Source organism: Argiope bruennichi, chromosome 4, assembly GCF_947563725.1.
Source record: "Argiope bruennichi chromosome 4, qqArgBrue1.1, whole genome shotgun sequence".
Taxonomy (NCBI): Eukaryota; Metazoa; Arthropoda; class Arachnida; order Araneae; family Araneidae; genus Argiope; species Argiope bruennichi.
The window spans coordinates 97187259-97331437 of NC_079154.1; the positions used below are offsets into that span (position 1 = coordinate 97187259).

General features: G+C 27.4%; 6 protein-coding genes across 13 annotated transcripts; 3 read left to right on the forward strand and 3 right to left on the reverse strand.

The window, feature by feature from the left end:
• Nucleotides 1-595: 595 nt before the first annotated feature.
• Nucleotides 596-5539, reverse strand: LOC129965786 (biogenesis of lysosome-related organelles complex 1 subunit 2-like). The gene is made up of 4 exons (XM_056079966.1): nucleotides 5298-5539; nucleotides 3951-4070; nucleotides 1765-1869; nucleotides 596-798 (listed from the first exon to the last, which is right to left on the reverse strand). Exons 1-4 carry the CDS (start codon nucleotides 5398-5400, stop codon nucleotides 767-769), a joined length of 360 nt encoding a protein of 119 aa, XP_055935941.1. The 5' UTR covers nucleotides 5401-5539; the 3' UTR covers nucleotides 596-766.
• Nucleotides 5540-5794: 255 nt separating this feature from the next.
• Nucleotides 5795-41669, forward strand: LOC129965784 (fatty acid hydroxylase domain-containing protein 2-like). Of its 2 annotated transcripts, XM_056079965.1 has the most exons (8): nucleotides 5795-5956; nucleotides 7875-7992; nucleotides 9208-9278; nucleotides 27589-27691; nucleotides 33202-33329; nucleotides 38643-38851; nucleotides 39225-39497; nucleotides 41120-41669. In XM_056079965.1, exons 4-8 carry the CDS (start codon nucleotides 27595-27597, stop codon nucleotides 41262-41264), a joined length of 852 nt encoding a protein of 283 aa, XP_055935940.1. In that variant the 5' UTR covers nucleotides 5795-5956; nucleotides 7875-7992; nucleotides 9208-9278; nucleotides 27589-27594; the 3' UTR covers nucleotides 41265-41669. The 2 variants fall into 2 exon arrangements, with proteins under 2 accessions (XP_055935940.1, XP_055935939.1); XM_056079964.1 differs by lacking the exons at nucleotides 27589-27691; nucleotides 33202-33329; nucleotides 38643-38851; nucleotides 39225-39497; nucleotides 41120-41669 and having other exon boundaries at nucleotides 9208-12823.
• A 3282-nt stretch (nucleotides 41670-44951) lies between these two features.
• Nucleotides 44952-77112, reverse strand: LOC129965711 (annexin A4-like). 2 transcript variants are annotated; one of them, XM_056079825.1, is made up of 12 exons: nucleotides 76957-77112; nucleotides 71799-72432; nucleotides 56929-56979; nucleotides 55751-55841; nucleotides 54711-54805; nucleotides 53859-54063; nucleotides 51951-52030; nucleotides 50549-50602; nucleotides 49220-49409; nucleotides 47208-47266; nucleotides 47001-47123; nucleotides 44952-46091 (listed from the first exon to the last, which is right to left on the reverse strand). In XM_056079825.1, the coding sequence occupies exons 2-12, from the start codon at nucleotides 72423-72425 to the stop codon at nucleotides 46035-46037; spliced, it is 1632 nt and encodes a 543-aa protein (XP_055935800.1). In that variant the 5' UTR covers nucleotides 72426-72432; nucleotides 76957-77112; the 3' UTR covers nucleotides 44952-46034. The 2 variants fall into 2 exon arrangements, with proteins under 2 accessions (XP_055935800.1, XP_055935799.1); XM_056079824.1 differs by having other exon boundaries at nucleotides 47205-47266.
• A 327-nt stretch (nucleotides 77113-77439) lies between these two features.
• LOC129966380 (uncharacterized) lies at nucleotides 77440-79552 on the forward strand. The gene is made up of 2 exons (XM_056080803.1): nucleotides 77440-77715; nucleotides 78405-79552. The coding sequence occupies exons 1-2, from the start codon at nucleotides 77490-77492 to the stop codon at nucleotides 79550-79552; spliced, it is 1374 nt and encodes a 457-aa protein (XP_055936778.1). The 5' UTR covers nucleotides 77440-77489.
• A 5157-nt stretch (nucleotides 79553-84709) lies between these two features.
• LOC129966566 (uncharacterized) lies at nucleotides 84710-110237 on the forward strand. 5 transcript variants are annotated; one of them, XM_056081017.1, is made up of 6 exons: nucleotides 84714-84844; nucleotides 89370-89577; nucleotides 90764-91013; nucleotides 99755-99836; nucleotides 100395-100509; nucleotides 109871-110237. In XM_056081017.1, the coding sequence occupies exons 3-6, from the start codon at nucleotides 90961-90963 to the stop codon at nucleotides 110014-110016; spliced, it is 396 nt and encodes a 131-aa protein (XP_055936992.1). In that variant the 5' UTR covers nucleotides 84714-84844; nucleotides 89370-89577; nucleotides 90764-90960; the 3' UTR covers nucleotides 110017-110237. The 5 variants fall into 5 exon arrangements, with proteins under 5 accessions (XP_055936996.1, XP_055936992.1, XP_055936993.1 ...); XM_056081018.1 differs by having other exon boundaries at nucleotides 89370-89558; XM_056081016.1 differs by lacking the exon at nucleotides 90764-91013 and having other exon boundaries at nucleotides 89370-89558.
• Nucleotides 110238-111433: 1196 nt separating this feature from the next.
• On the reverse strand, nucleotides 111434-139631 carry LOC129966603 (fatty acid hydroxylase domain-containing protein 2-like). Of its 2 annotated transcripts, none has more exons than XM_056081100.1 (6): nucleotides 139344-139631; nucleotides 123904-124006; nucleotides 120070-120197; nucleotides 115568-115776; nucleotides 113328-113600; nucleotides 111434-111712 (listed from the first exon to the last, which is right to left on the reverse strand). In XM_056081100.1, exons 2-6 carry the CDS (start codon nucleotides 123998-124000, stop codon nucleotides 111484-111486), a joined length of 936 nt encoding a protein of 311 aa, XP_055937075.1. In that variant the 5' UTR covers nucleotides 124001-124006; nucleotides 139344-139631; the 3' UTR covers nucleotides 111434-111483. The 2 variants fall into 2 exon arrangements, with proteins under 2 accessions (XP_055937075.1, XP_055937073.1); XM_056081098.1 differs by lacking the exon at nucleotides 139344-139631 and adding an exon at nucleotides 126281-126467.
• Between the last annotated feature and the right edge of the window lie 4548 nt (nucleotides 139632-144179).

A 144179-nucleotide genomic window follows, 5' to 3' on the forward strand; every position in this document is an offset into this window, starting at 1 on the left:
CAAATTACAAATTCATACAAAGAATAAAATAAATTAAAAAAAAAACATTGAAATAAAATCATATAAATATCTATCACAAATGAATGTAAAATAATATTTTATTGAAAAACTATGAATACCAAGTAATGGACAAGAGATTTAAATGAAACTAAACACAATCAATATTACTACAGAAAAGGGGGCACCGAAATTAAAAAAATAATTTCAGTCTAATATTTCAATTCCATAGATAATATCACATAGTGTTTAATAAGAAATGCTTCACAATTTTGATAATTCAGAATAATTTGTATTTATTTTCACTTCAATGATACCAGGTCTATTCAGTAACTATTTGTATAATTTTTCAAAGCTATTCATCTCTTAAACAAAACATTAGATATTTCTTGCATGCAAATTTTATACAACATACACGAATGTATAACATAATAGAAGACACTGTAAATAAGGAAGATAAGAATCTCCGTATTTATATATCATTTCATCCTAAAAAATATCTGAATATATCAAAAGGAAAAAGAAATATTCAATTTGAAATAAGAGGACTAAAACCTAATCGCTTGAATGTTTCCTTAAAATAAATTTAAAAAAATCATAATGCTTTTTTCTTTTTAATTAAAGAATTCATACAAATCATTCTAACTGTATTGTACTGAACTACATAACAAATTCATTTACATAAACTTTAAAACAACTTAAACATGTCATCAATTGGAATGTTAAATAATTAGAAGAGATTGATGGACATCAGATATTTCTCAGCATATCATCGCTTCTCCAGAGTTTTAAATTTTTGTTCTGTGAAAATAAATAAATAAATTAGATGCCAGGAATAAAAGTATTTAAGATTTTAATAATATAAAGGTAAAACTGAATTCCTTATTATTAAAAAACGAATAATTTAAAAAATACTTATTTTTTAAATTTTCTAAAATGAAAACTTGAAATTATTTTAATGATTTATCAAAATATAATCCAATATTTTACACAAAAAATTAATGTAATTAAAAATATAATGATCTACTTGATAATATTACTATACTAATTAATGTTTATGCTAATTTTTCTCATCCCACTCTCTGTATATAATATCAATACAAAATCCAATTCTAGAAATGTGTTATATAACATTTTTATTTAATTCACAAACAAATTTTTTAAAGAATGTTTTTCCATTCATGAAACAAAACTTCTTAAAGATAATTTAACTTTTATGTTAAATATTTAAATAAATCCAAATAGTTTTAATTTGACATAAAAATAAAATGAAATCATGATCCTGGAGAATCCATATAGATTTTTAAATTCTTTGAGTATTTCTTTCTTTGCAATATTCTTCAGAAACAACTTCAATAATATGGACATGTACAATTTTTTTAAAAATCTTAATTTAAAATCAATAAATAAGTACTTCTTGATGAAAAAGGATTAAAAGACAACAAAGAATAAAAATTCTACAAACTTTGAATGTGTACGTGAATGAAATTCATTTCACAAAGGTATATTTATCCTTAACATTAAAATAAAAATATGGCTCAGTTATTGGTTAGCCAAAAAGCAATATTATCATAACATGGGAAATGAAATATTTAAAATTCAATTGAAAATTTTAATGAAGATGGTAAATAAGCTTTACTCAAATTGTTAGTACACAATAATCTGAAATTCAAATTTTTAAATTAATTATTTAAAGATATATATTGAACTATATTAAATATAAATATGAAGATAAAGAAGTGCTCAATAATTGCATATAAGATTTACCTAAACGTTTGGAATAAGCATCCATCATATACGCAACAGCTTCAAGTTTACTAGTACTTTCATTGATAGAATCAATCATTTCTAAATATGGTTTCAAAGCTGCATCTGAAAAATAATACAGTCAGTTTTGGATGATATATTTTCATAGCTGTATTCAATATAACATACATATACTCTGTAAATTTTGTTGGGTCAGAATAAACATAGTATAGTCATAAAGTTCTCAATACTTTTGCCACTCACTAAGACCATCAGCCATTAAGTGTTAATTGTAATAGATCTAATATCAGATTTGGCAAGTCAGAGTTTGAAAATATTGAATTTAATGACAATATTATGCATCTTAAGCCAACATTTATTTGAAAATATTTGTTTATAATTTATTAATTAGAATACAAAAATTTCAATTATAAAACATAATTTTAAATTATCATAGAGCCTGTAAGGACCAAACCTCTTTTCAGTTATAGTCATAACATATTCAACATCTAAAAAAATTAAAGTTCTCTTTAAATACTAAGCAGCTCAACTTTTTCCTTGGAATATGGACTATTCATGTTTTATAATAGAAACTATTGATCAGCTTAAATCTATATTCCCTAGTCTATTGTCAAAATAACACAAATCATTTGGAAATTGGAAATTTCACTTGTTTTATATTTAAAGTTTGCAAAGTTGGATGTTATAGTCATACTCATACATACATACTATTCGTTGAACATAAGAGCCATTCGAATGTAGTCAAGTCTTATAGCATCATCATGACATGTAGCTATCTTCTTATATTTTAGGTATTGCAACTTTGTTTTCTAATTCTTCGTGTACATTACACAGGTATTAAATGTAATTTTTTTTCTTAAGTTTTAGCAATGGAAGAAAAACACATGATTAAATATTTCATGAAGCAATGGAAATAGTTTAAATTTCAATTCAACAATGAAATCTCTAAAAATTGAACACACAGACACAAAATATTTTTCAAAAATTGCCCAAATAAAGAAAAAAAAAATTTTTAAACTAAATTATTACCAATAAAAAGACAATTTTTTAAATTTCAACATAGTGTAAATATTAGTTTTGCGCAAGAATATTTTCAGTAACTTTCATACAAAAATTCCAAAATGTTAATTAAATCTTAAAAGTTAAAAAAAAATCATTTCAAAGAGCACATTTTTACCCTCCAAAATATGTGTAGCTTTAGGTGTTGCAGTTTGTTATTTAAAATACCAAAACACACAAATAAAACAGACACACACATTCATCTTTATTATTAAGATGAATGCTCTTACCCTCAGAATTATGCTCATGTTCCTGTATTATGAAGAACACATTATTAATTTTGATACTTTCTCATCTTAACTCCAAACATAATCATGGTTTTCTTCTCAACCAAAATCTTAACAAAAAAAAAAAAAAAGGTTAGACAAAATTTCATTTTAACATTGTACCAGCATATTTTATTTTAAAATTTCTGAATTAGAAGACACCATCTATCCCCAAAAATATTTAATTTCTAAATTTATGAAACTATTTAGCTAAATTTCATAAATATAAATATATATTTAATATGTGTGTAATAATATCTTTTAATTTAAATCCTAATTAATTTCCTAATTTTTTTTATATTAAATTAGTCCAAGTATCTTCATTCTAAAATGTTCTCTAATTTCCTGATCTAAATCCTATTTTTTTATTTTAATTATTTCTAACATGCACTCTACAAAAAACTGCTTACCATTGCAATCTTTCATATTCAGAATGAAGGAATAAATATCCCTAACACCTACACATCCCTTTCAGAAATACTTAAGGTTCCCTTTCCTACATCAACATATGTCAAAGAAATTTCTATCAGAATCTCTTAGTAAAATCACTAAAGAGAAAAATTTCTGTAATTTTACTTGTGTCTTCTGGTGTAAAAGAATGCATTCTGCCTTTGTCCTTGAGTACAAATTATGCCACTCATGGTAACATAAATCAAAGTTAAATACCGAAATAATGATTTTTTTTGGCCATATTTCTACAAAAATTATGCAACATATATATATATATATATATATATATATATATATATATATATATTCAGACATTTTCAAAAAATGCTAACAGCATTTTCAAAATAAGTATGTTAAAATCTGCATTAAAATTTTATCCACTTAATCTCAAAATCTGGTATGAATATTTACGTTTCTCAGTCATTTCTTTCAACTGCTTGTTCAAATTTCCTCCAATTTTTCTCAGACCAGCATATGTCATATCACATTCTCTATTTAAATCAGCCAATAACTTATAGTCATCTTGTGCAACTGAAAAAGAATGTAATCAGTATTACTGAAAAATAAATGAATTGAAAATGATACAATGAATTCCGATTTTATAAATAGAATTGTAGTGACAGACTAGTCAGGTTGCCAGATGGCAAGTAGGTCCTTTTACACATAATATGAGCACCCAGGATGATATATGAAAGATAGAGGGTAAGAAAGGTAAAAACATGCTTCAATAGCAAATTTTTAGAATTTTCTTTGTTTTTAGAAATAAGCTAACCAAATAGTTAGAAATTACTTTTGGGTACAAACACACAACCCTTTTTGAGGTCTGGTCCTAATATCCTCTTAAGACTTTTCTGAATGTAGTGTCCTGCAGGAAAACAGAATAAATGCTACATCTCTTTACTGGATGTAAGTGTCCTTACAATAGGTATTAAAAAAAAAAAAAGTCACAAAAGTGTTGAATAAGCAAACTGGCCTTTCTAAAGTAGAACAAAGTCTTTGAACAGCTAAAATACTTACAAGGGCACAGAAGAATGATGTATTTGATGACCACAGCCACATTTGAGAAAAGAACATGCATGCTTTTTCTTAGATTACTGTGTCTGGAAGCATTTATTTGATCATGCTTACAGTGCTACTAAGAGGGCAAAAGTACCAAATTGTACTAATTATATTTCTGGGCACTCTTTCAGGGCAAATGATTGAGAGAAAATAAGACATTCTCGTTTTTAATGAGCAGAGATTAAGACATGCATATCTTGCAGGAGAAAGAAAGAAAGGAAAAAAAAAAAAAAAAACTGTAGAAAATTGAGCTGAAATTTTTGTTTCTTCCCTTTTACTTTGCTTCTTTTGTGTTAAACACTGGTTACTTTCAACAATCACATGAATCTCACATTTTATTATTTGTATTAATTCAATCATAAAAACCTAATTTAAATTTCCACACATAATGTAACCTACGTTCAAAGAATTAGTTATTATTAAAGCCAGTCACTGAATGTAAGTGAACTAGTTATAGGTAATTGAATTAGTTACACCTATATTCAACGAAAAAACATTTATATTTGAATGAAATTTTTTATGAAGAATAAAACACATTTAAAAATCAAGATATTCAATTATGATTATTTTACTTTTAATTATGTAATAAATGAATTTAAATTCATTATATATAAAATGAATTTAAATTTGGTCAAAATAAACTAAAAGGATGTTTAACTTTCCTGTTTTTAAATTATATAAGATGTAAATAAATCATACCAGCTAATTCTGCTTCGATATATTCTGCACTTTTCTTAAACATATCCACAGCTAATTCATTTAAATTTTGTTGACTATCGTTAGGTGATTCAGCTGCCTCCATTTTTATAAGATATTATGATTATAAATATTTTGTTAAATTAAATTTATAACCTCATTAGATGTTATGTTTAGACAGAGAAAAAAATGCTTTACAATTTCACAATTCGAAACCAAAATGTAAATACAATCACAATCAAGTAAACTGAGATGCCAGATACCATTAGATTTTATAGCATTTAAAGAAAACTATTAAAAATATGATTATTCCTTTAAAAGACTTTGTTATATATTTTTAATGAATAAAAAATTACTGAATTTCCACCACTACTTTTGTAATTCTGTAAGTATATCACATAGCATTGATAAATCTGATTCAGCTGTTTTATCTAATTCGAATTGCAAGGTTTGTTTTTAACTGTAGCCGTATCCACAATAAAAAAAAAATGCGCGTAAATTTGTTCCAAAATATTTTGTTGTGTGTATTTAAATGAATATTTTAAAATTAAACTGCACTATTTGAATATTTTTCGGTGCTCTGAAGATTAATATATTTTTGTATGCAATTTAATCTCTTATGTGATTACTTCTTCTTAATTATGATGGTAAAATTGTGGAAGGTATATTTTCCAATTATGTAAATCAAGCGTTATACTTAATTTATCACTTTCTTTATATCTAACTCCTTTCTAAGTATACATTATTCGAGAAAATATGTCATTTTACAAGATAAAATTTGCTTTTATTTGTAAATACAGGAATTTTTAGAAACAGATAGGTCAAATAATGAACAAGGAACTATAAAGCAGAATTAAAGTTTTACACATTCTTGTATTTTTTATTAAATTTTTGCTGTTGCCCCTTTAGCAGGGATCTTATCTTTTCTAAGCATGATTGTTATTACTAACTAGATTAATCTTGACTAAGATGTGATAATAATTATCATCAATATTTGGTTTGTTTAAAGTCATGTTAATTGTAAAGTATCAAATTTTTTTTTCATTTTTCTTAAAAATTTTTAGTATTTTTTTTAATTCAGAGAAATTTATGTTACTTTAAATAAATAATTAAGAATTTTTATTGTTTAACAATGTAAACACTTTTTAAAATTCAGAAAAAGAATCCAAACTAGGATTTATACAGAATTATCCAAGTTTGCTGATCACTTCAAGCGAAGCACATGAAAAATATAGTTAAAAGGTTTATCATACTTTAAGAAATAAAATTTATGATATTGTCATATCAACATTGCTTAATATAGAATTTACAATATAGTTTTTGTAAGATTTCAACATTTTTTAATGCAAAATTTGCAGTATTATTTCAACATTGTTCTACTATATTATACATTGTTCAATTTAGTAAAAAAGAAAATCTCAAATGAAATTAGTTATTAGGCTAAAATTAATATTTTAATGGCATAATTTTATATTTAAAATGCTTTTTTTCCTGTTTTAAAATTAGTTTTTCACTCTTGAGTTTTGTTACATACTGTATTTTATTGTTGTTGTGGTATTATTAAATACTATTCAAAATGGTCCACAATATTTGAAGTTATAAGACAAATGTATATTGTCAATTATTAAATTTTATGAAAAATGATGAGATTTCCATCATGTTTGATAATTGATAATGATACTCTATTCCACAAGAAAACTTGATATACTGTTAATCAAAAGTTGAAGTATACACAACATAGCATTTCCAGAAATTAACTACACACATTCAAACAACAAATTATTAACTAATTACGATATGGTATAATACTGCTCAAATTGCAACTAGAGAACTTTCTTCTCAATTTCACTTCAACAAGAAAATTTATTTAACTTGACTGACTCAACCTAAATACAGCTTTAAATATAATCGATAGCATTTTCCTGTCTTTGTGTATGTTTCAACTTATACAAAGACAGCTGTTACAGAAATCAACAACCAACATGCAATTTGTTAATTAAATAATTATGCTCAGCATTCAACACTTGAAAGAGAGAATTAACTTGATTCATTTTTGTGTATTTACTTCTGCTTATATAGCTTATATTACAGGGTATGCAATCTTGTAGAAAGATTCTGTATCTAGGCCTCTAATAGAATTTATTAGAGAGAATTTATTTTGTAGAGATGTCACCTAACTCAACCTTGCATATGTGAAAACTTTAATTTTTTTCAGCTAGTGTAAGTGGTCAATGACTTGGCATCCATTAATCTCTTTCTCTGTAATGACATGCTTTGCAGGTCTCTATAAATGCTTCTGCCAATTAATTTATAGCACAAGTTTAAAATATTTGTAACACTCTTTCTTAATATGACATTAATTCTGTAAGATGTAATATAGATTCTTAATATTATATTTTTAAAATGAATTTGAAAGAGATAAACTTTCTTTTTGCTTAATGTGCTTGCACTAATGCTTAAGTCAGTATTTCTCACAAAATATTTTTTTATCATAAATTATGCACAGATTTAGCATTTAAATGAAATGTTGTGATCAAAAATAAATATAAACACCTAATAGCATTCCCTTTTTATTTTTAGAGCACAATTCCATGCAATAATTTTGATGTCTATGAATTATAAAAGTTATTTCTAGCTCTTGACAAAGAGTTGTATGAGGCTTAACCAAATGATGCATAGAAAGACAAGCTTAGATCATGTAAGTAGCTTGAAGTTTTCTGTGTGCTTTTAAGTAAACTTAGTATTGAATATTAGTATTTTTTTAGAAAAATAATCCAGATTATGACACATAATTGATAATCACATTTGATAAATTCTACAATTTCAAATAAGACTATCTAATATAAAACAAAACATTTTCATTGTAAGAGATATTTTTCATTATTTAAACACAATTCAATTGCATGTTTTCATGCTAAATGGTTTCTCCCTCTCTCTACTCTACTCCCAAGATGTAATATAAAAATTTAATTTTAATTACTAAAGTTTTCTGTTTGTAGAAAGTAGACAATATTGTGCATCAACATTGTAATATTAAATTATTTACCAGCTCAGCATTGATTCTTCCAAATATTCTTATAGCTGAAATTTCAAAAAATTTCCCCTTTATTTGCTTACATGTAAGTTAACAACAATAAAAGAGAATAAACTCAAAATAATAATAATAAAGAACAAGCTTCTCTCATTTTGAAAATATATATCTGACAATAATTCATGGATTTTGAAATTCTTATCTAATCTTTTTTAAATTAAAGGTTAAAGATTTCTGAATATTTTGAACAAGAACTGTTTTTCATACTGTAGCTAAAAAGTGTGAAATAGCACTTTAGCTAAAGAGAGCATGTCTTATTTTACCTGAATGCAGTTTCTTCAAGAATCATATCCATAGTGCCTCTTAAATGCTGAAGCATTTTATATGAAAAACTTCTATTTATCTGTATGTTTAATATTTTTATAACTGATAAATATTCCTCATCAAAATACACTTATTCAATCTTTTATTTTCTTATCTAATTAAAACAAATACTTATAATTCATTCTGCCAGAAGATACTTTTTAACTGATCTTGATAGATAAATTTAACTCCCATTCCTTAATTTAGTCTGAACTAGATGGTCTATGTTAGTTTTTATTTATTTATTTTAAATTTTAATTTGGGAAAATTGGAAAATGCTACTGTACTTGAGAAATTTGAATACTGTTAAGTTAATAAAATGCTCTAATATTCTAATATAATACTTATATATTTATTCTTTATACAATAGTTTGTTTATTGGTTTCTACTGTACTGCATTTATGTTATAATTTACTTTTTTCTATATTGTGGTACTTCTATTATCACATCGTTTCATTAGTGTGTCATTAGTAATCATTCAATCATGTGTCTTTATCTTTTTTTTTTTTTCCGTAATAGAACATTTCTATGAATTGGTGAAATATAATTGATGCAAGTTATCAAGATGGATTCTGCAGCTCTACTAAATTGTAAATATGAATATCAGAATTTTTCTGAGTGTTCTAATTCTCCTCTTCTACTACTTAATGAGAAAAATGTTATACTTTTCAAAGGATCATATTCAGTATCTTCTGTATTGTGGAATAGTATTCATTTTTTGTTTGGAGAAATTAAAAAACACTTCTTTATTATAAAAACTCTTGCTTTAGATAAAACAAACTTAATGCAAAATGAAGACCCTTTGACTTGTATACAAAATTCTCGTATTGATATATCAAGAGTTTTTCAATGCATCCTGAAAAACCTGCAATGTATGAATTCATGCTCTTCTTCTGATTTAAAGCCCCATTATAAAATTATTGCCACTTTGGTTAAGGAAATTAAGCATTTATTAATTTTTGTTGGTCGAATTAATGACATACCAAATATAGTTACCACCGCAGATTCTGTTTATAGCTCTGATTATCACTACTGTTACGTTCATCTTTTTTTAGAATTATGGTATAATTCGATAAAAATTCTTGTAGCAGTGAATAATATATGTGTGAGAGAAGGAAACTTAGAATCATTTTGTAATGATTTGGATCAACTGGATACATATTTGCAAGTTATCACTTTATTTATCATTGATTATATCTGTATTACTGTAAGAAAGTACAGAAATTCAGACTCTCTTAACAATACTCCCTTCGTATGTAAATGTTTTGAAGATTTTTGGGGAATGCTAATGAAAGTTTTTAATTCTAAATTAGTGGATGAAAAATATTCCTTTTGGACAGTATATCATAATTCTGTTCAAAGTGTACAAAATCATGTAAAAAGTGGAAAATCAAACATGGACCTGCCTATAGATTCATTTTCATTAATAAATGAATCTATAGAATGTTCTCAGTTATCAGAATCTTGCCTTTGGTTGACATCACATATTGCACATTTATACATTTTGAATAATTGCAACAAAGAGCAAACTGTATATGGTTATCCAGTAGTAAAGTTCTTGATTCATTCTCTGTTAATCAGTAGCTCAGAGAGGACTGAAAGAAATCTGCGTTTTTCCTTATTTTATACATGGGAGATTTTGTCTTTCTGGGAACCATCGTCAGAGGTGTTACTAACTTTGACCGACTTTTATATTAAAAAAATTGATGAGACATTTTCATTGAATGAAAATGGACTGGAGAATCTTCCATACCTCTTCAGTGATTGTATATCATGGTTTAATTACATTGATAACCTGTCAAACACATGCATAACTGTTAGAAATGAAACAAGTTTTTATATATATTTACGTATTTTGTATAAACAACTCACAATGGATTGTAGTGAAGGAAATCTGTGGCGATCCTTGAAAGGCCGTGTGTACAGTAAATTCATGCCGAAAAAACTTATAGAACTTCCTGAAGTTGGATTACAGAATAGTTTTTCATTGATTTTGACTATAGCAGCATCTGGACAAGTTGAAGCAGTTGACAAAATATCCAGTTTGATTTCAATATTTAAAACATGCAATATCAAAAAGCAACTTATTTCTTGGAAAGCTTTATTTGTATTAATACTCATTTATCAGAAAAAGAGCTTGAATCTAAATAAAATTATAACTAAAGCTGTTGAATTTTTTAATTCAAAATGTTTTGAATATTATGCTACAAAAGACAATTTAAACAAACTGAATCTAATGAATTTATTATTTGTATATATTAATGGTATGAAAGAAGTGTTTAAACAATGTGATTTCTTAAAGTTATCAGAATATGAACTTGTTGCATCAGGTTTCTCCCTAATGTTATCTTCTAGCGGTGTTTCTGAATTGAATAGTATTTTGTATATTTTATTAGAGATTTTCCAAAAGGTACAGGATATGACAAGTGATATGGATAATGCTGATAATAGTATCATATTAGATGAATATCTTAAATTTTTAAAACATTCTTTTAAATACATATACCCATTTCTTGAGAAAATTTCAAACTCTGATACTCCTCCAATAGTTATATCTGATTTAGCAGCTATATTTACCATTTTATCTTATAAATTTTCTTCTTCTCTTGCTGAACAAGTAACTCACAACTTTTTAAACATATTTTTATGGTTTGGTTGTAAAAGGTCTCTTAACAGCTCTGTGATGTGTCACTATTTATGGTTAGTTTTGAAAGATGAAAGCTTACAAACTAATCTTAAGAAGGCTATTCCTAATTTTACTTCGCTAGTATTTCGGTCATGGTTAAAAGTGGTGATTGATCCACCAATTTTACCTCCAGCCTGTGAAGAAGTTCATGAACTTTCATTTAAAGTGCTTCTCTTGAGAGATTTTATGGAAACATTTCCCCAAGTACAGGATTTAGAATTCAGATCAGATCCTATTGATATTGCTATAAAAGTTTTTGAAATTATGGGCCAAAAATTTGAAGAAATTTCTGATTTGAAGCTTAAACATCAACTGAAACTGAAGGCAAGTAATTATTTTCAAAACTTTGCTTCATGTGCTTCAGTCCAAATAAAAAAACTCTCTAATAGTTCATTAAGTTTAGTATACAAAGTTATTTCACATCTTGTAGATAATTGTTCTCTGTTACTTCATATGCATTACAGTAGTGACAGTGTTTTGCAGCATCTTTTTGATCAAGTAATTCTTGTTCATAAAATATTTTCTGTTGACAAATCTGCCCAGTCAGTCACATCTCATGCTATCAATGAATTTTTACCTCGATTTTTGAAGGGTATTTTTAAACTGGATTATAGAAAAGATAAATTTGCTGAAAGAGTTCTCAAGCAACTAATAATTAATCATATTTTCCTCCACCCATCTGCAAACAGTTCAATAAAAAGATTATTGATTGCAACTGTATGTAGTAAAGAAGACAGTCTAAAATGGGATGAATTTGAGTTTCTTCTAGATATTATTAAAGATTATATTTTGGGAAATCCTGAAAATCCTATAAATGGATTTGAGTTATTATTTGAAATATTTAAAGCTGCGCCTCTCTTAAAGAAGGCATTTATAACCAATAGTCTTTTAAAAAGTGCTCTTGAAATTTACATGAAACAAAATAATGCTTTATCTCGGTATTTGTGGAATTTAATGGGCAAGATTTTTACTTATTTTAAAACATTTATGGACTTAAAGTGCTCTAAAAACATCTTGATTCCTATTCTTCAATGGTTCATTCAAGAAAAAATTAAATGGTCTTCTATGAGAGGATTCGGTGTGTTGGACTGCATTTCAAACTACCTGCCTGAAATTGTTTTGGATGTTGTTCCCATTCTTACCAAGACTGTAGAAGAGATGGAACACAATCGAGGCATGGGTGAGGACGTAGCTTTAAGAAATCTGCTGAAAAACACTATTTTAAAGCTGCAAGGAAAATTGTCTGCATGCAAAAAATAACTTTAAAAAAAATATTTTGTAAGATGATTTTTAAAACTTTTGATAAATGATTGACATAATATTGAATATTAAGTAGTTAACTTATAATCATCAAGATGAATATCAAGTTAAAAATTTTTATTTTATATATATATATATTTTCAAATTAACCACAAAAATTTTTAACTTTTTTTTTTAACTCCTTATTTGTTACAGCAAAATGTGCTTATTTGAAAATTAGCATTCTTGTAATCACACATACAAAAATACATTAATATAACTGAATTTTTCTAGAAATTAATTAAAGTTTATATACTATAGAACAACAACATTAAATAAAAAATATAAAATATTTCAATTTAAAATCATTAAAATAATCAAGTTTTTAACTTTTATTATTTGATTTTGAATAAAGTTTTTATATTGTAGCAATTTAATGTATTTTAAAATTGTGAATCTTTTATAATATGTTTTATATGGTTAATGTAATTTCAAAGGGATTTAATTCATTTCTTTTGCTAAGCATTTTTCTTTGAAACAAAATTAAATATTTATTTCTGAATTGCATACAATACTATAAACTTAACTATTCAATCTGAAGGTAGCCAGACATTATTTATTCTTCCATTTTCCTAAAATTTGTATTAATTTTTATTATGTAACATTTTAAATCTTAGTTTTTTTTAATAATTTACAAAATAGCATAGATATTTTATACTTTATATAGAATCAAAACTATATCTTGTATTAATATATATGGTTTTTAAAATTCAATTAAGATTGCTGTATTCATTTATATTATCAATAGTAAGAACAGATATACATTTTATAATTAAAATTTGTTTTAAATATTTATCTGTTAAACTATTTTTCCTGTTCCTTAAACTTTAGAAATGTCAATGTATATTTAAGAAAATTTCTATTATAAAATAATATTAATTTTCTGGCATTTTTTTGCATTTGTAATTGTTTTATTAAATGATGAAATAAAATGCTTATAAAAAATTATTGGTTTGTAAAAACACTGCATTTCTAAAGCTGCTCATTCAGCATATAGTTTATTAGTTTTGTTATGACACAGTGTATATTTTTTGTATTCAAGATTTCATTTGTACAAAAATTTGTTATATTATGAAGTATGCTTTATTATAAGTATTTTTAATGAATAATTTTTTGCAAAGAGAATTCCTTTGTAAATGCCATCACATTTGTTTCCGAAATTTGCTGTAAAATATTAAAATTGCTATTTTTTAAATTTTCAAATTGCTTTTTTAGTTATTATTTGAATTACAAATGAAATTAAATTTATTATCAAAATTCCCAATAGAAATTTAGTATAGATAGACTGATAGTACCAGTACTGATAGACCCAGAACTTTCTGAAATGCAATTGCTAAAAATTTGAAAAATTTGTAGTATTAATGAATATTTTTGAGATGTACGAAATACACAGGCATTAATTGAAATGTCTGTAAAAACATGTTTAAATTGTAATGATTTTAAATCTAACTATACAGATTTAATACATATGATATGTAATAATTATTTATTTTATTTCATGCAAATTATAATTTTAATGTATTTATTATTTTTATTATTGAAAAGGATGTAGAGAGAAATTATATTCTATTGTATATATTTGACATGGGGTATTTATTAAATGATTGTAGGTTTAAAATGTGATGTTTCTGTTTAATTATGTGATAATTTTCATTATATCATTTAGAAAATAGGGCGTAGAAAAATTTCTCATTTATAAAAAAAAAGAATGAAATACATTTTATGGTCCCCCCCCCCTTCTTCTCCCCTCTGTAAAATTTTTCTTTGCCTCCAAAATTGGAAAATAAATAAGAAACCAAAACATTAATTTTTGATATAAAAAAAAGAAATACAATTTAAAATAGTTTATCAAGAATTTTTATTGAAATGTTTTAGTATAAAAGGATTTCTCTAATAATCCTTGCTTATAATTGTTAGAGAATTGATAAATGAAAATAATATTTTTGTAATCCCAAAATTTTTCTGTACAACCCTTAAGTTCCAACCTAGAATTTAAAAAGACCTAATTTAGATTATTAATTTAAAGTGATATCTTCATCTTTTTGTCTTATGCTACTGTAAATGAATAATAATCAAGCAATGTATAATATTTATTGCTTTATCACCCTTAATTTGTATAACAAGTATTAATGATCTAAATTACTTTCTTCTATTCGCTGAACAATTGATCATCAAGAAATTGACCAATTAAATAAGGTTGAATCTTTCTAGCTGATTCTGTTTCTCCCAATTTCAACCATATGGATTAATTTTTCAAGCATGTATCATTACTAATTATTGACAGTACTCCACTTCTATTTGCTTCCGCAATATTATTAAAGACTCAATTTGATTAAGATTTTTAGTTCTAGGGCATCAAAAATGCAAATATATAACTTCTGATTTGAAATCAAGTTTTTATTTTTGTTATAAATGTTTTACATGAAATGACTATTGTATCTATGTGGAAAAGAATTTTTGTGGTTTAACTTTGTATTTAGGGAGGGAAAAAAACCCCCAGCAAATTGCATTTGTTTTTTACAGCAACCTGACTGACAACGCTTGGAACATTTTGTATTGCTTTTTTTTTAATGCAGTGAAATTTACTAATCCAAGTTATCTAAATATACCAATTCCTCTATTTGTATTATGAATGTGCTAATTTATTTAGATTAAAATTTGCATTTTTTTTCAAACATTGTAAATGTATTATTGATTTCATTGTGTTGCTTTCCATTTAAAGGTTTTCCTATTTCTAAGTTAGGCTTTGAGTTGCATACAATGCTGCAATCATATCTGTTGCACTGTAGTTTTTAATTGATGTTATTAATATTTTTTAATTTAAATCCAAAAAAAAAAATTATAAGTGAATTTGATATTCTGCTGTTATTTTGAATTGTCATAATTATATATATATAGTACATATTAGCTTAATAACTTGTAAAATTTAACTAATTAATGTTATTCATTTTTGTTTCAAATGCTGTTCAAGAATGCCTAGATTTTTATATCAAAAAGCATATAATGAAATCCATTATTTTGAAATATACGTTAAAAATTTTACATACATTCCTTATCTATGTAATATTTGTTAAATTTCTGATTTTTTAATTTAAGTACATTTCAAAATCGCGTTTTCAATATATTTGGTATTGAAAAAATATACATTGTGAAATCTTTACTTTATGCATTTATTTTCCTTTAAAAATTTGCATATTAGTTTTAATTTTACTATTTTCTGAAGGTTTTTTTAAAGCAGTTTATTGTATAAAGTGCATGAATTGGGATATCTTTTTTTGAATTTACTATGATAATAATTATATATATGTGTAAATAATTTGTATCTTTTTGCTTGATGTAAATATGTCTTTAAAAAAAAAATGATCTTTCTATAATTTCAAATTGTTAAATTGAGGAATAAGTTTGTGTTATTTTTATCTGCATAAAAAATCAAAGGCTGTTGCACCTATCAATTTTGTATTCGTCTTTCTTTTTGATCGATTATTTTTCACAGTTCAGGAATTTCTAAATCTTACAACTTAGTTTTGAAAAAGTTGGTTCTCAGTTTCGAAAAGTTAAAATCAAGCAAATTATTTAATTCATTGTATGAATCCCGTTAACTTTTGAATGGAACTTCATAAAATATATTTGAAAGCGAATGAAATAAAGGATAATTAGTTCTGCTAGACTATTCCTTATTAGATAGATCCACCATATTATTGCTGGAGACTGGAATCATAAAAGAGCCTCTCACATTTTTATTTCATTTATTCTGTCGATTCTGCATGGCAATTGCCTTGAAGAAAAGCTACCAACCATTCTTTTGCGAACTCTAACCGAAATCTTGAGAGACAGGTATTGCTGCAAAAAAAGCAGTCATTCCATTTTCGAACTTACGTTTTAATCATGAAGTTCTTTCATTGGCACTGTAGAAATACAGCATGAGTTACTACTGAATTGATAAAATAGACCTCATGAGTGCACATTTTTACCAATTTGATTTTATTATTGGTTTGGATTTTATATATATATATATATATATAATCTTTGAGCACTGAAAAAAAAATCACAATACAATTCTGAAAAATGGAAAATAATAGCTGCAAAAACAACATGAACTTATTCCTTAATGTGTAAGAAAACAAATTATGGATTTGTAAGATAAAAATTGAAACGATTTATAAATAACATGTAAATATGTAGAAGACAACCATGTACTGATTGATATATAATAAAATACTGGTAATATATAATAAAATGTATATATAATACATTTGGTGCTGCAAGAGTAATTTACTTAATATATAGTTTTTGCTTTGTGTATGCTATTAAAAATTTGGCAGTTGATATAAGACTGGGAGTTAGTAGAACAGAACTGTGAGTAAATTATGATTGTTAGCATAAATAATACCATTTCAAATTCAGAGGGTGCTTAGTAGGCATCACTAGGAACAAAAATTGCAAAAGAACATGGCATCGCAAACCGAGCTTGAAAATTGAATTTATCTTAACTATTTAACTAACTTCATTGCAATAAATCTTTTATTAATATATTTCGAATCATATCTTTTTGAGTTATTCAGTTAATGGCAAAAAAAAAAAAAAAAATCTGATTTCAAAATTTGCTCACATTTAATTTTGGTTATATCATTCTGTCCATGTGCTCGCACGCGCGCGCGCACACACACACATACATACACAATTTGCCACCATTCAACAACATTATTAATGAAGAAAAACTTAATCTTATTCGGATTTGTTTCAGTTGCATTAATATATTTTTTAATAATAAGCATTAAGGATAGAAAATTATATTCTCTTATCATCGAATTTTTTCATGCAATTTTAATGGATATTAATTGTATCTATTCTTTTGTCTTCAAAGTCATACTGGTTTGACTTAGAAGGCCCATATCAGCGGGTTGAAAATTACAGCGGGCCGTTCAAAAAGTGTGTATTGCTCGTAATGACAGCTGCCGGCCATTGAAGACGAAAGTAAAATTTTGGCAAATTGCTGAACTGCTGGTAATGAGTGGCGATTATTAAGTCTCGAGCCGAATCGAATTTCGAACCAAACATTTTTTTTTTTTTTTTTCAAACCATCCTTAAAATACAATTGAGAATATTTTGCTGATTTTTCGGCGGTCAAAAATGGTAAGTCAGTCTTCTTTTAAAAAGAAATATTGCGATTAAAAAAAAAAAAAAAACTGCTTTTGCTAAAATTTTAAAAATTAAAATGACCGAAGTTAGAATTAACTTTAAAAGCAATCATGTTTTTAGCAACGAAATATCAATCAATAGAAGATTCATGCGACTGAGAGTAACAAAAGCATTTTCTTACAAGAATAGCAATTGCAGATTTTTTTTTTTTTTTTTTTTTTTTTATGAAGCCTTAAAAAAACGATTTTTATTATAGTTTAACTCAAAATCTACCCAAGAAAGGGGTTAAAATCGAAACTACTTTATAAGAAATCCATTGCTTCGTTTCCCCAGTTAAGATCATATAGATAAAGAAGAGGTACTTTTTCTTTACAACAGAAACTGTAAGATTTAAAAAGCGAAAAGATAGTCTCTTTTTGGGAAGTGTAATTGGAAATATGATGTAGGGTTGAAAGTTTGAAATTCATGAGTATATCTGCAAATCTACATGAATATATTCCATATCTCATATTAGTGTTTGAGCGAAACTTTTGTTGTCTTTTTTTCAGGGAAAATATACATAGCACAAAAATTATTAAAAAGTGGAATCATAATGCAATGAATTTAATAACTCATTAAGTTTTGAAAAAATAGTCAAATACATAAATTAATGTACTTGTACTAAATGATCGCCTTCCACACTTAAAAACTTACTTTTTGTGCTACTTATTTAATAAAGTTTTTTGCTGTCCTTTTTGCACATTTGGTTATGCATCTCGGACTGAAAGTGTCTATTTTTGATATTAATTGGGATCATTTCTTATGTAGATGCGGAAGCTCAGTGAAAATAAGCTTGCTTCATAACTTTATTCCTGACCTACTGATTAAATTGCATTTAATTAAAATAATGATTTGCTGAATTGCTTTTGCGAATGAATCGGAAAAGTTCTTTAAGCAAATTTTCTTTTCGTCTGTCTATTTGTAGCGGCAAATTTAATAAGTTGTCAAAATTACTAACCATTGATATGTCATTGCAATGGAAAAGATTTCTTTAACTAACATTTTTAGACAAAAAAAGATTTACTATTATCTGCAATCATGCATGAAATAAAAGTTTAAATTGTGAGAAAATGTAACTAATCTTTTTCTTTTGTGCATGTGTAAGTACTAATTGAGTAAGTAGTTTTTAGTAACTGAGTGCCTTTTTTTGTCCGCCATTGCCTGAAGATTGACGGAAACAGATCGTGAAAGTGAAAACTCCTACTGGGATAATTATTTCCACAAAGGCAATCCCGACAACCATCTTTCTACTATTTGAATTTCCTCCCAAAACCGGGAGGCAGACCGGTTTTACTGCCGCTGTTCGAGTAATTGTGAGTTAAGTTTCAGAAAGTAAACATATTCTTCAGAGACCCATATTATACTAATCGCCATTTTATATGCAGACTAGCCGCCTTTGGCGACCAGCCGGTTCGCCAATCTTAATGTTCGTTAAAATTTTAATAATTAAATATTTTATGCAATTCCTACTTTAATAACTTCTTCATCAAAATATTTTAAAGCTTCAAATTTGGATATATAATTCACTCATAATATTATAAACGCCTTCAGTCACAACATAATATGTATCTCTCTAATTTTTCTGTTAGTTCCCGTAGAATTTATACTATTGGAAAGGATTAATCTGCAATTAATATAATAATATTTTTTACTGAAACAAAGTATTTTTTTGTAATATGATTACTGAAAAGAGTCACTGAGCGTTTAAACTTTATGAGCACTAAAGAATATCTTTCCTAATTTATGTAATATTTCAAGAATTTGTCAACAAAATATTCTCAGATTCATCATGACCAGAACGATTCATTAACAATGTTTAATTTTAAATGCATCAAACATTAAGAAAATAAAACGAATCGTTTAAAATAATCGGTTGAAAACAGGTTAAAAAAAACTACTTAAAAAACGATGTACTTAAAACTATAAGCGTATACAAAAAATATATAACTAACTTAAATACAATTTAATTACAAAAACATGCAACGAACCTAAAACTAATTTAAATCGAGTCCGCTTCCGTTGAAATGTAAACAATCATAATACAATGCGCATGCGTGAATTTTCAACGCCAGTTGCGGAACGCAAATGTGTGATTTTTTCTACGCCAGTTGGGGTAACGCTATGCAGATTAGAAATTTTTAATTTCCTTTATTCTGTTTTATTTTAATTCAAAAGTGCTTAAGAATGAATCTGAAAGATCGATTCATTAACAATGTTTCATTTTAAATGCATCAAACATTAAGAAAATAAATAGAATCGTTTCAAATAATCAGCCGAAAAATCTTAAGCCTAGCCTCATGACTGTTGGGAAAAAAAATTGAAGCCGTACTCATTTGGCGATTTGAAGATTTTTTTGGCGGGAAAGTTAGTTTTTAATTAATAATTAAAATTCTAATTAAAAATTCAAAAAAAGGGCTATCCTATCTTTTAAGTTAGATCAAACTGCACACGGTGTGCAAATTTGATTAAAATCGGTTAAGTAGTTTAGGAGTCCATCGCGGACAAACAACGTGACACGTAATTTATATATATTAAGATAAGAAAAAGTAAAACTCATACTTCTATGTCAGACAAATTTTATGTTCAATCCCTTAAAAAGTTTTAAAATCTTCAACCGAAATTAATTATATAATTATTAATCTAAAGATTTTGGATAAACTATAATTTTAGTCTCGAATGTGATACTCTCACTATGTGCAATAAATATGTAAGGGTTATTTGAAGCTATTGATTTGGCCTATTTAAAGGTGAGATACTGTCACTATCTAAATATGTAAAGGTTATTTGAAGCTATTGATATATAATTGGCTGTTTGAGAAGCATTTGATTTCTAGGTGCATTTATGACATTTTGAAAAGATTCAATTTTATTTTAAGAGATTATTAAAATAGGGAGGCTGCAACTGTTGTGTTAGATCAGCACATAAGTGATAAATATAGTTAAAGAGGGAAATAAATTCAAAATTTCAGTATAGAAAATGAAATTGATGCAAATTTTGTCCAAATTAACTTTGAAAAAAATTGATGTTACTGAAACACGATTTTTTTTTTTTTTTTTTTTTTTTTTTTTTTTAAGTTTTAAGATATTGCAAAAACTAATTTTTTTATTTGATGATATGTTCCAAAGTTCTGAAGGAAAAACACAAAAAGTGCTAAAAAATATGTGTGCGAAATTTTGTTCGAATCTGTTCTATTAATTGTAATTAATTTTTAGTTTTAATTGCTATGTATGTAATCTATGTAATTGCTTAAGATTTAAATAAAACGAGCATAATCAATAATACTATACGCATAAATAATTTTAAAATTCTAAAAGAAATATGTTGCTCTTTGATTTATAAAATAATTTAACGGAGTATTTAGGCTGTGTTAAAAAAGAAGAAGGTATGTTTTTTATTTTCTTTCTTATTGTACTATGTTGTCCAAAATTACTTTTAATTTCATAGAGGATGTCCCTAAAAAATGAAGCTTGCTCTTTTTTCCCCCCTAAATTGTATATAATCTGGATACCAAAATTGTAGATACAAGCCAATTTCTTGACTAAGCAAACTAGTAGAACTCAAACACACAAAGATCTAAATGAATAAAATATATTTTCATGAAACTTATAGGTTTGTATCAAATTTTAAACCTAATATTTTTTATAAAAAAAGCTAAAATATGATGCACGATTTTTTTTCCCATAATGTAATTAAAATAAGCATAAAAATGACCATATACGAGGAATACTCAACAAATTTTTATTTTGGAAAAAAAAACAAGAAAAATTGTTATTTCATATGAATCAAATAGATATTTGAATAATTCAGTAAACCAGTGCTAAATTTCTGATAAAATGCAATGAAATGTTTTTTATATTTTATTTTTAGTTTATATAAGATTGAAGTAGTATACAAATACTTTTTAGTATTTTTTAAATATCTTTTAATATGTGGTTATTACAAATTGTTTCCTCATAATATTATTATTTAATTAATAAGTATATTTATTTTAGAATTTATAAAATTTAATATTTTAATTATGATAAACACCTTAAAGGGATTTTCCCCCCGAAATAATTAGTTTTTTTATTACCAATTTTAATATTTTGCCTCAATGGGGTGCATATTATTACACAAAAACTGCTTTTAGATCTCCTTAAAATTTAGAAATTAGTTTTTCAGTTTTACCTCCTTGCAATTATTTTAGCTAAATTAATAAATTTAAAAATGTTTTCTAGTATATTTTACAGCAAAATTTTTCATTGTTTTATTAACTGTCCATTGTTAACTAGTTTTGATTTTTTTTTGTGTGTGTGTGTGTGTATGTATTATCATTGCTATAATTAAGAGTAAAGTTTAAAGAAAATGATAATGAAGTTAGACGTATCAGACCTAATTTTTTTTTTATTGCTACTATGTTTCGAACCAGAAGTTCAAATTCCCTCTATTTTTTCCTTTCTCATATAGCATACAAAGAGAAAGTATTAAAATAGCAACAAAAAAAAAAAAAATCGCATTTGAGATTTTGATGGAATTTCTCGTTTTGGACCACCATGAGTCCAAAAAACATATGTTTAGAATTAAGCTTGTCTGTGAATGTTATAACTCAAAAACGCTTTGAGCTACTCTGATGAAATTTGGTATATGGTCTTTTAGCCAAATTTGTAGATTTCTGTCCAGTTTGGAATAAAATCCATGTATAGGAATGTTTGGTTGGCTGTCCAAGAACAAATGAACACGAAACCTACAATACTTAAAGAGCTACGTGAGTAAAATTTGGTACTGTGAAAATAAACATCTGAAAGCCTCATGGTGTTCCCGGCCTGCTCAAGGCTCAATTTTTGTGTTGGAAGTGAGGGGATATAACACCTTTATTAGGGACTATAAAGAAAGTATCTGGGTGAGTATTCTCCTATCGGTTTATAGATATATTTTAATGGAAACGAAACTAGTTGAATGACCTCGGACTAAAAATAATCATAATTCAAAATTGAACACTCGAACTCAATTTTAATTGCCCCTATGAAGAAATGAATGATAGCCAGTACTAGTAATAGAACATTTAGATTACATGCAACATTTCCTCGTTTATTTCTTGTCCAGACCCACTTCTTTTTACAAATTTCAAGTTCTTTGTGTGCTATAATTTGAAATGGAGTAATTAGACTTCTCGTTATTTACGGCATGTCATTGAAAACAGCAGGTGGCACAGTCCTTTTCGCCTTGGATGTTCTCGATTTTTGTGTTAAGAAATTGTTGAATATTTAAGAGTGAATTGTATCTTTTAGAGTATTTTCCTTTTCGAATTAAGACAAGAAATTTTATCAAGCATTATTCTTTGAGTTGAACGAAGATGAATGTTCTTCAGTGCGCGGTAAGTTAAATAATGATTTTTCAGTTATTCTTCTTGAATTTAGTTGTTTGTTCAATTCTGAATATGAAATTAATTTATTTAAAAATATTTAATGATTCCTTACCAGTAATAATATTTCTGTTAAAACTGCTTTTTTTTTTAATTTAACAAAAATTGAAAAAATATATACCACGAAAATACTTATGTAATTTTATATAAATTGTCATAGTTCATAAAAATATTTTTATTAAACAATAGATGTTTGAGTATTCTTCATTATAAGTAAAATAAAAAAATTTAGATATTCTTAGAAAAAAATATCACTAGAATAATTTTTTTTATTTTTATTTTAAGAAATCCGAAAATAATTTATATTTAGAAAATATTTAAATGTATTTATATGTGCATACTCAGCCAAAAACAAAAATATATTAAACAATAACTATTTGAGTGTTCTTCAAGAATTTTTAAGAAGATTCTAAGAATTTTTTTTAATTACTTCTTTTTCGTTTTTATTAGTTGAATTCTGAAAGAATAGTTAATGTGTATGGGAAAAATAATTTATAAAGATAAATAAATATGTTTTTATTTATTTAAAATACCATTCTTATTTTAGAAATTAAAAAAATGCTAAATATCTGGAAAATTATTAAATGATTTTATGAACATTTTAAAATACAAGAGCTATAATATTAATAAAATAAATAAAGAACTTCCAAAATTATTTTTACGTGGATTTTTTTTAATATTAAAGTAATTAGCAATATCTCTTAATAGGCTTTTATTGTTTTTTAACACCTTTTCTGTCTCTAATAACTTTTCTTAAACTCCTTATTAAAGATTTATTACATTTAATTTATTTAGGTAATAAATCTTTATTAAGATTACTGATATCTAATTTTCAATATTTAAAAAAATATTATAGGGAGGTATTCACAGAATTGTTACGAAAACTTTCTTTTTAAGTATAATTTTCATAATCATAATTGAAAAAAATTCTGAGCTTTTAGAGATGTGTGATGTAATTAAATTTTGATAAGCATTTTTACTGTCAAATTTTAAAAAAAATATATATGCTTTGCTCGTTTTTGTAATTATAAAAAAAATATATTTTTATTTTTTTCATTTTTTCTTCGAAAGAAATGTCTCCCTCCTATTCAAAATGAATTTAAATTTCGTATTACAGTGAAATATTATCAATCATAACACTCAGAATTCTTTATTTTGAAAGAAATACTTTTCGAAAAACACTAAATAAAAATTAATTAATTTAAAAAAGTACATCTTATTATAAAAATCCGAATTTGAAACTTTAATGTTTAAAATTTCTGATACTTAATTTTATATATGATGGAAAATATTTTGTATTAATTAGTTTAATGTAATGAGCTGTGCATAATTTTAACGATTTTTTTAACTTGATTTCTTTCCTATTTGTAATAATACAATTTTTCGATCGATTTTCCATTTTCTTATGTACTTAAACTTTAAAATTTTGTACACGTGAATGCTCTCGATGACAATACATAATTTTTATGCGACTGGAGCACAATTATCAGTTTATCATCAATTGAATGACATTTTATTCCGTACTTTTTGTTGAAAGTTTTAGCTCAATGTCAAAAAAATTTTTTAAATATTTTTTTAAAAAATTCCTGTTATTTAGTACTGTAATATAAGTTCGTTATTAAAAACTTTTTTTAATTAATTGGTTATTTATTTTGAAAATTGGGGAACATAATTATAAAATTTTCTACTGTAATTTAAATGTTCTAAACAAGCTGTATCATAAAATTTCAAAATACTTTAAAAACATCTTTAGAATAGAAATCAACATATTTTTTATGCATTACAAAATTCTTACATACGCATACAAATATTTATCGTATAACAATGATTTTTTGTGCAAAAGGATGTGTGCAAAAAGGATGAAGTAATTAATTATTAAAGTAATAAGATAATCTGCAATTGCTGTCAAGGATTACTACTTAAAAATTACCAATTTCTTCACAAAAAAGCAAAATATCGTTTAACAAATTATTTAACTAAAACTAAATTTAACATTAACAGATGGCAGAAGTAGCAGATAAAGTTTTTCACAAAGTTCGAACTTTTATATTTAAGTCTGGAGGAAAATAAAAGCAAGATGTCCTCCTCTTCTTGGGAAGACCACAACCAAAAAAATAAGTCGGTTTTTTTTTTTTTTTTTTTTTTTTTTTTAGTTAGCTGTTTTAAACCTTTTAATGAACGGATTCGTTAGTATCTGAAATCTACTTGTAAAGTTTTAAAGTTTATCGTCCATACATATAATTTTTAATCTTTTATACTCATTAATTGTATATAGCGTTGATTATTAATGAGAAAAAAAGAAAACTAAAATTGCGCCAGCCCTTCAAATTTTGTCGATCGAAACTGAAATTACACCAATCCTTCAAATTTTGTCGATCGAAACTAAAATTGCGCCAGTCCTTCAAATTTTGTCGATCAAAAATAAAATGGCGCCAATCCTTCAAATTTTTGTCGATCGAAAATAAAATGGCGCCAATCATTCAAATTTTGTCGATCAAAAATAAAATGGCGCCAATCCTTCAAATTTTTGTCGATCGAAAATAAAATTGCACCAATCCTTCAAATTTTGTCGATCGAAAATAAAATTTTATAGTGATGATTTAAATGTATGCTTTTATTATTTTTTTTCGAGGAAAATGTCACGAGAGGATTTAAACATTATTCCATACCCTAGGCTAGGGATGGTAAACCAGTGGCACTCGACACAATATTTTGGGCACGCCGCCGATCAAAACAGTTTGCTTTTACGGTTTGTAAAACGGTTTGCATGTGATTTCATTTGATAAACTGAACTTGTCCCAATTCGATTGGTTGGAAATTGAAGAATTTGAAATGCATCTGATTGATTTCCAATCTAGTTCGATATGGATTCAAAAATTTATTGAAACAAAGAAAAAGTTAGAGTTGATTGAAACAGAAAGATTAACAAGCCATATAAATAAAAATGCCAGTAACGAAATTTTAGAAACATGGAATTTGATACCAGACACATTTATTTGTTTGAAGAAGCCGGCTCATGCTATTTTAACCATATTTTCATCTACCAATGCCTGCGAATGATTATTTTCAGAGATGAATAACACTAAAAACTCGCTTAGGAAGTGTTGGCAGATGACATGCATTCTGCTAAAAATAACATCTTACAACCCTAATATAAGATATTTGTCATCTAATCTGTAACAACAGAAGTCATACTAATGTAGTAACAGTAAACTAAAACATTTACGCAAAATGTATTTTTTCGTAGTAAATAAAGAGTTTAGAGTGGTTTTATTATCTTCCCAATAATCACAAGTCAAAATTATTTGACGGCATGCCTATACTTCCTTAAACATTTCTTTAGAAAAAATGGCACGTTGATCCATAAAAGTTCGCCAACCCTAGTCCTAGGCATTATTTTGCCTTGCTACGCCACTATGTGCTAGTTACTAAAAAAAAAAAAAAAAAAAAAAAAAAAAAAATCATATTTAACATGTTACTACCCATGTGTTTTATCACCCTTGGAATTGTAAGCATTTTTATACTTTAATATTAAAAGTATGCTTTTCAATATTAAGACGTTGAATATTTTTTATTAGTTTCACATTTGTACAAAGTGGGTAAGATTACAAAAACCTATTTCTAGGGCATCACTGATTTTATAACATTAGAAATGTTAAATAATGCGAGGAAGAAAGAAAGTAAGGTGGGGATGGAACTCTATATCAAAGTATAGAAAGGAGGGTGGAAAAGTTGCCATTCACTCTGGTAAAGAGTTTACTAAAGAGCTTTGTCAAAGTTAAATTACATGCAGACTGATATTAGAAGATATTTTCTTAATGTATGAAAATTGTCTGATAATTCCTTTTCAGATCATTAGCAGTAAACCAGGTCTTCCCACTGGTGTGATACAGAAGTTTAGAGAGGGGACTGGCAGCTCAGGTGTTTCCTTGGCATCTGTCTGTGTTCAAAATTACAAGATCCTTTCTGAAAAAAGTTATAGCATTGTTTTCAAACGGAGCATTAATATATATAAACTAAACAAAATTTTACTGGAAACCAGCAAACCCATAAAAATTGTGCTTAATGTTTAATTTACTAAAATTTTGAAAAGAAAAAAAAATGGTTCCAAAACTTGAATAATTATTATTTAAAATAAAATAGATTATAATTCAGCTGTCGGACACTTGTGTCATGAATGAATCGAATCATAGCATTTTTCATAACGTCTTAAATACTCTGTGAGTTGTAAGATAAATAATAAACTTTACTACTACACTTTCTAATAAGAAATAAAATTTCAAAGCAGAAGAAGAAACCAAAAAGATTGTGTCATTGAACTTTTATATTTTCCAGCTGTTGATGAAAGCTTGGGAAGATTTTGAAAAATGGAGAAATGAAGTTTGGTTCTCTTTTTACTCATTTTGCAGTGGAGATGAATTTGTTTTAAATGTCATTGGTAAGTAAATAATTGCACATGGTGTTTTTAATTGCCCCCTTTTTTTAACATTGGACGGTAATATTTCAATAATATCCTCTTTTCCTTTCAATAAAATCGCTTTCTGTCTTCTTTTTTTAATGTTTAAATGTTTGAGAAAATTTTTTTTAAAATGAAGTAATTGAATCTGCTATCCGGAAAGTTTAATATATGAAATAATCTTATATGTTGTGATCTTTCCATGTACAAAGAATCAATAATGTTAAATCTGATTGGAATTTTCAAAAGAATAAAATATTTCAATGAGAAATATTATATTTCTCTCACTGAACAATGCATTTAATGCTGACAATATCATATTGCACCATCTAGGTAAATTTTTGTGGTACTTGCATTGTTGCCATAGGTTGATAATCTACTGGTACTTTAAAATTTTGTGAGATGACTTAAGATCATCAATTTTTATACATGGCATGCTATATGTAGCCTTTTCCACGGTTAAGCGACCAATGACGTTAAAAGTACTTCTTCCAAATGAAAATCCTCGACATACTTGCAACATAGTATGGAAAGAAGTATAGGAAGTATTAGTAAGCTCAGTTCGACCGATTTCACCACGGTAAAACTGAGTATAAGTTCAAAAAATATTAGTAATAATAGATAAACTGTGAAATAAATACTGTAATATAGCCGAATGATTCGAATAACACTTTAAACTAAGTGCATTCATGATTTTTTTTTTATCTAAATGATCAGTTCATATGTAGGTAAGATGAAAAAATATTCAAATCTAATCAGTATATGTTTCGTATCTAAATATTTTCTCCGAAAAAAAAACACGATTAAAAAATCCTGTCGAGCGAACTTTGGTCTTCCAGGTACTAATTGACTTAAACGAATAAGATTTTATAATGAAATGAGGGAATTATTCCGCCCCTCCATTGGCATGACATGGAATAATTACGAGAAACTTAAGATCGTTGATTCTGATCTCTCCTTTTGAGACTCTTTAAATGAACTTCTCCTGCTAATAGTGCTTTGGTTACATAATTTTCAGCTATTTTATTCCATGAATTCCATTAAGTTTAATAACTTCAAGATAACTTGAACATTAATATTGATCTTCTTAGAGATAATTTCTGTCACCGAAGACCATCTTTCTATAATGTGATGAATTAGATTTTTTTTTTTTTTTTTTTGACTAAACTGTGTTGAGATTGCAAAGACAGAAGCTTTATTTCAATTTTGCGAAAACTTTTACTCTTCTTCAAGCATTTGATTCACGAATTATGTCTTCCAACCAAAGGAATAATCGTTGCTGACGGTAGCCCTCGGCGCACTTTAACATTTCGTTCTTAATTTTTTAATTGGCTTTATCATTTCTATGACCACCATTTTTTGAACCATTCGAAGATAGAAACTCTTTTGGCAAAAAGCAGTTTTCATCTTAGAATCTCCCTTAAATTCTGTTCCTGCACTTGAGAAAATGCATCTTTCTTACCTTTTTAAATTCTGTTATCCACTTTAAATCTATTTTCAATGCTACTCGCTGATTGCAATAAACAGCGAAAAGAATACTAAAGATTGTAATTAGTCGCAAAAATGTCAAGTATTTACCCATTAAGAACGCGCTTCTTCTGGACTGGAAATGAACATCCGACAATAACTCTAGCACCCATTTGGTTAAAAATCTTAATTAGGGTGTGTGTGTTTTTTTGGGGAGGGGGTAGGGATACGCTTCATTTTCTCGGAAACAGTAACTGGAATTTCAACATTAAGGTAGCATGATCATTATTTTGATTATTAATGGGATCGAAAATTTATGGGTGTTGTTTTCCTGTTACGCTGTCATCATCCAATGCAAGTGGAATTTTACATTTACACTGTAACGTGATTGTCGAGCCATAACAATTATTTTATGTAAGTTACAAAAGTATCCCGCTCTAAAACAATGTCTTTGCTCTGTTTATGTTTCATAGAACAACAAAATAATGTCATTTCAAAGCAGATTATTGTTTTTCAGTTGTTGAAAAGGAAAAAAAAAATGATACTATAAATAATTTATAATTCAAATAACAAAACTTCTAGTTGCAGCAATCTACGAAATATACCGTCTTCAGAAAATCGAAATAATTCCTGTTGAATTAATGATATAATCTCTATTTGATTTCGGTTTTCGATTAATAATCTGAATTGGAAACATTATATGAAGAGCATATGGTGAAACCTTATAAGCCAGCTAACAGCTACGAGACATGAGTATTATTTTTGTCTTGTGGTCTTGTTACTCGGCTGCAACCAGAAGGTCCCATGTTCTATCCTCGCTCGTATCAAAACCACTACATTGGTGACCTGGACGTGAGAATTCGTTTACGATTAAGATTACGATGTAAGAGACTAGTTTCCGGTTACGTTGCACTAGATCAGGATTGGCCCATAGGTTACAATTATTTGTATTCACTACTAGCAGTTAATAAAAATCAACATATCAGTTTTTTCCAGCCTGATTCCTTAAAATTGCATTAATTAAAAAAAATATGCCATTTAAGTGTGATATAAATTCCTTTATTAAAATTTTACAGTAACACTTCGAAACTGAGCGATTGTAGAGACCGATGAGAAGTGTATAAGTTGAGATCTATTTCTGCATGTAAATACACGCGAATTTTAATTAATTGCAGATAAATGCTTGCAAAAACTTCTGGTTGAAAGGAAGCTATGTATTAAAACATGCAATTTTGTTACATAAAAAGTGTTACAAGAATCGTAAAAATCATCAATATCGATTGCTCCATAAAATCTAAGAAACTGTTCTCTTCTTGTGTAAAATTTCGCCACTTCAGGCTAATATTTTGTTATTATTATTTCTTTTCATTTATTTATTTATTAAGTATTCCTCTATTTGCAGTCAAAATGAGTTCACCATTAGCATCTATTGTCTCCTAAATGTATAGATCTTTTCAAATGTGGCAAAACCTTTTGCCAAGCTTACCATTGCCATTTCCTGCACTTGTGGTATTGGAATTGATGCTTCTATCAGCTTCTATAGGAGCGTTTAGCTAATACATTTTTCAATATAACACTTTGCTATTTGACTTCAAACAGCTTATTGGAGTAGCCAGCCACACCTGGTACTTGCGTCATTAAACTTTACTAAACCAAAAAATCCAACAGCTGACTGATATGATGACCGTCGCCCACTTCCAAATGTAATTATAGAATAACTGGTAACTTCTTTTATAAAGTTAGTAACTTGATCATTTTGGCGTTGTTCCTCATTGGTTCATTTTTCAAAAACAGGGCAAGTATTGTTTTTCTTAACGTTATTTATTATTATATCTCAATTTTTGCATTTTTATCATATTCCAAAACGCTTACTATTCGAAACAGGAGGATGGAATCAGGAATAGGACTACTCCGTGTTTGCGTAAATCAAAGTGCAGTAAGTCGAGGTATAATTGTGTTTGATTTGCAGATTCTTGATATACTATAGCAAATATATATTGGAGATGACAATAATCCTAAAGAATTCGTTTAAACTCTTTGAAATAGTATAGTTAAATTATGTAAAATTTATTAAATTATCATTATTGATAGTGACATATAATTGAGAACTATATTGTGTCAGAAAAATATGGCTAATAATAAACTTATCTTCGATAAAAATAACCAAATTAATGCAGAAGTAACCTCATCTACTGAATACAATATTTGTAGACTTTTTACCTATACATTTGTTTGCTTTTAACCCTTTGAGTACATTTGTCGTATCAGAACGTTCTGTATTTGAATTTATGTTTCAATTCTTTTGTAATTCTTTTTAGGTAGATTAACTTATCTCAGTATCACGCAGCAGTATATATATTCAAAATAGTATGAAATAAGCAAATTTTTTGATAAAATATACTGCCTTTACGTGTTCAAAATATTAAATGCGTTTCGAACACACAAAAATGTTTTCAAATAAATGTGTAATCAAAATTGTAATTTAACAATTTTCAGAAGCTACAAAATACATCTGTGCGTTTCATTTATAAAATAATTCATTCATTCACTCGCTCGTAATAATCCGTCTCATTTACGTAAATCAAAAGTAAACAAATAAATAAAGAGAAATCCACATAGGGAGAAAGTTACCATGCCCTCTCGCCACTTTTCCTGCCTTTCACCCCCACCTGCTGTGAAAAAGTGAATCACTCAAGCGCATCGAAAAATGAAAAAAAGGTTAGAAAGTAAAAAAAAAAAAAAAAAGGTTTCATAATTTTATTTCAAAAGTGGATTTATTTTAAAAGTCATTAGCTATGACCTTAAATATTACATAAATGGGATATTTTTAGATTATTTTAATTTTATGAAATCTTTCCAAGTTAGTTAGGTGTTCCACTTCAAAAAATATGTAAAATCTTGATGGGTCGTTTCCGTAAATTTTTCTAAAAAATTTAAATGATTTCTTTCCTTAATTTTAGTCCAGTGTTTCTTTAATAAAATATCAAAGGAGAATTTCACTTCTTAAAATAGACAACTGTAAAAAATATTAGCAAACCCTCAATTATGCTGGCTTCATCTGCTTTACTTACTATACAGGTAATAAGGGCATTTGAAAGAATTTACTTTTTATCCCTGGTCAAAACGCATGCGTTAAAAGGGTTTTAAAACTTTTTTAGTTCGTTCGGAGCCATTTCTTTAATGCTTAAAATGTAAAGGTTATTTTTTTAAAAAAATTTTCACCTGATAACCTTTTTTCTGGACTAACTTTCATTGTATATGGGCCATTCATTCACGATTTACTCGTATTGTCATTTCATAACCTCTTTACTCCTGCAAGATATGCAATGGTTTCAAATATAAAATTAACAAGGCGCATATATTTTATATGCGAAATAATTCATCCAATTATTTTTTATAAATATAATTGGGATAGGATAATAAATATAGTCAAAATTTAGAAATTCAATCAAACAGCTTAATTTTTAATATCACATGTTATTAAACGTGCTTTTTTAATATTACGTGTTCTATAAAATAAAATGTTTTGGCAAAATTAAATGTTTTTTTTCAATAATTATATTTCATAATCACACAATAAGAGAATATATTACTATTCATATATTTTTATTTATTTTTTGTAATTTCATTAATAACAAATTAAAATTAATATTTTTTTATACAATATTATAAACTTAGTATTCTAAATTCAAATCTGTAATTTATCTTGAAGTGACCAAAATTTAAACTTTAATTTAAAAAATCCACATGAGAAAACTAGGTATTAATTTAAAAAAAAATTTTTTTTTACTTAAATGCTTAACAGTATTTGTGGAGATTACTTTTTTCAAAGTATATTACACGGAATTTAGTTTTATTTATTTTCAATGAATCTCTGCAGAAGTCACTTAGCTTTAGAAATATTTCCTAACTGGAACAAATTATTCAATGTCAGTTTGTTTTCTCTTACATAATAATTGAGGTAAAATAGAGATAATTCATTTGAATGATTATGATCATCTTAAACATGAATTTCTTATTTACAGTTCCTTTCATAATCATGGTGACTGTTTACTGGAGTGTGGGTGTTTTCTTTATAGTGGTGGATATTACTGGAAAACCTAACTTTGTCATTAAATTCAAGATACCCGATTCGACTGCAACAAAATATCCGGTGAGAAATTTTATCAGTTATTCGTAAGTGTGTCATTACAAAATTAAAAACTGTTAAATAGTCGAATATAGATACATATTAATTCTTAATCAAATTGTTCCTTTCCATTCGGCTTTTTTTCTTTCTATAAACTTAAAACGTTTCACGTTTGAGAGAATTTGTATAAAAAGAAAGCTGATCATTTTTATATTAAAGTTCTTATTTAATTTAGTTTGTATATTGCTGTTTAGCATCTGAGAAAATCCTCTTGACTATATTTCCATTTTTCAAAATATCTAAAACTGAGTAAGACGTTTCGTTATTATACGTGTAATTGTTAAAAAGTGCTGTTAAGAGACGTTACTGCCATGTTGAATTAGTTGCTATTGAGATTCAATAACTTAATTAAAAGAATCAATATAAATTAGAATAAAAATAATTTCCACCGCTACTTCTTAGCTAAATTCCAAGTTGTTTATTTGGTAAATTGCTGACTCCGATGTCTTACAGGTTACCACAGCAATGTCAGAATCAATTCGCGCGCCAGCATGTTTTTCACAACAAAGCAGGTTATATTTACAGTTAATAGCCAAAAAATATTATTGAAATGAGTTAACGGAAAATATTTAAAAATTACAACAATGCTTTAAAAACTTATAACATATGCTGTAAAAATTAATAATTATTATTTGCCGTTACAGTGTTTTTATGCAATTATTTTTATTCGACGCTGTTCCACAATTGACATATATTGTACTTGCTTCTGATTGCTTCATTTCTTATATACGCTGTGCTCAGGTACAAAAATTGTAATAATTAAAAACCAGAGGAGGGCAGTCTCCCCGAAATTTTCTCTCATACTCTTCAATAAAGGACTTTTTTCCCCCTCCCCTCGCATTTGTGGACTTAGCCGAATTTATTCGTCAATCATATCCATAACTATTGTTTGCATGTCGTTGGCGAACAATAATACTTGAATCCAGCAATTTTACTGAATCTATTGTACATCTTTTTTCTGGCCGATTGGAACTAATATATGAGACCCATGATTACAACTACTATTGTAATCATGGGATCACTTATCAAATTTAATTGATTTAAGTCATTGGATATATGGATTATACATGTTACATTAAATGTAATAAACTGATGATTCGTATAATTAAAGATCATTATTCATAATCATCAATAAATTTAGTTGCAATTCTAAATAATCACTCGTAGTTATATATTGTTACGAAATTTCCGGGGTTCGTTTGGATAGTGGGAGTTATATGGTGTGGAGAACGCTCAATCAGCAGGCGGCAGTAGAAAATAAAACAACGACGTTTATTTACACGAAGACACACAAGACAGCACAAAGACGACAACTATATACAGCACAAAAGACGATTATCTTCAGCCGAGACGTGCAGCATACAACAGTCTCTACTGCAGACAGTAGCGCACAGCTTAGTTCAGCACTAGCTCCACTCCGTCGCTGCTCCGCTTATCTCTGGGAGGCCAGTTCTTTACCGTCGATCCCGACTACGACTACTCTTCTCTGTCGCTTCCGACTACTCAATTCACCCCCACTCCCCGGTAGCTTCAGCTCCTTTTATAGGTCTTAGGAGGCGGGACTAGAAACCTCTCAACCAATCATGAACGTTCGAGGCGTATCTCCGTTCCTACTGGACGGATCGGGAAAATTCTCGATGTCTCGGGTATAATCCATTTTGGCGCCAAAGTCGCCAAGCTCTGGGACCTCCTATGGAACCAACTATGCTGGGAAGCAGCATCAGAGGTTCGTAACAATATAATACCGGATTTATCACATTTGCCGTAACATATTTATTATATATTGTGTTATTATGCATAAGGATGCACCTTCAGATGGTCAATACTTTGAAAGTTTTGGTTGGAAATTTGATTAAAAAAATCCACCCCTATATTTTATATATTAAGCATATGTACCAAATTTCATCTTTTTAGTTTTTAAAGTTTTATAGTTATTGAGCTCATTTATACTCAAACAGCTAGACGAACTGCCCTATTTTAATTTAATTATTTTTTCCTTTCCATCCGCAGTTTGTTTACATGCAACAGTTAAAAGAAGAATACATATAAAATAGTCGACTCTATTTCTCACATTCTTCTTCACATAAATTGTTGACCGAAATTTTCATTTCGAAACATTTTATTTTCTGAAATTATTTATCAAAATCATTCTAAAAATGTGTAGATACCCCATGTAGTTTTGGGTGAAAACTCCCTTCATCCGAAGTTTGAAAGAAATCTACAAACTTATTCTATATATTAAGTTTCATTCGTTTAGTTCAAAACGTTTTTCAGTTATTGTGTTCACAGACAGATAATTATAAGCCAAAAAATATGTTTGTGAAACTTGTAAATTCATCAAAATTCAGAGTTTTTTGACGATTACAATATTTTCCCTTTGTACACTTCGTATCGGCGAAAGTAAAAATTAGCCATAAAGTATTGAAGTATCTCCACGTTCCCTTGACGTATTTTAAATTCTATAAACAACCATAATTCCGAAAATGTTTGAAATTATATTTGCCTGTCTGTTTAGTTTTTGCATCTAAACTGTAGATATGTGTCAAATATGTACAAAATCAGACAGCAGAAAATATGTCTGTCTATCTATCCGTATAGTATGGATATGATAAAAATACAATGAGTTAGTTGATGGATAAAATTCGTTACATTTATTTATTACTAGAATTGAAGAACTGTACCAAATTTTGAACTACATCCGTTAATGGGTTGACTGACTGTCAATCTGTCTATTCGTGTGTATATAAATGCGATATCTTAAAAAGTAAGTTAGGCAGATGAATGACATTAATGATCTGTGCTTGTTACTAAAGTTGATAACTTGTGTCGAAGTTTGAAAGATATACAATAGGACTGGAAAACAATGGAAATAAATCCCAAACATAGAATTACTTGTTTTCTTACATGTTATATACTATGAAGTTAAGCACAAAACACGGCAAATTGGGGAAGTACACGAAAATATCGAATAGGAAATTATTCCCCGTTTTTTTTTTTTTTTTTTTTTTTTTTTTTTTTTCAAAAATTTTTCTAACTATTTTCGTAAAATGAATCACATATGAATTGCCATTTCTTAAAGGAATTAAAATATATCGAACTAACTAATCAAAATATTCAGAACTTTTTTACAAAATAATATATTCTAACTTGCAACAAACTTGTAGTCTCAAAATTGATACAAGTCTGCTTTCAAATTATTGAAACTCTTCGACTATTAGACTAAAACTATAGTCGACCACTACACTATTTAAATAATAGCATTTAGCGACTGAAAATGATTTTCAGACTCTAAACTTCGACTGCTTTTTAACTTAAATTCATGAAGCTCGTTGGAAAATCACATTTTACCTACCCTTTTTCTTCACAAAATCAATGAAATTAAAGGATGAAATTGCAATAGAGGAATACTTTATATATTTCGATAAATAATATCGATTTTTGTCTTCAGATTTACTATACGGGTAATTTACAACCAATGTATTTTGTTTATAATCAGTATGAAGGAAAAAGCAATAAGAAGCTTAGTTTTAATTCTTTAAGCAGAATTGCTTCACAAGAGTTTAACAACAAATGCCACTTTGTTAATAAATGGAATATTTTATACAGCGTTTTTAAACTAATATCACGCCATTTAAAAACTTTTGATACTTACATATTTCTATTTGGTATGCCTAATAAGAAATAATTTGGATACAATTGTACAGTGGAAAACCACCTCCAAATCGCATATTTTGATAAAAAGCTTATTTCTTAACAATAAATTTCTAATGTCTTGATTTTTCAAATTTAATTATTGCTTTATGAAAATATACTGGAGTTTGAATAGATTTTTTAGATAGTAAATTATATATAATTCAATACGTTTGTAATAATGATCCAAAATTTATGAAATGATTTTCCGATTGTCTCACGGCCTATACATTCATCTGTTAATCCAGCAGCTTCAGCATTTTTTTAGGGGCGGTGGAAAAATTTTAAAACAAATTTTTTTCCCTCAGAAATTATATTTATGTCATTATTCATAAACTCAAAAATTGCCCTACACTTTGCAGTATGTTTCTCATATATTAAGAGATTGTCAAAAACTGAATTTTAGTAATTTAGAAATAGCTGAAAAGAAGTGTATGGAGAAACGTCTTTGTAGCTTACACTGACAAAGAAATTTAAATCAGAAAAAATCATGGCTTAAGTTTTATATCTATAATCACTTCGGTTAGGGTCCAGGTACGATCAGGATAAATTTTCCTCCTCCAATGAGATTGTTTTGCATTACTTCTAATGCTTTGTTTGTAAAATCAAGTGAAACAAAATGAGATTTTTTTTTTTTAATTATTTGAAAACGACATATTCAATTTCAAAAGCGGTACTCAAAAAAGTTGTAAGAATTTCCATTAAACTTAATACTAATATTGCATATTTTTTTATGGAACGATCAATACTAATATTGCATATTTTTTATGAAAGGATCAATACTAATATTGCATATATTTTTATGGAACGATCAATACTAATATTGCATATTTTTTATGGAACGATCAATACTAATATTGCATGTTTTTTATGGAACGATCAATACTAATATTGCATGTTTTTTATGGAACGATCAATACTAATATTGCATGTTTTTTATGGAAGGATCAATACTAATATTACATATATTTTTATGGAACGATCAATACTAATATTGCATATATTTTTATGGAACGATCAATACTAATATTGCATATTTTTTATGGAAGGATCAATACTAATATTGCATATTATTTATGGAACGATCAATACTAATATTGCATATTTTTTTATGGAAGGATCAATACTAATATTGCATGCTTTTTATGGAAGCATCAATACTAATATTGCATATTTTTTATGGAACGATCAATATTAATATTGCATATTTTTTATGGAAGGATCAATACTAACTGCTATTAAAGATCTAATGCTTTTTCAATTTTCAAATAAATAAATAAACAAATAATTTTTTTAAATTTTGTTTTGAAAGAAGATAGATACTGACAAATAAGTAATTGAACTACAGATGAATTTATGAATACATATGAATGATAATTCAATATATGAATGTGTGTGCTCCAATAGCAGAGTACTAGTCTAGTGTGAAAGTTTGGAGACAGCGTTTCAGCTAAGATTGTGCCAAATTTAATTTATAACTTCTCAAAATATTAAGGTCCGTACCAAAACATCTAATTAGCTTCTAGACAAGATATTAATATAACTAAGCTAAACTATATGAGTTTTGACGATAATTTACTTTCACAGAGATTCACTGAAGATACATTTCGAGTAGTTGCTGCTCAAGTGCTTTTTAATCAGACGGTCATCTCGATTCCTGTCATTTGCTCCTGTTTCTTAATAAGGAACTACATAGGATACAATATGGGAATGACGCTTCCAAAGCCACACGTATTTATTTTTGACATCGTTGCTCAGATATCAGCCGAAGAAGTTTTCTTCTACTATTCTCACAGGTAGGTAAGTATTGATAATAAAATATTTAAAGTACATGGAAAAATTTAGATTTTTACTCAATCGACTCGAAAAATTTAGGCATCGAAAGCTTTTGACATCATTTGTGTGTAATAATAATTGACATCATTTGTGAGTAATAATAAATTTTATTTATAATTAATTATTTAAAATATTATATAATCTTTTACATTTATTTAAGATACACACTCAAATGCCTTGAAATACTTTTAATTCGTATATTTTTTTTTCATTCTGATTATCATTGCTAATAGACTTTTACAGCACATTGAGATAAATGAAACTATTGACTATATTTAAAAAAATCCAATTTTCGTTTTATAAAATGATAGAAAATATGTTTCTTTTTTAAAGATTTTTGCACCATCCTCTTTTATATAAGCGCTTTCATAAGAAACACCATGAATGGATAATACCTATAGGAATGAGCGCCATCTATTGTCATCCTGTGGAACAAGTATTGGCCAATGTCTTGCCGACTTACATGGGATCTATTCTTGCTGGAACCCACGTCACTTCGCTGTGGGCTTGGTTGACTTTTGCTACTGCTTACGGCGTGATTGTTCATTCTGGTTATCATCTACCACTAACTCCTACACCCGAATTCCATCATAACCACCATCTCAAGTAAGAATGTTCGTCAAATAGTTGTTGTTAATTGTGGCACTTGTTAATTATGGCAAACAAGCCCAAGTTTTATGCAGTAGTTTCTGAGAGTAAAGGCTCCCGAGCACACAAGGGCAGAAGTCTGACTTCTTGCTCATATGAAGATGATACTTACACACTCGCTTGCACAACCTCTTTTTACAGGGAGACTCTTTCACACCTCACAGATAGAACACAGGGTAAAGAACAATCATGCCAGGACTCGAACGCGGGACGCTCAGATCATCTCTAGGCCAGGACGCCGGCATTCAAACAGTAATATTTGTATACAATCAACAATATAGTTTAAATTGAAAAATAATAAATAACTAGCCGCTTCTGGTGACTAGCTGTCCGCAATCATTTACATTTAAAAAATAACTGCAAAACCAAAGAACCATTCCCTCAGCCGCAAACACAGTTACTGATTTTGACAATTTTTATTTCATACGAAATTAATACTATCAAGAGTCATGTGAATTTTATATCAAATAGATGGTATCTTTTCTCTCAACCATCGTCCATTTCCGAGAGATATTTCAAAAGATTATTTAACTCTGTTGGGGGGGGACCTGTTTTTGATCGCTTTGAGGGGGAAAAAAATAACCCTGACAGTGTTCGACAATTATAGCAACTAAACAAAATATTTAATGCAACGATTTTGTCAATTTTTATTTTGTATGAAATCCATAACCTATAGTTATCTGTCCTCTCTACCTTCATTTCGAATGATATTGAAAATAAAATTAAAAAAACAGAGGCTGCAGCACCAACTAGACCAATTTTTTCAAAATCGCCAAAATTGTAGATTTTTTTTAATAAATTTTGTTGCGCATATAATTAAGGTTTAAATTCATATCAAGCAATGGTACAACATTCTGAAAGTATGCTCCTTTTTAAGCACTGTTGGGCTTTCCTGTGATATCATTGGGCATATTAAGATATGAAAAGAAAATCTGGGGCATCCATATCATAATAAATTGATTGGTGTTAAAAATCTAAAATAGCATAAATTATATGCCTATCAAAATTTGAAGGCTTTTTTTTGTGTGCGTGTAAGGCATTAAGACAAAACTACACAAAATATTTAATTGAAATTTTTAATCTTGATGAACCAACTGATCACCAAAGGCAGCTTGCCAGATAATAAAAGAAATGACATTTAAAGAATAATCGAACACGATCTTGCAGAAGATAAAAATTATGAATCTGGAAAAGAATTGTAACAAAAGAACAAATCGCATTTTAGAGACATATAACTTCATATATCCACAAAGTATTGATTAACGAATAAAATGATGCCTCAAATCATAATTCAAAAATTGAGTGATATGCAATAATAAAAGTGAAATGCATTTGACTTTATATTTTTCATTTAAATTTCCAAATAATATTTAAATAGAAGTAAGTTGATGGTTACGGTTAAATTCGCAATGCAACTTATTCTGAAGACCATTTTTTTTCTTTGATATCTCTACCTTTCTAATAGTTTCGAATTACACACAACTGACAATTTTGAAAACGAATTCATTAACATTTCCAAGTATTTTAGGAAATTGCGACAATAATAAATTATTCAAAAATATATTTCATTTTCTTTTCAGATTCAATGAGAATTTTGGTATTGTTGGCACACTGGACTGGTTTCACGGCACTGACAAACAATTTAGAAAATCGGAATTCTACAAGAGAGACCTGGTGCTTTTATCTTTGACCCCTCTGCGTATGCGGAAAGATGACCATAAATAATAATCCCATGGCATCTGAAACTGGACAAAGGATGAACCTGACTGATTGAACTGCAGCATATAACATACGAAATAGACTTCAGTGCAAACATCTCATACAAGAAACACTCACAAGGCCATCGGCGATGAGGCTATTAAGGGGAAAAACTCGAAATCTGCTTAATTTCACAATTACTCGCCTTCGAGACGACAAAATCACCCCTCTCGGAGAGAACATGTGAAAATAAAGTAAACAGATAGATACCAAAGATTTCAAATGTTAGTTTTAAGATTTTGCTAATCAATCTCTGACTAACTGTAAACATAAATTATGGAAAATTATCTAAAAATTCCCCATGAATTGTGAAGGGATATTCAAATAATATATAGCTCTACAATAAAAAAAAAGCTTTATAACTGGATTTGAATAATCGAAGTATATAAATATGTATTTTTTTTCTTATCTCACTTTAGGTTTCTTAAAAATTACAAAATAATCATATAAATTATTTTAATATCCTTTATTGCAAAATGCAAATAAAATAATCAACCAATACATAAAAATTAAGAGGTGAGAAGGGGATATTAATTTTATTTTTATATACCAAATATATGATATTTAGTTCATATATGAAATATTTCATATATGAACCAAAATATCTTAAACACCTTAAACTTAAAGCCTATGTATTTAGGCATTTCAAACAATTATATTCTTATTTGTGAGTCAATAACTAATATAATTTTTTATGAAGTTTTATAAGTGTGTTTAGAATTAGAAGAAAAGACAAAAGTACTTGATGCTATTTCTTGTTGCCCTAACTACAAACAAACAAAAAATCCTTCAAATCAAAGCAAATATTCCATTAATGATCATTGCAATTCTTATAGAATATTTGCTATTTAATATCTGTTTTTAAAATGAACGAAGGGAGTGACTGGAGCTATCACAACTAAGAAGCAAGCTTCCTTAATATATATATTTCTTGCTTGTATTCAAGGCTTGATTAAATCTTCTAGGCCCTTGTGTAATATAATTTCTAATCAGCTAATTTTTTTTATCAATTTTAGTCTTGATGTTAGTAACTTTAAATAACAAATCTTAATACACTGAAATTATATTATTATTATAAATAAATGACTGATTACAGATCACTTCCTAAAAAAATCGATTTTAACATATCACATAAAAAAGTGCCGAATTAAAAGTAAACAAAATAGACAAAGAAAATGACACAATTTATCTCAACACAATCTAAGTAATATTTAATAATAAGATTGTACATTTTTTAAATTATAAGGCACCATCAAACCTTCTAAACTTGGGGATTCCCTTGGCAATTGACAACTTAATAATCTGGCATTGCTCGAATTAATGCCTTCATTCACGTGCTTTAAAATTTGCACCTAAACAGATAAGGTTCATGGCAGAAAAAATAAACTCAATTTTCTTTTCAAATTCACACCTTATGAGGGGCCACACTTTCTTCCTATACCCCTTTCCTCTTGAAATAAAGAAAATAAAATCTTTAAATGAAGTTACTTCTATAAATATAAGAAACTACTTCAATGAAACGATTTTATTTCCCTCGATAATTTATTAGCTTTTATTGCACTAGTATATATTGTAAAAAGTCACATCAAAGTCATGTTTATTAAAATGTGTAGCAAACAACTCCTTTTGATTTTTCATTTTCTAACAATAGACTTTTCTTTCTTTATGTAATAACCAAAGTTTTTTTTCTACTATTGTTAATTCTTGGTGCCATATTATCAGACAAATAACTAGCAAAATATTAGGTTTAGAATATTTAATAAGGCATTATAGAAAATTTGAATATCAAGTCTTTTGAAATAGAATGGGTATGAAACCAAATCAAATTTAAAGGATTTCCAGATAAAAATATTTTCATAAAAGTAATTAAAAAAAGTATTTATGTTAATTTACATATGAATGCATTTACTTTGTGAAAATTATTGATTTGCACATTATGTAACTTGTTAATTGCTGCAACTCTCTTTTTAGCTATAGTTTAAGACATTTTCTTGCATTATTACATCAAATATTAAATCATAGGTCAAAAAGCTTTTAGGTTGCCTTTTCTTCACATTGTTAATTGCTTAAAATAGGCAGTATGTATTTAGAAAACATATTTCTTCATAGGCCAATGATATATTATCTGCAGTTAGTCTTTATATGTAACAATATCTTGTAGACTATATATGCTTGTTATCCAAATTCTTTAGATTAGTAATTTGTAGTAATTGAATGTCTTGAAATTTTTTAAGGAGCTGAGAATAAAAATTATACAATCCATAATATTCATGTTTTGCCCTCCTCCTACAAATAGAATAAACACTGGCCTAGAAGGGATTAAAGCAACTAGTATGAATATAGAACCATACACAAATCTTTGAATTATCTTCAAATTGGATTTTTTAACATAATGACTATTGAACTAAAATAGTGAACAATGTGGAAAATTACAGAATTCTTCAAAACTCAAAGTATTATAATTTTCATCAGATCTGGCAACCCTGCTAATTTTTTACTAACCATTCATCATAGGCATGAAATTTGCGATTGTGAAGCCAAAAGTTTTCATAATAATAATAATCAATTTATGGTGAACATCTCATTTGATGATGGCTCACATTTCTGGTGTAGCTTTCCACGGTTTCCTGTAATAGACTATTCTTTAATATTTCAGACTGATAAACATCATCCGTGATAAGACAACTTAATTTGATCTCATTTTGCTTGAAACAATTCTTCCCTGCAGGATAAATGTAAATTCCTGAATAGTTTTCTAAAATTAAAATAATTATTAAATAACAATACATAACTAATGATAATATTTTTAGTCTAGATATTGAAATTATGAATAAAATTTCAAATGATGCCAACAGTTTATTTTCTAACATTAAATGTTTGATAGTAACTATCATAAAACCATACTAGTTAAAAATAAATATATTTAATTTGCACAGACAGTCTCTATGGTTTCCATACTTGATTGCTGATTAGAAGGATATCAAGATTTTTAGAAAAAATAATGCAATTCAAATTATTAGACAAAACTCATCTTGTATGCCAGATTAAGATCAGCTCTACTGATTAAAATAAAAGCTGTCAATTTCAGAGTAAGACATTTAAATCTTTTCCACATTACACGTTATTATATACTGACCTTTGCTTCATTTTTATTTAAAAATAAAATAAGGAATTTTGAACTTATTCTAAAGTTGTATATATTCATAAGTATTCTGCATTTGACAAGTATGCATTTCGTTTTTATTTTCAAAACAAAAATGCCAGAAAATTATAACAATTTAACAAGTATTAAAAACATATTTTTCAATTATAACTTTATTCCTTCAAACCGACTGCTGGGCTATTTCATGTAACTTGTAATAAGATTATATTTCTTAAAAGAAAAGTTTACATCCACAATGTTGGTATTTGCTTATACTTAATGTTTCCATTCAATCTTCACAATAATATTTATGCTTCATTTTTTAATTTTAGATTATGTATGCTAAAAAAAATATATATATTGTCTTATCGATGAAATATTGATACTGCATAATATCCAATATTCTAAATAAGTACAATAAGAAGATATTTTAATAGTGCTGTTGAACATTACTTCATGTACTTTTAAGTTGTTATTCTGTGAGAGGATAAGGAAAAGAGAAACCACTAAACTGAATAGTAAAAGCATTTTATTATAATATATTCCAAAAACTGTGAATAAATTTTTTTAAAACAAACTGATTTATAGGTGCTATTTATTTTTATTCACTATTATATGAAGAATCTCACTTGTGACAGAAGTTTTTGGACTTTAAAAACACGATGATACTACTAAATCAATGTATTTTTATTTTTAAAATGGTAATATCAAAATGAATTGTTAGAATATAAAAATAGCATCTACTTAGTTCAAACTACAATATGCCAAAATGAGGCAAAGCCAATTTTCTTTTATTAATATATTTTTTAAAGTACGACTTAATTATTATACTAATCTTTTTATAGGCAAACAATAAGAGAAAAGATTGCTAAATTCATTAAAATATAGTGTTCATCCACAAGAAACAAGCATATTTTCCCTTGTTATTTGTATTTTAATGACTATTTCATATTAATCCTGCTTTACAAAATTATTAAACTGGACTTGACTGTTTTTAGATTAAGAAAACTAAATACATAGAAACATTTTTATTCTAATTGGTAAAGTAATAAAAAATATCACAAAGCAAAATCTGCATAAAAAAATAAAATTAAGCACTTTTGTTCAGCAATAAAAATACCTTTGAAAGCATTGAACACATTTTTCATACAGATCACAATTCTATAAAATTTTGATTTATAAAGCAAAGATCTATGATAACATTGAACAACAACTCTTAAATTTATGTTTCTAGATTAATGCTTAATAACATTTAATGCACAAAAATTAACAAATATATAATTTCTAATATGAAATTTCTACAAATAAAAATAACTATCATAATTATACATTAACATGTATAATTTAATTCGTAAAAAAATATTTTCTTTTGTACTAGAATTGAATGGAAGCATGACAGATCTCAATGGGAAAATGCAACAGTTTCTTTAACTAAAATATTTTAACATTCTTTTTTAAAACATGGAAATGCAACAAATTATTTACAATAAATTTGCTAAAGACACTGCAACAGGAACCAATTTTTGCAAAGCACCACACAAAACATCTTGCATTTTTTAAAGCAAGTTATGCATAGCCAATTAAGTTGAAGCCATTTACTGAGGTTCCACAAGATTGATTAAAACTTTCCTGTAATCTCCAGACGTGTCACCCTAACAGGATAGAAAAAAAAAAAAAAAAAAAAAAAAAAAAAAAAAAAAAAAAAATCAAAATGGGCATGGAATTTTTAATGCTGAATTGTACTAACATAATAATCTCAAATCATACAAAAATAAATCACATTTAGTTATTTAATCCCAGTAGCTTCAAAAAAAAAAAAAAAAAAAAAATGAGATTTGATGCAAGTACAGTAAATTTATGTCATTGAAATTTAATTTATTTCACTGGGAACTAGAGTGAGTAATGTTTAAGAAATTCACATAAAATTTACACAATATCTTTAATGCAAAATCATTATGATTATGATGTTCATATTTTGATTCAAATGTAGGCTCTACCACTAAAAGAAAGATTTACTTTTTAATGCATTATGCAATTCATTACTATTATGATTTCTATCATTCATTAGTAACTTATATGCAAGACACTAAAACAGTCAATTCAAGTACTGCATAATATTAGTATAATAAAACCATCAGAGTCTTTATTTGATTTAAAGATATCTAATTAAAAGGATGGTATTTTGAAATTGGCAATATAATCACATTTTTTTTTATATAATTTCAATTTTAGTTTAAAATATTCTCCATAATATCAATAATTTTTTGTAAATAAAATTGTTTTCAATTAGTTCTTTTAAATATAATTTGAGAATACACAAAAACCTGAATTTTTTTTAAAAAAAGAAAAAAATGTAATTTGTTAATATATTAGAGAAAAAAATATTTTGTGATGAACGATTATTCTTCTTACTGGTGTGTTTAATGTACAATAAATAGCATTCAATTCAACTATGGTAGAATTTGAATATTTGCTCCATTCCTAACATCAGAGGGAAACATATATGATATTACATCCTGATACAGAAAATCAAGAGAAATTGAGAATTATCAAATACTCACACGTATGGCTTCAATTAATGGTTTTCCATAGTTCCTTTCATATTCAGCTTTGATTTGGACCATATCAATTTCACAACGAGATACCACAATTCGGATAAGGGTATCGTCATCAGTTCCAAGACCCTGAGTAAAAAAATTCCATTAAATTCAAAATTGGTTTCTATTGTCCTGAGAAATGTTGATAATGAGAAATAAATTACTTACTACCTTCATGGCTTTATACAATTTTTCAGCAAAATAAAATGGTCTGTTTTCGACACATTTAGCTAAAAAAATCAAAATAAATGTCACTATATTTCTTTAAACATGAAAAAAAAAATATTAATTATAAAAATATTTTCAAAATAAAATAACATTGAAGTATATATTTTTTAAACTATTATTAATATGTGCAGCATAGAATGCTAATTTCAAATAAATTTTAAAAAAAATCAATTTTTTCATGTTTTTACATTTTTGAGTTAATTACTGATGTTATACTTTTAATCAGAATGAATGGTATGAAATGTAAAATAATCAGTGATTAATTAAAAAAAAATTATATTAGAACTATTTTTACTTACTTTTTTATAAATCAACACAACTTACTAATAATTATAAAATAGATACCGATTGTTTAAGAAAGCCCGAATGAAATTGAGAATAAACTCACCCCCCCCATTTCTACTGATTACGGAATTTTCATTGTTTCAAATCATAATTTATCAAAACAATTCAGAAGGGATAATTAATTATTAATGGCAGTTCCTCTATTACTAAACTTAAAAAAAAAAAAAGGACAAATTCTTGCTAGTTGCAGTCAACATGAGTATTTATTCAAGTGTATTCAACAAGATAAAAGTACTGAAGCAACTAATTTGTAAGAAAGAAAAAGAGAGAAAAACTTGGTTTTTTAAAAGTTTCTTTGATTGAACAAAAGGAGCTCTGACAGAACTTCAATACATATACAACAGTTCATTGTAAAATGTATCAGTTAGTTTGCACAAAAGTTTTTGATGTAATTTTAGTGGGAAAAGAGAAAGTTGCAACAAGCTGATTGGCATCTTGAGCTATAATCTAAATAAATTTATGTCCTATGCTCACTTTTTTTTTTTTTTTTTGTAATTTTAAAATTTTACACAAATCCTTTTAGTCAGAAATATAAAATATTTATGTAAACTTTATTACGCTGTAAAAAATTAGTAAAATCAATTACTAGATAAATTAATAAATGTCCTTCAGAAAGTCAGGTGAACAAGGGGAGCAAAATAATGAGATTATTATCATATAAAAAAAATTTGCATGAAGATATTTTTCAAAATTCATAATAATAACAGCATATAATATAATAATTAAAAATATATTTAAAGAGGGTAAGAGTTGTAATAAGATTAACAGTATAAATACCATAACTGGCCAAATTCTAACTGATTATGTCATATCTAGTCTTTTTTATAATTCAAAGATATTAGAAATTTTAATATTATTCTAAATGAGTAATATTTTTATATGTACACAGAAAATTAAAGACTCTTTTGAATTTAATAAGAGCAACTACGATGGTGAAGCATTTACCAGAAATAAATATAGTATTAATGGATATTTATTACAATGAGACATGCAAATTCAAAATCATTACATCTAATGGGTAAAATGGAGATAATAAAAGATGTAACAGCTGAAACATCATTAAATTTATTTTTTCCTATAATTATGACAATTTATTAGGATATGCTTAATATATATGTCACTTATGATGTTCATCATTATTTACATTTTATTCTATTCTAACTCATATCCTAAGAAATATTATCACACAGTTAACAAGGAATATTTAGCAAACACATTTTTAGAAAATACTGAATTTTGAAGATTTTAAAAGAATCAGTTATTTATAAGTGTATTTTCATTCAAAGATACATTCATAAAGTGATTAATTGAGCATAAATGTCAATATCAAATTGTAATAAATATTCAAATATTTGCATTATTGAAAATGTCATATATGAATATTATAGATTTTCACATAAAAAATCTTTTTCATCCTATTATTGGTAGAAACTGAATTATTTAAATACAATACTTTGACAAAAGAATGTAACAACAGGCAAATACATTGCAATGCAATTTAATTTCGTGATTACTTACTTAAAAGAATCGGTTTAAAAACAAATTTCAAAGGATATCAAATTTGAGATAAGAGTACAGTACATCTAAAAATATAGTGATTCATCACTTACCGATTGCCAGCATGCCCTTCTTTAAATCTCCAGACATTTCACTCTCAATAGCCTGGGCAACTGTATGTCCAGCAAGCTTTTGATATTCATAGAATGTATGGGCCAATTGTTGGTAACTTTCAGAAACAAGGATAGCATTGAAAGTGGATTCATCAGTACCCCACTGACCTACACCAGCTGCATATAAAGCCTATAATAATAATTTCAAATGATAAGTTTTTAATAGAACAAAGCAATCTGACATTAGAAAAATATATTGCAATATTAGTTTAAAAGCTTTTAACTTTATTATGAACTAAATTCTGAACCCCCCCCCCAAATACTTTCAATTTCTTAAAATACATCATTAGAAAAACTGAAAAGTCTAGAATATATATCCCCCCCCCTTCCCCAAATTCATTATCTGTTGGTATATTTGTATGAAATCAAAATATAATTAAACCAATTACTCATTTCTGGAAAAGTGAACATAGTGAATTGTTAAACACACACACACACACGAAAAAATACATACAAATGTGTAAAAGTGGGATAAATATATGTGTATAAATGGGATAAATAAATATAAAGAATTTGCTTTGATGCATGTGTTAAAGAATAAACTAGTAAAGTTTATTTAAAATATTAATTAGCAGGTGAAGAAGGTCTAGAATGTTATCTTTACTTTTTATTTTTCAATCAGGAATTTTTCAAAATTTCAATTATATGCTCAGCATCTTGCATTAAAAAAAAATTAAGTATTCTACAATAGATGCATCTTAACTTTAACAAGAATAAAAGCAGCAAAAAATGATATTTTTTTAAAAAAAAATACTTTTTGTGAATCTGCGTTTTGGAATACATTTCAGGAAAGTTCAAAATATAGCTGCAGATAGAGGAGAGGATCACCAATCTACAGGACTGAAAACTTATTAAGAATTCTTTTGAATAATGACATAAAAGATATTTAGCATAATAAGAAAATTCAAATTAAATTCTAGCATAAAATTGCAATACATAGCAGAGAATTTGATGCACACACATATATTGATGGTTGCAAAATGATCTTTTCCCTAATGAATGGAAGTTACCGAGAATAAAAATCAGATAAAATGTTTTATTGTCTATCTTTTAATAATATACAACAACTATAAACATCAGTCTTAGATCTTAAAATAATAAAGGAGTTCCGTTAATTAAAAATTTAAATTTCATGAGATTTAATAAGTTAAACCTATGAAATTAAACTAGGCTATAAAATTAAATAGAAATTGTTCATAACATGCAATTATATGCCTTGATTTAATTATTTTTAATTTTAATAAAATGATAAGAAAAACGAAGACTTACTTCAGCAGTTTGTTTAGCTCGATTAGAATCAGCAGGGTCTTCAGATCTAGCTCCCTAAACAAAAATAGAAGCAAAGAAATTGAAAATGTCATATCTTTCAGAGATAAATGACAACAGAATTAATACAACTAGATAAATTTATCTCAAATCTTGTGAAAAAAAGAGGGAAAAAATATTGAGTAAAAATTGCAAAGGTACACAAGATAGCAAGTTCCCTTTATCATTATTATACACAGATTCTTCAGTTTTGACATTTAATTAAGTTTTATAACAAAATATTTGTAAAGAACTAAGAATTAATGCATTTTAATGTATTATTAAGATATGTTTTTAAAATTCTGATTACTAATGATGCTTTAGTTTTTTATAAAGGTGTAGGTGCCCTTGACATGCAACTTCCTGCGATTCTTTATACTGCGCACCTTACGAAAAAGGGCCTAGTGTGTTACAAATTTTAGTGCAATTTGTTTTTTATTATTCATTCCATTTTCTATTTTTCACCAAATCTAGGAAAAGCTTTCTGGGATTAAACAGTCTTTTATATTTAGTAAAATTTAAAACAGATTGCTACTTAAACTTTTTCAAAATTGAAATAGAATTTTAAAAAAAAATAAGCTTTTAAATCTAAGAAGTGAAATTCAAAATAAATGTATAAAATAATCTTTCAAATAATTTTAATTGATATTTATAATGTCAAAAACAGCAAGATTTAGACATAAAGCATTAAATCAAATAAAGAAAAGTACATTCAATTAAGTCTAAAAACATCTAGATGTAATATAATTCTGAGAAAATTAAGTAAATATACTGTCACAAAACAAGTAAAAATTTTAAAGACAAATTATAACAATGAAAGTTTTAAAATTGAATAGTTTAGGATTTTTTAAAATTAAAAATTATACACAGCAATATTTCTAATTAGAATTCCATTCAATTATTCACAGTTAACTGACTTATTTAAACAATTGCTGAGAATGGAAACATTCAGAGAAATCAACATATTGTCTCTCTCAGAAAGATTCTTTACTACCAGCTAATAAATCTGAATTTTTTTTACATATCTAAGATGAAGTTTAAAAAGTTTCAATTTTATTTTATTCATACAAGATTATCTGAAATAAGTTAAAAGTTACTTAAACTTTGACATCAACACCAAATGATTTTGGTTACATGAATAATACTAATATTCTTGGATATATCTGAAACACTTGAAATTATTGCTCCATTTTTATCAATACTGAAACAATAAAGTTTGAAAAGGCATTAAGAAGTACTATAACGCTGGACATCAAAATATATCAACTTGTAATCCAAATAATACTTCATTAATGTGATGAACAATGAAACAAATCCTTAATTCCTTTTATATTACTAAAATAGAAGGGGGGAAAAAAAAACTTACAGTACAAGCTGAAACCATCAATCTTTGGAAATGTCCAGATGTGTCACTTTTTATATCTTCTTCTAAAGATTTTCCATACACTGCAAAAGAATGGGGCGGCTTGAATTTCGAAGTTACTTAGAAACTTTTATATGTATATTTCATATTCAGTAATTGATTATAAGGGGACAAATGTTTTTCATCCACTTTTTTAAGAACTTATATTTTTTAATAATGCATTAAAATATTACTAACAAAATAATGGCCAAACATAAAATTTAAAGCCCTTCTTATTTATTTATATATTTAATCCTCACTTAATTCACCTAACTACTCAAAATGTTGTACAAAACATGAAAGATTACAGAGAAGATTCTCATAGCATACATGTTACAATATTATATATAAAGAAATTAAAACATGTAACATGCATACCAGTATTCGGATATAAATTTAGAAAATAAAGAAAAACATTTAGACCAAGAACTAACAAAAATAGAAATTAATATAGAATACTAATGTTATAAATAATAATATAGAAAAAAATAGGAAATTATGCACAAAAATTAAGAAAGTATAAGTAAATGGATTAAAAAAGATTAATCTATCATCAATTTAAAATTCTAAAATTAAAAGTTTGTTAAGAACATTCTTTGAAAAGTTTTGAAAAACAGAGCACAAAAGCAATTTTTAATGCAGCTTTACAATCTATATTCAGTTCTCTTTCATATTCCTAAATTAAGCACTCCAACAGAAGATATTTATCATCTTGTTGTGCTTCTCCACATTTAACACCTCTCAATCGTCACAAAGAATCTCTTCTAATTCATCTTACCATGTGTAGTAAAAATCCTATTCAGAAAAAAGTATCTTCTAATCCCTTCAAATATAATTCATAAAAAAAGTTCATATGCAAAACTACCTTTTATAGAATTAGACCAACTGCCTAGTCAAAGGTTCATAGCTTTTTACTTTTAAATTTGTTTCCGCTTGAGCTTTTGAATAAGAAAATTTGTAATCTACATATTTTTTTGATTGCAAGCTTTGCAAGTCAATCAGATTTCTTATTTCATATTTGTCCCGTGTATGCTCTTATCGAATATTATTTGATTATTCTGTCATATTCAGTTATTTTATTTTTAATATTTTTTCATTTAGTGAATCCAAGGCCAAAAGAGTGGATTTTGAATATGCAGCTATTGCAAAGCTATCCTACTATTGTTTGATTATATATTTAACAGCTAGCTTTACGGCCGGAACTTCAGCCATAAAAATCTAACAGTTGCCAGAAAGTCTATATATTTTGTTTTCAAATTCAATCCAATTAGCAAAACCACACCCAACCTTTTCATTTACTTCTGATCCATTAGTGTAAATCTTCTTTATTTTCTAGAAGTCGCTAATTCAGTCTTTGAATTTCTCATTCCCAAACCCTCTCTTCATATTCAAAATTAATGATGTTATTCTTGACTTGAATCAATCTGATACTATGAATCTTAATGTTCACTTCCAGTTAGAAATTTTATTTTTATGTCAAATAGTAGACATCCACTAATTCTTCATCATCATGATTAAAGTAATTAAAAGGAGATAATACTGTTAATTTGAAATAGTTTATTGTTTAGTTTGACATTATCATGGCACTATAATTCCACTCCTTTAAGAGCAAACTTTTTAAGAATCGGTAAACACATTTCATTAATAGCTTCTGCTTTCAACTGAAAATCTTCAATTTTTCAAGACTTTTTGTTTGGATCCTATTCAAAAACATTTCCTCTTTGTATTATAAATATATATATAATATATTTATTAAGAGGAAATGTTTATGTATATGTAGACCACAGAAATTCATTGAAAATTGAATTTATATCAAATACCATATATATTATTTATTCTTCAAATGTAAATTAAAGAAAACAACAGACTTACGTCGTTGATACGCTTCATTTATAGACCATATTTCTTGATTTGTTCTGGTACAAAGAATCTCAATCAAGATATCTTCATCCGTACCAAGACCTCTTATTGCTTTCTTCAACTCTGAAGCCAAATAGTCATGAGTAGGCATCATTAATCCAAGAATAACGTTTTCAAAGTTTCCAGTAAGTTCACTTTTCAAGTCATCAATCAAATCCTGTACAAAATCATATTTTAAAACAATATAATAAATGCTGAAAATATAATAAAAATACTTATTTTTTTTTCTACATCAAAAACATTGCAGCAGAAACATGAAAATAATATTTGGTAATTTTTTTGCTGGCAGTACATCAGGACACCTCTCCATGTCCCTGCGACTATAACCTTTATGATTATTTAAACAGTTGGTTGGATGGCATTACATGAGCAAAACTGCCAATATATGTTTTTGTACAACAAATAAGTATCAATATAATTTGGAATAAATTAAGCAATTTCTTCATAACAACAGCACAATAAAAAATTTACATTAACAAAAAATAGATAGCATTAGTATTCTATAAAAATAAATTATAATATTCAATACAGAAAAAATATAATTTACATCACAGATTCCAGGAAAAATTTCAAATGGAATTTTTACAAAAAATTATTTTAAGTAAAAATTATTTAAACAAATGTGAAATATAGTTAAGATATTAATCATATATTAGTAATTAAAATTTATAACTTTCTAATAACTATAACTTATGAAAGATATTTTCATACGTGCAATCAAAGAAAACAGTATTGTCTGAAAAAATTGATGTATAATTTAAATCACTTTATTGGCATATTTAAATGAATGATGTAAAAGCTTACTTTTCCATACAGTTGCTTAAAAGCTATGCCAATATAAACTCTTTGTTCATTAGTACGTTTTGTCAATACTTTGATAATGGCTGTTTCATCAGTACCTAAAAATGAGCAAAAAAAGACAACATCAACAAATTTTAGTCAAGATTTTTTTTCTAATTTTTTTTTTTTAAATAGGCCTTAAAAATATTTTTTAAAGATGAAATTTAATAAATGTTTGGTAGAATTAGTACAACATTTTATTCTAAATGAATTTTAGAAAATCAATTTACTCTTAAATAAATTAATTTGAATTACACAAAATGTTTTTAAGGTATCACAATTTAAGAGAATCATAAATAATTTAAAAATAGATATTTAATCAGATGGACAATAAATACCCCAAAATAGATTTCAATTCTATAGATAACTAAGCTTCTATTATTAGTTAATGTATGTCATTTTCATTAAAATCATAATTAAAGTAGTATATTCTTAATTTAAAAAATAAGGTGGATGAAAATCTATTAATATAAATGTTTAAAATGTGAAAGCAGCATAATGACAAAAATCCAGAGAAACTACCCAAATTATAGTATTTGTAAATTTATTGAAATAGTCCAAGCTCTTTATAAATTTTATGAACAATTTTTAGCAATAATTTTTAAATAATGTGTTATAACATTAATATTCTCAAAACAAGGACATTTATTGCATTTGTTGAGAATTTTAACTTAGCATACTTAAAGTTAATTCAAATTTAGATTGTTCTTTTAATTACTAATTTCAAAGAACATCTGATTTTTATATTGCATTTAACTTCTGAATAATGTTTTAATACATAAGAAATCAGGAAAGTTTAATGGCTGAATTATATAATTACAATATTGCCTATCAATGAGCTTTGGGAAAGAAAATATATTACTGGAAAAATAGCAAATAAAACATATAGCAGGAAAAGAGTTACAACGTTATTCAGAGAAATCATTTTGAACGAGATGGAGAAAATAGAATAAATTAAAAATTCCAGTTGAATACTTTAAGAAATATAATAAATGTTTTCTTACCAAAACCTTTCATCGCCTTCCTCAGAATCTCAGCATCACTCTTAGGATCAAAATCTGGGTAGGGCTTTACAGTTCCTTCTCCAGCTACGTACTGATAAAAATTTCCAAATTACATTTTTGCTATTTAATTAGATTAATTATTTAAATTTCTAATTTTACTTTTACATTGATCAATAATTATGATAATAAATTTTGAGATTCAATATAAAAATAAGGATGCATTTTGTAAAGAGATGAATACAATCCAATTAATATAAATAATATCAACTGCATACAATTTCAAATTCTTCAAAGAAAATGACAAACTTAAAAAAAAAAAAGTTATCATTGACTATCAAATTAATAATACATGAAAATAATTTTGCTTAGATCAAATTATAATATAATGTGATAAAAAGTATCAAAAATAAAAGTAACAATGCATTTTAAGAAAATGAATAAATAATATATTAACGAAGTAATAATAATGAAGTATTAATAATTTTACATTGATTAAATTATAGTGAAGGTAAAGCAATAAACTGTTAAAAAATAATTTTAATATATTTCAGATCAATAAATAATTTTATCAATAAATAATATATATTATTAGAAGCAATAAAGTAAAATTTTCTTATAATCATAATATTAACCCTTATTGTGGCAAGATTGCTTTTTTAAAGAAAAGCAAAAAAAAAAAAAAAAAAAAAAAAAAAAAATGTATATAGGTAGCTACACATTTTGTATAGCATCTCCTTTTGTATAGTATACCATACATACAACTTTTTAAAAATTATTTTATAGTGATAGTATGTTTTTATAAAGTTGTATGCATGGTATACTAAACAAAATGAGCATAAGAGTTAACAGTTAAACAAAACAAATATTTAACTTTACACCATTACTCCCATGGGTAAAAATATAATGTTCTTTCAGTTTGGAGTTAATATTTCAATATTGAATAAAACATTGTTGTCAATGCAATATAAATATAATATAAAACTAAAATATAACCAGCAAAATTCAAAATTTATTAAAATCTTAAAAAAGTGTTCAAGTAATTAGTCTAGTTTCTTTTTTTTATTGTTCATAAATAAAATATATCAAAAGTAACTGTACTACATATATTCTCAATATAAAATACAAATCTCAACTTCTGTAAGATTAAAGCCTACATAAAGTTTAAAACTTTCCCTTACGTATGCCATTCTTTGTTGGTAAATTCCTGGTGAGTACCGGTTAGATGAAATCTGAAAATAAAACAGTTAACAAATAAGTTATTTTGAAACAATGTACTCTCTTTATATTAATAAAATTCTATCGTTCTTCTACACTAGTTGATTAAAATAACTTTCCGAGAAGATATTCAACTTTGAAATTAAATTTACTTAAAATATTGCCATTGAAAAAATAAAAGTAACTTAAATTTGATTTTAATAGTTATATGGATGAAAACAAGACATTCTTTAATTATAAAACTCCTAAAGATTCAAAATGGAATGAAAGAAAATAATAAAGTCACAGTTATCAAATAAAAAAGGAATTCTTGATGACAAAAGCAGGGAAAGAAATGAAAATAACACATTTCATGCAAAATAAGTTTAAAGGACAAAAATATTAGTTTAAAGTATGTAATAATAATATAAGTTCAAAAGATGTAAACATTAAACATCTGTATCCAAGTTTTCAGGATTTTTTAAAAGTAAATTTTATAAAAAGAATAGTTAAAAAAGATTTCACCATATGCTTGGTACAATTTAATCCTAAATAGTTCAATATACTCCATTAAACCAATCCATAAAATAAAAATAATAATTTAAGTAAAAAAGTATTAGGATGTAATGCCAGAATAAAGAAAAATATGAATATTGTAAATAATTCACTTTATCAGTCAAACTTGATATTCTATGTACATATGAAATCTAATCCCATTGAACACATATTGTAATTTTACTTAAGTACCTAAGGCTTAAAATCAAATAATTAAATTTATGTAGCAATAAATATTACAGAATTTTTTTAATTAACAGTCGAATTAGAAAACAGTTTGAAAATAAATTGGATCATTTTTTGTAATTTAAAAAGATACATAAAATTGAGGTCAATAATAACAAAAGCAATAAATGATTTTTCAAGTTCCAATTCCATAATGACAAGAGAACAATAAACAGATAAAATTAATTAAACACTGGTGGAATACAAAACTTTTTTAATGATCATTAAAGATAGTCCATGTTTTGAATATAGAATATTTGCATAACATTAGAAAAATGCATGCTTTTTGTGATATTTTTTGAAAACATTAAGATCTGAATATATTATATTGTCAATAACTGTACAAATTTACGATAAAATAAGGAGTTAAAAATGGATACGATATATATAAAATGTGAGCATTCTAGTAGCGTTACTTTGCATTAAGCACTGTAAAAATTAACTCACAGTAAGAAACCAACGAAATATTTTAAAATCAAGTAATTGCAAGAAGAAAAATGTTAATGGTGAATATAAAAATAAATTTTAATATTTATTAAATTTTGTTAAAAGATATTTGCCCCGGCGTGCATTTGTAATTTTCTTATGTACTGAATTATATATATATTAATAATTCAAATAAGCAAACTTGTCTTTTGAGAAAGCTTAGGAAAAAAGATAATACAAACACGATATATTTCTTGCGGATTTTAAAAAAAACAGAATTAGCTAAGAACATATTTTCCCTTTATAATAAAAGTGACAGTTCAGCTTACAAGAAATGGGCGGATTTTCTCATAGTTAATAACTTATGGAAAAAAAATTAAGTTATAAATTTAAATTTACTCGGTCGTTCAATTAAGAAAACTTATACCAATTATATAAAAATAACAGTTATTTTTAAATAAAAAACTTACGAAAAGAGAAGAAACTGCACGTTCAGCTTCTATCAATGCTTGAAGCAAGACCTAAACAAATACCGCTCCGTTAAAAGGCAATTCCGAACACACGATTGGTTGACCGTACCTCCGGGCAACCGGAAATGTTTTTTCCCTAACTGAACAACTATCCCTACTTACCAAAAGAATAGGGAATAATAAAGCATTTCGCTTCCTCTAAGGAAACCTTGAATATCATGAATTATAAAAAACCGTGCATTAAAATATAATGGATGCAATAGTTGGTTTTCTGTTGTTCCAAAAGAGCTTTCTTACAAATGTTGCCGACGATGCATTCACTAAGAAATGTACACGTAGTATAAAAAAAGCTGAATATAGGGTGTGGCATCATATTAAGGAGTTGAATAAAAAAAACATATTGCAATTTTGATACAATCATGAATAATTTAAAATAATTAAATCTTAGTTAAAGTGCAAGAGGAAAAACAATTCTTCACAAAAATACGAATTAACACAATCATTTTTTTTCTTTCATATCTTTCAATTTTTAAGAACTGTTTTTATTGAATTGTTATGTCTGAATTTTTTTTTAACACTGCAAAGTAAGAAAATTAGAAAAAAACATTTCAAAAGAAAAGTAGGTGCTCATTTTTCTTTCTCCTTTCTTTCAATGTTACCGACGTTAAAAATTATCATACGTGAAAGTTCGTTTTTATAAAATATAGCATTTTAAATAACGAGTCGCTAATTAATGGAGCTATCGAAATTATTTATTTCCTGTTCTATTAGATACTTGAATAATTTTCCAGATATTCTCATAGCTAAAATTATCCAGAAAATAATTCTGCTTTCAGATACGTCATTTTTTCATTTGTCATTAATTAATGCGACCTTTTATTACATGTTACCTAATTTTTTGGGTTGTGAACAAGATTTTAATTTGATAGTATTTATTGGCTAGCATACAATAACTTGGGTAATGTGACATGCATGATGAAAAAAATTAGGCCAAAACACTTTATAGTGCAGACCTTTGGATCTAGAGCTATGAAATTTGGCATATTTCTTCTTGTATAATTTATCCATCCGTAGACAGAATTTCTCGGATATTAATTAAAAATTAATCATAATCGCTTATCTACAATAGCTTCGAAGCATATTATTGCACAATTATGTTTACCCTACTTTTAAATTCCAAAAAATAGCGTTCTAAGTAATGTCAATTTTATTTTTGAGAATTTTCTTTCTCTTCGAGCAATATTTTTAAGTATAATTTACAGCAACATTCTTTATTGTTTTAGTCACCGAATTTATATTCACGCGCGTTTCGATGATATTAAATACATTTTTTTATGCACAAACCATCGCTGATATGTAATAAAGAGAATATATAAAAAATAAAATAAAGATTAACGAATCAAGCCTGAAACAATATCATGTTATGATATATGAAATTATCAAACTCGTTAAAAAATTTTTTGAATGGCAATGAAGTAGAAAATTTGTTTTACTTCTCGAAACAGCATCGTTAGGAAACAAATTAAAAAAGTTCTGGTATAATATATTTCAATTACTTACATGTGAAGATAATGAAATGTAAGTAAACATACGTACTACAATTGTTAAAATAATGTAAATATTGATTACTATTCATTATTTACTAATAGAATAATGCATAAAAATAATTAATTAAAAGTAAACATTTCATCAGTAATTAAATGTATAAAAATAAATATAAAAATAAAAACTCAATAATGGTCTGTTCCTTTAAATAGACCTTCTCTAATGGTCCTGAATAGAATTAAAACAATCACAGAAAGTTTAATTCCTAAAAATTTTAATCAATCAATGTACATACATTAATGACATACAATTATTGCAAAAATATAAAAGTTTAGTTATTTTCGTCAATACAGCAATTTTAAGTTTTTAACTTGACTTATTTATCATTTTAAACAGATTTAAGATTAGAAAAATGTGCAAAAGAAATATACATAGAAGTGTAATAAAAGTTCCGTAATAATTCTAGAACTTATATATATATATATTAAACTTTTGAGAAATACAAAAATGAGAGAAATACAAAAATTTTAACGCTAAACATACCAGCACTTCACCGATACATTGGCACTACTACTGAATAGGAAAACTCACTTGACTGCTCGCGTTAATATATAAATACCTACTTTTTTTACAATAAGCATTTGGATTTGATTTGCCAAAATCAATTGCATCTGAAATTTATTTCAATTGAGTACAGCTCATGATGTATCTTCTTTAAGATCATAATAAATCTTTCTTTTTATTGGGGAAAAAAAAAAAAAAAAAAAAAAACTCTTTTCAGAATTAAACTGGGAAAAAGAAAGGGGGGAAAAAAAAAAAAAAAAAGTAGAAAACATCTCTTCTTAAATCCCAATTAATTCGATTAAAAAACAATTTTAATCTTTCTTTTTTAAATAGGTTTGTTTAAACCTTTATAGTTGAGGACTTCACTTTAGAATCTGAAGTTCTCCTTATTTCGACGAGATTTCCCAACCAAAAACTGATAAAACTGGAAAGACACCGGCTGAAATAAACTATAGTTCAATCTGTTGAGATCTAAGAACATTTTTAAGATAAAAGTATTATTTTAAAATTCCAGAATTTACTTTATGCATGATTTGTTTCCTGTAAATACCTAAAAAAATAAAACTTAAATACATTCTGGAGAAAGAAAAGAATATTTTAATTGTAATTCAGCATCTTTCTAGTTTTATAAGCCTATCATTGATCTACTTTCCAAAAAATAAAACAAATAACTAGAAAAGTAGCTTTGAGAGATCTTACGATGGTTAAATCCTCATTTTTTAAAAATGTTTTTCATCATATTCATCTGCATATCATTTTTAAAGGCTCGGATGAATTCGTTTGTATTTAATAATCCTTATTAAAGACATGATACGCTTTGTTTAGTTTATGCCCTATGTGGAATATTTTCTAAAACTAAAGAAAAATGTGAAATGTTTGCATCTTTTTATTCGGCCTCGTACTTTAATTTTAAAACTTTATTATAGAAACAATATCAAATATCAGGAAATAAAGCAGATTGGAAAACTAGCATTTTCCTGTTTAATAGGATTAATATATGAAAAAAAAATTCTGCAAACTAATTTTTAAAATTTGGTAGCATTCTTCTATTGACTTTTCTGAGGTCAATTTTCAATATCTCTACATAATCTTAGGGAGTATTCAATCCTCAGCATTTCCGTATATTTGGATAATCTCTACTTCGATCCTTTTCCGTATTCCCTGAATTTATTAGTATAGAGTTTTTAGTTTAGTTTAGTTATATTAACGTCCAGTTTGAAGTAACACTTGGGCTATTTTGGGACGGACCTCGTAATTTTGAACCGCGGTCAGATGACAAGGACGACACCTGAGCTGGCACTCCCCTCTCCACACCAGCAGGAGGACGTTTGGTCAGGACGGATTTAACGTGCACCAGACCCGCTTACACGACGGTTCTTTGGTGGAATCGGGTCTCGAACCTGAAACCCTCCGGTTCCGAAGCCGAGACTTTATCACCAGGCCACCACTTGGATATCTTCCTTTACACCGATTGAAACTAAAATTTGGCACAGGTTTGCAATTTCAGATATAAGACTAAATATTAAAATTTATTATTCTCAATCACTTTGTTTCAATCAATCACGTTTTTGAGTTATTGTATTTCCATACATGCGGATATAAAATCAATAAATGTTTATTCTTTCCACAGATTTGGTCAAAAATTTTGATGATAAATCTATATACCAGATTTCATCCATACAGCTCTTTGCATTTTTGATTTATCGTGTTCACTTGCATACATATAGATACACAGACAGATTTTCCTTCGACAGATTTCGTTCAAATTTTATTAGAAATCTATAAATTTGTTGTTAAGACAAATACCAAATTTCATTGCTCTATTTGAAAACGTTCCTGAATTATCGTATTTACAATCATTATTTTAAAAATGTGTTTTTTGGATTCAGAGAGATCTCAATATAGAATTTTTTGATTATTAAAATACCTTTTTTTTCGTACATGAGAAAGTAAATCACTCAAAAAATCAATCACCATTCGAAACTGATAATCATTGTTCAATCAAATATTTTTTATTTAGTTTAGCAAAAATACATTTAATATACATACCCATAATTACTATATGCACTGATAATTTTCTATTGTTGTTTTCAACATGAATGTTTATAGGCAGGAATACTATCTGTAAATTGAGTGCAGAGATATGCATGTTGAAAATAATTTTCGAGACAAATTGCTGAATTAGAATAACCAAATTTAGTACATAGTTACTTCTTGAATGACAAGAAAGAATATTTCAAAAATCTAATTAAAGGTTTAAGTAAAAAATCGAAATTTCACTTTTTTTCAATAACTTCAAAGCATAATATCACACAAAAATTATTTTCGCATCACTTTAAAACTAAAATTAATTTTTCAGCGATTGCGTTGCTACTTATGTACAATTTTTTTTTTTCTCGAATTACACTAAATTCTGAAAAAAAAAATGCTTTTTAAATTTAATCTTTAGAAGAATATTTTTATTGTTGGAGTTGAAGTATTTATATTCAAAAACATATCTAAACATAATATTAATTAACTAAGTCGTTAATATTGCATTACGGCAATACTGACTACATTTATTTTTGTATGCTTTTTGCTTTGTACACGAAAAATTAAAAATGGCAATAATTAAAAACAATATAGTTTTTGGAGAAATTTATCAAAATGAAGTGAAAATTATTTAAAATATAATATACAAGGGCATATTTTCATATTAACGGTAACCTCTTAAATCCTCAATTTCAGAATGAATCTTTAATAGCCCTGACTTTTAAGACATTTCTGTCCAGTGCGTTTTTCTGAAATTAGTCAATTACATTTCATCTAATATTTATTCAGTTGATTTATTGGAACGCCAATGAAAAGCATTAATATTAAAAATATAATAATAAAATTTCCATTCTTGTCCATGCATTCTTACTTTGCCAGTAAATTATGCTGAATTCAAATAAAAACTTATTTTTTTCAGCAAATCAACATTCAAAAACTATCCAAAATGTGATCTTACAAGGTATTCCAATCCTTTTGAAAAATCGTTAATAATTAGTAAATATTGCAATATTTTGTTAAATAAGCATTTAGTTGGATATCTTTAGGTGTCACAACATCTAAAAATTTGGATATAGATTTCGCTACTAATATTATCAACTCAAGCTATAATTTAAGCTCAAGATTCTTTATTTTTTCTCCCATTATTTTCTTTATATTATATACTAGTCGTTTCAGGCAGCTAACTGATTCGCCAAGCATACTGGTTACATTTGATTTCAGATAAATCAATCAGAGACTTCATGTCCACTATTCTGACAAACTGTCGGACATTAAAGCCACGTTATTTTAATTGTCTTATTTAAATTCTGTTTATCGGGTACAGAACTCATGGAGACAGTCAAATAATATCATAGCGTAATTAAAAATTAAGTATCAGGTTCACTTGTCTAAATTTTTTGGTATTGTAACTTCACTCTTATTTGTCTTGTTAACTAAACATATATTAAAAAGAATCTTTTTTTTTTTAACTTTAAACAATGGAATAAAATGGAAAATATTTGATTTTCAATTTGAATTTCAGAGCAATAATGTAATTAATTGTTGAAAATTGGGTAAAAAAATATTTAAAAAATAAATTTTAAAACGACGTAAAATTTATTTTTGTACAGTAATATTTTGGAGCTCTCGTAGGAAAACGCTGAAAGTCAACTTAATTTTCAATTAATTAAAATTCTAACTAAAATTTTTAAAAATGCCGCACGAAATAAAGTTAGGGGAAACTTAAACTTTACTTACTTTTAATAACTTGAAGTTCATAGACCTGATAACTTAAATGAAAATAAAAAATTAAATTATCATAAAAATACTGAAAAAAATATCGCTTTTACCAATTGTCCTTTATCTGATAATTAGGCGTTATATACGACCAAAAAAACATTAAATCACATGGTTCTGATTCCTATGCAAGGACGCTACCATCACATAACTTAACTATTTGAAATAAGATTTTAGAATAAGATCATTTTTTTTCTCACTATTGTATGGGTATTGAAAAAAAAAAAAAATCTTATATTTACTCTCATCTAAATTCATGACGTGATTCGAATATCGGTATATATATTATGGATTTTGCAAAAGATTATTTGAGTACTTATAGATCATTTTTTAACGGAAAGTCCACACAAACCAATTGATCCCAATTCCTTGATGCTTCAGATGAAATTAAATGGCAATATTTTTCATTATATTATGTAAATTTTTTTATAATACGCAAATAAGAATTATTCTCGAAATTCTGAACATTGAATTTCACATCATTGCAGCAACTTCGGGAGAAAAGCTCTTTTAGCCTTGTTTACGTTTCAATTTCCCAGTTTTAAGCATTTTATCATTCCACCAAATAGATGTTTTTACCATTTTGGAATATCTACTTTTATGATGAATAATAATAAAATAATCGGTTTACTCGTTTTACCTCGCTTACGAACTATTTTTAGATTATAAATAAAATATATATTAGCCCTTCCCCAACAAATAGCGCTAAAAATTAACAGGATTTTAAACGTTCATATAAACTTAAAAAAAAAAAGTAGTGATAGACAATCATTTTATTGAAGAGTTTATTAAAAATTATTTTAGGATTGACCAATTCTGTAGAGCGTTTTTTTTTTTTTTTTTTTACATGTTTGTATTTCCATTTTTAAAAATAAATCATTTAAAAAAAATCAGTTTTTATCCAATATGAAAGGAATATTGAAATTTCGTCTTAATTACGGACTTAAAAAAAAAAATTCAAATAATACAAATACATTTAAGGAGCCACTGTAAATGATACAAAAAATGTGTTTACTGATCGTTGACCCGTAATGTTGCTTCAGGTTTCCTCAACGTCACTATGTTTCGTTAATCGATTCAGTTTTTAACCACAGTTTCATTTCCTTTGAAAGTCAACTGACGCATCACAGAAAAAAAAAAGAAAAAAGAAAAAAAAAAAAAAAAAAAACTCCTTCCGATTGTAGATATTTTTGGCAATGACGACTCGTGATCTTGACGCCCGTCTCTTTTAATGGCATTAATATCACTTTACATCTTGAATACTACCATTAAATAACAAATAAAAATTCTTTAGTTTGATAAGTGACATCCAACTGTTACGCCTTTAACAGCGGAAGGCTTTGCTGACCGCATGGAAGAGGAAGTCTGAGAAGTATTGATAATATTTTATACTACTGGCAGTCGGAATTAAGCGACGATAAAGCATTTTAGAGTCAGTAAAAGAAAGAAAAAAAAATAACATATGACATCTTTATATGTTATTTTTTATATAACTTTAAAAAAATAACGTATAACATCACAAAATTGGTAATTTTAATGAATATCAATGGTAGAAACTGTAATGGGTGTTTTAGCAAACGTTTTTTATTTATGAGGACTAAGTTCAACAATGGACTATAAGAAGATCGAATGCTAGATTTTGAATAAGGAAGGATTGGCAAGGAAACTTTGAGATAGTAATCCCCTTTCCACATGGTATATTCATTTAATTGATTTACAATAAAACAAGTAAATAAAAAAATCCAAAACAATAAAATATTATATATAAAATGAAACACTGAACATAGAATAAAAGTAATTGCGTTAAAAATAAAACAATCATGCTTAAAGATGATTATTTTGTCCATCATTGATGATGTAAAATCTGAAAAAAGTCATCGATTCAAGGGATGATTGTGGGGAGGGGCGGGATCTCAAAGTTTTAAACTTCCCAGCACAAGAGTTGGACAGAGAAAAGTGGTTTAATAGAATTAATTGCATCAAGATAGTTTCGCCTTGTTAAATTTAATAATGCATACTAATTATTGAATGTTTAATTAAAAATTCAAATAAAAGAAAAAGAGAAGAATGAATTTTACATGATGGATGATGGAATTAACCAATAACGAATGGATCACAGAGTCGTAATGAGATGGTAAAGCAACAAGTTAATCGTGGTCTAGTCGCAGATGACTCAACGAGGTCTCCCGATGTTCTAGGGGTTGTAGGGTTTCAATTTGTTTAATTGTGACACTGTCGCATTTATCCAGGTTATCAGAAAATCTTGAAGACTATCTTTTGTGAAATTCACTGATGATGGAGATTTCAAGATCTTTATGAAAATCGTTAACAATCGTTATTTACAAAGCATGGCATACTGCTAATTTGTCGCACCATTTTGTTTTAGAGTTTCTAGTTTTTGGCTACACTTCGTCCAAATGGAGGATACATATGAAATATGTGCTCTTAGAATAGTCTTACGAGACATTTATTTTTACTTGAAAGTATGGGATTTGAAAGTCAATGGATGCAACACGAGTTTTAGCTTCTTAGTAATTATGCTTAATTTCTTTAAATATATATATTTTAAAAATTAAATGCCTATCAAGGATGACGCTAAGATAACTTGCTTTACTGTTTTAGGAGATGTTCCTCTTGAATAATTTTGGTAGAGAAGGCAGGTTTCGTTTCTATGTGAAAAATAGAGCTTGGCATTTTCGAATTTTAATTTGGATTTTCCACTAATTAGCAACTTTGAGATGAGTTTTTGATGTTCAGTTAGCATTTCAATTATAGCATTTGGTGCAGTAGATGACTGTGCCATGAGTGAAAAAAAAGCAAGGATTTTTGAAATATGAAGAAATATACGGTTATAAGGACATAAAACCTTCTACGTAGGATCAGCTAAAAAATAAATACATAAGAGCAATTATTAAATAATTCATCTGAAGAAAAAATCCATGAAACCAACATTGGATTAAGACAACCGAAAAATTTTAAAGCCTACATATTAAAAATTCGATCAACACAATTTGGAATAACAATAAATAACATAAACTCTATTTATTTGTTTCATAACTACTTCAGCTGAAAATGAATGCACACGTTTTATATTGCAGATAGGTTTATGTTTCTGGAGTACAAAAATACTGCTATTTCGAGTTTGAAAGAAATGCTTATTTTTTTTAGAGATTTGTATGAAATCTCTAAAGAAGAAACTTGGGAGCCATAAATTTTGCATAAACATTCAGCCAGAAAAGTTCTTGAAAATTTGAAAAATATCTTTCGGAAATGTGCTATTTGCTTGGGTGCCGCTTACATTTTGGCTAATGTATTTTTTTCCCCTCTTTTTTTTATATGTATGCTATTTCTATATAATTTTTGATTTCACTTCATGCTAATGTTTGCAATTAATAATTTGTATTATTTCTAGTGTTTTATTTTACAGTTCTCTTCATTTCTCGAATTTTTCATATTTAAAGAGAATTATAATATTTAACAGCTTTAAACTTCTTAAAAAAACACATAAAATTATACTTCTGCAGATATAAAGTTTAGAAAAAAGAACCCTTAAGGTTTTAATAACATGCTTTTGTTGGTTATACTAAAAAGGAGATTTTTTCTTATAATTATTTTTTTTTAATTTAAAATTCAGTAGTACAGAATCTTGAAATCCTTTTTTTTTCCTTCACAAATATTTACGATCAAGTATTGCCTCTATTACGGTATCAAAATTTAATGAAATTAATATATTAACTGAAAATCGCTGGTTAAATCAGTTAAATTATTATAATAATAACGAGTATTAATAATATCCTCAATAACACATAAGTGCAAAATTTCAGAATTCTGATATATGATGAAGCGAGAAAAAAATTACAGGACTCCAATTTTAAAAATATGAAACAAATCAAGTTAAATAAAGGTGCGCAAAAATACAAAAATTTGCCTTATTTCTAAATATATTTTACCTTGAAATGTAAAAATTAATCTGTTATTTTCATTTCTGGCTTTATTAATTATTCTCTAATAGAAATCGAAACCAAACCATTAATTAATAGTAAATTCCAAAAGAATTCTGCAAATTCTTTATTTTATTTCGGATATTAAATGATTTTGATTTCAAAAACAACTGAATAAAAATATTCAGTTTTCTTTTTAATTTTTAATGAATTACAATTTTTTTTTTGAAAATCTATTTCAATTAAAACAACACTTTTTTAAAAATTCATACTAATAGTTGGATTTTATTCTAACTACAAGTAAGGAAAAAAAATAAAAAATAATTTCATAAGTATTTTTTGACAATAAGGCTTAAGAAAAACAATTCAAAGAAATGAGGTGAAATTAGGAAAGCTGACTAGTAAGATAAGAGACAGCCGCACGTTTAAAGAGTAAAGGGAAAAAAGCGCCTTTTCTTTCCCTATCGAGCCCACGTCTACATTGGCTATCGTAACCATTTTCTGCTTCTCCGAAACTGAGAGATTGCGCTATTTTCAACTCTTCGACACACAACAAGAAGCTTGCGGCACCATCATTTTTCATTAGTTTGAGCATTGTTCTATATTATCAGCAGATGAAGAATTAACTGACTTTCCGCATGCGAGGGCAGTTGCAACATTTTTTGACCTTACGTCTACATTTCGTCAAAAGTTGTAGAAATAAAAACGTTACGCATAATTTAACTAAATTGTTTTGTCCATGAAGCGAAAGCAAGGCTTGCCGGCCAAATACAAATACACACCAAATACAAGATACACATTTTTTTAAATGAATATCAAGCTTATTTTTTTCTTTTTATATAAGAATTTAAAAAAAATCAATTAATTCAACTTCAAAAAAAATATTTCTGCCAATAATTTATATAAGTATACATTATCATGAAGCATGCAAGTTGGATACTTCGTTTTAAAACTATAATATAAAAATGTAAGAATTTATAAATAACTTTAGAATTAAAATTTCGTTATTCTAGTTACAGCATTTCTCGATGAACGAAGATGTCTTGATTGAATCATACTTTCCTAATTAAAATAACTGAGTGATCGGATATATATTTATTGCTTATCAAAGCATTTTCAAGGGGGAATGAATTTTCCATACTTTTGACATATATATAAGTCAAGCAAATATAAACTTAAAGAAAACAACACAAAAATAAAATAAAAAAATCCCATAAAAACAGTTTCAAAATGCAAATATTTATTTTTGATATAAATATTTATAGGCTTTTGGAAAATAAACAAATGAAATATTTCTTAAATACTCATACCAGTAGTCAATTTTACCAAAAAAATTATTCAATTTGCTTACTGGAGACTAATTTCTTTGAAAATGACATTATTATTTTTATGATGTAGTGTAGATATTTATGAATCAGTGGAACAATCTCCATTCTTCTAATTATTTAAATACCCAATCTACATTTTTCTAAACTTAGCATTTGCCAGTAAAATATTTTATTTATTATTTACTGGCAAGATATGAACTATTAGTTTACTGATGCAGCAATAGTAACAACACACACACACACACACACACACACACACACACACACACACACACACACACACACACACACACACAAAACTTTTGCCTTTAATCTTTATTTTAATTTATAAATTTATACTGCTGTTCTTTTTGACTCAATAACCATCAATACAAGTGTTTCAATTCAAAAAGGCTAGAATGTGTCAAGTATATAAACTAGATGACTGTGATGTCTTGAAAGAACATAATTCAGTTATGCAGCAATTTTAATTAACAACACAAGAAAGGCCACCCAACAACCATGGCAAATACGAAGAAGGATCAATTTGTATCATATAGGGTAATCAATGAAGAAGGAGATATCATGAAAAATTTCCTTAAAATGTTCCTGTACCTGCAATTGAAAATTGTCGGCACAGACAATTTACGCTTGATGAATTGCAGTTTATTCTGACTGATCCCCAGCAAAATCATATAATTTAAATTGTGTTCAAACTCAAAAGGGCCACACAAAATAATAAAAATGAAATCTGTGAATACTATTTCATGGAGAATTTGAAGAGATTTCATAGATAAATTACATACAGAACTAGATTTAACATATTTTTGGGGATCAAAAAAGAGAGTTTGCAGTATAGTGCGGTCATTATAATACCACAACCAAGATAGTAAAACATATTTGAAAAGGTTAAAAAGAAGATTGATTACATTATGCCGAATGTCTCTTAAGAACCCTTAAGCATTAGAATTTTTGTCTTTAGAATAACTGTTTTTGTTCTTACAAGCTTTAGTCAAGAACTACATTAGCAAAATGAGGGTCATTCAAACAGCTAATGATGTTACAGACTAATGGCATAGTAAGGATAAATGGCACCCAGAGACAGTGTTTATTGTCTCCCCAGTCTCATTAATCAACTTTTATTATTAAATTTGCAAAATATACTAATAAGAAACATTGCCTTTGGGATGCCCTTTTAGACTTATACCCCTCATTCTACTGTTGCATGCTACTGTTATGGGATCACACTTCTTAATTACTACATTGTTCTGAAAATATACATCATAATTTAACAATATTTGGTTTCAGTTACATACTACAAAAAATTTATCTCCAACTTTTATGAGACTATTTTTGACTGGTTCAAAGTAAGAGACATCTAGTGTGAAATTTTATTACAACAAGCCAACAATTGTTTCAGAACCCTATTATTTGTGAAAATATTTTTATTAGTAAGAATGAAATAGATTTGCTTATAATAACTCAAATGACTAAGAAATAAATTATAATTTTAAGGCTACATCTCACCCCCTCCCAATGATTATCAGAGGGCCAGAGAGCATTTAGTAAAAATTTCTACAATATCTCATAAGGCAAAATAATAATAATAATAATAATAATAATAATAATAAATTATGCAGTTTGAAACTTCTTAACTATAAGTTATTATTTTACATGATCTAATTAAATGACTAAAAAGTTTGAAAATTTTTTAGATATCAGTAAGCAGATGCTAGTAAAAATTCATCTTAATTAATGTTTTATTAGAATTTAACAAAAAAGCTGTTAAAATTTATTTACATTCAGGCAATATGCCATTTGCCAATTTTGTTTTAATGGAATGTAAAAAAGTTTACTGATTCTCCTATTGCTCATATATAAAAAGAACTCATATTGCTTTTTTTTTGGGGGGGGGGGGGAGTGACATTTCAAAAGAAGGGGAGATGGGAAAAATTTTAAAAGTCTAGATATTAAAAATTAATAGATTACAAAAAATATTTTGAATAATACATACATTAGCTGGTGGATAAGGTGAAGAACCTGAACCTGGATAAGGTGATGAACCAGTACTAGGATATGGCGATGAACCAGTACCAGGATAAGGTGAAGAACCAGTAGCAGAGTAAGGTGAAGAACCAGCACCAGGATAAGGCGATGAACCAGTACCAGGATAAGGTGAAGAACCAGCATTAGGATAAAGTGAAGAACCAGAAGCAGGGTAAGGTGAAGAACCAGTACCAGGATAAGGTGAAGAGCCAGCACCAGGATAAGGTGAAGAGCCAGCACCAGGATAAGGTGAAGAGCCAGCACCAGGATAAGGTGAATTACCAGAGCTAGGATAAGGTGAATTACCAGAGCTAGGGTAAGGTGAATTACCAGAGCTAGGGTAAGGTGAATTACCAGAGCTAGGGTAAGGTGATGAACCAGCAGCAGGATAAGGTGATGATCCAGGTGGATTAAATGAGGTGGGTGGGTAAGAAGATGTATTGGTTTGAGGAGATGCAAATCCAAGATTGTGAGAAATATTAGGAGGAATCATAGGATTATGAGATGGTGGGTTCGGATTCACTGCATATGGATAACCTTGAGGAATTCCTCGTGGTGCATTAAAATCAGGAGAATAATGATTCCAATTACTCATATTGACCCTAAAAAAGAAATATATTGATAAGCACATAGTTATATTTTAATGTGAAATATGATCACAGATAATCATGTAACAAACAATTATAATTTTACAAAAATACATTTCCTTAGCTCATTTTTTAAATGTAACTGCTGTCCAGAGATTTGCAGTTTATTCATATCAAAATTTTACTATCAAAGTACTTCCTCAACAGTGAATGCAGTTAAGCCATTATGGCATTTAAAATTAATCTTTTTCAAATCATTTTATACAGCTTAATAATTATAAATGTAATCAAAATTCCATAGAAAAGCTCAATTTTAAATTCAGCCATATTATAAATTTAATCAAAATATTATTCAAACAGAATAGCTCAATTAATTAAAAAAAAATAGCATAAAGCAATACTACTTGCACGAACTAAACCAAAGACTTCAAGTCATTTGCAACAAGCTTAAAGTACTTGTCTGTAAATATTATTAAAATTTTTAAAAGAACAATAACAACAACAACAAAAAAATCCTCTTGTGAGGGGGAAAAAAAAGTAATTTCTGTAATGTATAAATGTGAAATATGCATGTATTGTAATTTCAATCTTGCAGCCTTGCATACAGATGACTTATATAAGAATTTAAATAATAATATAACTATTAATTACTCACAAAACTGTCAGTTTACCAGTTAAACTGAACAAGTTTTTATTTTCAATGATAAAAATAATACTTCAGTAGTCATTAGTTATAATAAATTAACTCAAAATTATTTCATTTTCAAAGAGTCAAGTGTATCTTATTAGGTATTTTGGATAATTAATATATATAAATGGAAAAATAGCCACTCCTGATTTTTATTCAATTCCTTCTCATACCTTTAAATGCTCATTAAATATCAGTTGATCAATCAGTATTGCTCAGAAATCAGTATTGGTCAATTTCGATTTTTACTCATAATTAAACCATCAAAATACATATTATCCTGAAACTTTATAATATGCTCAAAAGTACAAGCACATTTGAGAAATGATGCTATTTAAAATTATGCAAGATTCAAACCACAGTATGACCAACCTTTTACAAATTTTTTAATTATTTCCAAAGGGGAAGAATGGGAAAAAAAGACTACTTGTCCTTCTCAATTGGAACTGATATAACCCTTTTGTAAAAATAGATTAATTTCCAACAATGAAAATAGGTTTTATTTAAAATATCAATTTCATGTTGTATAATATTATATTCAATAGTAAAATATCATGGAAAAACAATTCAATTTTATAAGCTCACTAAGCAATATTTACATATCACATGACTTCGAAATATTTGCATAGGTTGAATTTACTATTCCATTCATAGTTTTATTCCATAGAATGTAGCATTCTAAAGTTATTATTTTCAGTTAATTAAATAAGATTCAGTTAATTACATATATTAATTGCAAAATATTCTCTCACCTTTATATTCAACAAGAACGGTAAAATTTTAATAAGTGCTCTATTCACATTTCTTATCTTTTCAAAGATTGAAATCTTTATTACAAAAAAAGTTTCATAGGTTCAATTCACAAAAGAAATAGAATATAAACTCTTAAATTTAATATATATTATTATAATGTAGTGAAAGCATATGTTAATATTTTCTTTACAGTTTTCAAATAAAAAGAATAAGTAAACAAAGTTTTATAGTACAGATGATTATGTTTGATAACATTACATTGAAACTTTTTATTTTAGAAATGTGATCTTAAATAGAACTTCCATATTTCTCAATTTCTTGTGTTTACTTTTTTTAAAACTAAAATTAATAAAAAACATCTACCTTGTAAAGGAAAAATTTTTTTGCAAATATTGTATCAGTAAATTACTGCTATGCACGGTACTACTATTAAATAAATAGTTTGAAAATAGTTATATTATCTTCTACTGGTACTGAATAAGAATTTTATATATATTTAAACCTTATCATTTTACATTCATTTAATAAGTATGGAATATTTTGAAATCATAATTTACTGTTTGCCATACATTAATCTTGATTCTTATTAATATATGCAAAAAAAAAAAAAAAAATCATGATGATTAATGATAATATTTTCAAAGTTATTGAATTTGTGTATTTGTATTTGATAAATCTAACTTTAAAAAAAATCATGTTCTATACTATGAGAAAACTATAATTATTCTCTATTAGTACATGACGCTTTACAACATACAATACAATATTTCGACAATATTATAAAGCATTCCAAAAATCAAATAGCAATATAGAGATATCATATACTATTTTATACTAATGTAAATTATTTTAAACTTGGAACCCCAACGATGAAATGAATTTTGCTAGATCAGCCAACAATAAATTATTAATGAAAATAAAATATCACATTTTGATACAAGATATGATATTTATTTAGCAATGCTATAAAATAATTTTATTCTACTTTTTAGTCATTTTTTACAAACATTTTAGCAAATTATTAGGCTTACAATTTCAGGAAGTATTAACAGAATTTAGAATATTTAAAAAATTATATTTCTTAGAAATTCAACATGTAACAGTAATTACAACATTTTTATTATATTATTTCTTTTTCAGTAATCATACATAAATATCCCCTCAATTTTGATCACAGGATATATAGCAAAATTTAATACTCATTATTGGATACATCATTATATTTTAAATAAGTTGTTTTTTTTTAAATAGATTAAATTTAATATGATTACTTTTATCACCTTTATGTTTTTATCTTTCTTTATGTTTAAAAAAAGTTGGCAAAAAAAAAAATCAAATTTAAATTTTGCTTCCAATTTTTTTTGTTAGTTATGATTGTCATAATAATTAATATTGGATGCTAATTGAATTACTGTGAATTGTATCATCCGTTGAAACATTTTAATCCAAAGATTTTAAGCAACGTACAAATGAATATTTATGATACCATAAAGAATTTTTTTCAATACTGAAATGAAGCATGATTATGGCAAAATAATGACCTAAAGAGATTTCACTGTATATGGAAAAAAAAAAAAAATCATAAATAATCCTCTCAAAATCTATATCTTTGTAAACAACAGTACCCAAGAAATTGGTTGTTAACATCTAAATCGTAGATAAAGAGAGTTTATTTGACTAGGGGCGCTTTAGACCAGGTTGCTCATTAATTTTTGGTGCATTGCTACAAGATCTGGAAAGTACATGCAATTTTTTACAATCAACAAAAATGGGATGCAGGCTTGGAATCTTCCGAAACCATGTGTTAAAAACAAGACATAATAATTTCAAATTTATTTTGTGTACACATTAATTTTAAAGCAGTTCATTATCATTTGTGTAAACATCTGTGATGTATTAAAAATATCCTCATCTTTACAACCCACAAAACCCTCTTTCTGAAGAAACATCTGTTGGTAATCTTTATAAAATCAATAGAGTTTTGGCTTTGAAAAAGTGGTTCATAGTATTTAAAAGTTTGGATATTCTTCTTCTTCTATATTAGACTAAAATAACAGCAATTACGTGATGAGCTCCAGAGAAATCAAATAGAAATCATCAGTGCAATTAACTCTATCACTTGAAGTTCTGCAGTAAAATTTAATTCTGTCAATTCGATAAAAATACAAAAATTACCATGCTTTGTTAATATAATGCATAATTAAAAATATCCATATGTTGATGTTCACATGACAGCAGCAAAATCTAAACTATAATTTGATATTGTAAACATTTTTACTTTATATTTACTAAATTGTAGAATAAAAAATAATTTTTTTAAATCTCCTGATTCAATGAAATTTTGCTATAGCTATCAGCAGAATTATTATAACATTTTTATTTATGTTTTTATAATGGAATTCCAACACAGTAAAAACACTCATATCTGGAAAGAAATATTAATTTTCTTAACTAAAACTATTAGACATTAAAAAAAAAAAATCACAAGGCTTTTACATATGCTTTGATGACCAAATATAGTTCATGTACTGAACATTTTTATTATGTTCTTTATGCCTCACATTTAAAAAAAAACAATATCTACTTGATAACATAATTCATAATTTAATGGAACTTCGATGTTAAGAACAGCGTCGAGCTCCATGTTGTCCCCTAAATGAAGTAGCTACTATACCCATTTATCATTTTTGATGGAAACATAAGTTTTTCATAGACTAAAATATTTGTCTTTTGATTATTTCGTCAACTATTCTGCTGGTATCAATTCATATAGCATTTGAGTATACAAAATTATTGTTGCATGCATTAAATATAAACATAGATTACTTAACACTGTTAACATATATACTTCAAAAAATTTCAAATTTTTCTTTATCCTACCTAAAAAGGAATAAATTCCCTTAACTTTATTCATTTATAAATAAATAAATGATCACATTATCTTTTATTTATGAATTATAAAGATTTTTAGATACTGCATTACAATAATGGCTATGATTCAATGTTTACAAATAGTCATCTGAAATAGTTAAGCAATCGGAAACATTTTATTTTATGTATATATATATAAAAAATAGACTATAAACAGAAAATACCACCTTCTGATCGTTTCTGCTTGAAATTCTGACTTTTCTTTCGTTACTTAAAACGATATGGCACGGAAAGAAATGAGATTAATCTACGCTTTAAATCGAAACTTGAAATTGTATTTCCGGCCGCCTTGCAATAACAGATGATTCTGTTACGTCTGCTTTAAGCAGTATCATATTTTAGAAGAAAAGTTCTTACAACCCGAAAAGACAATACTTAATTCTAAAATAAAATAATTAGTTATCCTGAAAATTAGGTGGTAAGTTTTAAGAAAATTTTTAAAAAGAAAAAATATTACTAAGAAGTTTATTATTAATCATTTATCGTTTTATTCCCATTGAAATTTCCGGTATTAATAACTATGACCGCAGTATTACCTGCAGAAGATGCGAATTTCGAATTAACTTGGAATTTAGCTAAAAAATAGAGGTGAAAATTATATTTATTCTAATTTATATTGATTCCTTCAATTAAGCTATTGAATCTCAATAGCTTAAAAAAATATTGATTTTGTTAGAAAAAGAAATGAAATTGTTTTGATATGGATTTATCCACTGAACCGAAACCTACAAGTGAAAGAAAAAGCAGTGAAGAATGTTTGGAAAATTTAATTACAAAGGTTCCTACCAATAATAAAAACGGCAAAATGCCAGGATTTTCTCATGATAATAATAACTCAGATTCTGAGAAGAGAGAGAATAAAATGAATGGAGGGAAATTGTATTCTGGAGTGGTATCTAATTCAATAGAACATTTTGATTGTAAAGGTAAGTCCACCTTAAATTGCTAAACAACATATAATTTTTTTTTGTTAAAATAGAACTTTGAATAATAGAAATTGTATAAGAAAATAAAGGTAACATTTAAAAGAACAGTTTTATAATTGTTATGTCATTTTTCGCTTCATTTGGAAACTGAAGTTCTAAATTCGCTTAAAGCATGAAATGAAGTATTTTTCAGTCTTTCAAATAATTAATTTTTTTAGCAAAATATTAATAATAAATCATTTAAAAAAATAAATAAAGGGAATCTGAAAGGAAAATATTGCTTCTATAAAAATGTTATCTAAATTAAAAAAATTTTTAATTCTTAACTTATATATTTTTATTTGTATATTTTCGAGATGCTTTATAAGCGAAAAAAAATTAGTTTAATTGATTTCATAATTGTTTAAAAATGAAATAATTAATCTAAGATGTTTTTCATAAAAATTATGAAAGTTTTCATTAAGAAAATAACAAATAAAGAGTATTTTTTAAACCAATTGTGACTAAAATGTTGTTAGAGATACTATTTTCAATTATTGTATTTCTTGATTATCGATTCTATATCAGCTAAATTAGCTCCAACTGGGTTGTCAGATTTACCCCTGCTCTTAAGCAATAAATAAAACCAAACTGAAGGTTAAAATTTATTTTTTCTCATTAATAAATACTTATTTTTACTTTCGCTTTAGGCCAAGAAAAACGAAAGGGAGTTAATGCAACCAAAAAATTAGAAATTGGAAATAGGAATGATGATGAAATAGAGTATTTTGAAGACGGTTTAAAATTGCATGCATATGAAAAAGAAGCTTTAAAGGAAGACAAAGAAAATGTGGAAATGGAAACAGATTTTCTGCAGCAAATTAATCTTCAAAATGACGTCTCGAGAAGTAGTTCCAACACCTCTTCAGAAAACTCTTCAGGAATAGAAAATGATTTTAAATTACACGATAGCATATTTGATGACTCATCAACAAAACAATTTCCTAATGTAGAGGGTTATAATTTAGCCAAGTATTCATGCAAAAAAGAAAATGAAGTTTTTAAAAAATCAGGTGTTGGAGAGAACGAACAAGAAAAAATAAATTTGATAAATATCAAAGATAATATCTCAACAGAAGATAAATGTGTAGTTTCTTCTCACAATGATATTTCACTCTTTGATGCCATTAAATTTCCTTATAAGAATCCTTCAAATGCTTTTGACGTTGTTGTTCCACTTATTGGCAAAACTCTGATATCAGTTGATGGCATAAAACCATTTAATAACCGATATGATCTAGCAGCAGAAATAAACCAGTTGAAGGGTATTCAGGATGCTCCTTTTATGCCAAAATTAAGTTACCATGAATGGAGAAAACAGAGGGATGCACGATCCCAAAAGGAAAAAGATCGAGAAGAAAGGTATGAAAAATTCACAGCTGTAAAAACTGCAGCATATATTATTCAAATTTCTGTTAGTATTCTGCAAGAAATGCAGAATGATAATCCGGATGAAGAAATAATTCAAAGATGCTTTTTAAGATTTCTTCGAGTACCTGCTTCGACCCTTTCATTAATACTTTCATCTCAGTTTGTTCATGTCATGATGTACATTCGAGGGTCTTCAGATTTTTCTCATAAGCTTAGGCGTACAGCTGATCAATGTTATATGAAATGCCATGTTATGTTTCCAATTCCAGATGGATATAATTTTGAAACAGTTTATACATCAGAAGTAGTAAAGAATCTTCCAGATCAGTTGAATGGAATGCGCAATTTTATCCTTGATTATGGTGATTTTGAATTTCCTGTTTCAGAAAGTGATGATTCAGCTTTTTCAGATAATAATGGAGATTAAGTGAACTAAACAGGAAATTATTTTTGAAAGTAACAACTTGTCCAGAATATTTCTTTGTAATTTGAACTTCTGACATTTTTCACTTCTTTGTTCTGTGAATTATTTTAATTCATATCATTCTTGCATTTTGTATTAAATTTATTGTAATTTTTTTCCGAATATTATTGATTTCCTTCGTGTTCTATATATGATTAAAAACATATAATTTAAAATAATTTTCTTATTCTAATCAAATGAAGACCATTATATTAACATTTTGCTAATATGCTTTGTGAAAAAAATAAAGTTCATCGTAATGAAATTCTAAAAATGTGCGATTTTTATTCGAGCATGAAACAAAATATTTCTTTAATGGATACTACTCTATTCATGTTCTACAAAAATAAAAATATAAGCTCCTTTTTTCCTAGCGTATCCCAAAGCAGTCGAAATTCCTTCATTAATTTGGTAATTGTAAATTGAAATTAATTTGAAATCCTTCTACATATGTTGAATATTGTATTTTGATTCAAACAAAAAATAAATAAATATTTAAAAACTAAGAGTAACTGTATAAAAATATGTTAAAATTTAAACTGTATAAAAATATGTTTGGAAATATGCACAATTCTTTTGAAAAAAATTTATTTTTCTTTAATTAAAATATAATATATTCTACTCAAAACAAAAATATAGATTGTATTGTTTTTCATGTGCTACTTATCATAAACTTTAAAACTAATTTTGGATTTTTTTTTTTACAAATATTACATTTTATTCAGAGGAATAAGAAATTAAATAAAAATTTCTCTGTTTTAATGGTTATTTTACGTTTAGATAATATGAAATTACTTTTAGAATTTTAACCTGTAAATGTGTTGATGACAATTTTTCTGTCATTTTTCAGGGAAAAAAAAACAACAACCAATTTTTGTTAATACAAAAATTGTTTTTCTATTTCTTGTTTCAAATGATTAATTTTTTTCTTGGACACTTTCTAAACTATATATATAATTAATGTCATTATTAGTGTTTGCACTAAGTTAATGGAATCTTTTTTTCCCCAGAAATTTCTTAATGTCATTTATTTGGAATAGTTATTTGATTCGGCATTAAAAAAAGTTTAATGGAGCTACAAATAATATTTCGTTATTAATTTTTTTCTGGTATCAAACATTAAAAGGAAAAACGTTTCTGATATTAAATCGATTTTTCTGGTCTATCTTGAAATTCTTAAAATCGCGAACTTTGTATTCAGAAATGAAAAATCTTTCAAGAAATTTTACAGCTGAAAGTATAGAGAAAAGAGTTTTCTAGGTAAAGTTGCTAAACCGCAAACCTGAAAAGAAGCATTTCTTCGTTTTTAATGCACATTGTATGATAATTAAAAAAAATATGTACGTTGTTCTTGTCTAAATGTGCATACATTATTCAGAATTTTTTCCTGCTCTTTAGAAAATTAGCATCTAAAATTGTGAGATTTAGTTGAAGCTCAGGTTTTAAAGTAATATATGTAATTGATTTTGTGGTGTTTGTATGCTTCTCAACAAACACATCCTGAATATTATTATAGTTAAATATATTAATGCTATATTCTCTTCCCCGTCTGTGGCGACTTCGACAAATTGATAGTTGAAAAAATTTAATTAAGGGAAATTAAATTATTAAGGCAGTTTTAATGCAAATTTAATTCATAATTTTTAAAGACTGAAATGAAATAAGTGTTACATTTAAATTGGATAAATTCTAAAATAAATTATACTAACACTTATAAATGTGTCAGATTGAAAATAGGCGTTGTAGATTATACAGTGAATATAATAAAACATCAAAAGCATTTATTTATACAGTAAAACAAATGAGGAGACATTATTGTAAAATCATGGACTAAGAACAGGAAAGAAGGTCAGTAACAGCATCAGAAAGATTTTCAATCATATTATAGAATACATGCGATGTGAACGTCTAGCATCTGGCGCATGCGCAGCTTTGGTAGTTCACATAACAGCAGATTCTGTTTTAGGATAAAAGGGATTAAAACGGAGAAAACGAGCATTGGCATCAAACAATAAGTTTCTTACGTGTTTTATGGAAACGTATTCATGGCTATCTTTTTACACACAAATTATTTTAGAATATTTGAGATTAGAAAATTATATAAGAATGCTTCACATCTGTTCTTTTCTTTCATAACTAGTTTTGGCTGCCTTATATAAATTTAAGCATGCTTTTATTCACAGCAATAAAACGAGTGGGATATCCGGAGAGGAGACCCGAAACTTTCTCGCGTACTCTGTAATGAAAGTATTACCCCCCCCCTATCTTCCGCATAAAATTATGGATAATAAATTATATCAAGACATTAAACTCCAAACATAATTTCCATCAAGGAATGACAAAATTGTTTTCAGAATTACTCACTTGAGATTATTATGCTTCGCATTATATGGAAGAATTGGCTAATGTATTAAACTCCCATCCCAGTGGCGAACAATAGTTAAGAATGAGTGTATTAATAAGCGAGCCTTGAGGAATTTTTTTTCTTGTCAATTAATCGCAATTATACGGTTAATACACAAGAACCAAGATGTATACATGTGATGATATTTGAAACTCTAATTTCAATTTAATTAATTTCCAAGATTTTATCTTAATTTAGCCCATAGTAACTTTATTCTAAAATATTCTTTTATTTACTGATCTAATTCCACTTTCACTAATTAATTAATTCAAGAGAAGCTTTGTAAAACTGCTGAATCGGCTAAAATCGGCTTTCCCACACTCCGCGTGAATGACTAGAAAAATGTCCTATAAGCACATTCTTTTTGAAAAGATCCTTGTGTTTCCCCTGCCTCTTCAGCGCATGTAGCGAAAATCCCTATCGAAATCTTAATAATATATTAGCACTATGAAAAAATATTTTCCCTATCCATATCTCAGTTTATATAAGACCAGGGATAAAATGTTCAACAGCTTTTCCCTCATTCTTTTCTGTGTGTGTACTCATCGCTTGTACATAATGCCTGCTTCTCCAAGATGAAATAAAACGACGTCAAGAAATCGAAAGTCTCTTCACTGTCTTCGAAACTGCATTCTGCTTTACATAAAATAATGCTTACATATATATGTATTTGGATATATGCATTTGTACATGTATTTTGGACGCCTTTTTTCCGATTGATTGAAACCAAAATTTACAAAAATACTACCATTGTAATCACAAGATGGCTTCCCAAATTCCATTTAAACCATTGCATCTTTTAGTTATCGCGATTATATGCATGTGAAAGTGTGCTCTGACAGGTGGTCGATTCTTTGACTGATTCGGTTCAAAATTTGGCCCAAATTCACATTATACATGGTGAACTGTGAATTCAATTTCATTTCCCTAAGTTGTTTAGTTTTTGAATTATCGCATATACATGCATGCAAAAATACAGATAAACAGATGGTCAATTCTTTGATATATTTGGCTCAAAATTTGATTCGGATCTAAATTTTAATCGTTCAGGCTGTGCAGCAAATTCTATTAATATAGCGCTTTACGTTTCGTAATTTTCGTGTTCACTTGTTCTCGGACAGCCAGCCAGACAAGATTCCTCTGAACAGATCTCGTTCAAAATTTAACAAAAGTCTACATAATTTGTATAAAGAATGCATACGAAATTTCATCGGAATAACTTGCAGCATCTTTGAGTTACAATATTCACAGACAGATATAATTCTATTTTTTGAGGGGGGGGGAACTTAGGGAGATTTGAAATGTGTAAATTCATGGTCAAAATCTCAAAATTTTTGACATCATAATATTTTCTCTTTGTATACTTCATATATAAGAAAATAAAAATATCAAAATTATTGAAAGAATAGATATTATATAGCGTACTCCCAAAAAATGTTTGGTTGTGCAAACTGTACATTTTTATTTTAAGTTTCATAAAAATTTATTTATAAAATATCAGTGGCGGACTTTATCTGAAAATACTGGTTGTCACTACATCCTTTCACATCTGCATTGCTATCACTTGGTTTTCATAACGAATTGATTATATTTATAACATTTGTGAGCAGAGTTTGAAAAAAAAGTCTATTCAGTAGTTTGGATTGCTTTTATTTATATAGATTTGATAATATATTAACAAACTGAAATTACCTAAATTGGAAGAAATTATATATAAAATAATCCTATTTCCATTTAGAAGAATCAAATAAACTTATCATTAGTCTAAAGGAATTAATAAACTTATATGAATTTAAATTTTTAATTATTACAAGTAACTTAAACACACATTGATTATATCGTTACAGCAAAGTCCATCAATGAATGTACGGTGAAATGTTGAATAACGGAGAGCGACTTTTTATTTTGTACGAAAATACAATCGAAGAGTACACAGAAACAGCACTTGCAACGAACAAGTAACAAATCGCTATTAAATAACTGCAATAGCGCAAATTGTTCATAGTAGTCACTGGACACGAAAAAACTCCTTAGACCGGGTTCGTTCAATTAATGACTTGAGCTCTATCTCGGGTTTTTATTGCCTTCATTCTAGAAAGACTCGTATCTTCATTCTTTATCAAAATATCAACGAAATTCTAGACGTTTCTGGGGTCTTCTTTTTTTCCTCTTCAAGGCCAGAAGTCTCATTGGCCTGACATCCAATAAAGTATCTGTAAAATTCTCGCCCTTAACATGGAACTAATTGAGCAAATGGATTCATAGCAATATATGCAATAATCATCAAATCAAAAAAGGAATAAATTTATGAACAGCAATTAAAAAAACTATTCCTCCCTAATCGCTGAAAAACTAGAATTATAGCCCTCAGAAAATCTTATATTTCAAATTTTTCAATTTATTTTCTGGGGTCTCACTAATGGAATTGTATTAAGAAAAATATGAGAATTTTCGTTCGGGAATTTAATAAAATTCAAGAACAATCATTACTGACTTAAGTTTCAAATATTACATCTATTTTCTATATTTTATATGAGATATAATTAATGTAATTGTTCCTTTTATTCTGCAGTTGGTTGTTATTTGTAATTATGGGTAATTGATAGAATGCAAGTGCTTTACAGATTATCAGCATATGTGCAGTATTATCAAATACTTATCAGAATTAAAAAGAGCAAAGTGATTCGATAATTCGTTTGGAAGCTTTTATCGACATCTGCCATTTACTTATGATTCTCTCATGATGTGTTTTTAGTAAGAATGCCATTGTATATTTTGGCTGATAATATATAAGCACAATGTTTGGGAGCTTTATTTACAAGCAAAATACAAATACAACTAACACTTGCACAGTAAGTAAAAGTTTATGGAATCTTTTACTATTCGAATTTCTTACTTTTACTTAAAATATGCTTGATAGGAAATTCAGCCAAATAAAGATAAGTAAAATTCTTATGCTTATAATAATGCTTTATGTAGTTGAATTTAAAATGTAATTCAAAACGCGTTTGTGCTTGTTAATTCCGTGTATAAAAAGTTTCTTCGTGACTTTTTGATGGACTAAGATTTTTAACTTCTATAAATATTCTTTTAAGTGCACATTAATTAGCTGTATGTATTGTATACTTCACAACATGCTTCGCAATTAACAGTTTTGCTAGTTAGGCTTTATATAAAAGTATATATATATTTTAAAAAAATATCTTTTTATTTTGAAATTTTGCAAAAGATGAAATTTTGTAATTTAGTCATTGGTTTTACAATGATTTCACAATTTTATTGAATCTTCACTACCTTAGTTTAAGATATTTTTTTTTATTTAATCTACTTTCTGCGAGATTTATTAATAGCGAAAAAAGGAAAATTATTTATATGACTGAAAAAAATATGTCGTAAAAAACATCAAATCTGTAAAAATCCTCATAATGACGACTGTGGTTTGTCTATATTAAAGCATTGCAATAACAATTTAAAGGTTTCTTGATGAATTGCGAATTTTTTATATTCACAGTTTTAAAAATACTCGTTTGTTTTTCAGTATATTGGTTTTTGAAAATTCTACGGATTTATAGACAGAAATAAAGCCATTACATTGCAATCACTCTCTGTATTAAATAATGCGCGAAACAACGTCCACAAAGCGAATTATACAATTCCAAAGGAACATAACGATTTACGAAATTTTCAATCAAACATTCTCTCCTAATATTTTTATTTTGAAAATACATTCTGAGCGATTTTATGAGCCTTTTATTTATTTAATAACATGGTTTTTTTTCAATCTTATTTTTTTTCTTCTAATTTTATATTCTTTCTTCTCTTTTAAAGTATTTCTTTGTGTGTGTATGTTACAGAGAAAACTGAATGCATTAGATGAAGCGGACGAATAAAAATATAGCATAAGCAATGGGTGACAGTATATAATTGGAATACTTGAAATTAAATTTAATTTACCGAAATGTTTAAAGATATTAAAATTAAATTTTATTTCCATTTGCTGAAAATTTTACTGAAAAAAAAAATTACTCTCTTGCACAACAGGCCCATGATGCGAACTGCTTTGAAAATGAAACGGAATTTTTACATAAATTTTAATTTCATTTCTTTTTATTTGAAGAATTTCTTGTTAAACAAACAAAAATCTCAGAATTATTTGAGAAAAACATATTGACTAATGTTTTTATTGCGAAATTCTTCATAGATTTTATATGGACATGGTATGGCTCTTTGATATATTTTTAAAATTTCAAATTAAAGCTTTGCTGATTTTTTTTCTTGCATTTTCATTATATTAGGATATCTAGATATTGAATCATAAAATGTTATATACAGTACAAAATGAATTCAAACAATTTAGTAACATAAAGCTATATCATGGAATGAAGATTGTGAGAAACAGAATGGCTCATCAGAATGCACAGAAAAAAAAACCCGACCATGATGCATGATTAAATATTATTAGAGATTATTAACTTTTTGAATATTTTAAAGTGAGAACTAAATGTGAATTCCCCTGGTATTTAATGAATTGAAAAAAAAATCCTCACTGCAAGCTGGAAGGCAAAGGTTGATTCTTTTACATTTAAGTTACTATTTTCAAATACCTTTCAATCCTTAGACAAAATTGCGCGGAAATGGTTTTCCTGAAACATTCTCGGATATCCCCCAATTAATACCCCCCGGCATAAAATTATGAACCTTGGTGAAAGTCACTTATAACTTGAATGGCGTTCACTAACGTTATGCTAAGTAGTTATAAATTCTAGACTTTAGTGACAATCACAAAGTACAGACCTTTGGTATGAATCTACCATTTTTACTGAATCTATTTTGAGAATACATGTTTTGAATGTCTTTTTAAGAGACCAATTAACGTCAAAATTTGACACGGAACCAAAATTGTAGTCACAGGAACAATATTACGAATTTCATTTATTTTAGTCATTGTATTTATGAATTATCGCATTTATATGACCAGACAGACAGATGATCAACCGTTTGACAGATTTGGTTCAAAACTTGACGCTATTCTCTAATGGAGATGTTAAACGTGTGCTATTTTTATTTACCTAGCTCTTTGTGTTTTGTAATTATTGACTCCATTTCACTTAAACAGCCAAACAAACTTCCTCTGAATAGATGTTGCTCAACATTTAATAGAAATCTATAAATTTGGAGAAAGGACCGTATATGAAATTTCATTTATCTACCACAAAGCGTATTTTAATTATCTTTGTTACAGACAGACAGTTGTAAGGCCAAAAATATTTTTTCTGACACAGAGGGCCCGAAACGAAGTTTCATCAAAATCTTGAATTTGACGATTACAATATTTTCTCTATACTTCATTAACGTTGAAATAAAAGAAAATATTGAAACAACTATAGGTAATGTATGTATTGCTATCGAATAATTTAGTATTTATTGAAAAATAAATAACATCCAAGTACTAGTATTATAAAAATAATATATAAATCTAGGATTGTTACAAAGTTTAAAGCACCAAAAGTTTGTTTTAATTGGAAAGAACTAAAATATTATCTCTGCATTTTAAATATATTTGAAGAAATTAGCTATCGTTTGCAAATATTGTTCTTACAATTAAATGCAAACAAAAAAGTTTTTTGGTAAAAAGTAAGGATTTATCGTTTGGTTTTTCATTTATATTTGAGGAAAAAAATCGTCTGCCTTTCTTTATTAATATTTAAATATTTCAATTATTACTATTAAAAGGTGTAAAATGAAATTTACCATCAGTTTTTTTAAAACATTCTTTTGCACTATTGAATTTATTATCAACTGCATGCCATTGACAAATTTTAAGCTTAATGGCATGGCATTAGCGAAGATAGTCAATAGACTAACATGATATCTTTGCCAATGTTTTTTGGCAATTAATTGTTATTACTCGGTTAATAAATACTTGGGTAAAAGTCATAAAGATTGTCTTTTGTTAATACATTATTTTTTTAATACAGTATATTCTCAGTAATGGGGCAGGCACGCATCAAATGGGGCTTGAAAATCACTTTTTAGCCCCTAGATATTACAGTTATCGAAAAACTTTAAATGCAAAAGTTGTGAGAAGGAGTTCGTATTGAGGCTGTAATTTGGTTAATTAGTTTTGTTTTTCTATATTCAATGTCAGGAAAGTTATAGAGAAATGAAAATTTCAACCCCCATCATTTCCACCCCCTTTGTTCTAGATGATCTATTTACGAATCGATATTATCTTATTCCGAGATTTTTACCTTTCTAACAACATATTCCAAGCCAGTTAACATCCAAGCAAAATTACTTTACTTACTTTGTTCACAAGATAATACGAATAAAGTGTTATATATATATATATATATATATATATATATATATATATATATATATATATATATATATATATATATATATATATATATATATATATATATATATATATATATATATATATATATATATATATATATATATATATATATATATATATATATATATATATTGATAATTTTATTTGAAAGCCCATTTTTAAACAGAACTGTGTGATTTTTTTGTATATCAGTGGTCTACTTCTACAGACTGTACCATCTCTTCTCAAGAACGAAATCAACATTTACGAAATAGTTGATTAACATATCCTATACAAGTACAGCTTTATTATCTGAAAGAGACATTTTTTAAATTTTGTTATTAACAAAAATTATTTCTCACAAACTTAAGAAGCTCACATTAATATGGGAATCGTTGTAATTTAATTGATCATTTGTAAAAAAACTATATATACCGTAGTTGAATGAGTTATATTCAAAAATGCATTTTTCAAAAATCAAAATGAATTTTAAAACCATTCCTCGAACTATTTTAAAGTTTTTTTTTAAATTGTCTAGAACGCGATTTGATAAATAATGTATATTATTTGGGCAATGTGTTGAAAATTTATATGATATAAATAATTGAACATCGATCTTGTACTCAGATATACTTCAATTAGTTTTAAGTAAAAACACATGGTGTCTTTAATTTCTTTCTTTTTTTATGAATAAATATCGTATAAATTTTAAAAATTTATTATATAGATTTTAATTAACGCCACAATAAAAGATTTAATTCATGCAATCAAAAAGCCGACAAAAAATCTTGAAATTACTACTTTTCTTCCAGTAGCAATCTTGGTACGAAATTAAATAGGTAGATAAATTCAAACTTTTCACGGAAAACTTTACCGCGCAGAAGACAATACTGTAGAATTTCTCAAATGTATGAGTCGTTATCTGAAACTTTTCAAGATAAGATAATCACTCAAAAAATAAAAAAGATCATGCGTCGCTAAATGCACGCTTCCAGCAACAATAAGAAAACGAGAAAATTCTTTTATTTGCCTAGGTGTGCTGACGCAGCGAAGCCTTGACCGTTTCATCTCCACGAGCAACTGGCATTTTTACGTGAATGGCGTAAGCAAGGCTGCTGCTGTGAGAGGGAAATTTCAATGACAATGATCCTATTTCTGACTCATCGTACAGGATCGCGCCTTTTACACAGACATATACAAAAAGAACAAGAATTGCGGAACAAGTATTGCATCAGAACAGCAGTAGTTATTCATTTTCAGTTTTATTTCTTGCTCATGTTTATTTTTTGCAAATGGAAAATAACCACCTATTTTGAAATAATTTCTTTATTTTTAGGTCACTATTTTTTTAAAAAAAATTATTTTACTGGCTATTGTATGCCCTTCATGAGTGTATTTTATAATCTAGTAGAGAATAATCGATGCTTTACAAGAGAACTGTTAAAATAAGCGATAAATAAGTGCTACATTAAAACTTGCTTAGTTTTTTTTATGTTTTCTTCTGAGTCAATTAATGAAAAAAAAATATTAACAATGTCGAATTTACTTCTTATTTTTTTAAAAAAAAGCAGAAATTATGTAAAAATCGAGACTGTTTTTTTAAAATATTTTTTAAGAGTTAACAAAAATCTAAATTGTGAAAAGAACTGCAAAATCAGCACACTGAAGTTCGCACATTTCAAAATCATTATTTTACGACATTCATTAATTTTGGATCTTACAAGCATTGTTTTCGGTTAAAGAATAGAAGGACGCGCAAACAAAATTACAAACGTCTAATAAAATATTCAAATATTTGTAATATATTCAAATATTTTCGTAAATATCTCGAAGAAGCTTAAGTCGCTTTTTTCTGGAATAGAGGAGAATGAAGACTTTTGTTTATTAATACAATATAGTTATTATTGCTTACTTGTACTAATTATTTATTTATATTTATTAGTCCCGAAAACGAAAAATAGCGCAAAACAATATGACGTCCTTGCATCCCTTGAGGGCACATTAATTCTAGTGTGGTTCTCCGATTATAGGACTTGCCTATAAGCTTTTGTTGGCTTGAAGCAATGCCTATTTTGAGGCTTCTTTTTTTAATAAACTGTACAATTTAGTCTGGCATTCTAAAAAAATGAAACAAAACAAAAAACTTAATCCACCTGCTAGCGATATATTTTATATTTTATTTTATTACTTTAATGAAAATACATTCGTTTTTTTATTAATTTACCATGACTTAAGAATATGAGGCATTTATTTTCGTATTTTATTTCGTATTTAAACAATGGTTCTGTCTTTATAAATACTATAATAATTAAGTGAACAGAATGAAATATGTAGGGACCTGACCTTTTATATTTGATAAAAAATTAATATTACTCTAATATTTGATAATTCGGAAAATTTATATTTTTTACAAATTTTATTTTTTCAGATTTTTTTAGCATGCGTTTCTGGTATGCTATCAAACATTATTCGCAATGTTGTATAATGTTGTTGAATATTGAAATTATAATGTTTTACAATATTGTTCACTACAATATTGTTGGAGACATAGATAGTAAGCAACCTGGACAGAAAATCACTATTAATTAGTACCCGCATTCTTATTGGAGTAGATGATGTCATTCAATGTGTCCGCGTGCTTTTGAAGATCGAGGATTTCTCTTTTTAGTTATTCATATGTAAGTTTCAGTTTACATACTTTTTATGCGCCATATAAAATCGGCAGTATAAATAATTATTCTTAACGTAGAATTGAATAAAATAATTTTTACTTTCAGTTATTTAATTTCTTCATAATTTTTTATTAGCTTTGGTGTTAAATATTTCATAAGTGTAATTTCATGTGTTAAAGTAAAACTATTCATTGGAAAAAGAGATATCAATTAAACCATGTGATAGATATTTCTAGGAAGTCAATGTTAAAGATGTAGAAACCACAACAAATATCGGGAGCGAATGTTATATGATTGTCTCACGCTATTGTATGCACTTCTGATGTTATTTAAGGACTTTGAGTCATTTTGAAGTTGAGGTTAGGAGATTCATTTGACTTTATGGTAGTCGTGACTATTATTAATACGGATATAAGTCATAAAATTTAATTGTTCTCCTTCCTTTTAGCTATGAATCATTTCATTTAAAAATAATCTTAAAAGGTTAACTGGAAAATCGGTAACTTGCTTTTAATTAATAAACAGTTAATGCTTCATTGCTGATTCCATCATTTAGGCTATTTCCATTTCTTATATTTTCTTCAGGCTATCTTCGAATGGGAGATAAAGGGTTGTTGAGGAATTTTTTTATCGAATGAAATTTTTAGCAGAAATAATTGAATGTGAAAATGTTTATTAATAATGGTCCTTTAATCTATCAATGTATTTATAAGTTATTTGGAAGTTCAATGCGTTTTTGATGGCTATGCAATAATTTAAATATAATGATTTTTTGTAGTTTAAATTATTTTAATTACAGCCGAGCGAAGATTTTAAAAATAATCATTAGTAAAATCTTCCTAAGTTATAGGCGAGTTCAATCAGAGTACTTGTTTAACTCTTGCACACAATTTGCACCTTTGCGTTGTGGTGTGAATTACTAAGAAGTGTTGAAAGATGAGAAGTTGGAATAGCAGTTGCCGGTTTTATATTTTAAAAATGGAATCTTCTTGGTTTTCTTTGCTAATTTTGAACATTAAAGATTCGTTCGTTAAAATCTCACTAATGAAGTTGAAGTAGAAATCTGTATGCTTAGTTCCATCCATCAAAATAGTTGTGTTTCTGAATCATGTTCACTCGGACATAGATTTCGTCCTCACTTTGATAGAAACCTGTAAATTAGATGAAAGTGCCTCACATTAAATTTCATGTGCTAGGTTGTTGCGTTTTTAAATTAATGTGTTCACGAATCGATTTCTGGGCTTATATACCATGAGATTCCGATAGGGATTTCTCTACACGTGTTGACCCAGGCAAGGGAATCATAGGGATCTTTTTAAAAGAATTCGCTTGACTGAAAGTTTTTTATCCCTCCACTCGGAGCGTGTGAAGTGCCGATTTAAGCATTTTTCAAAGCTACTTTTGAATTGATTAAATAGAAAAAGTGGAATGGGATCAGGAAATAAGAGAATATTTTAGAATGAATTTAATATGGGCTGAATTAAGATAAAACTTTGAAAATGAATTAGGATTAAATTATTATTTAAAATATCATTACATATATATATTCACAAAGATAAAAGAAAAAGATTCAAGTAGCCGAGGCGTAAGTTCTAAACAGAATTTTGGAATTAGGTATTATAGTTTTAAGCATAATTAAGTAGTTTTTTTAGGCAGAACTACATAGACTTCAGAAGTTGTACAACGGACTAATTGTAATTATGATTAATTAATTAATTAACTTAATTTGATTTTGTTTCTATTATGCTATTTTAAAATGGTTATTTGTCAAAATGTGCATATTGCAGTTGACGTTTAACTGCATACAATCGATAGCGATGTAGTTGGACCTTCTTATCCAACATAATTCGTTCCGGATTACTACTCGAGATGAAACACTCTCTCAGCGCTGAAACACTCTCAAACGAATTTTTTTTTTAACCTTAGGAAACCATATTAAAGAGAACAATGCGTTCCATTCCCCCAAAAATACTCAAGTAAATTCATAACAATATAATTTATCACTTATAATGAATTCATTTCTTATAAGAGAATTGTCTAAATTGTCTTTAACTGCGATTCCAAATTTGGCAGAAATGAGCTATAGCATTATCGTTAAACGAATTTATACCGCGCTTAGCTACTGTCTTATCAGGGTATAATATAGGATATACGATGGAATAATATCCATCACACAATATACGATGGGATAATATCCTATGCTGTCAACATCTTGCTTATTGCACTAGACAGTTGCTGCACTGCTACATCAATTATTTATTCCTCTCCTGATTAAGCGTCTTCCGCATCTTTTTGCTATGACACAGAATGGAGCTCCATAAGCTCTTCAATAGTTCTGGCTATGTTCTTCCACCAACTCATCATTGTCGTTGTTATGTACCTCTAGCCTTATAATCTTCGTCAGAGATGAAATTTCGTCGATTTGGACAGACGTTTTCTTAAATTCCTAGGAGTTGCGTTCGACAACGCTATCCGACCAAAACTTCTTCCATTTAGATATAAGGGCTCTTTTTAAATAAACGCTTAACACAGACTAATGCAAGCAAATCCAGCATGTAAATGTCACGATGTTTCCTTACTGCTCTTTCTGCAAAACATCGCACGAGTAACTTTTTTGTTATAATTTGTGCTATTCGTTATGCGAGGTGTCCGCTAAGCGAGGTTTGTCTCTTATATGTTTCCTCTAATGTGTAAAACGCCTGCATGCTACAAAATGTTTAGGCATTTTCAAATGAATCTTGAAATATGAAAATTATTTGAATATATGTCATATCTATATAATGGTAAATGGTATATAAGCAAAGTAAGAAAGGCCACCAACAGGTCTTTTTAAAAGACCTGCATTCATAGAAATACAAATATCATTTAAAAAATGTTATAAAAGAGTGCGTTTGAAAATTCTTTATTTAAAATACCTTTATAGGAAAATAAACTTTGTACAGGATAGAGTTTATGCTTTCCTTATTAAAGAAAACATAATAAATTATAAATATTGTTGTGAAATGAGTCGGTAATGTACATCATATTTTGCTCATTGGTCATTTGACTTTCTATAGCAAGCTGAATTTCAAATTTTGCCGGTAACAGACAAACATGCACGTTTCGCGTCACGGAAACTGAATCCAAATCGAGGATAAAAAATGTATTTTTTGCAGTTTTGTCGCCTGAAGATATTTAACAAATTCATGTATTTTTAATATTTAATCTCTCTAAGGAATATTAATTACATAAAAATAAAAAAATATATCTTCAAATATTTTTTAATTAAATAAATAAATTAGATTATTTTAACATTGTTTCCCTGCTTATTTAATTTAAATATTTTTTTATGTGTGAAAAATATTTTTTGTTATTACTTTTCCAATATTTTCTGTTATATTTTTATCGAAAGGCTTATATCGTTTTCATTTCCTTCATCTTTCTCTTTCATAATAACATTTCCGGCTTATTTGATAAATATTGCGTTATTCACAAAGGAACATGCGTGTTTTTTCAATTGTCTGAAATATCACGCAATATGTATCAGGAAATCCATATTGAAATGCACATTGCTATGACATTTGTATTTTTCTACTGAGAACAAATCAGTAAAATTTTTGTGGAATAATATGACGCTGAAGGATTCAATTACAATATGTAGTTTTGCGAATACGTAAAAATATTCGAAAGAACGTAATAAAAAAAATTCGTATTCGTGATTTATTTAGCATTTGTTTGCATATTTTTGTTCAGTATTTATCAGCAAAAAATATTCCACAGATATTTAATATTGAACATTCTTTTAGAACTTTATGTCAAATATGAGCGAAATTCTATTGATTCAAAGACTTACGCATTTTGTCTAAAATAAGCAATTTGAACTAGAAATTAAAATTATTAAAAGGTTCAAATTTTTAATACGAACATTTCCGAACTGGAAAGAGGAAGTCATTATTTCTAGATACTCACTGTTTCGATTAATTATTCTTTAATTGAATAATTCACTATTAAAAAAATTCGACAAAAGGTTCAAAAGACATTTTTCTGCCTATGCAGTCGTAAACCCTACGAAATGAACGGAATTGAATAATACAAAATTCATGTTCAATTCATTTGAAAACATACAAAATTGACACGCTGATCATAAATATGATCACAAAGATGATATATGATCACAATATGATCGCAATCTCAAAGATCTGTAAACTTTATTAATGTATAATATTAATAATACTAGAATATATCTAAAGTGTCTAAAGTTTTATTGGGATTCTTTATATAACAAAAACCTCTTCAGCGTGACTTTCTCAAAAGAATATACTAAGGAATCTCAATTCTACTTCTAACATTAATCCCACAATATAACAGAATTTGCCACCTCTTTTAATGAGATTTCATATTCATTTTAATATATGATTACGTTTATATTCCATGACAATATCGATTTTTAAATATTTTGCAATTAAAAAGTTCCATCTTTTGAAGAGTTGAACAATACTAAGTAATAATTACATCACATTTATTGCAGTAAATTGCAGTATATTTATTGCAGTTTTCTTTCCCTTTTTGAATAACGTTTATAGTAATTTTCTTTCTTTCCTTTTCTACTTCAGGGTGAATTTGGATAATTTTTTTAACGTTCAGTAATTGAGTAATAATTCTGAAAATGATTGAAAAATAGTAATTTTTTTATAGTTTATTTGTCTTCAAAAACAATGCAATCAGCTAACTCAAGAAATTTTTTTTTATTAAAAAAGAATTCATTCCAATTAAGGAGTCCAGATTGTACTAATATTTTTTTCTAAATACAATCAGAACGGAAGTATCTTTGGTTCTTAGATTTAAAGAAGCACATAATATATGAATCCATGACACTTTATGCACTGAATTATTTTCTTCTGCATTTTTTCTCTCTTATCTTATTATACAAAGCCACAAAGCTTTAGTTTCTATTCTTTTTGAACCAGTATTTGATGCTTTTAAAGTTACGCCTTTTTTGCCTTGACTTTTTGAAAACTCCTAATGGTGGATAATTGCTTTTTAACCTATTCCTTTAATTTAAGAAAATAATTCTATTGATTTTAATATACAATTTAGGCAAATATCTGTGATATTGTTTGAGCAACTTTTGAATATAATAAAAAAAAAAACTTCTAACTTTGCCTTCAAATTCTTTAATAGACTTATTACAGTAATTCAAAGCCGAACAAATTTCCCCCATGAAGATTTAAAAATATATTTTGCTTATTACTTTAAAATGGAATAAGAATGACTTGTTAAAATATCTTATTGATAATACCTAAATGTAAACTCTTGTTATCTAATTGTCACAAATTGACGGTTTTTCTAAAAAATGATTCTATAACCCACATTTACATCGTTGCAACATAGCTTGTTTATTTTATGTCCCAAATATTTAAGAAAATTGAATTTACAATAAAGGCCCAGTCTAAAAGGGCACGTGGAACCGTTCTTATTCACATTTAGACCATTCTACCTAGAGCTACTAAACTTGGAACAAATATAGTTTAGAGATAGCAAATGTATATCTTAAGGCCATTTTTTAAAAAAAATTTTGATCAATTAAAAGTTAAGTGAAATTTTGAATATATTACAGCACAAGTAAAACTTCCGAAAATATTATAGCACAAAAATTATTTTCACATTATTTTAAAATAATCTAAAAAAATGTCATTTTATTTGATAACAATTTTATTTCCGTATAATTTTTTTTTCTATTTTTAAAAATATTTTAAGCATATTTTACAATAATATATTTCACTGTTGAAGTGAAGCTCAAATCGTTTTCAATTGCCACTGATAATTCATTCTGGACATTTTTTCCTTTGATGATTAAAAATATGAAGATTCGGCTTCTTTTTCCATCTGAGTATGTTTCAGTATAAGGCTTGCTACTAATAAAATTGTGTTGAAATTGTTGTATTTACAATCAAAGTTTAACTTTAGAATAAAAGAATAAAGGAATAAAGGTTCTCTAATTTCATAAATTTTAAAAATTTCATTTGATACAGAAGCGATAATTTTTTTAAAATTATTATTATTATGAAATTCAAAGTAATTTGATTATTCCGTCAGACCATTCAATCTCTTGCAGGTCTTAAAATTAAATATATAATGGCTTTCTTTTACATTAACTCCGAAGTAGGATTTTCATTTTCGTTTTTATTCCATATTACATGCTCTTTTTAATATGCATACGCTATAATTTGATGTTGACTCATTCCATTAACTTCGTATATTTCATTTTTTTCGAATATCAAAAAGATATTTTAAACAAACGTATCTCATTCTTATCAAATAACAAGATAGAATTTTAAATAAATGCATTCCATGTTAATAGTTTAACAGTCTGAAATACCAGTATTCTAGACGACCAAGCTTTTACCGAAGGTGACTAATTATATACTTATTAATAAATTAATTATTGTAACACAAATAAAGATTTACAATTCCAATTTTTCATCACAGTAACGTTTTACAAGAAACAATTATATCAGGCAGTCATAAGATAAGATCTTAAAATAATAAACTTATATTAATTTCGCAGACAAATAAAACCCCAATGATTCGATGATTTGTTGTTTCTGAGGATTCTTTTACATTCGCTTAATGAAACTTCTCTCTTCATTGCAAAATACGAACATCCGATATTAATTGGAACATTTACTGCAAGCGATTGCTATCTTTCTCATTTCGGAAAGCGGAAGTAAATATTTATTCTGCTTCAGCTATGCATATACATTGTTCTTTTAATGAAGTTACGAGTTGACATTTAATTTAATGGCAATTTATCTTTTATAAACATTTACAATGCTTGTAATGACTAAAAGACAATAAATAATGTGTAGTAACAGAACAAAGAGCATTCGACCAATCATGGGATTTTATCAAATTCGAATAATGAATTTATTCCTTTTCGGTAAATATAAGTACAATGGTTCAAACAATTGAGAGTACACCTTATTTTTACTAGCTTGAATCAATACCACGACATTTAAAGGCCGTTATAAAAGCCAAAAGACATGCAATTAAATATTGACACTTTCTTTCTATGATTATTGTATTCCCAATTTTTTGAGGCAAAAAATTGAGGATTCTGCATATGTTTATTTAAAATGCTTCTGAAACTTTTCAGTTTAGAAGTTTTTCGTTGATTTTTCTTTATTTTTACTTTAAATTAAACCATTTGTTATGTGTAAAAATAAAAACATGTTTGCACTTCTCTGTAATGTGTTATTGATAATGAAAGTCGTATTTATCATGTAAAAATAAGGTGTACTCTTAATAGTTTGAGCCACTGTATATCAATGAATTGAAATGATTAAAGAATGCCTTATTGAAAAATCAGGCTAAAGGTTAAGCACAAAAACAAAATCTGCCCTAGCTTAAGCCATATGGGTAGTACCTAAAGTTGTATGATGAAATTTAAGTCTCCATACCAAAAGATATATTTTTAAAAAAATCTTTCGAAGCATTTGTACGAAATTATATATAATTCTGAGTAAGCAATTTAGGAAAAACATTAAAAATTTTTTAGTATATATATTCTTACTTAAAATTGATCTTTATTCATAAGTTAAGTATATATGTAAAAACACCTTCCTTTTTTTGAGATGCATTATTAGATTAGAGAACTAAAATAATTAATTTAACAAAAGCATCGTATTTATAGGGATATATAAAACAATTTTTTGTAGGGATATATAGAATAATAATTTTGATAGCCAAGCACATGATATTGCACAAAATATTATTGCCAAATTATACAGAAAATTTTATAATATTATATATAATAAATATATAATACAATAGAAATCCCTAGGCTTTTGAAATCTGTACGAAATTACTTCTTTCCTTTTAAAGTTTACCAATTACTCTTTTAAAATGTTTAAAGTCATTTTGTAGCAAAATTTTATATAAAATATTTAATGTTTATAGAATGATTTGTTAAATTCATACTCATTCCGTAGCCATATTAGGTGTATAAAGAGCTGATATTTGTTTTGTTTTGTTTGTTTCCTTTACACCAATCAGCTTTATTTATCAACCTCTCAGAGATAAAGAATCTTCTCTATCATCTAGACAAAAAAATTCATTTTCGAGATTTTTATAATTTTTTTTTTTCATATTTTGGATCGTTTTGAGATCGAAAAAAATTATTTTTGTAATTATGTTATTATTCTAGTTGCATTTGAACACGACAATTGAAACTATCATTAGCTAAAAGGATGAAATTGGGCATATTCTCTGTAAATAAAAAATATATGGTTCTGTTGTATTTTGGGCGGTATGATTGTATAGGAAATCTACTAGTGTGCATGTGAACACGATATCTCAAAACGAAATACCGAAAACAAAATAAAAAAAATGCTCATAGAAAATTTTAACCATAACCTTCAATTTGGTCCATAAAGGGAGATGTAATAAACCAACCTGAATATTATTTATTCTTACATTGATAAAACATCAGTCGCGTTAGTTACAGATAAAACAGTCACTTTCAATTAAAAAAAAAAAACTTTCTGAGTTACTTGACGTAAAAACACAAATTGGGATTTTCACATCTCATAATGTCGAAGGTAAACGGAGCGGGGATAATTTTAAACTTTGCCATAGCGTTACAGATGGTTGTGAACGATTATATATCATAATATGAAATTCTAATTTCAGTTCATTACATATCTCACTTTCTTTTATTGCATTTCTTAGATTTAACATTGTTTAATCTTTATTCATTCTTTCTTTAGAATGATTTCTTCACGAATTTTCATTGGATGGTGCATTATTTTGTGTGTGAGCATTTCCGTGAGTTTCAGCTCCTACTGGGAGGTAAGAATATGAATTTGAAATTTCATGTTTGATTTCAAAAAAATTAACTGAGAAATTTTTATAAAAGTTATTTATTATATATATGCAGAAGCAGACTCAAGCAAAGTTATAAGGGAATTTAAGCGACCCTAATTAATTATTAAATTTCTAATTCCTTATTATGACTCTGAAATAATTTTTAAAAATAATTCTTTTGAAATAAAGACATAGTTGAATTACCTGAATAAAAACTAGACTCATATTTTATTTGTGAAATTTAAGAATTCTTTGTAGGTGCTCAAATAACTTAATAATATTGTTATGATATTTGTACTTTAATGTGGATATTGAAGGATGGCAGAAAGATATACAATATCGAGACTTTTGATTTAATACAAAGCAGATGAGTTTAATTTTAATTTAAAAATTATTAAACTATTTCTACGGCTAATATATTATATTTCTGTACATTTAACACTAAGTACAGCATTTAACATTTAACTTTTCTTTTATAATTTACTTATTTAATTTTTAAATTTCATTGTTGCTTATAATTTTTCTTTTTCTTAAAATTTTTAGAATAAAATAGGAGGAGACAAAGACAAGTCCTGTATTACTAATGCCGACTGCTCCGAAAATGAATGCTGCACCTTCGAAGCTGTACCCACACTTGATGATACTACAGATATAATATGTAAGTATTAAATAACAAGATATGTGACTTTTACATAGCACATTACTTCTTCCTTTGTAATTTTTCGCATAGGTTTGAAATAGTTCGCATTTTCAACTATTTACTCGAATTTTTGATAGATACGTTGCGCCATCTATTGTGCAAATTTCTAAATAAAATTTCTAAATCGTAAAATGAATTTATATGAGTTACTATTATGAAATCTTTGCTAAAATGCATTCATTGCACTATATTATTTACACATGAAATTTAAATACGCAGTCATTCAATATTGTCAGTTATCTTTAAGGATTTTGAAGAATAATTTAAAAGCATTTGTTAATATTTTTAAAAGATACTGTTTATTTAGATTTAGAATGTTATAAAAATTTTATTCGTGAAAATGAATATAAAGTATTAGGAAACATTTGGTATAAAATTTCAAATAAAATAAGTTTATAGGTTTCTTAAGGTGCTTAATGCACTGTATAGATGATTTATTGTATGAATATATATTTTTGTATTCAAGATTTAATAGGAAATAATTTTTATTGGTACAAACTGGATATACATACAAGATGTCCCAACTGTCATTTAATTAGAAGTTACAGTAATGATTTTCTGAACGTATTTATTCTGGAAAATAAGGCATATATTTTATTCATTTTTTTTTATTATCAGAAGAGCGCAATTTGAAAATGTCGGATTCGATATAGTACTTTATTTCTGAAAGTGAAGCTATACTCAAATAAAATTTATTCCATTTATGTGTCTTTACCTGCTATGTTCTTTGATTATTCTTCAGATATTCATTTTCAATTTAATGAGAAAAATAAAAGGAGTAAGAAGGAAAGTAGGAAAAATGTAGCTTCTAATTCATCATCTAAGTGAGGCATTTTTTTTCTCTCCTTCATGACGAAAAATATTTAAACACCGTATAAAAATAAATGTATATAAACTCTGATAAAGTTGGACCACAAAATGTTCAAACTTCTATACAGATTTCCCACCTTCATTGAGAAACCAATACTATTTTCAAAGTCATTATTATATGGCTAAACGAAGACAGTTCCAACTGGGAAGTTGCGTTAAATGATATAAAAATAATACGGTTTTTATCTTGCTTCCACCCATAAATGTATTTTTTTTATAAAAACTATAAAATCTAAATTTTTATGTTGCTTGCCCCTCAATAGTAATGTTTAGTAAAATACTTTTGATCCACTGACGTTTAAAACGAACAACACTCCATTTGCTGCTTCAAAACCGACCGAGTTATGAAGCTTTAAGTATCGTTTTTTAGATGATTTTAGACAACTTTAACGATTGCTTCAAGGAAGATTAGTCGATCAATGATCGTTGTTCCTCTGGGATGGTCTTTTATTGTTTTAAAATAATAAAATTCAATGTCTCAGAACTTAGTCAATTATGGTAATAGAAAAGTGGAGCTGTCGTTAAAATTTAAGTTTAATTGCGCCCATGGAAATAAATTCTTTGTATACATTATACAGCATTATTGGGATAAAAGATGTCTTATTTAGAAGTAGTAATATTCTTTCATATCAAGTAATCTAAAATTAAAAAAAATCATTGATGCATATTTTCTACCATTTCCGTAATTTTGTCTTCCATATTATTCATGTCACTCGACATGAAGTTTTATTTTTCATAATGATTGTCGTTACACGAGACGATATATTGTTTACGATTTAAACTTTTTATTTTTAATGATTCGCTATTTTTTATTTGATTTTTTTAAAAAAAATTAATAAATATTTTTAGTTCTGAAGTTTGCTTTCTCTCTCTATATAGAATAGTTGCAAAGTAGATTTTTATTCCTTCCATCTTATTTGATGCTAAACATTTTTTAAATTTATTTTTCAGAATGAAGGCGGTCTTTTTATTAAATTTCATTTAATAAGTTTTATGTTGGAAAATATTTTCTCACCAACTATAAACACTTACTTTTTTAAAAATTTGTTTCTCAAGCTAATTGAATGAATGCTGTTTTTTTATTTCCTTTAATAAGTTGTATCTTGGAAAATATTTTCTCTCTAGCTATAAACAGTTACTTGTTATGGTGACATAACTGACTTTTACTCTTTGATTTACTTTCTAAATACAGATTTTTATTGACTTTTAATGAAATTTATTATGTATACTCTTTTTAAATGATATTTTTTTGTGGGTTCTTAAAAACTCATTGAAGCCTACAACTATGAATTAGTTTTTAAAGCAACAACTCGCCAAATGTGGAATGAGTTTTACAACTACGACTTATAATGATTATCTTGATGCTTTATGTTTTTGGTTTGAAAGCAGGATAAAGTATTTAGCATAGAAAGAATTTCAGTTATCGTTAAATTCATATTTTTCAGTCTGCTTGAACAGCAAAAGCGAAATGTTTAATAATTATTCATTTTCTATTAATAGTTTAATAGTCTGGGAAGAAATATTCCAATCGAATAATTCCATGAATAAAGATTAATATATAGTACAGAAATATTTTATAATTGAGTTATTTAAAAATATTTTAGAAAGCTTAGAGTCTTCGTCCCAAATTTGACTTTCTTTCAAAGGCCTTCAATAAAAAACAAACTATAAAAAAGGTATACCCTTTTATATTCATAATAAATGATGCATTAATTAGATAGAGTCTGATGCAAAAGTTTATGAATAACTCAAAAGTTTTGCAAATTGCAAGAGTTCTAACCTAAAATCATAGACTTTTATGAAATTTTGATATTTTTCAAAGCTTAGAAAACGCATAACTTTACAATGGCTCCGTATTGCACATATACTTTTGTTCCTTCCCTATGTATAAATTATATGTATGCCTCTTTCGGATTAATACTTTAATTAGTATTTTAGTTATTGTGTCTGAAAAAGGATTTTTTTTTTGAAAAAAATCACATTTTGAGAAAAATGGTTTTAAAGTTTTCATTTTTAATCATCTATGTAATAAAAAAGATTTTTCTTCAAAACTTCGCAGATTAATGCTTATTTCTTCTTTTTCGTGAAATGTATTCATTTTTGAAATTTTCGTTTATGGATATTTTTTTTTTGTCTTTTCCCCCATTCTACTGAATATGAATTGTGATCTGCTGTGCAGCTGTTATGACTCATTTCTATATTTCTTCTGTTTCATAGCTTGAAAATATAGTTGATTAACCCCGATATACTGTTATCAAATAATATTTGCCATAAGTATGATTTAAACATTTCCCACTCGTTTATTGTCAGAGATTGCAGAATCAGTAAAATCCATGATACTTTAGTGATTCAGGATTATCTAAACTTGCGACACTGCTACCAAGAACAAAGAAATTCATTCTGAAAATATTCCAAAATAATATATTGTATATGGAAAAAGAAATGAAATAGCAAAGGTCAACAACTTTTAAATTACTTAAATAAAAAAATGAAAAAAAGATTTAACTATTCTTTGCATTTTCATCTTCAGTATTTAAAATTTATTAAAATGTCTCATATCACTTCTCATGCCATAAAATCTCTCATGTAATTTGTAATTATTATTGATATAAAATAAAAATGTATTCGAGAAAGTAAAAGAATATGTCTTCATATAAAATATCAAAATAAATTCGCGATTTTTGATCAAAAGTGGGTTTTTAATTTAGGCGGATACATTATTAAAGACTTTTTTTTGAGGAAACAAAGGCTGAAATTCAAATTACTTATTAGTTTCAATTTCTCTCGATTAACTTCTATATTTCATTGTAAATTATAACTCAATTTCATAATAAATTCTCTTATTTTATAGACATTTCTAAGAAATAATCCAAAATGAATTTAATTATACATTTTAACATTATTTTGTATTAATATTAATTTAGAAGGACCAGAGAGAAAATTAGGATTAATGGCGAATTAAAATTAAAACCTTTCAGATAAACAAGCTTCTCTGTATGTAAACATCATAATTATTAATCTCGATTTTCATTTCATAAAATGATTTTTGTATCAAAATAGATACATTTTTTAGGTTTTCTAATTACAGTTATACTATATGCCCTGCATCTGATTTCTGATTTTCAATACTATTTTATTGCTTTATTAAATCTAATCTTTTTGTTTTTACTTATGTATTTTATAGTAATTAATTGCTAAACTGCTATAAAGCAATAAATTCGGTAGATATGTAAATGTCATTTCTTCAGTTGTCATTAATTTAAAAATAAATAAATCATAGTTTCTCAACGAAGAATTCCTCTTTAAAATTTAAACATATATGAAAAAAACAAAACAAATTTCGCATGCAAAATAATTTAAATTCTATTATTGAAAAAGTATTTCTTTACAAAATGCCAGTTTACAATGCGTGGATATAATTTTTAACCATCTACCTTTTCAGTATTCTTTAAAAATTTAAAAAGAATATTTACAATAAATATACCACGAAAAGTAATTAAGCCGTTACCGAGAATGAATATACATAGCAACCGAAATATCGTCTGCTGCTTGAAATATCGGCTATTGGATATTTTATTCTATTTTGTAACGAAGTACATTTACACCAATAAGTATTTTTTATGCCGCGGAATTTAATCTTACAGAATCCAATAGAAAACTAAAAACTGCACCAACAAAACTTTTTGAAGTAATAATAGCAAATATCTTTCTTGAAAAGGCTGTATATTGATTCTTAAAGTAATGCAGCAGAGAATTTAAAAATGTGGCAAAATATTGTGTGTCTGGCAAGCGAATTTTCTACATCTTTTGCTTATTTCGGAAGCAGAAAATTAAATGAAATTCTTGTTCTTTTTAGTTGCAAATTCTTACATTGTTTTCATTCAAAGAATAACTTTCACTATTTCTGATATTTCGAAATTAAAACTTTTTTTTTGTGTAGGAAGAAATATTAGAGTATATATAAAATTTTTTGTTACAATTTCTCCGGTAAAAAGTCAATAAAAAGATAAAATAAAATATATTAAAAAACTTTTATAAATTAATAAGAATTCTTTTATTAAAATGAACAAGATTTTGCTAGTGTTATTGAGAGAAGCGGCTAAAAGCGAATTTTATATTATTGACAGTTGCTATTATTGATACTTTCAAAATATAACTGAAATTTGATTTATCTCATACAATCACACGTAAAAAAAGTTATTTATGTTTTTTTAATTTTTTTTTTGCTACTTTTAATTAACTTTTGTTTAAAATTCTAAGCAGTTAGGACGAAAAAGATGGACGATGAAATAGTTTTCTTTTATGTAAGTTTTAAAGATTGGTTTCAAGGATTTCATTAGAATTCGTGAAAGGATAAGAACAATAATGAATATTTATCTATAGGCGATAGACTGTGAGTAATTTTGCGGGTATTTGACCTGTAAATTGCGAGGCTAATAGAAGTTCATTAAAAAATCTTTCAGTATTAAAATTTATGTTCATGATGTAGTATATAACAATTGCAAATGTAATTAAAATTCTTATCGTTGGTGTTGCGTCAAGGTCATTTAAGTCCGCATGCAATAATTAGCGTTTTCTTCACTTGCTTCACGCTTTCCTGAAAGCTCCGGATTATAAGAGTAAAACCGTTGTAGTGTTGTAGATTGCCCAAAATCTACTAAATTTGCAAAAATGACAATTTTTTTTATAAAATTAATTGAAATTAGATTACGAATCATCTATGATTAGACGAAATGTTTAGCAGAATGTTCTTGATTAGGCTAGTTTATAAGAATATGCTTAAGAACAGAATATACAAGAACATTATATTTTTTGCATAAATAGCTTGTGTTTAATTCAATGACATAGAATTAACAAAAAATATTAATAATAACAATCAAGCATATTCATACATACATTGATATAATGATTAATGTTCAATATTTCGAAAATGGTTGTTAATATTTCTTGAGCATTTATATATCTTTCAAAATTTGATAAGAATTTTGGTTGTTATTTAAATCTTACCCAATAGTATTAAAGAGAAAAAAAAAACATTATTGTAATTTTTTCTTTAAAATTTATTCTAATATAATTTAAAAGAAAGCACTTATTTCAAGATAGGATTCTAGCGCATAGAATACAAAACTTGATTCTTACCTTTTTAAGAAGATTTCTTTATAATTCTTTGTGTTTCGGCACGTGATCTTTATGTTTCTTTTGCCTCTTATGAAAAATTCAATATAATATTTCGTAAGGAAATAAAGAAGAAATCAAAGATTTTTTTTTAAGAAGGACTTGACACTACGTTCTCGCTTGTTCTCTTGATAGAGAAATATTAAGATGGATAGGATCTCCTTGACCTGTTTCATATCCTTGAAAAGTTCATGTTAACCTGTTAACCTCCGGATATTGACCCACTTCACCTGATGCACCGTTTTCCCCCGCTTCATGGTATGCTATGAATTTCTTTTAAGTAGTGGAAAAATGAAAAAGTGTTCCCTTCGAGATTCTCTTAAATTCCTTCAAATAAGAAGGGTTCCAAAATTTGCAATAAAATTTATTAAATATATTTGCACACATGCTTTCAAATGGCATCCATAAAATTACTACAATTACTTTTTACACTTATGAATAGTTACTTGCTGCTTTTCAGTTTCATGATTTTTATATTATTAGAGATTAATTTCTGAAACATTTATTCGAAATTTTCTTTCACTTTTCCGTACAGTTTTAAAATAAAATCATAAGGAATGCTCTCCTCAAAGCTTTCTCTAATAAAGGTGTTATTCTAGAAAACACCTTAAATGACATTGACGTGCAATAATTTCGAAATATTAACTTTTGGCGTGAATTAAGCATTTTTACTGAATCTACCGTATAATCTTTGTCTAATTATATGATGATTAATCCCTGGCAGGCAGTTAATAGTATTCAAAATCGAATTTTTCTCTTAAATGCGTTTTCCCCAACCGATTAAAATAAACAAAAAAAAAAAAAAATGACACAGAACTACAATTGTAGTCACAGAAATAACATACCAAACTTAATATATTTACGTCATTATGTTTTTGAATTATCGAGCTTACGTGTTTCTAAAAGACAATAAACGGTCTAACCCTTTTTTGGGTTTGGCTCCAAATTTGAAAGGTGGTAGATAATAGATGTTAATCCTGCGTATCTAATTTTATATATGTAGCTCCTTCCGTTTTGTAGTTATCGTATTAAATTATATTCGAACATCAGCTTAGTTTAGATTTACTTTAGATATATTAACGTCCTGTTTAAAGCAACACTAGGGCTATTTTGGGACGGACCTCGTAATTTTGAATCGCGGTCAGATGACGAGGACGACACCTGAGCTGGCACCCCCTCTCCTCGAACATCAGAACAGACATTCCTGTTAGAAGAATTTTCTCAAAATTTGATAGAAATCTACAAATTTGGTATAAAAACCATATATCAAATTTGGTATTAAAGACCGTATATCAAATTTCATCGTCTTGTTCAATGCATTTTTGAGTTATCTTTGTCATAGACAGACAGACGGACATGTTTCAAAAATGTGTTTTTAGAACTCAGGAAGGTTTAAAATGTGGAGATTCGTCAAAATCTCGAGTTCGAAATTTTTGACGATTACTATACTTTCTCTATACTATGTATACAAGAAAGTAAAAATGTATCAAATCAATTACACTAATTTGTTTACCTCTCTGAATTCTACGGTTTTAAAAAACTGATTTAGTATTTTATACACGATTGTTTGTAGACGAATAAATTGAAGTATTTAATATTTTCATTTGTCAGTAGTTACGTTTATGTAAATTAACTGAATGATTAGAAACAGATAAAATAAATATTCTTTGTTTTGCTTAGTATAATCATTTTATTCGATGAGAAAGATATCGCTCATATTTAATCTTGGTATAAATATCTTAGTATATGTGGAACATTTTTTGTGAAGCTTTAGAAGATTACAACAAAGAAAACTGAATGCACAGTAGCTTTCTGGTTGACGAATCGAATCAAAAATTTCACACAGATCTTTCATTTGTGTATAAAAAATAATTAAATTTTAAAAGCATTAATAATCTGAATTTGTCATATGTATACTTCAAGCATTTTATATAGCTGTTAATAAAGTATTTGTTAATATGAATCTACTGGTGAAATGGCCTTTTTTTAAACTTTTGACTCATTATCAACGTGAATTGTCTCGAATTGCACATCCATTTCTTAATGTTTAGTACTATGCAATTTCTTTTATAAGAGGGGAACACAGAAAATGAATATTTAAATTACTTAGAATTTATAACTGATTGCATAATTTTCAGACCTGGAAATTTAATAATGCAATCAAATAATTTGCCGATACAAGTTAAGTACTAGTTTGAATTGTTTATAGCAATTATCAGCATTATATGAAATTTGCTTCCGGCGACGTGGAGATTTAAAATACGTGAAACAGTAAAAGTTTTATCATTGAATCGGATGGAGTGATAAATGTATTTAAGAATCTCTGGAATATCTTCACAGTGAACGCCATGCATTGGTAATAATCATATAATTACAGCCGATACAAGTTAAGTACTGGTTTAAAATGTTTAAAGCATTTCAATGCAATTACCAGCATTATGTGAAATTTGCTATTGTCCCTATGTAAAAATTTAAAATACCTAAAATAGTAAAAGTTCTATAACTGAACTGGTGGTAAGGTTTGGGTTTTGAAACTGGAGGGTTTCAAGTTCGAGACCGATTCCACCGAAGAGCCGTCGTGTAAGAGGGTCAGCTGCATGTTAAATCCGTCCGGGCCAAACATCCTCCCACTGGTGTGATGTGGTGTGGCGAGGGCGGGATGCCAGCTCATGCGTCATCCTTTTCATCTGACTGTGGTTCAAAATTACGAGGTTCGTTCCAAAATAACCCTTGTGTTGCTTTAAAACGGGACTTGAATATAACTAAACCAAAATGAATGAACCGGATGGTGAAATCTATTTCTTCAAAAATATTCTGAACTAGCTTGGTTTCTGATATCTGATAGAACATCATGAATCGGCTCCTTCTTTGGAATCAAATCATAATAACAGCAATATAAAATAATCCCCAATCTTAGAGAAGGGAAAAAAAGCAACCCTAATATTGGCTGCTATAGAACCTTTTCAAATCTTAAATAATAGATCTTAACCATTTGCAGAAAAAACGTTTCTGCTTCAAAGAATCTGCAACTTTCACATAGCGGAAATATGTCGTACACGGTACTGGTGACCACATCAAAAGGTCATTAAGATTTTTATGCACTATACATATTATTTCAGATGTAATGATCAAATTCTCATATTATTTCAGTTATAATTATCAAGTTCTCATATTAGTTCAGATGTTATCTTTATTAAATTTCCAATCCTTCCAACTTCCTTGATTACTTACATTTCAAAAGAGGATTAAAGAAAGCTTTCAAATATTTTTTTAGGGAAATGCAAGCCTCTTGGAGGACTAAAAGATCTTTGTCATAGTCTGGGAAACGTGCACTGTCCATGCCAACCCGGCCTACGATGTATAGCCAAAGCTGTGTGGTTCTTCGGTTCTGGAATGTGTGGAGAAAAATCCAAATTGTGATTTCAGCACCATAATAAAACAATCTAGAACAAAAAGTATTTAAAAAAAAGAAACAGAAGCAGTATTCATATTCTTCAAATCAAGGAGAAAATAACTATCTGTCTTTCTGGGACGAAAAAGTGTTGTATGAGTAAATCACGAAGCAGAAACAACGAACTTTCTAACAGTGCTTTTGTAAATTTGTAATCTCACGAATATTTTTGTGGCATTATAAATAAAATATAAGATATCTAGTGGGACATTTATTTTACCTAATATAAGAAAATATTTCGCTTTTGATGTAATAAGAACGTACTAAAAAGTTATTAAATAACGTAGGAAACACACGATTGTCTGAATTTTTATGTTCTAGTCTACTAGAAGGTAAGTGACATAAATGAATTACGAAAATTTGACACTTTATTCAAAATAATGGAAATTTAACCAAAACTGTCCGAGAAGAAAAGAATGTCAAATAAACATAACTCAAGAATTTTTTTTGTTCATTTGCTATTTTTATAAATTTAAAATTTTTCTTCTAAATCTTTTCCAGATCTTCTTTTTACGTAAAAATAACAATCTAATAATTTCTTAATAGCTAAAATAACGTAAAAAAAACAAACAACAACAACAACAACAAAAAACAAAACAAAAACAGAATTAGTATAGTATTTTTTTTCTTAGCAATCAGAGAAAAAGTAAACAATCGTTTAAGATTATAATAGCGAAATGAGTAATAAATGTGCATATACAAAATAAGATTGCTAATATGTTTTCGGAAATGGTTGGAAAAATATAATTTGATATATCATTTTCAATAAATAATTCATTTTCATTTTTGAAAATAACGAACTGAACACCTTTATCATAATACACTTATTTGAAAAAATTGTTGCAAAGATTTTCTAGCTACTTTATACTTGGACATTTGCTGGTACATTTCCGATTTCAAAACAGTTGTTGAAATTTATATCAATTACAGTTATGGTACTTCATGGCGTCAACGCACCCTTTCTAAAATACCAACATTTCGCAGGAATTGGCAACGTCGATGGGAATTCATACGATGAGGTCAGCATTCATAAAGTAATGCATGTTCTTCTTGTAAAGAGGCCGAAATTCAGAACAATATTGTGGGAATGTCGTATCTTGTGATAATAAGGCTGAAATTCAACTGTTTGAGAACAGTAATTTCTAGCTTATCCAGAATGCAATTAGAACTGTTTTTTTTGCGTGGTTTTGGCTTAGTTTAGTGTTTCTTAACTTCATTTATAGTTTTTTTTTTGTTGAAATTCAAATTGTCTTATATATTAAAAAAATTTAGATGTTTTGAAATCAAAATGGTAATGATAATAAAACTGAAGCTTTTAAAGAAATAAACAAGAATTTACAAACATTTTATTTTACAAATTTACATTCTTAGTGAGCAAAACCCAAACTCCCAGTTTTAAATACTGGATCACAGACTGAATATTCACTCAGCTGATGTCATTGCCTTTTGCCATTTATTGAGCTGCCGTTTGCTTGTTCAAATAGTTGCTGTTTGTCGTTTATTAAGCTGCCATTCACTTGTTTAGATATCTCACTGTGTTGTTCATTGAGAGATGTCAAAGAAAAAAGCACCACGTTTCTCTTATGGAATTCAGATTTTCTAAACTCTTTGTCAGTGCCATGAAGCCAGTCTAATATGCCAATAATACCGAAATTTTCCTTGAATCTGAAAGCAAACAAGAAAAGAAATGGTGAAGTCAAAGAGATTTTTATGAAATTTGATTTCATTCCAAAAGATAAATACAGTTTTAGGTAGTCTTCCTATAGGAAGACTATCTATTGCAATGGAACAGAATAACTACAGTAATTTTGTTTGTATTTTTAAATGGCTTGAAATATGTTGTTAGAAATGTAAAAATCTCGGAGAAGTTCGTAAATGGGCTATCCTGTTCAAACGGAGTGGAAATGGTGGGGAGCCAAAATTTTCATTTCGCTGTAACTTTCTTAATATTGAAGATAGAAAAATAAATCAGTAAGCCAACGCTTCATTAAGAAGAATAACTTTTGTATTTAAAGTTTTTCGATAACCGCAGTACCTAAAAAATTAGGGTCTGAAAAGTGATTTTCAAGCCTAAATTTTGACTGTTTCTAACGTCAACAATTTATATTGCTAGCTAGTAACTTAGATGTAAAGGAATCTACCTTTGCCTTCCAGCTTTTTGAGAGGAATTTTTTTTTCTTATCGATTTACTCAAAATCGAAGTTGCATGATGCCTTATCCGTCCATATTCGCTTCTTTTTACACTGCCTACTGATGTTTTTGGGCCTGAGATCAGCAGTTATGCCTATGCATGTATATATTTGTTCCAAAATTTAACTTAGAAGAAAAGGGATTTTAAGATATTTACATATTAATTATATGCCTAAAAATAAGCAGGCTATTTAAATAACGTAGTTATTATCCTACTGCAGGCAATGAAACAAAACCTTAAACGCTGGAATTTAAACTTGATATCATTAAAGATTCTGTAGAATGGAAGACAATTTGTGAATGAGCCAAGAAATATTAAGTACTGGAATTTATGTCTGAATAATGCTGGGGAACATGCAAAAATATATCTCGGAGCGGTAAAAATGTCCAACACCTGAATTCTAGTGTAATGTCCCCCCCCCCCAAAAAAACAATGCAAAAAAAATCAAATCGCTCACACAGTAAAGGGAGTAACGGAAAAAAAGAGTTGAAAATGTAACTAGTTTAATATGGTTTGTAAAGTTTAAATTTCAGATTCTTCCTAAGACAAATGTTTTAATTAATTAAATTTCAAAAATTTAGGCGATAAAAATGATACTCATCTACTGTTGCATGAAATTGTTGGTTTGACATTTGATGTAAGGGAAGGGAGACTGGAATGGCGGTTCGTCTGTTCGAGACCCGATTATATTCGTGTATTTAAAGTGGATGATCGTCAAATCTTTCTTATCAGGTACTTTTCTTTTGGCAAAGTATGGAAGTTTGAAGGAAAAGAGTGCTAACTTAGATGTAATTTTTGTTATTAATTATTGATTTTTTAACAAAGTGTAATAAAAGTGTTCATATCATTGTTTCCGGAGAAAATGGCACAAATTAAAAAATAATAATAACATATAAAATAAATATTTCATTATTTGGAATTTTATAATGCTATTACTTATTCGACCATTTTTTTTATTATCAACTAATTTTTTAGAGATTAATTTTCACAATATTGTAGAGATATTGAATTTTTTTTTTCATATAGTGCAACTTTAGAAATTAATATATTTCAAGCAACAGGTGAATGTTTTAAATTTAAAGTTCTTACTTGAGGTGATGATAGTGATGGAATTCTGGTGTCGGTGTGAGAGGTAAATGGTACCCAGAATGAACTATCACGCCGTAACCTGTCGCAAATATAAGCCAGGCCCACAGCGAGGTTACATGGGTTCCAGCAATTACGGATCCCATGAACGTTGGCAGAACATTTGATAGCACATGTTCCACAGGATGGCAATAGATGGCGCTCACTCCAACAGGCGATATCCATTCGTGATGCCTCTTGTGATAATGCTTGTACAGTCGAGGATGATGTAATATTCTTCGGAAAGTAATAAAGTTTTTGTTATTTCAAATATTTTTTTTTTCATGGAAAACATCAACTTATTTTTTATTCATTACAGCCTGCTGATGTTTTTTTTAATAAATTGTGATGAATGCATAATGTGAAACCATATTTTTGAAAAACAAGTAATTTTCATATTTCAGGGAATATGAAATAAATATTTATGTTTTATAAAGTTGTAAGGTAATCATTTTGATTTACTGAAGTATTTTATAGATACCCCTTGATTTGAAAAAAAACACTGAGATATTCTCTGTAATAAATTATCTTTCAAGCACCTTATGTTACACTGATTTGTAAACATTTCATTTTCATGGCCAAGGATTTCCGACTCTTTCTAAGTTAGCTCGTATCTAGATATTGATCATTATAAGGTAGCAACGTTTTTACGTTAGCTTTAATTTTGTGATTTACAGAGAAAAAGTCATGAAAGATACTGAATTATTCCATTATATATGTCAATATCTCATCTAATTACCAATATAGAGAACTATTGATGTATATTATGATATAATTCAATATCTGTAATATATATATTTCGCTTTGTTTCCAATTTTATTAACTAAATTAATTAACACTTTAGTATACATATTGTGTAAAATGTATTTGATCAATGTGAATAATATTGAATTATTTTATATTCAGCATAAAAAAGCAACGTTAAACTATATTGAAATTCAATTATTTATCGACATGAGGAATAGATTCATACCAGAAAACTAAAAAAAAAAAAATTAATGCATTAGCACATTGATTTTATTTGTAAAAGCATTCAATGTTTTTATGAAGACAAAATATACGGTTGTGTCTTAGGCATAGACGATTCAATTCTTCCCTATGCCGGTTCCTGAAATGTTTAAACGCCTAAAAGCAACTTCTCAAAAATAATTTTTGAAATTAAATGAAAGCAATATAGAGAAAAGACTACGTTCCAAAAGGGAAAGTTAATTGAGAGATGATATACGTCGAATAATTATAAAAAGAATAATTGATTATCGGAGTTTTCTAGTTTCTAAAGAAGAAACACGGGAGAACTCATTTATTAGAAAATCCTTACTCTTATTGTTATTTATTTCTTTTTGATTAGCAGCTAATTAAAACATTCTTATTTTAGAGCTATTTATTTCATTTTAACTGACAATTAATATAGAATTTCCTTGTTTTTTTATAATTTATTTCTGTTTGATAATCAGTTAATAAAAGAATTTTTACTTTTACCACTACTCCTTTTTTCTATTAGCAACTAATAAAGAATTCCTAGTTTTGTTATTATTTTTTTCTTTTCAATTAGCAACTAATAAAGAATTCCTAGTTTTGTTATTATTTTTTCTTTTCAATTAGCAACTAATAAAGAATTCTTAGTCTTCTTATTATGTTTTTTGTTTAGTAATTATTAAAAGTATTCTTACTTTCAGTATAATTTATTTCTTTTTTATTAGCAATTAATAATTACTAGTTTTGTTATTATTTATTTATTTTTGTTTAGAAATTATTAAAGGCATTCGTATTTTCAGTGATATCCATTTCTTTTTGATAAGGAACTACTTTTGCTGCTTTTTGCTGTTCTTTTGATCTTTTTTATAATTAGCTAATGAAGGCAGTGCGATTTATTTCTTTTTGATTAGCAATTAATAATCACTAGTTTTGTTATTATTCATATTTTATTAGAAACTGCTAAAGGCATTCTTGTTTTTAATGCTATTCATTTCTTTTCGATTGGCAACTAAGCGATTTCTTATTGTTGCTGTTATTTTTATTTTTTTAATAGCAACTAATGAAGGTCTTCTTATTTTTAATGCGATTTATTTTTCTTTGATTAGCGACTAATAAAGAATTCTCATACTGACTATTGTTTATTTCTTCTTATTGTTTTCATGGCATTTAAAATTATAACATTTGTTTGACATATATTTTTGGGTTGTTCAATAACAATACTTACCTACCTATGAGAGTAATAAAAGAAGACCTCTTCTACTAATACTTGCGCTATAATATTAAAAACAAAAATGTTTGGCTTCGGTAATTTTATCGCTCTGTCGTATCCCAAGTAATTTCTTAGCATGTAGCAGAAATAAATAACAGGAATTGTAACAACTGTCTGATTGAACAAGACTTGAGTGGCAACAGCTCGGAATCTTGGTTCCGTGATTCGCTGCAAAAGTAAATATTTTTTGTAAAGATAATTGGTTGGAATCTTTAAATATATTTTTGAGATGATTTCAATTTTATATAAAATGCATAAAAATGAAATAAAAGCTGGTTAAATACAAGAATTTGCACATTATTGCGAAATTCATTTTAAATAATTAAAAATATTTTTAGAATATATTATATATTTTAATCACAACTTGCACTATGAAGATGCTTAATGTATTTATGGCGAGAAAAGATTTTACTGGTCTGTTATTTATTGATAATTTTCTGCAAAGCTGTTTTTAAAATACATAAAATATTATTAGAAATATAAAAGAAATTGTATATATATATAATTTTTTATATGTAATATATATTCAGTAATGTAGATCAAGTTACAAAAATATTTTTTCTTTATAATTGAAAAGTTAACTAACCAATATTACAAAAACCCTAAAATAATTTTATATTTGAGTACGATTCAAAATTTCTAGGTGTATCCCATAAACTTGTGTATTGCTTTAGAATGGTGAGTTAACTTGTAGCGTTACAAGGGTTAATAAAATTAAGCAAAATATAGCAAGAAATTCATGCACCTGAAGAGTAAAATCTGCTGAAAGGCGTAATATATTAGACGTAATTTCTGAAATAGTGTTTTGAAGAGATTTCCCTTTCTTTTCATTTCTTTTTAAATTTATTAACAAATTTACATATTTCTATTATTTTTTTCTAGATGCATTCTTTTCAGGCGAGCTTCATCTTTTTATTTTAGTTTAGTCGTTTGTAAAATCAAGATTAAAATCTAAACAGAAAATCACGTTTGTGTGTTTGAAATGAATCTAAGAATTGTTTCATTTAAAATTAATAATAATAAAGAAATGCTAAAATTAAAATAAATAATAAGGGATACGAAATTTTGTCTTTAAATGAAATGCTTTAAATCCTAAACATATGATTAAGAAACAATGTAAAATGAGGAGCAAAAGCTTTATAAATATATCGAAAGCTGTTTCATTTTTAACGAATTCATTTGTTAAAAGAATATAAAAGATTTTTGTATTTTTTCAATTGCTTGAAGTATTAGTAGCTCAGACGAAAAGGCATTTGCATTTTTAATATATATATATATACATATATATGATTCGAAGAAATTAGCATGTTTATTAAACTTCTAATATTGTGAATAACTTCTAAAACATAGAGAATAATTCATTCTCCGAATGATCAGTTTGATATTCATAATGTAACAAAACTTACAAAAACTTGCATCTTATAATAATTAATTTGCAAACGTTGTTCACTAAGACTTATGTATAAATTCCCATTCGGGCTATCCCATTCCTTCAAATATTAACTTTCGAAATTTACGAATAATTTATTTAACAAGTGGAAAGGGTATTTCTGCATTTTAAATTACCACACAATATTTTAAAAGTAATTATGAAGGCAGTTAAATTATAGCAAAATTTTAACTGGATGCCTAATTGCAAGAAACAAACAGGAAGAAAAAGAATTTGATATATAAATGGAATAACTGTGTTTTTTAAAAGATATTTCTATCATAAGTTAAACTGAAAATAACTATCACAAATTAATTAAAAAAGTTATGATTGTAGTGTTTCCTGTCACAATTAATTTAGTAAAAATATTTTTGTATTGTTAATATTTATAACAGCCGGCATTTATCTATATATATTATGCCTTCTGAATGGTATGTTATGTATCATATTTATAAACTTAAATCTTGCTTATTCGCTGTATCATAAAAATTAACATAAAACGAGCCTTTTTATATAAATATATGTGAAAGTAATGTTCTGGTAACATTTACGTTTGGTTAAGGGTGCCATAGACGCAGAATTTCTGTTTATGGATAACAAAGGCCGTCTTCACCGTGCAAACACAGTAAACTAATGCCCTCAATCTGAGGATATAACCTGCATAAAATATCCAGCATTCTGATCTGACTTGAATCCGATAGAGCATGTGTGGGATGTGTTCATGCGTACGCATTTATGATAACTAGAAATGAAGAAAGTTAGATGTGGGAATTTTAGTGCATGATCTTAATGCCTAAATCATGGATCCATGTCTAATTTTGGATTTTATCCTTCAACAGTAGACTATATATTTGTTTGTGGAATTTACATGCACATGAATGTAGTAACTTGAAAACGCAAACAATCTATCTACGTGGTGCTCACAAAATCGTTTCTGCATGACAACTGAACATGGATATCAAATTTTGGATCCGAATAGTAAAAGTCACATTGAATTTCGCTACATCTTACAACTAAAAATAAATCATGTTAAATAAATGATATATTTGTTTTATTATGTGTCTATTCATGCACAGATGCTTATGATGACTCAAAATCGCAATAAGCTAGTAGGATGAATTATAAATACAATTAAATTCATAGATCCATTGTAATTTTAGACTTTATCCGTCAACGTTAGACTGTGCATTTGCTAGTCGATCTGTGTGCAGATGATTGCAGTAACTTGAAAACGCATCGATATGACTACATGAAATTCTCAAAAATCTCATCTGCATGATATTTAGTATGCGACCTATGTCCCAAAGTTGTAGGATTTTGGATCTGATTAGTCAATGGAACCATCGGGAGTGGTCTCTCTAAAACTTTCTCGTATACTCTCTTATAAATTTGCCATGTCAGAGAACGCCTTTTATGGCATTGACGTACAATAGCAACAAAATATTAACTTTTGGCGTGACTTTAGAATTTTTACTGAATCTATCATGTCATTCTTGGCGAGTTATTTGGCGACTAATCTTCGGTGTGCGTTAAAAGCACCCAAAAATCGAATGTGTGTTTTAGGACCGTTTTTTCTACCCGTTGAAACAAAACTTTGATACAAAACTGCACTTGTTGTCCCAAAATCCCATTCCAAATTTCATATATTTAAATGAATGCGATTTTGAATTTCTCAGAGTACAGACCAAGTGATGCTCAAACGCTTGTTAGATTTGGCTCAAAATTTGACAGAATCTGCACTATATTTATTTTTGAGGGCCGCGGTGGCCTGGTGGTAAGGTCTCGGCTTCGGAACCGGAGGGTTTTAGGTTCGAGTCCCTATTCCACCGAAGAACCGCCGTGTAAGCGGGTCTGGGGCACGATAAATCCGTCATGACCAAACGTCCTCCCGCTGGTGAGGTGTGGAGAGGGGGGCGCCAGCTCAGGGGTCGTCCTCGTCATCTGGCCGCGGTTCAAAATTACGAGGTCCGTCCCAAAATAGCCCTAGTGTTGCTTCAAACGGGACGTTAATATAACCAAACAAAATTAAATCAAACCAAAGCACTATATTCATTAAATACGTATATTCTAACTTATATTCCAACAGCTGAACAGATGTACTAACCCTGAATAGATTTTATTCAGACTTTGATTGAAATCTGAAAATTTTATAAGGAGTATCTAACTGAAAGCATTTCTCAGTTATCTTTGTCACAGACAGACGGACATTTTCCAAAAATGTCTTTTCGAAGTCAGGGAGGTCTAAAACGTGGAGATTTGTCAAAATCTCGAGTTCGAATTTGACGAACCTTGCTTTCTCGCTGTAACAAAAATCTAAACACGCTGTTTCAGAAAACTATGTAAATGAATTAAACTGAAGAACAATAATTTATCTATATATTTAATATGTTGTGACTTATGGCACTTTACAAGCCCGCTGATAGTTATCTGTCAGCGATTTAAGCCGAGTGAGCGTCTCTTGTTTTTACTGTAGCGCCAACTAAGGCCAAGAGTACGATTTAGTACTTCATGCGTCACATTCGCTTGCACAATCACTTTTTACAGGAGGGAACATTCGCACACCTCGTACATAGAGCACAGAGGAACAACTATGCCCGAACCAGGAATCGAACCCGTGAAGACTTGAGAACCGAGGAGCCGTGCTATCCCTATTCCAGGAAGCCGGCAAATTTAGTATGTGATCGCTGCATCAAATAAGTAGATATTTATCAAATTTTCGATACAATCAGTCACTGCGTAATTATCCAAATGTGCACTCGATACGCTTTATCGCTATATTTACTACTCATTTCTCACATTACTCATACTAATTTTTCTGTATTTCGAAACTAAACACGAAACACTTTATATTATGTCAACATACGACAAACTAGAGGAGAGTACACTTACACTGACTATGTTTAGAAAATAGAAATATGAAAATAAAAAAAAAAAAAAAAAAAAAAAAAAACAGTAGAAATTTTTGATAAATATTTTTCACATAAATTTTAATATTCAAATAAAAATGCATAATTTACTAACTATAACCTTACCGGATATTTTGTAATAGTTGGATCAGGTATCTTGTATTTAATAATGAAATGGGGTTTTCCAGTAAAGTCCACTAGGGTAAACAATGCGCCCACACTCCAATAAACTGATAACAATATTATTAGAGGAACTGAAAGAAGAAAAAATAAGATAAAGTTATTTCAGCAAAAATAGTTTAGCCATTTAAATAAATAAATTCTACTTTTAGTTTTCTTTATTATTTTTAAGCAATTTTTGGTACTTTGATTTCTTTTCCGAAATGTTTCATTTTTTTTATTTAAAAAAATATACTAAATAGCTGACATATTCATTAAAACTTGAGTGATTTTGAATATTTTTCCCTAAATGATATCACCATAAATATTAGCTTCTAAATTGAAAAGAAAAATTTCTACTTTATTATTTTCTTAAAGCTTTCCAAGAAATTAAATTTAAAATCCATTACTTCGGAGAAATTAGTACTGAGATTTGAGAATAAAAAAGTGATTTTTATTTTAAAGTTTCTTTTTTTCCTTTGGCATTCCTACGTAATGAACGATATTTTATTTTCATTTTCTTCGTGAAATCTGGAGACTTAAAAAAAGCTCAATTTAACAGTTTGAAGAGTTGAAAGGCAAGCTTTCTGGCCTTCTTTCATTAATTAAATAAATGCACTCGAGTTTTTATGAAGTGACATACTAAAATCCTTACATTGTCCAACGTGAAAAATCTTTATGGAGTCTCAGAGAAGAATTTAGACGTTTTAAGCAGTTTGCAAACAATGAAAAATTCTTCTTGACTTTATTCAATGTTATTATTTATTCATTAAGGTTTTATGTAACAAAATACGACTGAAAGTCAAACAAAAGGTTCTGTGATTAATTATTTCACGGATTATGTAGGATTTAAAGTATCCTTCTTCAAAAGATCTTTAACTCTAGTGGAATCGAAATACTGTTACACTCGAAATCAGTAGGGTGTAGCAAATAATATAGATAAGAATGTTTTTTAGCGCTTTCTTTTATTAACGTTATGAAAAGTAGAAAATAATTATTTGATAAAATTTCAAGATTCTGAAACAAAATACTTCTCTAAGTAGAATTCAAATGTATTTACATTCATAATATATTTTAAATTTTTAATGAAACTGTAAGAATTGTATTTTGTACGATCAGTAATTGTACTAGATTAAGTTCTTTAAAGAATTGGGCCCAGCGCCTCACGTTATTTCAGTTTACTGAAATCTAGTTTTGATAAACAATATTTAATTTTTTAGTAACCCTAGAAAAGCATATTTTTAAATACTTATTATTATTATTTTTTACTTTATAATATTTAATATACTTGATATATTATAAGCAACATGATATCAATTTTTCACAAATTAACTTATAAACTAAACTTGACTTCTCCATCGGAATCAAATTAAAATTCATTATTAACTCACAATTAAGTTCTTGAAACATATGTGAAAAATCCTGTATTATTATTGAGAATAAACAACTATAGAAAATGAGAGAAAAACGGAGTACAAAATTCTATTTTTACTAGCATGGAATTTAAATCAGTTAATGGCAAAACTTGTTACAATGGGAATTTAAATATTTTTTAAGCTTTTATTAAAAAATATGTGTAATATTTCAATCTTGCCTCTTTAATATGAATATCTCTTAATCATCTTTAAAAACGAAGAATTTCAAATTTAACTCAGCGTCTTGCAGCAGGATTACAGGGTAAATACTGACTATACAGAGAAATCACCACGCACAAAGCTTAGTAAATTTACCATAGTCAAATTTATTTCTTCTAATATGTGTAGAAGCTGGAGATATACTAAAATGCTGCCAATGTCTTCAAGCCACTCCTTACGTGATTACGCGTTTAATATTAAAGCAGATATCGCAAGCTTCAAACTGAATGTTAATCTAAATCAAGTTAAATTGTAACATATTTGCACTGTTTTGCATCACAGAAAGGACAAGGACTATCTCAATCATTTGATTTCCTTCCTTAAAATAAACAATACAGTATACTCCCGAGTATCCGGCGGAAACAATTGCTGGATAGACAGATTTTTTTGTCCTTTTTTATAATACATATTTTCTCATTTCTGATTGAATACTAAGCCATCCATTTATCTCAAGCCACTGTGAACTTGGCAAGGAATCATAGAAATTAGTGTCGGTAATGTGTCGAGTTAAAATAGAAGGCTCTGTACTGGTAGTTTATATATGTTTATAAACTCCACAGCGCGTTTGAAGAATTTATTAAAGTAAGTTAAAGGATATAAACAGTTCACATTTTAACATAAATTCTGTAATGCCCAACTTAAGAGCAGGAAACATTAACAAAATATTAAAGTAAATCGTAGGCCTTATTCTTAAGAAAATTGGTTCAAACTCATTTTATTTTTCACTGATAAATGATTACACAGATATTAAAAGGTAATCCTAAGGTAGGAGTCAAAACTTACAGTGTTTAGAATTTGAAAAATTCTCGACTTAATAGACGCATTGTCTTTCTCATATGATTGCGATAAAAGAAAACTAGACGGGATAGAACGGAAGCCGGATATTCGGGAGTGTATTGTATTTGGAAAACCGAGTTTTTCTAGGCAGTTTTTTTTTGTTGTTGTTGTAAAATCATGTTTTTTTTTTGGAGAAAATATTTAGATACGAATAACAAACTGATTACATATGAATAATTTTGGATACATATAAACAGAACTTTTAAATAAAATAAAATCATGAATGTGCTTAGTTTAATATGTTATTCAAACAATTTGCTATATTGCAGTATTCACTTTACAGTTTATCTATCATTACTTATATTTTTGAACTTACACTCAGTTTTATCACACTGAAATCTTGCCCAAGATGGAGCTCTGTGTCATTGTCAGCATGAGAGCAGACAGAAAAAAAAGCTTTAACAGTTAGTTATAAAAAATGTTATTTTTGTGTATAATGCCGCATTAAAAATAAGCAGTCGACTTTCGATGGCCGAATGGTCATAACCCTGGTCTCTTAATTAAGAGATCGTAAGTTCGAGTCCCGCTAGAGACAATGCGATTCGCAGTCCATGTAATTATTTAATTCCTTGATTTTATGTTTTCCTTTATTTCATGTTCCAGAAGATTCTGGACATTTCTTTAGTTTACCAGCCAAGTGTTCCGGACTTTTCTTACTGTCTCCAGAAAAGTATTCTGGAACTTTCCCTGTTAGTATAAAGGCAGATCTGTCATTCACTGTGTTCTCAGTTCAGAGTTGAGTTAATAAATTGGTTTAATTCTACTTCTTGTGTGTGTCATTGAGTTCCATACTAAAGTACATACGTGACAATAAAATCACGTTTTTTTTAAAGGAAAGAACCTATATGGGTAAACTTAAAAAGCAAAAATATTAAATATAAATACATAAGTAAAAAATTAAAGCAAAAAGCGTGACACCAACCGAGGACCCGCAACGCACGCTTTATGGTGTTGTTCTGCCCACTATACTGCACTGCCTACACTTCGAAGCGGAAGTTAAATATACTCATTCTAATAGTTATTTATATAAATTTTTTTTAGTGTATAAAATCACATTTTTGCAGAAGAAACACCTGTATAGATAAATTTAAAAAGCAAAACCTACTCTAAATATAAAATTTAATCCAAACCGTTAATTCCGCTTCAGAGATACTCGAAACAGATTTATATATTTATATACAAGAATTGCTAATCGTTTAAAGTTATAAGGTTTATTTATAATTGTTTCATACACTAAAAATTGTAAGAAAAAAAATGAATCCTCAATTTAAGCCAAGCATGACAGAAAAGTGAAGTTTTAGAAATCATTATAAGAAAATTAAATACTTACTAATGACATTTAGGAAAACTTCATTGCCGTTACAGTATTTGTACAGTGAGAACCAAACTTCATTTTCCCATTTCTCGAAAGCTTCCCAAGCTTCCATATCTGCCTAAAAATAATGAAAAATAAGGTCCAACATTAGCAATCCACGCTGAATAGTTTTTAGGCTTATGATGTATTACATAATTCTCTGAGGGTTGTGTTTCTATATATATTGTAAAGGCATCATTCCATTAAAAGTTCTTTGATCTCCGTACAGTCATGGATAATGAACAAAGTGGTTAATTACTATATCGATAACAAACAAAATTTCCATCTACTGTTCGATCTTATTAAAAGTTTGCAAAATAGTTGCCCTTCTAGTTTTAATTATTGACGGTAATGATTTTTGTGTTTTATGTTCTTAGTGTGTTCCTCTTTTCTCATTGAATGGGCGATATGGTAATTAAATACATTAGGTGCAGAGTTCCCAACAAAGAGTTTTATTATTGCAGAAAAATTAGTTATATTACAGGATAGTAAATCTTATTGACAGTTTGAGGACACATTTTATTAGTACCAACTGAATTTGGCGACCAACCAGTTCGTTGGGGATTGTTAGTGGCTAAAATTTACAATTAAATATTTCATGAGACATTGTCTTCTTTAGCAATATATTTTTAAGCTTAAAATTTGGATAGTTCTATAATACATTCTATTTCAGAAGTCTTATATGACTTTGATCATCGTACTAATCATTTCCCTAATTTTTTGTAATTTCCCCTAAAAGAATTTTTTTTGGTAACCAAACATATTTTTTTAAAAAAAATATGAGTACAAAAGAGAGAATTGCTGAATATTCAAGTTTTATGTATACTACAAAATATATTTTTTAATAATTTATACAATATCTCAAAGGATTATTCAATAAAAATTTCTCCCGTTTATCATAAAATTCAGTTTTCAAGGTTTACTTTCATAGGAATTAAATGCTTAAATAGTAATATTTCATTTCGTTTTAGTCAATAAATCTACTTCTGAAAAAATTATGAAGTTAAAATTTCATATAATCCTTTGGTTCTAAGGAATCATATGCAGTAAACTTTTTTATTTTTTAAATAAATAAATAAAAAGCTACTTCTATCTTCTGCGGCCAAATCTGACAAAGTTATGTAGTTTTGTATATTGCCATTTTTGGACAAACGAAGTAATTTTAGGCTAATCAATGTTGGAAACACAGAGCACCAACTGACGTATCTTCTTTGAGATGGTCGATGTTTTTACAAGCTTTTAATATTCAAATTTTCATAACTCACTCATAAGAATAAACCTTCCTTTTTTTTTTATTTAAAATGCTAGTGTTTGAGGTATATTTTACTAAATATGATGCATAGGACCGAGTTACTGAAGAAAATATAAAATTCGTTATTTATCAGAGAGCGCACGCGCGCGCGCGCGCGCACACACACACACACACACACACACACACACACACACACACACACACACACACACACACACACACACACTCAGACGCATGTAAGAGTTAACAATCGTTTTATTTGAGATTTTGTTAACGTAATGGCTACATGTTGATAAACTAATTTTTCCCACGTGAATGCGTGTGTTTAAGTGCTTTTTTGTGTATGTGCCAACTTGATTTCTTTTAAAGTTAAATCTTATCTGTATTTAGCACAAAACTAAAAAAAGTGAAAATAATTTGAATATTATTGTAATCATAAGAAAATTAGGATTTTTTTAAATGTATTTAAATAAATTATCAAAAAAATTGTACGACTACAAAATTGTGACCGCAGAAAAATAATTTTTGGAATTTCAAGATACTGGAGAAATATTACACTATGGCATTTTTCGAAAATACTAAGAGAAAATGATAAATTTCTCTCAATTTTTAATTAAAAATTCCGCAAATAAAGGAGTTTCCAAGAGAACATCTCCACTTTTTTTATATACTTGCACTTGTATTAAATTTCATTGCTAAGTTTCCGTGGACTACCTTGTACAGTACCGATATATATTTTCTACTTTATTATTAGTAAAGATATTGATTTAACTTTGAAATGAATTACTCATTGAATTATTTACTTAAATTTTAACTAAATGATCACAATTTGCACTTTTAAAATAAAAATGGACAAAATAATACATAAAAATTACAAATAAAAAAAAATGAAAAAACTTGAAAATTTTAAAACTGGTAAAGCTAATTTCAGTACAGATAATTTATAAAAGCGTTTTTGAAAGATTAATCAATTTTTTTCTTATTTTCCAATTCTCTGTTTAGAGTGATAGTAGTTCCACACATAATAGCAGTTGCTAATTCAATTCCTCCCCATGTTCTTAAGTTTGGTAATGGTATATATATAGAATTATATTAGCTCACCATGTAATTTTAGGTGCTAATCAATTTCCTCCTCTTGCTCGGAAGTTTCTTTCCTCTTTCTTGGTATGAAAAATCTGATTAATTCTCAAATAAATTCAGCAAAGATTTTTGTAGATACTCCTGGAAGCTAATCGCAGAATATTCATTTTGCATTGAACTTATTACTATGTAGTGAAGCATTCCAAGCATATTTTTATCTAAATAACAGCAAAAGGTTTCCTATATATTTTGAATGTCATATTGCAAAGTAAATAGTATAGCGCATTTTACAAGACCTATTAGAAAAAGTTATGCAAACATTCATCAAAACACGGAAAAGCAAACATTCAAAATCTATGAGATACAATTTAAAGAGCTACTCATTATTTCACAATAGGTAGAAGCAATTAAATTTTAAATTTCACAGTAAGATTTTAATAGATATTTAATAAATAAGATTTGAATAGATAATTAGTGACAAGACAAAAGATCTTGATAGCTTAGAAAACGCTAACACACTCAATTTCGTCCTTGTCCTTGGACTACTTTTTCTTTCACCCGAGGAGTTCTGTTTCACTGAACAAGATTTGTCTCCTTGGACGTCTTTCTAGAAGACTGGAGTGAACTCGTAAGTGGCTTGGCCTTATAAATATTTTAACCTTGCTGTGTTTTTTGAGGCATCAGAAAGGACAAGGAGATTTTACCGAAAACAACTATTCTGTTTATCTTTGTATGGATAGTAGAGTGAAACGAAAAAAATCTGTTTTTGATTTTTAATTTGTAATAGCGCGGAAAAGTTACTTTTTGGTGAAGATAAAATAAATTATAAATATGAAAAATATTGGAGTATGTCTTGATTTGCCGCAAGGACGTTAAAGTTTCATAAAATTGAAATTTTTGCTACATTTTAAAGATTTTTTTTTTGAAATAATCAACTTTTGATTTTTATTTTGTGGAAAGATTTGTGCTTGGAAAAGATGTCTTTTGGTATAAATAAAAAAATTATAAAAAAATATTGGAGCATATCTTGAGGTGCCGCAAGGACGTTCAAGTTTCATAAAAACACACTTTTTGTAACCTTTTAAGGATTTTTGCGTGCCTCGATTATGAGATAAAAAGCTTTAAATAGGCATTGTCGTATGAATAAAAGTATAAAAAAAGTTTTACTATTGCAGTGACAGGGCACTGAGTCGAAGCCGGAGCTGTTGTTATTGAGGTAAGACGGAGATTTACCGGTGTCCGGTAACAAGGACAGAGCTGGTTTCAAAGGTTTTTCAGTAGCTTTACCGAGTTCAGTTGAGTTGGCGTCTCCCCTCCGTCTATTGTGTAACTGATTAACGTAACTGATTTGTTAGTTTGTGCTTTGCTGTGAACAAAAATAGCTCAGTCTAAATTAGTGACGACAAGACAAATATCGGAGTGTTCTATTTTCGGGAAATTTAGTGATTTGCTTGAAGTTGAACACACTACTGATGAATCTAGTTCTACTTTTATATTAGACATAACCTCAAATTTGCTTCAGAGAATGATCCTTCTGTAAGCGAAATATGTGACACTTTAGTTCCCATAATAAAACAAATATGGTCAAGAGCTTCTATTATCATTGTTTCTAGCAAAAGAATTTCACAAATGATAAAATCATGCTAAATACAGGAGTTTATTAAAGTCTAAAAGAAGAAAATGTTCAGATAAGTATGATTCCAACGTCACAGAATTTAGAGAAGAAGCTAGAATTTTTTTAAAATATTGATGACGTATAAAAAAATATGGAATAAAAGGTTCTAAACGATCAATGATCTAACAGGAAAATGGTTATAGGTAATATTGATATTGCTACCACAAGCGCTTTGATGAAGATATATTTGTTGAAAAAGCAACCATGAATGATTCGAGACTATTTTCTCCATCTCTGAAACCTACGTTGTTTCTTGAAAATAGCCAGAATCTTTCCTCATCTACATATTCCTGCCTCAGTATCCGTGACATCAGTTTCTTTTGTACTTCCAGATTCGACATCAGATCGCATCAAATTATTATTAATAATCAATTTTAATTTGACATAAAAATATTTGGGAGACCGTGTTTCACTAGACAGCTTTTTTTTGTAAAATCTTATTTTTTTTGGAGAAAATATTTAGACACTAATTACATTCTGATTACGTATGAATATTTTCCCATCTTACCTCATCTCACATCCATCAGCGCCAACCCACAGAATTTTGAGATATCAGTAGGTTATCATCTTATGACAACAATGCAAGTACCACAAAAGTTACGAGATGGCGCTGTATGACATTGTCAACATGACAACAGATAGAGAAAGGCTCTAATAAGCTAAACTCAGTGACACGACAGACCAATGTGGGCCAAGGCTTATAGTGCCCATATCTGCTTTCTAAACCAAGAGCCCTGGGGTGCGAGGCCTATGTCACGGTTAGATGGTCACCCTAAAGTGGAATCTTTATTGTTTAGTTCCCAAGCATGCTTGGTCCTCAGTTTACCGACCCATTGAAGAGATGAAAGGTTGAGTGGACCTGTCCAGCCGAGGAAGAAAGTCTCCAATAATTGGATATAAAAAAATGCTTTTGAGTGCGTAAAATAACGTTTTTTCAGGAAAGATATCTATATAGATAAACTTAAAAAGCAAAACCTTATCTAAATATAAAATTTGATCCAAACTGCTAAAGCTATTTCCGATATATATATATATATATATATATATATATATATATATATATATATATATATATATATATATATATATATATATATATATATATATATATATATATATATATATATATATATATATATATATATATATATATATATATATATATATATATATATATATATATATATATATATATATATATATAAGCATTTAATTCTGAAAAGTAGAAGGCAGGTTCGAAGACATAAAAGAGACATTTTACATTTTTAAATTCATTTTTATACATATCGGGAAGGCAATTTATTTACAGGTAGGCGCGAACAGAACACGTCCACAACAGTGTGGAACAAAAGAAGAAATAAGGAAGGGACGAAACAAATGATCACTAGTCTTATATAACATGGAATTTCAGGCCATTGGCGATTGAATGCACGTGTTGACCTTTGACAAGGGCAACTGTGGGATCATTTTCACTTGACACGTGGAACTGATGGCACAGTAATTTTTACACGGCTTCATATGTGGAATGGGATTAGAAAACAAGATAACACTTTAGAATGACCCCGACATGGGCCGAATTAGGCAAAAAATGTAGGAAATTAATTTGGATTAAATTAAGAGTTTAAAATATCATTACACACACACACACACTCACAAACACACACGCACACACGCGCGCGCACACACACACATATACAAACACACTCAGACAAGAACTGCTCGTTTAAAGTTATAAGATAATAAGTTGTATTGGCGGAGCGGGCCACTATGCCTCATTTCTGATTTTCATATTACTTCGTAAGACACAATAAATTATTCCAAATTCAAGAAAAATAGAGGTTTTTATTCAAATCCTCTTCTTAACCACCCCATAATGAAAGTTGCCAAGATAATCAAGGACACTCTTTTGTTTCTCAGAAGATCCAAAAATGAAAATAAAATCTTATTTATAACCATTACATGTTAAATATGTTATATATGCAATATAATGTAAAAAAAAAAAAAATTAAACTTCTAATATAGGGAATAAATAAAAACACTTAAGAAAGCTTTGGTTTCACTATTTTTCAAAAAATATTGTTGCAGTTAAATTCAGCAAATACAAGAAAATAACACTTAGAAACAGCAATAAATTACTTTCCGTCTTCCTTTAGAATTCATTAAAGGAAGCACGTCTTCCACCTTTCTAAGGCTTCACGGAACTCACTCTGAATTACTCTTCGTTTCCAGTTACTCTTTCTAATGCTACTTTCAGTTAAAACAAACAAATGTCTTAACAATAAAACTACGTTGTTTTGTTGATTATTTAACGCAATTTGCTTCATTTTGAGAAATTTTAGAAATGCAATTGGCTTTCTCGATTTTTAAAATTAAATCTAAGCTTTTTCATCAGACATTCTAGTTCATAAATTTTCTCCCAAATGTATGGAAAATAATTAAAACCTTTCTTCTCTAACTAAAATAATTCAAGTAATCATCTTGTTGCTGCAGATCAAAAGAGAGAATAGTAATTTATTATTTAGAAAAAGCGCAAATATATCAGCAAGTTAGAAAGGGAATGTACTTAAATAGAAATTAACCAATCTCAATAAAACGGCCAAAACAAAAGTAGGTTGCCATCAAACGTTAGGGGAAAGTAATACAGAAAATGCAAGTGATTTCTAGATTGCGCTCTTACTAAATAAATAATAAATATCTCAATAAAAATAAGAGTTTTGCAATTAATTAATTGCGAATTTTAATAACTTTTCAAATTTACTATTCAACAACTGTTAATGAGTATAGTTTTTTAACTAAATGTTTTTCTCAATATTTCAAAGAATTTCTAGAAGAATAGAGGTGGAAAACGAGGACGGGTTTCAGGGAATACTTTTTTTAGTTGTATTTATTATAGGCAAAGAATGACTCATTTTTAACTTGGTTAGAAGTCAAATGTATACACACAAGAGCAGGTGTATGCAAACACACACGCTGCTTTTTGCAAAATGGCACGCATATCTTACTCAGGATTTCTAGCATTTAATATTACTCGTGATTAGTTAATATTACTACTTAATTACTCCCGTTTAGTTATAGGTTTTTCAGATAATATATTTATCTTTTTTACTTTTTTGCACATGAAATTTTCGGAACTTGACAATTTAACGATCAAGAGTATTTGGCATGTAGCCTTTTCACGAGAATTATAAATCTATATCACACTTTGGACAATATCCGTTAACTGTATACTATTTTATCTATTTAAGCAAATATGGACGCAACAACTCAAAAACGCAAAAAAAAAAAAAAGACAATTTGAGTAAGAGATTTCTATACTGAAATTGTAAATCTGTGCCAGATTTTAGATCAGTAGGTGGTCCGTCCAATCGATTGCTCATCTGTGTGCAGGTGAACGTGGTAAGTCAAAACCGAAAGAAACTAGATGAATGAAATCTAGAGTATTGTATTCTCTTCAAAATTGGTAAACTTTTCCATATTCTGGATCTAATCAGTCAAAACCGAAAGGAACTAGATGAATGAAATCTAGAGTATTGTATTCTCTTCAAAATTGTTGAACTTTACCATATTCTGGATCTAATCAGTCAAAACCGAAAGGAACTAGATGAATGAAATCTAGAGTATTGTATTCTCTTCAAAATTGTTGAACTTTACCATATTCTGGATCTAATCAGTCAAAACCGAAAGGAACTAGATGAATGAAATCTAGAGTATTGTATTCTCTTCAAAATTGTTGAACTTTACCATATTCTGGATCTAATCAGTCAAAACCGAAAGGAACTAGATGAATGAAATCTAGAGTATTGTATTCTCTTCAAAATTGTTGAACTTTACCATATTCTGGATCTAATCGATCAAAACCGAAAGGAACTAGATGAATGAAATCTAGAGTATTGTATTCTCTTCAAAATTGTTGAACTTTACCATATTCTGGATCTAATCGGTCAAAACCGAAAGGAACTAGATGAATGAAATTAAGAGTCTTGTATTCTCATCAAAATTGTTGATCGGTGAAAGGCAAGCAATACCGAATATATACTCGACTTCCTTCTGTAGAGGTAAATAAGAACGTTAAAAAGAGAACACTCCCTCTGGTCACCTTAAATAATTTTCTTAGTGAGCTACTAATATTTATCGATCTATAATACAATATTCTTGTGAAATTCTTTGAATAGAGATTATAACATTTTAAAAAATGGTGGATAGTTATATTACCTTTTCCAAATTAATCTATCTTTTTTATATGATTTCAGATCTAAAAATGTCGGAATAAAGTTGTATAATTACACAACAATATTAACATATTCTGAAATAGTTTAAAAATACATATTTAATCTTATCTTTTTAATATAAATTAATTTGACCTTGAATTTGTGATATAAACTAACTACTCTATTAAAATTAACAACTAAGTCAACACAACGTTTTGCACAATATTGTAAGATATTACACTATATTATTCAATATTCAACGATATTATACAATATTTCAAATATTTTTTAATATTATACAATATTTCAAATATTTTTTAATATTATACAATATTTCAAATACTTTTTAATATTATACAATATTGTACAATATGCGTTTGCTAATAAGGAATAGTCAATAGATGACTTACGAAGTTCAAAATATTATATCACGTAGTTATTGTATTCTGAACAACATTTTACTATATTATGGAGTAATAATCATTTTTAATTACCTTTAAAGAAGTAAAAATAAATTAACTAATTATGAATTAATTATTTTAATTCTTTAACTACGAATACTTTAGTACCTTTACATGTTTTGAATGTGAGAAACCGTTACGTGTCTTGATTTTGATTATTTATTTTTACATGTTTTGATTTTTGTAATGGAAAAGTTGTTGAAAGAAATGTTATATTGTAAAAAAAAAAAAAAAAAAGGAGTTCCATTTTTGGTTTCAATTTAATATAATAAATATATTTCATTTTAATATAATATCTTTCAATTCGAAACGAGAAATCTTTTAAACGAACAGTTTATTAAGAGTATTGTTGCAGAATTTTGAGCATAAAAACCACATCAGAAACCGTATATACGGTTATTATTTTACAAATATCCGATACATTCCATAATGCTTCACTTGTCTCACTAAATTAAACTCATCTTTGTCAGCTGCTTCTAAATTTCAACAGATAAGTAAAATATGATGCATATTTCGAAACCAACAAGTCTTCTGATGGTGTGCTTCTATGAGTAATGATCCAATCATAACTTGGCGGAATTCTAAAACTTGCAACTCTCTACATTATTAATAACAATAGCAATCTGGTGGCGGTAACCGAAAGATCTGCATATTAATATCATAAAGGAGTTGAAAATGCCACAAATCTTATTACGCGTTGAGTTTTCATCCATTAAATGCGGCATCGTGTAATTTAAATAAACGAGTGTACTTATAACTTTGACGAGAAGAGTGTCTGCGTTGAATGCGAGTAGATTCCGCAAATGACTGTCATTGTGGGATGTAATTCATGGCTGTGAAAAGAGTTTTTGAAAGAGATATTTGAATTGAATTGAACTAAGCAGCATCGATCCTCTTTTACTCATAAGGACAATGGCAGAATTTCAGAATATATTTTATAATTTGGATTGCTTATTATATGAACATTTCATATGAAGAGATTTGATTATCTTGTATGATGAGTATTTTTTTATGTATTTTTATGATTATTTTGTATGCATAGTAATTTACAACTTATTAATAAAAAGCTCCAGTTTAAGGGGACAGTGGATTCTATTAGACGGTTAGAGTTATGGCATTTTTTATGCAAATGTATTAAAATATAAATACGTCAAATTTCTTTCGTCACAGTCTAAAATAAAATATATTATTAAAAAAAATAAAATATATATGTATAATATTTAAAAATTTTAAAATATTCCAGGTGATTTAATTTTTAATTTAATTTATTATTTTTTTCTTATTACCCAATGTAAATTTACTTGGAACAAAACTAAGTATGATTTTGTAACTACAATAAAATGCTAGTTTTTTTAGAAATATTTTTATGCCCACTTTCTGAATTTTCTTAGGAATTTCATGTCTTTCTAAACTGAAATTGACTTCTAACTAGCTCAAAAAACTCGAAGCATACCTTATTTTCTTTTAATTATTTTGACCGACATCTTTACTATCAAGTGCATTTAATTTCTTCAAAAATTGAGACACCTACAACATTTAAGTTATTTAAATATATTTACAATATCATTTTGAGAAAAGTCAATAAGATGTACATTTTTCTCTTAATCCTTCAAATATTTTTTTATAGAACAATACATTTTATAACATAACATAACATACCTTATTTTTTTAAATTATTTTGACCGACATCTTTATTATCAATTTCATTTAATTTCTTCAAAAATTAAGACACCTAGAACATTTCAAAGGTATTTAAATATAATTACAATTTCATTTTGGGAAAAGGATGTACTTTTTTTCTCTTAACCCTTCAAATATTTATTTTATAGAACCATACATTTATAACACTATTTTGGTTGAATATAAATATATATTATGGTGATGAAATCATAAAAATAAACTTGCACGTTTTCGTCTATTTTTGCTTATTTCTTTGTCTCCTTAGGATTTTAGAAGAAAAGAAGTGCTTGAAAAATTTGAATAATAGGTAATATTCTTTCGTACTGGGAAAAGAATAAATAATACTCTCGTTGATAGATGTGAAGTACTAAATTACGTTTTTAATTTTTCGTATATCAATTATGAAAAAAGAAACAAATCTCACTGGGTCTGAAAAACATATTTTTGGAATTTTTTTCTGTCTGATTGTGAACATGATAGTTAAAAACTCTTTAAGCTAGATGAATGAAACTTAGCATGCGATCTTTGTACCAAAATCGTCTATTTCTATCAAATTAAATGATGCATATTCACAAGAATTTTGCTTGTCTATCTGTAAATATGCATGGAAACACGGTAAATGCAAAATATACAAAGTTATATGGATAAAATTTAATACACAGTTTTAGGATCTAAAATATATGAATCAAATTTTGAGCCAAAGTGGGTTCAACCTTTATCGAAATGTACAATTGCAAGCATAAAAATGCTGTAACACAAAGACGTCATGACTTAGATTAAAGAAATTTGGCATGCAAATTTATAATTAAAATTATAATTTTGTGTTAATTTTTGATTTTAGTCTGCTAACAAAATGGCTAAATATTTATGATCGGGAATTCGAATGTAAAAGTTTGAATACTTATGGGGTTCTCTGTCATCACTTATATCGAATATTCTTATACGGGAATGGTGATAACATCTTCGTTTGGAAGTATGCGATGAATTTCGGAGAACCACTCATGCTGGCTTTGTTTAATATTTATTATAAGAACAAAAATTGCAACTTCGGAACTTTTTGTTTTTTTTAAACGTATTCTCAAGAAAAATATATTTTAAGTTGTATATTAGAAAATTTATGTATTATTGTATTTAAGAAAAATATATTTTATTTTTAAATATTATTATTTATATTAAAATTTTTTAAAAATATTTTAAGAAGCAAATATCACATTAGGACAAGTAGGTATATCATATTAACCCTTTCTAGGGCCGTGGGAAGTATGCTTCCCACCAAATTTATCAATCTTTGTATGAATTTATGTAGGTTGGCATAAGTTCTGGCAAATTTTTTTAGAAAGACAGAAACTTAGATGCTTCAGTTCTTTATCTCACACAAAATGATATGTCTTGGTTTGTCACTTAATTATTAATTAACCAAATTAATTAATTAATCAAATTACATTTATCTAATAAGCTAAATAAATCCCTTTTCTTATTCTAATTTCAAGCCTAAAAATATTTTAACATAATATGACTAGAAAAAAATGGCCCTTTAAAGGGTTAAGCTACAAAATACAAACAGCTGAAGTGGTTTCCAAAACTTTCTCGCATGCTCTTAAACTTAAGAGAACGCCTTATATGTCATTGGCGTGCAATAGTTACGAAATATTCTTTTGGCGTGTATTTAGCATTTTTAATGAATCGATCGTGTTATCCTTGGTCCATTATTTGGCGACTAATACCAAACATACATTAGCAGTATCTGGAAATCGAATTTATGTTTTAGGCTCGTTTTTCAAAACTGATTGAAGCAAAACTTTGTCACTTCACAGGTAACACAAAATCACATAAAAAATTTGATATGTTTAAGTCATTGCATTTTTGAATGATCATGCTTATATGTTTCTGAAAGTACAGACCGACAGACAATCAATCTGTTGTTGGATTTGACTCAAAATTTGACAGGTGTCTACACTATCAATATTCAATCTGTATACCAAATCTTATGCAACTAGCCCTCTTTATTTTGTAATTATCGTGTTAATTTATATTCAAACAGCCGGACAGCTGGACTTCCTTTGAGCAGATTTTGCTATAAATTTGAAATAAATCTGAACATTTTGTGTAAAGACCGTGTACCGAATTTCAACTTTCTTGATCAAAGCGCTTTTATCTTTGGTCCAGACAGACAGACAGACGGACATTTTCTAGAAATGTGTTTTTCGAACTCTGGGAAGTCTAAAACGCGGAGATTTGTCAACATCTCGAATTCGAATTTTTCGACGATTATTGTAATTTCTCTATACTACACATACAAGAAAGTAAAAACACTTAAAAACGAAATTACAGAATATGAACAATAATCCTATGCAATAAATAAATAAAACTAAAAAATAAGTTTTTAAATATTTCAATACATAGTAGAGTACTGCACTATTTAAGATAATTCCCAGGAAAACGAACTATCCCATTGTTTATTAATAAATAACGTAATAAACCTAGTTTTATTGCATTCCTAAAGAACTGATTATTAAAGAAAGGAATAAAACTACAAATATCGGAAATACTAATTTTGAAATAATAAAATGGTTATTATCGAAGAACAATTCATTTATTTTTTTCAACAATATTGATTCGAAGCATTTGAACGTTTCGGAAACAATCGCAAATTTTGAATTTAGTGTTTCTAACTACATAAGTGGTTATAACTAGGCATAAAACGCGAGATAGTTCTAAGTAAATAATTAAGCATTAATTATATTTTGTTTACAATAAACAAATGCAATTGAGTTCTCTTTAGTATATTATCCAATGGACAGCTGGAAAATTACATATAAAAGAAAAAAAAAAACTGTACTATCAAATTTTTATTTAAAATTCGATTAACTCCTAACTTTAGTAGCAGTATACACGGATCTAATTTTTAATGATTCTTAATCGTTATAATGCATTTGCCATTATGCTTTTAATTTAAATCAATATTAATAAGCCTTAGAAAATTTAATGCATATTAAACACCCATAACTTTACATAATTAAACAATAATGTTTAGTGATTGCAGCATTATTAAAGAAATAATTCTTTTTAATTAATAATATGTTACGATTAATTCGATGAATCAGTTATTATAGAAAATAAAACTAATTTTTAATCAAAATTTGATTAACTTTTAACTTTAGTTGCAATATACCTGGTTAGATAACTATTATAAATGTACCTGGATAGATTAATAAGATTGCAGAATCATATTTTAATTATTTATCATACTTATAATTTTTAGGCAATATTAATAAACTTTAGAGCATTTAGTAAATATTAACAATTCGCAATTCTGAATAGTGGAACAATATTGACTGACGATATCAGGATTATTAAGGCAATAATTCTTTTTGTTTAATTATATGTATGTTAGAATTAATTTAATTAATTGATTATTATTAGGTATAATCTATTAATCGTATTAAACATAATATATACACAGTGCTTCTTTGTTGAATTTTTATTATAAAAATCTAGAAAATAAAAACTGCATTTTTTTTCTCATCGTGATATTTTTAATTATTTTATGAAAACAAATAGAAATTTAAACGTTTTCTTTAATTACCAAACGACAACGGTCTGTCTTGGTTTATCTTTACTATAATCTACATTGAATTTTCTTTACATCTAAAGAAATTAAAAAAAATTCAACTCATTCAGTTTATTTCGAAAAATATTCTCGTTTTGAAGCTCAGTTTTGGATTTCAATTAAATCACTCTGAATTAAATTTATATTAGTAAGTTTTTCTATTATGGATTTAGCCGATTGTCTATCGAATCGGGGCCAGATTTTATGTAAGCAAAAATTGCTTAAAGGTCCCACGACTTTAGAGGGACCTTTAAGCAACCTTTTCGTACCTTTTGAGATTGTTTTTGCGGTAATTTGAAAGTTATTTAATTTTGTGCTTTTATTTAACTAAAAATTAAATCTCTAATTATTTAAATTAATCTTGATTATTATTATAGCAATAATCTTGATTAACTAAATATTTTATAATTCTAAAAAATATAGTACTTTAAAATTTGAAAAAAATATCATTTTATTTTGATTATTATTTAGATAGTGTAAAAAAAAAATGTTGCTATTTTTTTTAAGCAATAATTTTTGAATTTCATTTTTTTTATGCACTATATATTGAAGGTAAGAGTTTAGAAAATGATCTGCAATTTAGTGTTTTGCTATTTCAGTTTGTCAAAACTTGTTACATATAAAAAGATCAAATTGAAAAGAAAAAAAATAATAATTTGGCTTTGAAAGTTAGGAGGGGAAAAAGGTACTGAAATCTGCATTGGCTAAGGACTCTTGAGAAGCCCTTCATCGACTGTTATGAAGATTTTTGTAATATTGAAAAGAATAAAAATGACTGAATACAAGTGAAAAGATGTATTACAGCGAATGATTTATATTCAAGTGAAGTTACTCAAGATAATGCACTCTGTATTAATTTAGAAAAATTGTAAATTTAATAATTTGCTATAATTTTTGTAAAAACTGCCCAACTTGAAGATTTGGAATTTGAAATATGTCTTTTATTATATTCAGTTATTTTTAGATACTTAATTCGAAAATAAATTATTTGTAAAAAATTATCTGGATGTTTATTTTTGTCTCAATGAGTTGAAAATCTTTTTTTGTATCAGAGCCTTTTAAGAATTAAAAGAAAATTATCGGCATTTGAATTTTAAACTCTATGAATGGCAACATTTGAGATCATTATGAAATATATAAGCAAAGAAGACCATACAATTTTCTCTAAGAATTTAAAAGCGATTCACGAATTTTACCTTTTTTAAAATAAAATTCGCAATTTATTAAATATGTAAATTATTGGAATATTATGTTTAAGTATAATTTTAAGCGGCATTCTAACTAAATATAATATAAATAATAAGTAATGTTTCAAATAAAATTTAAATATTTTAAAGAAAAATTATTTTATTAACGATATAAATATACATATTAAAAAACATATATATTGCTCTTAAGCTAGTTTTACTACAAAATTATACCTTAATCTACTTGAATAAAAATTTCCTACCTCTCTATTAAATCCTTTTCTAAGAATGGTTTTCTACTTCTAGTCCTTCTTCAAAAAGTGACGGCAGAAATAGCACAATACTCCACGATAATGCAGATATCACTTATGGAAATTTTTGCAACTCTTCTATTCACAAACCGTTAATTTTTTATGAATATATTATCACGCCTCTGCTAACGAAGGACACTTTCTTCTTCAGTTTCTTATTTACCTTTTTGGCTCCTGCCGGAAAAGGCCTCTCACTCTAATTAGAGAGAGCGGTGAATGTTATCTAGCATCAAAACTAGATTGAGGATGACGGTGATACCGATACCTTTCTTTACTTTCCGTTTTGTAAGCTGGTCTGGGAACACTCGCAGAAGAAACCGGTTAGCCCGATGTTGCGTTAGATCAACATTTGACACTTCAATGTTCTTCACTAGTGAATTTGTCTCGACCCAGTGTTGAAGTTTTGAAACGGTAAAAGTCCATTGTTTAATTCTTCAGCATACGCACCCATTTTTCAAATATAAACACGCGCGTGGGGTCATTTTGAACCCAAATTATAGTAACTTACACCTTGTTCCAGTAGTATTTGTGAGAGAAATAAAATATAGTCAGAGTATTAGAATTTTTTTCCCATATAAATTTAGGTTATAAATGCTGTTTTCAAAAAGGAAAACGAAACTGAACTTTCCCTTTATTTTTTTCCTTATTCTTTCTTAACTTTTCTGTATTCACCCTGATTCCATAAGTTATATCTGCAATATCGCGGAGTATTAGTGCTATTTCTGCCGTCACTTTTTGAAAAAGGACTAGGACCCCTTTCATTCATATATTTATTATTTATTATCATTAATTTATTATTTTCAAAGTAATTAATTTTTTCCATATAAAAATTTTGCACATATTAGAAAACTAACATTTTACATATAATTTATGTTTGACATTTTTTGTGAAAAAAAAGAAACATTTAACTTTTAAAATTAATTTTTTTCTTTTATTTTTATATATGCAATCATTAAATGCTTTTACCATTCCTCATTCAAATTTAGATGAATTTTTATCACAAATTTCAAACTTCTTTTTTCATATTATATTCTAACATTTTTTTATAAAAAAGATTGAAACATTTTTTTACAAGAAGAAAAAGACTTTCGATCAGAATTGTTAGGGCATTCGGATTTGTGCCCGGTTTCTGTTTTGTAGCATGATTACTTTCCAAATTCATCAATATCAAACAGATCTGAGCTATCATCCTTTTTACCATTCTAGGAACATTTGCAAGAAAATCTCTGAAACCTTTGCTGCTCATGTTCGTGAGTTGTCATTGCCATAGCATAAAATGAATCTGAAACTCCAACACACGCATAGGTCAAATTAACTCCAACTCGTCGGTAAAAAAAAAAAAAAAAAAAAAAAAAAAAAAAAACCTTTGTTTCACAGGTTTCTGCTGTTCCTTCTTGCAGCTCTACACGAAAGTGCAGGAGGTCAAATGGAAGCTTTTATAAATCACTAGTATTTCTAAACAAAACAGAAGGATGGGGTTAGAAAGATTCTGTAAATGTCTTGACAGATTAAAGGGGGATTGACGGATTTTTCAATGATCGATATTTTTCCTCTTATATTATGTGTTACACTAAGCTATAAAAAAATGGTCACCAAGACTCTGAAAAGTCTCCAATTTAAAGACCTCCTCAAGTAAAAAAAAAAAAAAAAATGTTGCGAATTTATGTCTGCCAATTAATTTTTTTTATGTTAGAATATGTTTACTTAAAAATTCAGCACCCTGCTAGAGTTAAGTCTGATATACAATTTTTATCGCAAGATTGTAGATATCATTCATATTTGGTACCAAATCCATTCGCTTTACTTCCATTTGTTTAAATTATTCTATTTACTGGTTGTCATCGGAAAGTTGAAACATATAGGATTATCATAAAATAATTCTTCTGCTCGGAGACATCTACAGCTAAATCTACTGAAGGAAATGAAGTTAAATTTCATATACAGATTATAGAAGGAATGTAAAAATAAATTCAGTAAAGAAAGTATTAAAAGTTGGCAATGTAACAAACAAATGCACAAAGAAACTAGAAATTATTGAGTGCTCACTGGGGTTTTTTTAATATTGTTTATAAAAGTTAATCTTGTATGAGTTTCATACTGCTTGTTAATCAGTCCCCTATGGGCACTTTTGTTACCAAAACATTAATGAAGTTTTGCAAACTCAAGTTTAATTGTAAGTTGTTAATCGGAATTTTGTTCCGAACAGTGGCGGAATCTTTCTGCCGATGATTTTAAAATAATTTTTTTTTTTTTTACAGAATTCATTTCTTTTTGCTCCTTTAACAGTTATCATATAAAATCTGGATCCATTCTGTTCAATAGCTTTGGTCGCAGGTGTCTCCAAACAGGAAATGTTATTTCATGGCCACCCTGTATTATAATCAGAAGATTTTTAAAAGGTTTTTCTTGAGACTTTTGCTATCAATTACTACTTATTTTAAGTCTAAAATAAAATAAAAATGATTTACAATTTTCTGAGCCTTTTTCTTTTTTTAAATTTTTTTTTATTCTTACTGTTTTTTAAACATACAGAAAATAGGGCATCAAAATTATTAAAAATATTCAGTCACTGAGATTTTGAAAATTTTTTGTACATTTCATCTTTCTGAATCGGCAAAACAAAATATTTTTGGGGATTATTCCTATATCTGTGTGTACAAAATAATTAAAAATTAGTAGGAGTTATAGAAGCGAAATCTGTAAATTAAAAAACAAAACAAAACATACTACAAGGAAATCTCATAACTAAAATGAAAAATATTTTAAATCAAATTTTGAATCGAATTCGTAAATGACAATTATTTAAATGATATCGTGCATGTAAAAAAAGGATTATTAAGAAATATATCAAGCTGGATGAATGAAATGCAGAATATGACTTAATCTCTAGAACTTTATATTCTGAATAAACTTTGCCGAATGGTTGACTATCTGTAGACATGTCTATTTCAGAGCTCATGAACTTAATATCTCAAAAATACACCAAGCTTGATAAATAGAATTTAGTGTGTAGTTTTGATTACCTAGTTTGAGCTTCGATGGCCTAGTGGTAAGATCTCCGTTCATGAGCCGTAGGGTTTCAGTTTCGAAATCCGATTCTAAAGCCGAACCGTCGTGTAAGGGGATCTGTTGCACGTTAAATCCGTCAGGGCCAAACGTCCTGGTGTGGAGAGGAAGGTCCCAGCTCAGGTGGTGTTTTCGTCATCTGACTGCAGTTCAACATTTCGAAGTCCCTCTCCAAAATAGCCATAGTATTGCTTTACAACGGGACGTTAATATAACTAAACTAAATTAAACAAACTTGATTGCAAAGTTATTAATCTGTACCATAATATGCACCTTAACTGTCAAACGGAAGAAATCTATATTACATATTACTTCTGTTATTAAACGAAATTAAATATGACGTCTGAGATTTAGTAAGAGGGCAAAAATACTATATCATTTTCATGTAAGTTTCATGAATTTTACACTTGAATTCACATTAATTTATTTGCAAGTCTCGTACCTCTTGTATCTTTATTTTACTTAAATGAGGCTTAATACCCCTTTTTTGAATGTAATTTGAAACGTAGTATAAAGATCAAAATTTCATATATTTTTTTCATATTAACAATAAAATTATAACGCATGCTAAATGTCACATTTCCTCATTAAACTTAAAAACTTCGATACATTGAGGATATTCTAATTCACATGGACTGCCACTAAGAAGGATTTACAAACTTTTTAAATAAGAAGTGTGATCGATTTGGTTTTCCAAAGAATATAACTATCACTTGAGTTGTAATGCGATTAAGTTTTCAAAAATGTAAATAATTCTGCAGAGAGATTAAACGCAAACAACCAAAAACATTTTCACTCCACTGAAATAGGCGCAGAATGCTTTTTTAAAATTCCATCTGAACTATTTCATTCTGCTTCAGTTAATCCTACTAATTACTTAATTTTGGTGTTAATCCGATTTTTGTTTACGGTTTAAGAATTATGTCAGAAGATGATGACGAACAGTTATTTTTAAAAATCTGTTGACAATTCTGTATTTATTTTGCTGCTTTGAAATCGAGCATGTCAGTAAAATTTCTCTTATAATTAAAAGAGTTTGCATTTCTGTTTTTATATAAGTAAAAGTATTTTGTTCTTTAAAAACTGTTCACAAAGAAAAGATTAAAAAAAAAGCTTGTTTAACGTTGTCGAAGTGTTAAATTAATGATATTATAGTATTATTATCAAGGCTGTTTTGGAGAGTATCTCATAATTTTGAGTCATAGTCAGAGGACAAGGGCGATGGATAATAAATATTTTTCTTTCTTTTTTTTCTATTATTTTATATGCATCTTGTATGGCCTCCCCAGCTTCCTATTATAGGCTTCCGAGTCTCGCAAGTGTAAGAGCATTTGAGTTCGACAAAATTGCTCGTTTTGCTAGATGGAACCAGCTTTTGAACCTTGAATCTACTAGCGTCAGAGCCGAAATCTTATCATAAACCCACTGAGGCTCTAATGATGTATGTCAGTTTTAAGAAAATACGATTACCATTTTCATTATTTTGAAATGATAATTTTCGGAAAACATGTTCAGAAATTATAAATTACCGTCTTAATCCAATCGATTATTTACCTGTTAATAGTAATTAAAACGTAAACTGAAGCGTAACTGAAATGATACAGTTAACTCATTCATTAAGGCAGCAGAGTTACATTCCCACCATATATTATTAATTATTTTAAAATTGTGACTTTTATTTTCAATCTTTGTTATAATTTTGCACAGAGAATTCGATGAACA

What these genes read in the sequence shown, in the direction of transcription:
- LOC129965711 (XM_056079824.1), bottom strand. Translation starts at nt 72,425, where the DNA reads ATGAGTAATTGGAATCATTATTCTCCTGATTTTAATGCACCACGAGGA. An exon ending in TGTATAAAGCCATGAAGGTA is followed by an intron (nt 47,124 to 47,204) that starts GTAAGTAATTTA and finishes TTTTTTACTCAG; the next exon opens with GGTCTTGGAACTGATGACGA. An exon ending in CATTAATTGAAGCCATACGT is followed by an intron (nt 46,092 to 47,000) that starts GTGAGTATTTGA and finishes CTATCCTGTTAG; the next exon opens with GGTGACACGTCTGGAGATTA.
- LOC129966380 (XM_056080803.1), top strand. Translation starts at nt 77,490, where the DNA reads ATGGATTTATCCACTGAACCGAAACCTACAAGTGAAAGAAAAAGCAGT. An exon ending in AGAACATTTTGATTGTAAAG is followed by an intron (nt 77,716 to 78,404) that starts GTAAGTCCACCT and finishes CTTTCGCTTTAG; the next exon opens with GCCAAGAAAAACGAAAGGGA.
- LOC129965786 (XM_056079966.1), bottom strand. Translation starts at nt 5,400, where the DNA reads ATGGAGGCAGCTGAATCACCTAACGATAGTCAACAAAATTTAAATGAA. An exon ending in TATCGAAGCAGAATTAGCTG is followed by an intron (nt 4,071 to 5,297) that starts GTATGATTTATT and finishes ATTCTTTTTCAG; the next exon opens with TTGCACAAGATGACTATAAG. An exon ending in TGCTTATTCCAAACGTTTAG is followed by an intron (nt 799 to 1,764) that starts GTAAATCTTATA and finishes TTATTTTCACAG; the next exon opens with AACAAAAATTTAAAACTCTG.
- LOC129966566 (XM_056081016.1), top strand. Translation starts at nt 89,473, where the DNA reads ATGACAATGATCCTATTTCTGACTCATCGTACAGGATCGCGCCTTTTA. An exon ending in GAACAAGAATTGCGGAACAA is followed by an intron (nt 89,559 to 99,754) that starts GTATTGCATCAG and finishes TTCTTTCTTTAG; the next exon opens with AATGATTTCTTCACGAATTT. An exon ending in TGATACTACAGATATAATAT is followed by an intron (nt 100,510 to 109,870) that starts GTAAGTATTAAA and finishes ATATTTTTTTAG; the next exon opens with GGAAATGCAAGCCTCTTGGA.
- LOC129965784 (XM_056079964.1), top strand. Translation starts at nt 9,239, where the DNA reads ATGCAAGTTATCAAGATGGATTCTGCAGCTCTACTAAATTGTAAATAT.
- LOC129966603 (XM_056081098.1), bottom strand. An exon ending in CAACTATTACAAAATATCCG is followed by an intron (nt 115,777 to 120,069) that starts GTAAGGTTATAG and finishes TTACTTTTGCAG; the next exon opens with CGAATCACGGAACCAAGATT. An exon ending in CATCACTATCATCACCTCAA is followed by an intron (nt 111,713 to 113,327) that starts GTAAGAACTTTA and finishes GTTTGCTTTCAG; the next exon opens with ATTCAAGGAAAATTTCGGTA.